We start from the raw sequence: 103,929 nt of genomic DNA, 5'->3' as shown, positions 1-103,929 counted from the left end.
CTCAGACTGGTGGGTGCTGGATGAGCCAGCTCTCCCTCCTGCATCCCCTGTGCAACTCTGGCACCTCTCGCTGCCCCAGCAGTGCTGCAGGAGTGTTCTGATGGCCTTGTCAGGCTATCATGTCCCATAGATTAAAACAGATTTATATAAAGTCCTTTTCACCCCATTAGATTACTCTGGATTAACCTTGATCTCAGTAATAGATGCTATAAATGTAAGTCCCGCTCAGGGGGATTTTATCCATATGTTCTTGGAAGGCAGAAAGTAGATAAATTCTTAGAGAAGGTCTTACTGAGCGATTAGAAAGATTTAACCTCTTCAGAGTCAGCTGGAGCTGCCTGCCCCTCTGCAGGGAGAGTGCCCAGCCCCACCTCCTCAGGCAGTGCCCCCCAGCCCCAGCACCCCCAGACCCGAGCTGGGGACACATCCTGGGCTGTCCTCCAGGGCTGGGGACACAGCGTGTTGTGCTATGTGACCTGACACCCCGCTGCTGTGTGGGGCTGTCCTGTAAAGCCTGGGCTCTGCACCCACCCCAGAGCCCCACTGCAGTCATCTGGGAGGGCTGGTGGCCACCAGCACCTGAGCTGTGCTCCTGAGGCCCCTTCAGAGCCAAGGGCTGCTGCTGCTGCTGCCCTTGATTTATGGCCTGTGCTTTCCTTGAGAGCTTTGTGCTTTTCCATCAGCAGAAGGGCCAAGTCTGTTGGGCAGAGCCAGCTGCAGCCCTTCAGTGTTTCGTGGCTCAGAAACAGTTAATGCAAGGAGGGATGAAGGCAAGACAAGGAAATTCAAGCAGCTGTTCCAGCAGAGGAAGGGGGGAGCCAGCGTATTGCACTACCCAGCACACGTAGGTGTGGCCCGAAGGGGTGGCGGCAACCAAAATTAATTCCCCATCCCCTCCTGCTGCTGATATTAAATTGCTCTAAGCGCAGGCTGGAGCCGGAGCCAAGCCCAGCTCCTCCAGCAGAGTCTGACCAGCAAGTTGCCTTCTGCTTGCTGATCAGAGAGGCACCTGATGGAGGATGGAGAATTTGGCACTGGGCTGGGCTGCAGAGAACTGGCCCTGCTGGAAGCTGCTGTGATCACACAGCCCGGGCAGGAGAGAGGAGCAGGCTGTTGACAGCAGACACAGACATGAAGAGGAGCCAGCTCTGTGGAGCAGGGCAGAGCCACAACATTCAGGGTGGTCTGTGAACTCTCCTGGGGCTCCTGGTGGGGGCTGCAGCGCTGATGCAGACACTCTAAGGTTGGAGCTGGTGGAAAGGTTTGGCTTCAGCATTAATCATTGACTGGCAGGGCTGGCCAGTGGCAGGAGGGGGCTGCAGTTTCACCTGTTCAGTCCCAAGCCAAGGTGCTTTGCCTTGCAGGGACATGGGGAGACAGCCCTGACAGACACAGCCCTCTCAGAGCTGCCCACCCTGTGGGCTGCACGGGCAGCCTGGACTGCAGATCTGTACTGCAAGGGCACCCCTCCCTGGGCTGGGGGGAGGCAGGGAGGTTACCCACACCTGCCTGCAGCACCGGAGGACCAGGGGGAGCATGCCACCCCTCTGCTTATGCCCCCCAGCCAGGCACCTCTGCACACACAGCGGATGTACAGGAGGACCTGCACTGTTAGCAAAGTTTGATGCAAATGTGCATGGTTGGCAGTGCCCTGCAGCCAGGGCTGCACCTGATGAGCTGTGGCACAGGGACAGACCAGCCAATCCAGCTGGTGTGAGCAGAGCTCTCTTGGAGGCAGCAGGCACAGGGGATGCAGAGTCAAAACTGCATCCCCTGCCCTCAAGGGAGGGTGTGTTCATTACTGCAACGACCTTGCTGCCTTCCCCCTGCCAGTGGCCATAGCCACACATACCCCCAGGGAGGGGGAGCTCCATCTGCCTTGGTTCAGCCAGGACTCACACTCCATCCTGGCTCTCCTCTTGCACCAGGAGACATTTCCTGTGCTGGCTCTGCAGGGCTGTGTCCATCCCACACCCCACAGGGGCCCTGAGCAGGCCCAAGGCAGTTTTTGAGCAATGACTTGTGCTGCAGGAAGAAGCACCAGCAAGGAGAAGTGACTGCTCCTCATAACCATCAGTGGGACCTGGGCTGATGGCAGCAGCTGTGCCAGCATCACTCTCAACTGTTCCCTGCCCTGTGCACAGCACTGCAGTGCTGGCCCTGCCTCAGTGCTGCTGCCTCAGGGAATCTGCAGAGCACCTGTGTGCAGGTGAGCCCAGCAGGCACCTGCTCCCTGTGCAAGGCTGTGCCGAGCTCCATCTCTCTTCCCTGCTCACCCAGCTACTTTGCATGCTCAGCTGAGCCTGCAGGCTCTGCCCGCACCCCTTGCACTGCCAGCCTGCCCAGACCCCTGTTCTTCTGGCTCAGGAGCCTCCTTCACACTGCCACTCGTTGGGCCTCTCCTCAGGGCCATCACCAGAGAGCTGGGGAGTGCCAGCTCTGGTGTGGAGCTGCTGGGAGCCCCCAGTGCTCTTGAGACACCCCAATGCACTGGTGCTGACAAAGTAGGGTGGCTGAAGGCAGCACAGGCACTACCTGCATGCTGCAGCTCGCAGGGAGCAGCTGGAGCAGAACCAGCTCAGCAGCAGCCTCCATCCTGCACCTCCCCTGGGTCCCCAGCCACGGGGAGCACAGGGAGCCCTGGCCCTGCTCACCACGGTGCCAGCCTGAGCTGTCCCCAGCCACTGCCAGGAGGTGCCGGGGTTTGTCCTGCTCTGCCCCCCTCCCAGGGGGCCAGGAGGTCTTACCCAGACGTACAGAAATTCTGCCTGCTGCCATGAGCTGTCACCTCCGATTCTGCTGAATATTTAAAAACCGCCTGAATCTGAAGTGACAAATCCATCATTGACCATCTGCCACTCTGCACGGTCACCCTGCAGCAGTCCCTGACATTTCCAGCTCTGCCCTGACACGAGCCAGTAACTCAGAGATGGAAGGCATCAGCCTCAGCAGGCTGACAGGCGCTGGCCCCCCTGCCCCAGGCCCCTCAGCAGCCCACGCACGGGGACAGCCGGGTCCAGGGCCCTCCTGCCCCTCACTGGCACAGACTCCGTGTCCAGGGCCCCTCCTGCCCCTCCCTGGCACAGACTCCGTGCCCAGGGCCCCTCCTGCCCCTCCTGCCCCTCCTGGCACAGACTCCATGCCCAGGGCCCCTCCTGCCCCTCCTGGCACAGACTCCATGCCCAGGGCCCTTCCTGCCCCTCCTGCCCCTCCTGGCACAGACTCCATGTCCCTCTGCTGCCTCCACTGAGCACACAGCTCCACACACACCGACCCCACTGCCAGCACAGTCGGGGTGACAGAGCCAGTGGGACACCCTGCTGAGGGCACAGCCATGCCCAGAGCTGGCTGTGAGCATCCCCTGCCATCTCTCAGAGGGGTGTTGGGCATGGGCAGCACTGAATCCTCCTGCACCTGTACCAGAGGTTCCCCCAGCACAGCTGAGTGAGTGGGGCTCCACTGTGGGGGCCCCCAGAAGCCTGCCCCTCCCTAGGGCTGCACAGGAGTCCTGCCACGTCTCCATGGCCAGCCAGAGCAGCCAGGCTGCCTCATACTCTGCACAACGTTAGGGGGGGATGCTTGGGCATGAGACACAGCCTGTTCCAGGGGCCCCTCCTGTTCCTGGACAGTGTCCTGTGTACACCAGGCAGGACAACATGGGATGATGGGATGGTGCAGGGAACAGGCTGCTTTGAGGTAGTCATTCCTAAAAGAAGTGCACATGTTCGCTGCCACACATCCCCTTGGCAGCACAACCACCACACTCACTGCTTGGCTGGAGCCTGCAAGGTGCCCCTTGGCAGCACAACCACCACACTCACTGCTTGGCTGGAGCCTGCAAGGTGAGCCCATGCTCAGCCATCCCTCCCTGCCCCACAGGGACAGGTCTGGGGGTCCCCTTCTGAGACTTGCTCTCCCCAAGGCTGCTGCCCACACAGGATGCAGGAGGAGTGTTACAACCGCCCACTTTCAGCAAGGCTGCTGCACCCTGCACACCTGGTTTGGGGACCCATGGGTGGCACTGCTTATTTGGGCTCTGAGCCAGTGCAGTCCAGGCTCCAGCATGGAGCAGGGGAGGCCCAGGAGCTCTTCTGGAGCAAGGGATGCTCTGGGAAGGCAGCATGGCTCTTGTACCCCATGGCCCCAAGAAGGGCCAACAGGTCCTCTCTGCAGAGCTGCTCCTGGCAGTTCTCCACAGAGGAACTGTACTAGCAAGGCCACAGGACTCCTCACCAGCTCTCCTGTGTCTGCAGCAGCTCGAGGGGGAGGCTGTGGGGCCGAGTGCCAGGAGACCCCACGGGGGATGCTGTGGGCCATGGCCCTACACGTCCTGCTTGGCTCAGACCCGAGCAGAGACAGCCGGGCTGCAGGAGAGCTCCCGCCAACCATTCGCTCTGTGCTTGTAGCTGGCACAGAGCTGCAATTTACAATCAACCTGCTGTTTGAGCTAATTGTGCTGTAATTGCTGAGCTGTGCTCCCTCCTGTTCCACCAGCGAGAGGCGGCTCTCACACTTCTCTTGGCAAGCTGGCACATCCCCGGCCAGCCCCAGCGCAGCTCGCGTGCTTCCACCCCAGCCATGCCCCAGGCAGAGACAGTTTTCCTCTCACTCCTCTGCCAGCAAACACCACCCCATGCTTGGCAGCTGCTGGTCTCTCCACAAGCCCTCATTGGAAGCAGCTGCTGGAGGCCACAGGATGACCAGGACCACGGAGCCTCGTACACGTGGATGGGCAGGCGCTGGGCACTGCACAGAGATGCCTCTGCCTCCTGGGAAGGCATCTTGCCAAAGTTTCCTTTATTCTGGATAAAATGTGGGCAATTGGAGGAGCAGAGCAGGCTGGGCTGGGTTCAGGGAGCGGCTGGGTAGGGCCTGGGGTGCCATTGTCCCGCTGCGAGGCAATGAGCTGATGAGCACTGGGGACGGGAGATGCCAGGTCATCAATTGTAATTAAAGGACACTGTCACTGCCGGGGTTGGGCTGGCTCCCAGCAACTCCTGTCACTCCCCCGTGCTGACACTGCAAAACTTGTACATCCTCTGTGCTATTTAAAAATCCCATCTTTAATAACTTGGAGACATCAGGAACCTGCATGACAGGCACGGGGGGGATGTCAGACACCAAGGGGACAAGCACAAGGGGAAGCCACTCCCTGGGGACCAGGGGATGCTGCAGGTGGTCCCAGCTCCATGTGAACAGACAGGGCTCAGTGTCCCCTGCAGGCTCAGAGCCCCGGGCTTGGTGCCCTGGGCTGGGGCTGGTGCGGGGTCGCGGTGGGGCAGAGCCGCAGCCCCGCAGGCAGCCCCGCGGCTCTGCCGCTGCAGGCGGCGTGTGCGTAATCAGCGCTAATCAGGTCGCTCACTAATTGCGGGGCCTCCCGCAGGGTGGTGAGGGCTGGGGGGCGCGGAGGAGGGTGGCACTGCCCTCCCCATCCCTTCTCCTGTCCCGGGCAGGTGTCACATCTCTTGTCAAAGGCATCTATGGAGAGTGGGCGGTAAACACTAACAAAGGCGCTGGGATTCTTTCAAGTGAGAAGGGTTTGAAAAGTCAATTTTCCTGAGAAAATTCATCCCTCTTCACATCCCAACAGTTTTTCTCCAAGGACACTGTACCACTGTGTTTTTCTCACAGAGTAATTTGTGGTCCCAGCAGTGGGCAGCCTCATCCTGCCTACCTGGTGTCCATCCTGGCTTCCTGGTGTCCATCCTGCCTGCCTGGTCTCCCTGTGGGATCCCTAGCAGGGGAGATTGGCTGGGCACTGACCCTCCTGGCAGGGAGTCCTGCCCAGCACACCTGGCTTGCCAGGATGTCTGCAGCTTGTCCTTATCATGGGTTTGTGCCTTCAAACCTATCCCTATCTGACAGACTGGGGCCTATGTAAATTCCCACCATAGTCACACTGAGAGCTATCAAACTATCTAATTTAATTTCTTTGTGAAAATAAATAGCTAAAGTGGCCCTAGGTACATGCATAAATACTTCAGCTTTATGTTGGGCCTGTTATTACTTCTCCCAGCTCGTGCAGTTGTAATGCACACTTAATAAGTACATATTTATTGCATGCCTCGTCCTGGTGGAAGAGTAGGGAATTTTTGCTGAATAAGCAGGAAAACAGCTTAGTCTGTAATAAAAAAGAGAGGGAGTTAAACAAAAATATGCTGGGTAATTAATGATTGAGCTTTGAATGGCCATAATTTTTTATTAAGCAAGTATGCAAATATGGCGTAAGTGGCTGTGTTAGTATTCAATGGCTTTTTTCAAATATTGATGGCTGTTCTCTGGTAAGTCTGTCTCTCTTTTCTTCATGCCTGTGTGCACCATGACGAGCAGACGTGAGCACTGCTGTGTGTCCATGTGGGGAGCTGGGAGCAGGTACCCGGGGAGGGGTGCTGCTCCTGTGCAGCCCTGGCCCGCTTCACTGACCCACACACCCGCTCACGTCCCTCCTGCCTGCTGCCAGCCTCTGGCTCTGTCTCTGATGCTTTCTTTGCCTCCCTGATCCGTTTGTTGCACGCTTCATTAATCCTGATAAATGTGTGGGTTAGTGCTGGGAGAAGCAGCTCCAGGGATGCTGCCACCCTGGAGCTCCCTGTGCTCCGCTCCTGCTCCGGAGGGTCGGTGCTGGCACACAGCAGCCCTGGGACAGTGTCCTGCTGTGCAGCTGGCACCTGTGGCTGGGGAGCAGGGAGAGCAGGGCACAGGCACAGGGAGAGGGATAATGGCCCCCAGGCCTGTGGGGCAGAGATGTCCCATGCAGAGCTGCTCTGTCCCCAGGCACCAGCACCACAGCCATGTGAGCCAGGATGGGCATGCAGGTGACAAAAAGTTACTGAGCTGTGGCCAAACCATCACTCCTGTGGGTACCAGTGACTCTGTACCCTGTGCTGAGTCACAGCAGGGCAGCACAAGGGGTGACACAGACTCCATGAGTAGCTGGCTGCCCTTTCTCTAAAAGGAGGGTCCCATGTGGCTGTCCTGGGGCTGCAGAGACACGAGGGGATATGGCAGCACTGTGGGTGTCCCTGCCACAGGGGCCAATTGAGCTTTTGGGACTGTTGTGGTGACACCAGGGAGCCCTGGAGATCCTGGGGGCTGCCCATGGACAGCACCAGGAGGCTCTGCTCCCCAGATGAGTGCTGCTGCTCTGTGGTCAGAGAAGTTGGCTTGGAGGAGCATCTTTTGACATGCCACGTGAGCCCAGGGGGAGCAGACCCTGAGTCCCTCTTCCCATCAGAGCAGCAAGGCAGGGAAAGACACCAGCCAGTGAGGACAGACAGGCTGCAGGAGTGACAGGGCCATGGCAATGCACACAGCAACGCTGGCAAACAGCAACCTGATCTCCCCATTAGCCCTCATTAGCACGTGGCTGAAAGACAACACGAGTTTAAATTAAGACGACATCACAATGGTCCCAACTGTGTTTACTGCTGTGCTCGGGAGGAGCCCGACAGCTGCTGTTTAATACACCTCCAGGATCTGTCAGAGCACACACACCCTGCCCAGCACAGCGTCTGCCTCAGCACACACATGCTTCTGCGTGGCTGCACAGCTCCACGCGCACACAGCACCTGCCTCTGCACGTGCCCAGCACCCTGCACATGTGTGTGCAGGGACAGGCCAGTCACGCTCAGCACTGCTGCCCAGGATGTGTCCCTGGGGCAGGAGGTGCTTCCTCCATCACCAGAACACCTTGCTGTGGCTCCATGTGCGTCTCTGGGCTGGGCAATGGATGTGTCCCTGTATGCCAGGACACAGCTCTTTTGCACTGTGCCCTCCTGAACCCAGGGAGCAGGAATGAGCCTGTGGATCACCCAGGGTCAGGCTGATGGGTGGTTGCTGCCAGAGGAACAGGGTGAGTCTGAGGTTGTTGCTCCCAGCACAGCAAAGTGGGATATCAGCACTCCATATTTACACTGCACATTCCCAGCGTGACGCCTGCTAATGACTCCCACTGCTACGGGGGAGCTGGTGGCTGTCATGAGAAGGAAGGAAAGAAAAAACCTGTTCGTGGGCATGAAGGGAGCCAGAACCATGTGATGGGAGGTGTAGGGGGCTGATGCTGAAGGTGGGAGCTTGCCCCTCTCCACAGGGACAGAGCAATCTGCTGATGTCCCCCACTGGTGTCCCTCATGGGTGTCCTACATGAGTATCCCACACAGGTAAGCCTTCCCTGCAAGCTCATCTGCCAGCCCACAGCTCATGCCTGAAGGCCTGCAGGAGCCCCAGGCAAGGATTGCACTTGCCCTTTGTGCCAGGACTTGCAGAAGGGCTGGAGTGTCTGACTGGTGAACAGGACTGTGGTGGGACTCACAGGGGACAGGATGCTCCCACTACTCATGGCCAGGTGAGTGAGGAGAGCTGTGCTCAGGGACGGATTGTGCTTCCAAGGCCACAGCAGCAACAGGCACTCTCAGCCACGGGTTGTAAATTTCCCACGCATTTAGTGACGGTATTGGAAATGCATCTGAGTACATTAAACTATTTCAGATAGCATTAACTGTGCTGGCCATGTGCTGGCACAGGGACACCTGCAGGTGCTGCCCTGGGCAGCTCTGGAAACTTCAACAGATTGGGAAGTGGTGGCCACTGACAGCCAGAACTGCTCCTGAGTCCCTGAGATCACTGGGCTCCTCTACCCACGTGCCAGGTTCTCCCCACACATCCACACGTGGCAGTGCCCCAGGCAGGAGGCAGGAAAGGCAAGGCTGGAGCCCCAGGGTCTGCACTCACCTCCCTGCAGGGAGCAGCCCAGAGCCCAGCCCTGGGAGCATGGCATGCCAAGGCAGCAGAGAAATCAGTGTGGGGACAAGTGTCAGGTGCCCCTTCATGTCTGAGATGGTGAGTGGGAGAAGGAGAGGTCATCTCCTTCTGGAGGAGCAGAAAGCTGCAGCACAGAGCTCAGTGCAGACCTGCTGCCTCAATTATTTATAGGTACCATGGGTAGAACATGTTTTAATGACATTTGTGCTGGAGCTCAGCAGTGCGGATCTGCAGCCAGCCAAAAGGAATATGTCAGAGGCTTTATGGCTGTTAAAAGCAGCGTGTCAATCACAGTGGCATGCTCACCTCAGTCCTGGATCTGCTCCCCCTGCCCTGAGGAGAGCCTGCTGCTGCTGTGATGGATTGATGGGCAAACCCACAGACACACCAGCATAAGTCACCGGGCCGTTTTTATGGGTAAATCACAAGTAATAAGCTTTCTCAGTAGAATTAGAATGACATCCTGGAAAATTATGCTCTGGTTTTACAGCATATGATGGAAAGGCAATGGACACTTTGGAAGGGGATGCCTGTCCTACCATCAGGCAGCCATGGCTCGAGGCTGGACGTGGATGAAGCGAGCGTGGGTGGTGGAAACTTGAACAGGAGATGAAAGAGACAGGACAGGCCTGGCAATGTGATCTGCACTGGACTGCACCAGCTCTGCACACAGGACCCACCCAGGCCCCAGAGGCCCTGGGTGATGGCTGGGTGCAGCCCTGGAGGGGCCAGCCTGGCAAGGAGCACGGCTGCCTCTGGATCCCAGCAATGTCTGCAGTGACAGGAAAAGGATGTGTCTCTGCTTAACCTTGTAATCTTGCAGCCAACTTCTCTGTGCATCTGGTGGGCTAGGGGTCCACAGGCCAGGGCCCTGGCAGCCAGACCTGAAAGCAGATGAGATTCCAAATCAAGCCATCTGGACACAACACGCTCCAGCACCTCCAGCAGCTTCCCAGAGAAGAACCTAGGACACAGAGTTGTGATGCTGAAGCACCTCCAGCTCACCAATGTGTCTGACAGCATGCCTTGTGCTGGGATTTAAAGACAATTGGCCCTTGTGTCTTTTTGCATTTCTGCTCGCAGAGTGTCATTTTCTTCAGAAAATGCTCTTTTGCAATTACTGTGAATTACACATGAAAAGCAAGCGACTATGTATTGATTGGAGCCCAAGAAAAACACCAAGGCCATTTAGAGTAGATTAACTTTTTCTGGAAAACGGCTTCACAATTATTTAAAGAGATTAATCAGTTCATTTTAGGTCATTTACCATTGTTTCCATGGCCTAGCCTGGAATATCCCCCTCTCCACTGTGGATGGAGATGAGGCCTTCTCAGGAGGAGGAGTGCCAGGAGGAGGAAGGGGGGTGCAAGCAGATGGTGCTGCTCTCTGGATCCCTGTGGAGACTGAATCACAGCTGCCTCAGGGCAGGGCACAAGGGAACCCTCCTCAGCCAACCCAAATACCTGCCTGCTCCATGCCAGGTGCAGCCAAAGAACAGGAGGGCAGAATTCCTGGGATACATCCTGAGTCATGGCTTGTGCACCCTCTCTCTCCTCCTGCTCCCCGTGCCAGCATGCTGCAGGCAGAGCAGGCTCCTGCCCTCGAGTATTTCAAAGCGTTTTTTTTTCTTCAGGAAGAAAGAATTGAAGTCAAATAGCTCCTGTGGTGGAATACTTCCCAAATGTCAACACAATCTGTGCTACATTACGGGTAAATGTGATAATCTTAACGCCTGGCTTCTTAATGTCAGTGGCACTGAAGTCTGATGGATTGACAGACTGCCAGAATGACACGCAGTCATAACTGATAAGGGCTCTCTCCGGGGAAATCACAGCTTTTTAAAGATGTTGGCAGCTACTAGCAAGTACCTTTTTATTTAAAAGGATTACAAGCATTGATTGCACTTCCTGTTTTCTTTTTATCACATTCCTGCACCAAGCGAAGCTTGTGCTGCGAGCTGAGCTTTTCAGACAATTATTCTGGAATAATGAAGGCGTGTCATGTTGCCTGTAATGAGTGTTTTCAATGCCTAATTTGCGTGCGGTGTGAAGGGATTTCAAGAGCTGCCTGCTCCTGGCTAAAGGTGAGTGATTCCTGACCGCGGTGGAGGCGGCTCTGCCGGGGTGGATGGCAACGCGTGCTTCCCCCAGCAGAACAGGGATTAAAACTCCACCAATTACCACGGTGAAAAACACAAGCTAAGGGGATGTGTTGTGCTTGGAAATGGCTGGTGGCTGTTTCCCCAGCGAACAGCTGGACCAATTCATGCTCACCTGAGCAGCTCCTCCACGGCAGCGAAGGAGAGAGAGATGAAAAATGGATGTCTATAAACCTGCAGTGTAGCTGGACAGGGCAGTTAACAACCCTGAGCCACAAACCCTTGCTGTCACTGACTACAGATGAGAGATGTCTAAGATTCACCACTTGGCCTCCCAACCATGGGCACAGCAGCACAGGTGGGTGGATGGTGAGACTCTGCACAGCCCAAGAGAGGCAAACACCAAGGCACTGGGCTCCTGCTCTCACCCTTTCTTGCTGCCCAATGTCATGCTGTTAAATGCCAGGTTTGACCCCTCACAGCTGGGTTCCAGTGTTGGTGAGGGCAGGTGCTGGTGGAATTCAGGACATCCCTCTGGCTGTCCTGGACTGCCAAGACCCCTGCCAGGGGGCTCAGAGACCCTGCACAGAGCCCAGAACACCTGTGGTTTTGATTATGACCTGTGGGGAAAATTACCAACCTTAGATGAAGATCTGCAAGCCATAATAGTTTAAGTAGAATGATAGTGAATTTATCATGGGGTGAAAAAGTAGATTTTTGGGGTTTTTAGAATGGGGGTTCAGGGGGCAAGATGGAGGAATCTGGGCATGTCCAGCCTTTCTCCTTCTTCTTGGCCTCCATCTTCTGCAGTGATGTTGGCACTTTTAGATTGGTTTAAGGTAGAAGCTCACTGTCTAACATAGGTGATAGGTATGGGAAAAAAATTGTAAATATTGTACAGTAGTTTTTAGTATAAAAAGATAACACCACCCTGGAGCAAGCAGAGTGCCTCTGACTGTCTTGCTGAATGGACCTTGGCTGGACAGAAGAAAGGCTTTTATAGATGAGAAGCAATAAACAACCTTGAGACCAGGAACTGAAGAGCTCTGACTCCTTCTTTGAGTGCCAGGCTGGGAAAAGAGACTTTCTAAGGCATCTCGGGGTGACTCTGACCAGCTAGAGAACCCGAGAAGGTGGGGTGGGATGGGCCATGGGAGAGCCAGGGCTGTGTGATTGCTGTGTGGGGAGCCCTGGTTGTGTTTTGTTGTGTATCCCAACTGCTTCAGACTCTGCCCACCCATGCTGGATTCAGCTTTGCAAAGCCAAAGGTATTTCCCTAAAAATTTGAAGGACGGTCATTCAATCCACACTCATCTGGAAAGGAACTGTGGGGCTGGAGAGAGCCCAGGCTGGGATGTGTGAGTGGCAGGTGATGGCCAGCCTGGCTGCTCAGCATGGCACCAGCACCCTGAGAGGACACAGTCCTGCTGGCAGCAGGAACACCAGCCCTCCACCACCCTGCCCTGGCTGCTCCACACAGTGAGGGGTGGTCTCAGCCCCCCACTGACTGCCCAGAAGCACAATTCCAGGGCCAAGTGAAATTCAGTGATTTTGTTTCTCTCCAACTTCTCTGGCTGTGGTGACAGAGCTGTGACAGCTGCCTGGAAACACAGCTCTGCTCCCAGCAGTGAGAGGGGAGCAAGAACTGCTGCTGAGGACAAAGCCAGGTCATCTCCAGATACTGGGAACACTCCTGGGATGGGCTGGGAGGCAGCAGAGCCACAGCAAGCAGACAGCACAAACCAGAGATCTGTGACAGCAAGAGAGCCCTGACAAGACAGAGCTGCTGCCTGCACCAGGCACAGGGCAGAGATGTAAAACAGAGATTTTGCTGAGCAGGGAGAGTCTGACACCAACCCTGAGAGCAGCTCAAGGGCTGGGTAAATGAAAGGATGTAGGGGGCTGGGATATTAGCTGTGGTGGAGGTGGTTAAAAGATGTCAGCTTTCTGGTGATAAAGCAGCTTTCTCAGAGGGTATGGGGAGAGAAGGGATCACCTTCCAGAGCAAGATATTGCCAGTGGGAACGGGAGGTAGAGGTTGACACAGCCTTGCTACATTCAGCTACCAGAGATGGATTTTCCTCCTGGGGTTGAAGGTATCACTGCCCTTTTTTCACTTCCTTTTAATGATCCCAGCAGATCACATCCATCTTTTGCAAATCCCTCTCTAGAGGGGACCTGGACACCTTGCCTTCTGCAGCTTGCCATGGCTCAGTGCAGGCACTGGAGGTGACTGATGCAGCCTCCTGTGCTGGGGATGGGAAAGGGGCTGCAGCAGCCCGTGGCTGATGGGACACAGCAGCACCAGCCCTGTAGGACCCGTTCAGAATGTGGCAGTGGCAAGTGCCACTGTCCCCGGCCAGCACTGCCAGCAGACAGCCACAGGTCACGTCCCATGTGGTGAGAAGCATCATCTGCAGAGCAGGACTGGCTTCCCCTCCCGCAGGAGGAGGAGGAGGAGAGGGCCCTGCCCTTACCCTGCTCTGCAAGGAGGCTGTTGTGCAACTGCTGGAGAGAGAGAAGCTGCTGTGGAAGAATTTCCTCAGAAGGGGCTGTGTTGAGGAGGCATGGAGCTATTCAAGCATCTTCACAGATGCTTCTGCAATCAAAGCTCTCAACAATCCTCCTCTTTTGTAGTGAAGGGTCTGGTTCTGACTGGCAATTTGTTGCTTTGAGCTCTCTCCATTTCCCCACAATATACAAGAAGCAAATCCTCCTGCAGAGCACAGGCTCACACTCAATGCCAGGCACTTGTCACCCCCACTGCAATGAGCACAGTGACTGCAGACACCTCCTCCTCCTCAATGTGGAGTTCCCAGAACACTCCAGACCCCAGCCTCTAGAATCCCGAAGTGTTTGGGTGCCTGAAGTGGGACAGCAGGACTTGGAGAGCTGCAGCTGGATGAGAGTTCTTGTTGCCAAGGGCCTGGGTACAAACACTAAGCTCTTTGCAAACAGCCACGGGCCAAGTGTGCAGACCTGCAAGAGCAGGTGGCTGTGACCACAGCACGGATTGACTTGCTGTGAGGGGGCAATTAATGCTGCAGTTAATGGTGATGCTGGCAGAAATGCTTCCTCCAGGCTGGCAGCTGTAGAGGCACTGACTGTAAGTGTGAGAAGGAAAACTGCATGGATGTTGAGGTCTGACAGCACACCTTGTGCCTCTGGAAAACCCTCTGGCCTCAAGGCTTCCCCCTTCTGTCACAGCTTCCAATAACTGCTGTCATCAAAGGTCACCAGATGCTTCTTCCATAACATTTAGTGAATAATCAAGGGAGCAGGATGGAGTGGAGGCAAGGGGATGGTGAAGGATAAGGGAACACTCAAGACCTGGGGGAACAATAATCCTGTTTTGGAGCCAGGACTGTAAGATGCTGTTTAAATGAGCGTTCCCTTATGGAGCAGTTTAAAGTCTGCCTGTTCTGTCTGCTGACCTGGCCATGTCCCCTCTCTCTGTGCCTGCTCCAGCCCTCCCTGGTGTGCCACTGTCACTCTGATGGGTGCTGGAGCATTTGCAGCCACCTCAGTGAGGCTTCCCAGGCTCATGGCCCTTCTTTGCCATGAGCACCTTGATCTTTCCCCAGCCCCTGACTATCAAGGAAACCACCAGCAATTGATTTAGCTGGGTCAGGCCAGAATGCCATTTATTTGGATTTTTTCAGTATTAAAACTGAATTTGAAGGAGGGTTTTTTAGCTGCTGCCAGTAACTGAACACTGCTGTAACACACAGCATCACCAAAATGAGAACGGGTCAGGTACCAAAGCTGTTGGCAATGCTCAGCTGTACTGAATCCATCAAGAATTACAGAATCATACAATGGTTTGGGCTGCTCAAAGCACAACCCAACCTTCTCCTGAAAGGGATGGAGAAAACCAAGGGCATTTTTTTTCGTTGTTCATTTTAATTTTTTTCAAGTTCAGAGAGAAAAAATGGCCCTTCTCTTGAAGAAACTTTTTCTATGAGCATTTCAATGAAAAATGGGAAGAAGCCAGAGATGCAGCATCGTGCCAGTGGGAACTTGCTGCAGGGGTTGGCTGTGCCATGGCCCATCAGCCACCCAGCCCCTCGTGGAGGGCACCAAAGGGACCACAATGACAGGGCATTGCAAGGAAAGGAAAAAAAGACAAAAAAAAAAGCACAGAAGACTCAGGCTAGACGACAAGGAAATAATTTATTTCCAGGTCCCAGAAAGACCTCCGAAAAAAAAAAATAAATAACAAGGGTGAGGAAATCAACCTTCTAATTTGATCTGGGTAGAGAAACAAAACCGAAGTGACTCCGTGGGACACGGTGGCAGCTGCCAGCTCCCCCTGCGGGGGCGGGCAGGGGGCGCGGGCACCGCGCTGCTCCTCCCGTATTTACAGAAAGGGAAACGCGAGCGTGAGTGCATGCGGAGCACGGGCTGCTCGGGGATGGGAGGGGTGCTAAACACCTACCCTGTCAGACCCCATCTGCTAGGACAGAGCCCTGCTATTGCACAACACTTGGCTAGAGGAAGGGCCAGTGCCCGAGGGGCTCAGCTCTGCAGCCCAGAGGGGAAACACGAACACATTCCTGAGGAAAGAGAGGGATTTCTCCGTTCTCCTGCTTGGAGGTGCGGGATGGTGTGGCCAGAGCTGGCACTCGAGGGCCCTGCTGCCTCCCCAGCATCATCACAGTGAACCAGCAGCACGCTGGGCACAGGGGCCAGCCGCAGCATCGTCGCCTCCTCGGAGGGACCAGAGAGGCCATGAGGGGCTCCTGGCGCCAGCATGAGCCCAGCTGGGCTCTGCACAGGTGGCAGTGGGCAGGAGCAGCTGAGGGCAGGCACTGATCCTGTCCATCTCTGCTGCTGGGTCTCGTGCTGCAGCCAAAGGAGCAAAGCAGCAGCCGGGAAGCAACACACAGTAAAGAAATGGACACGCAGGTACACCTACAGTTAAACCTTCTCCAAAGAGAGAAACAGCGGCTGTAGTTAAACTAAAAGGACAAACCCAATGACAAGCCCAGGATGTGTCAGGCCTTGGGAGACCGTATCAGTTACCTATCAATGATAAAATTGATTTTTTTCCCAACATGGACAGATAAGGAACTGCACCAGCCAGGATGGCCTGAGGTGCTGTGCAAGGACATCACTCTACAGGCTGTTCAGTTTTCCCTGTGGTAGTTGGCAGGCTGGGAAGGCACTGGGCACCCAGTGCTTTCCTCCAGCATCATCTGCAGCCCAAGGAGCAATGGCACATCCCACTGGCACCTTCCTCACCTGCCTCCCAAACCCAGGAATTACATGCAAAAGCCGTCCTGCTGGGAGCTCATGCTGGTTTGCTGCAGGACACTGTGCTGGGCTGGGGACACCCTGGGCATCCTGAGGTGTCACAGATGTGCTGCCCAACCTGCAGCCAGCTCGGCCCCAGAGCTGTGCTAGCAGGTTCTGGCCTCACACACATCTCCTGGGATGTTCTGTTGCTAATGGTGATCCTCTGCTGTCAGCTGGGTGCAAGCAGGAATTATTCTTCCCAGCCAGGGGCCAGGGTTCTCCTGCACCCTGCAGCAAGGTCCTCCATGGGATGCAGCTCTCCCCCAGCCACTGTGGGCCAGGGAGCGCTGACATCCTGCCTGCTGCCCTGTGCAGCTCACACCATTTGGTGACAGCCAGTGCCTGGCTGGGAGCCCTGCAAACCCCGGGTCCTGTGTGAGGGGCTGGCAGAGCCCACCTGGGGGTGGTGCTCTGATGGCACTGCCCAGCACCACAGCTGCTCTGTGGCCCAGGACACAACATCGTGCCTTGGTGACAGGTGGGACATCCCTGTCTGCCACTGGGGCTGTGAGGCACACCGGGACTTCACAGACAACGCCTGCTGTGCAGGGAGTGTTGGGGATCCCCTTCACATCACCGGACAGGGGTGAAGTGACTGGCAGCACGGAAGGGAAAGCTGTGAGCAGCCGTTCTGCAGGATGTGATCCCAGCGTGGCATCCTCCCTCCAACACCGTGCCCGCAGCCGGGGGCTGCTGACAGCCCCACGGGGAGCAGCGAGAAGGAAGACTTCAAAAAGCAAGTAAACTTAGGAGGGGAAAATCTGAACAGAAGTTAAAAGCTTGTTTCCCTCAGCAAGGAAAGCTCTTAAAGAAATCAAAGCTCTTTAAATGCTCTGACTCAAGTGACAAAAACAATTTAGACAACAAAAGGCTCCCGGTTTGCTCTTCCTCTCCTGGATGGGGATCACCGAACAGATCTATTTAAATGATAATTTGTGGGGGAGAAACCCTCTCCAAACCCTCTTGAATTAGATTTTCTCCTTCTTAAGTCAATGCGTAGTGCTTTAATGGAGACTGGCTTTGAGGAGATGAGGACACCCCGGTGGCTCCTCCGGGCTCCCCACGCGGGTGCGGAGCCCACCCGGGCTGCACAGGAGCAGTCCCCGGGGCAGCCTCTCGCTGGCAGCTGTGCAGTCTGGCCCAGGAGCACAGGATCCCGTGTGGCCCCTCAGCCTGGAGCCGGAGGAGGTGGCTGGGAGGTGGCCGGAGCCAGGGGCTGCAGGGGCAGCTAGGACTCCTCGCTGTCCTCGCCGCCCCGGCGCCCCGCGTACAGCGCTGCCAGCTGCCGGAACCGCGGCCCCCAGCCCCCCAGGTAGGAGAAGTCCTGCTCCGAGCCGCTGGACCAGGTGTTGATGGAGCTCAGGGAGGGCACTGGCGAGTCCGAGCCCTCGAAGGCATAGGTCTGGAACGAGTCATAGGGCGGCACAGAGAGGTCCTCATCCGCCTGCTCCACCTTCCTGCAGATATAGTCTCTGAACACAGAGAAGTCCAGGTCTGGGCTCTGCACCCACTGGGGAAGGGCGTGGAGCTCCGAGGATGGGTTTCTGCCTGGGCCCCCCTCTCCTGGGCCCCCACCTCCATCACCAGCTTTGATCTCGCTGAAGTCGTAGAGGCTGCGCAGGGCTGACATGTCATAGGCCTCTGTGTCCTGCTCACCACCTCCTTCATCGTTGTATTTGATGACATTGTCCCTCATGTCCTCGTCTTCCTCAGAGGTCAGGTGGCTTTTGTGGTGCCGCTTCAGCGTGAGGATCAGAAGGACCAGCACTGGGGAAGAAGGAGACAGTCAGAGGGGTGCAGAGTCTCAGGGATGCTGTGCTCCTCCAGGGACGACCCCTGCTTGGTGGCAGGGGTGGAGGCACAGCACCCCTGGCACAGGGAGCCCTGCCAGGATGCCAGAGGGTTCCCATCACCCAGGCTCATCAAGCAGCAGCCCTGCTGTGTACTGGCTTGGAGACAGCTGTGCCCAGGCTCCAGGGCAGACCAGGAGCTTCCCTTGCCGTGCAGTGTGACCACCGAGGGAACGATGGATAAACACACAGCTGGACAGACAAATGGATGGGCTCTGCAGAAGGTGAGCAGGAAAAGGGGTGCATGATTCACAGCAGCAGCTAAATGCTGGTGGGTGAATGTGGAGCAGATGGCAGAGGGCCTGAGCAGCGAGCCGCAGCTGTGTCCTGGATCATCATCCATTCAGCCCATCACCTTTAAAGCACCAATGTGCGCTTTATTTGTCTGGGCAATTAGGCAGAAATTTGTTTGCACTGCGTTGGAAAATGAAACCAGCGTAAAGTGCACCCTGTGGGAAAGGGTTTTCTGAACGGAGATGCAGCAGGAGACAGGGAGTGGAGCCATGCCAAGGAGAGGATACCTCACCAAACAATGTGCAGCCTCCTACAGGTGTCTGGACAAGCCTTGGAGCCAGCTCTGGGGCCAGAGAGGGCTTTCAGTAGCTGCATCCATCAACTGTCCTGTGCTAAACCTGAGGGCACTGCAACACCCCTCATTCAGAGCCCCTTCTCACATGCACACACTCCCCGTGCCCAGCAAAGCTTGTGCCAGTGTCAGGCAGCAACCGGGTACAGGCTCTGACCTAGGCAGCACTCTGGTTTGACCACAGCCCAGCTCTGATCCTGCCCACACACTCACACACACTCTAACATGGACCTTTACAGGGAAGAGCACGCCTGTGTGCCCCACACCACACGCTGGGATCACACAGCCCCATCTGCTGTGAGACACCTGCGGTGGGCATAGCATGGCAGCTCTTGGCTCCTGCCTCTCCAGGCAGGGAGAGAGCCAGCAGCTCTCCAGGCTCTGCTGGGCAGCATCACACCTGCCTGGCACAGGGAACTCTGCTCTGGCTGCCTTGTGGAGCCCAGCACCATGAGCTGTGGCAAACATGGGAGCTTCCCCACTGGTCCCCGAGCAGGGGCTGAGGTCCATGCTGCAGCTACCAGGGAGGAGATGCAGAGAAGCTCTGTGCCCACATTCACGTGATGCTGAGGGAGTGGAGCAGGGACAGGCCAGGCCAGGGAGGGCTCAGGGGACAGGCAGGCACTCACCAACCAGGATGAGGACGCAGACCAGCAGCGCGATGAGGGCGCCGGGGCTCAGCGTGGCTGACACCACGTAGGCGGTGCTGTTGCAGGACTGGATGGCCCCGGTGCTGTCACAGCCACACACACGGATGGTCAGGGTCCCTGTGCTGCTCAGGGCTGGGGGGCCAGTGTCCACCACCAGGATGGGGAGCAGGTACACGTCCTGCTCCTGGCGGTTGAAGCCCACTCTCTGCGTGTGCACCGCTGCCGTGTTGTCTGCAGGGAACAAACAAAACCTCAGAAAAGTCACCCCCACATCACAGCCTGCAGCATCTGCCAGGGGCTCCTCCTCCTCCATCACATGGACCCAGCTCATGGCTCCCTGGCACTGCAGCCCCCCTCTAGCCTGAGTGCCTGAACATGGCCAGCTCCACTCCAGCACATTCCCCTTTGCCAGCAGCACCTCAGAACCAGCCTGGCATCTCCTTTGTCACCACACCGGGGAGTGAGCCTGGCACAGCAGCAGCAGAAGCACATGAGTGTCTGAACCACGCTGACAAACAACGCAGGTGGCACAGAGAGAGGGGAAAAACTTCCAAAAGACTCTCTGAGAGTGGCACAGAGTCGGGACAAAAATCAGCTGCTGACATGTACACAAGAACAGACAGGGTCTGCAGGTGGCATTGAGACTGCAAGAGCAGACACTGTTTCTTCCAAAGCCAAAAGCCATGAGTGAATGGTCCTGCCTCAGCCAGAGGGCCAGATACCCCTGTAATCCTCTGTAACTCCTGAAGGAGTAGGCAGAGCTTCTTCCAAGCCTCCCAGCCAAGTCAGGCACCCTCCTCCCCATCTGCTTACACCCTGCTGCTTGAGGGGCTCAGCTGGCACAGCACAACTCGTTAAGATCCCATTAACACAGCCACTTCAGGGGCCCTCCAGGGCCCTGGTGCCAGCGATGAACCCAAGGAGCAGCTGCTGCCCACCAGGAGCAGGGAGGGAGGGCAGGGACAGGCACTGACACTGGGACTGACTCCCTGCTCAGGGGTGCTGCAGGCTGCCAGCCAGCAGCAGCATGGGCAGGATGGGGCTGAACAGCAGGTGACAATTGGAGCCAGGTGTCACAAGCCACTGCCGACTGTCTGCAGCCTTTATCTAATAAACCATGGATTGGCCACTCACAGCAAGGTGCTGCCGTCTACAGACTCTGCTCATCAGAGCTGATTTATGCCAGACCATCCCCTTTCTCTATGAATCAGCCTTTCCATTGGAAAAGACATCTACAGTAACTCTGGCCCTTGGGCTGCTGCCATCACGGAAATTGCTGTATGGATTGGGGGCTGCACGAGAGCACACAGGGCATGGTGGGGACAGGAGGTGAGCCAGGATGGAAAATCTGCTGGTCAGCCAGGAAGCAGATCCCAAAGGGTGTGTGTGGCACCGCAGAGCACAGATTCCTGTCCTGTGGGACACCTGCCACTGTGGCTGAGACTCCTGGAGCAGCGTGTGGCAGCAGCACCATGGCAACTGGGCAGAGGTGTCAGCAGGAACAGGGGAGCACTGGCCCCTGGGGGCAAGGAGGCTGGACCAAGTGCGGTGGCAGCAGCACCTCAGAGCTGCCTGTGGCCTGCTAAAGATGAGCTAGAAAAAAAATTATTGTTATGCTAATCGTTTGCACAAAGGTAATGAGATCTCATTTGGTGCTGGTCCCCCCTCCTTGCTGCAGTGTAGCAGGGGGATATAAATAACGTTAATGGCACTATCTCAGCAAGAGACCAGGAGTAACTCCTAGCTAGTCCAGCTAAAAGTGAGCCTCAGACACCTGGATGGAGTGGGGATAAAACCACAGGACAAAAAGGACAGACCAAAGTGCTGAAAGAGGGCCAGGCTCTGGCCACAGCCCAGGAAGGTCACCTTTGCTGTCACTGTCACACCAGCCAGGTCACCAGCCTGGGGCTGGGGTCAGATCTGGCTCAGAGGATCCCTGAGCACACAGCCCTGCACCTCCACTGCAGCTCAGCCCAACCCTCACACAGGGCTGATGGAACACAGGGCTTGGGAACTCCCCCAGCTGCTCTTCAGCCCTGTGTAAACGCAGGGGTAGCACCAAACCTCTCTGGAAATGCAGCAGGAGGCTGGCAACTCCCTTCTGTTTACAGGCAGCTCCAGCTCCTGTGAGGGACCTGCGACAAGGCATGCTGTATTTTTAGAAGCAGTCTCTAGAAACCAAGGGGAGCTGCACATGCAAGTGGCAGAGGGGCAGGCACCAACCTCAGCTCAGCCCAGACAGTTTAGGCAGCCTGGCACCACTGAAAAAGAAATATTGCCACCCACCAAGTCAAAATAAAGAATGTGGTACTTAAATTTAACAGCAGCATGACAGACAGGTCTGCTTAGAGAAACCTTGCCTCAGGAAGGGGCTGAGGGTTTGTCCTGTGACCCAAAACTTGAGGCAAGGGAGCCACAAAAATCACAGCTACAAATGTTACTTTAAACATCATGAAACTATATTTTATCTCCTGAACAGGGTGGCAGGCGCCCTTCATCCCAGGAGGGAGATACACAGAAATTTCAAATGTACAGCAATGAAACTGCTCACCAAGGCTCAACAGCCAGAGCCCAGCCTGGCAGGCACCACCTGCCTCTGGCACTGAAATGGCTCCAACACCTGCCCACCACCCCCTGCCCCCCACCACCATGAACTCTTCTCTGCTGGGTGTTTGCACCCCTGTCACTCACAAACTTCTGTGTTCCCCTCTGAGATACTCCAAAAAAAGTGCTCTGCCATACGATTGTAGTCCTTTTGATCACAGATCTGGGAAAATTTTGCACAGATCTTGGAATGTGTATCCTGGAAAATGCATGCAAAGCAACCTCCTACAAAACAATTGTCATTTCTCCTGGTGCAGTTGTTTCTCTACATGTGGCTGACCCACAGCAGCTGCTTTGGGATGTGTCTTGGTGCAGATTTGTTTGCATTGGCACAGCCCAGGCAGCCCTGGCCCCACAGCCCTTGTGTCTCTTCCTCTGCAGCAGTTTCCTGCCAAATCCATTTCTGGGGTGATGAGCTGAGGAGCAGAGCTTCTCAGGAGCAGCACTGCAATGTGAGCAGACGTTAATCCACAGCTCTCCTGAACAGACGACTCTGGGTCTCCACACTTGGTTTCCTGCCCAGTCCCTACAAAGCTGCACCTTCTGCTGAGGCTGTGCTGAGTGTCCTCTGATGCCCCAATCCAAACCTTTTACTATCACTGCTTTCCTGCTGCACAAATTGACATTTTCTTCGTAGGTTTCCTGCCACCCTCTCTCTGATCACGCAGTGACATTATCCTGTGTTACATCACATCACCTTGTGTGACAGGGCAGGAGATGGCCCCTCTGTCCACCTGAGGAGCAGGACACTGGGCAGGGCAGGAACAGACACGAGCTGAACACACAGGGACTCATCAATACTGCCCTAAGGGGAAACTTTGGAAAGGCAATATACTCTGGTGGTAGCTTAATGTCACTAGGAATAATAAAATAATTAAGTCTCCCAGACTCCCTCTCCAAAGAGGCTCTTGGCAGCCTTGAAGATAGAACTAATAAATCCTTCTCATAACTCAATCTCAAACCGCGCTAGCAGAGCAGGAGGGATTTTGATGTCCCTTCCCTCTCCCACACTCCCAGGGCCCTGTGAGCGCCTGTGTTCCCCCTCTCCAGCAGCTGCCCTGCTGCCCCAGAGCCTGGGAACAGCAGCTCTGGGGAGGAGCACCTGGCTGTGCCTGCAGGCACACTGCTGCCAGAGCTGCCCCGAGGGAGCAGACCTCCTCCAGCCCCCACTGGTGCAGCTGGTAGAAGAAACATCCTGGTTTCCCCTTCTGCCTCTTCCTTCTCTCGAGTTCTCTGGGTAGCAGGCCACAGCACCACTGCTGCTCCTTCTCTGTTTGCTCAGCCCCGAGGAGGTTTGATGCTCTTTTACACACACACACCCCAACTCTGCCCCAGCCAAACGAGCATCTGTGCTGCTTGTGCTGAGAGGGGCATCCCTGCGGGGCTGCAGGAGGCTTCCTCTATCCTCAGGCAATCCCCAAATCCTAACATTTTGCTTTTGATTGTTAGGATTTTCAGATCTTCTATCACCCATTACATGCTCTTAATGAGACCTGCAGAGAGTTCAGACATCTGCTTGCTGAGCCCTTGAGCCCTGGAGTCAGTAGCTCCATGTGTCACTCCACATTACCTAGCACTCCTTCCAGGTTGCTGGGCTTGGATGCTTTCTACCATCCCTTCCAACACAATTAGCATTTCTTGGAGAACATGATTTCAGGCTTTAATTGCCTTTGATCCTGCTGTAATCAATTTTCTCAGGGCAGAAAGGCCCAGCAAAAGGCGAGTTAGGAAACAGGGGATGGTGAACGCCTTTGGAATGGCACCAGTTGGATCTTAACATGGTCAGCTTCTCTAATTCCATCTCTTCCTTGATTCACTCCATATGATGGGCATCTTCTTCCTGGATGCTCGCTGTTGTTACCGCAGGTGACATTTATTCCTTGTCTGATGAATCAGGGAGTGTATGAGAGCTCCCTCAGACACAGCAGAAGCAGGGAAAGAGAGGCACCAACAGGCAATGGTGCTGTTTCCAAAAGCCCAACTTGCCAATCACCTGTAACTCAGCTATGTGTCTGCAGGGACACCCTTGGTTTTGGCATCTCCAGCCCCGAGCCAGCACAGCTCTGTGTGCCACACCCAGGACCCAGGAGGGAGCCCCAAAAGTGCTGTCCCCACCCTGAGAACAAATCACTCCCCGAGGTGGCTTTCTGGTGCCACAAAGGAGCCAAGTGAAGTAGGTGCAAAGCAAAAGAGAGGATTTAAGCAAGAGCTTAGAGAATCCATCTGTGCTGACATCCATCAGTGTCACTCCTTGGCTGCAAAAGCAATATTTATAAATCACGTTTCAAAACTGGCTACAAATTTGTACAAAGAAACAGATGGGCTGGTGGTAGCAGTTTGTCACCACTGATATTTGCACGGGGGAGTAGAGACAAGTGCATGGTGGAGAGGGGTGAATGCAGGAGAGGGAAGCAATGGGGGAACACAAGGGAGGATGCAGCAAGGTCACCTACGAGAGCAGGGGCAAAGGTGAGTACCCAGGGTCGTTGATGGACTGGAGAAGGGGGCAGAAATCAAAGGGAGGGAGGTGGCACCAAGGCACCCTGTTAGAAATGAGGGGTGCCTCCATCTGCCACAGGCAGCCACCTCCTCTTGCTGTGGAAGACAGCACTGCTCAGCAACTGGGAGGGTCTCCAAACACTCTGGGAATAACCCTGCAGCAACAACATTTGTTTTCCCAAGAGCAGGAGGCGGGAGGTGATGCCAGCTTTTACTCATTTTATGCAGTGTTACACCACACAAAAAGCTCCAGGGATCATTTAGCACAAAGAGTTACCCTGTGCCACGAGAGCCTCATCCCACTCAAGAGAGCAGCAGCTCTGGAGGAGATGGTGGCACATGTGTCCTGCATCTCCTGCAAGGCCAGCACTTGGCCACTGCTGGTGGATCCCCCACACAGAGCCAGGGAGCCCCTGCCAAGCCCCACACACCCCCAGCCAGTTCCCTGGCAGATGAGCAAACAGCAGTGGTGGCTCTGGCCATGGCAGACACCCTGGCCCAGAGCTCGGAGCCTCACCAGGGGCTGGGCAGGGATGGACACCCGGGTGCAGCTCAGCGTGTTCAAGCACATTTTCATATGGTTTTCCAAAGAAAGTGAGGGAAGTTAATCGCTGGGTGTGGGGCAAAATCTGGCTGAGGATTAAAGCCTGTTTACATGATAAGAAGCAAAGGTCTTCTGAACAGCTGCCCTTGAGCAGAGGGGGAGGGACTCAGGTCAGGGACAGCTGTGCTGCCCAGGACACAAAGCAATATCCAGCTGTGCTACCATCACATCTGAAGCTTTTCCATTTTGACTATCCCTAGTAATGCTGAACCAAACTGAGCAAGCAGGATCTTACGTCAGCAGAAGGCTCCTATGATAAGCTCAGAACAAACTAAACCAGGCTTTCGGCAGATAAAGCTGCAAAAGCAGAGAAAGAGAATGATTTTAAAAGAAAACCCAACCAAAACCAAAGAAGAATTTCAATGTGATCTGCTGGCCCCTGTGACAAGTACATGAGGCTGGAGAAGGTCCCAGTATCTGCAGGGGACCCTGCTGTACCCGTTGCTACAATCAGCACCTAAATTCCCCCTTAAACACCAACCAAAAATAGGAAGCATCATGATAACTACTATTCTGGATTGTTACTGTCCATAAACGTGCAGCCTGCAAAGTCCAACAGCAGCCAGGCTCAGCCAGCAGAACCTGCATGGCATCCCATCACTCACAGCAGCATCGAGTCACCCAGGATGAGCTACTGAGCTCAGGGATGCAGAGAACCCCAGAGCTGCCCAGAGGAACAGACAGACTTTGCTTGTCTGGCTGTCCCAAAGGAGAGGATGAGCCCCAGGAAACAGAGGAACTGCACCCCAGAGCCACCACCTGACAGGGAATCAGGCTCTGCAGGCTGTGTCCCAGAGAACCCACTGTGGCTGTGGGCTGGCCACAGCATGGCCCCACTGCCTCCCAGGGCTCTGGAGATGCTCCCATTTGTCAGGGGCACAGGGCTGGCCACCCATATGGCAGCCCCAAGATGACCCAAGCTCCAGGATTTACCTTGGAGAGGAATAAATCATAAAGCTCCAAATGGGAGTGTGTTCTTCTATAAATCCACATCATCTCCTTGCCTGCAGGCAGGTTGGAGATTTCCCATCAAGAAAGGGACTGAGAGCCCTGAAAATACCAAAGGCTTAACCAGACAGCATGAGAGGAGCTTTGTAACTGATTGCAGTGAGGAATAAAGCTGGCAGAGCCTCCTTGAGGAAATCCAAGCTGTTAGCTGATCAGTCCCACCATTTCAGGTTGACAAGAAGCTCTGCAACATGCCCAAAGCACCCAGAGCTGGCACAGAGAAACCATAACCCACCTCCCTGTCCATGGCCAGAGGTGCTGCTCAGCCTCAAGGATGCTGGGCCAAGGGTACAGCAGGACTCACCCTGGATATCCAGCAGAGAGAAATGGTGGTTGTTGGTGGCCTCAGGCGCCAGTGTGAAGTAGAAACGGTGCCCGCTCTGAGGCTCGTCCCGGTCCACAACGCTGATTGTCTGGATCAGCTGTGGGGAGAGGGCACAGGTGAGCACCAGAGCTGCTCCCACAGCCTCTCCCAGGGTCCCAATGCAGGGTCCAGCCAGCAGCATCACCAGCTGCAGCCAGAGAGGGACGAGCCTTCAGCCCTGCAAGTGGCTCAGTGGGAGCAGCAGAGTGACTCCCACTGGGACAGGGGCTGCACACCAAGGCTCTCAGGCAGGAGGGAACAGATGGGCAAGCTGGCACTAGTCCCAAGTGCTGCCTGCAGCCCTAGACCAGGGCTGGGGGACTCTAGCTACCTGGCCTGGCTTGGCATCCTCACACACAGCAGCTTCATAGGGGGTGGCAAGCTCAGGTGGATTGTCATTGACGTCCAGGATTCGGATACGGAGAGAGGCCCTCGACACCTGGGAGTGATTATCTGAAACAGAAGGAGAAGCAGAGCTTAAGGACAAAGGGACAACTGCTGCTATCAGAGAGCAAACCCCCTCATCCCCATCTGTCCTGAGGCCATCGTGGCTGCTGCCAGCACTGCACCTCTGCCTGCCTGTGGCACAGACTGTCTGCAGGACAGCAGCACCTGTGCAGCATGCTTCAGCCTCACTGCACCCTGCAAAGGAAGCCCAACCACTGGGCTGTGTGCCAAGGAGTCCTGAAACACCACCTGATCTACCCCTGGAAAATTGGAGCAGCCCAAAGCTAGTCCCAGCCATAAGGGTCAGGAACTGTGATGCTGCAAAACAGCACCAAGATGGGACATAAAACTGAGATGTGAGATCCCCCTCTGACCTGGATCCTGATCCATAGGTGCTCAGGACTGGCAGCAACATCCAAGGGCCAAGCAAATGGAGCTGGGATGTGAAACAGCTGCATCAGCTAAGGGCACAGGCTGGTGGTGAGATCTGTCTGTCCAGCTCTGCTGTGCCCAGGTGACCCAGGGTCAAATGTGCCCCACTGAGGCACGAGGCTCTTGCCCAGGGACTCAAGCATCTTATGCTGACACTGGGTTTTTGGTAAACTTAAACACAGCATCATCCACCAGCTGGCATGAGGGGGGCACACAGTGAGACCGAGGGCAGCCCTGTCACCCTGGCACTCACCAGCCCAGCCTCACCCAGGCAGTGGTCCTGGGGACCCCCCTCCCTTGGGGCTCCCTTTGCACGTGGGATGGGGCAGCATTTACACCTCCACTCACTGCAGCATCACTGAGCTGCACACACACTGCCGAGGGACACCGAGCCTGTGGCACAGGATTATAAATCACTCTGGAGGGCCTGATGTTTGCTGAAGCACCTCATATATCTCCAGAAATGAGAACTCCCTCTTACTCCATCTCCTTTGTTTTACCCAGAGGCTGCACCTGTGACAGAACTAATGCTTCTCTCCACACTCAGGCAGGAGTTCTGCTGCCTGTTTGTCTATAACATTAATAGTGGCCCCAACTGATCAGGTGGGGGAGGACCCCGGGGAGAGGAGATTTAGCGCTGCTCCATAATTAGCCAGGAATGTAAGCCCCCTCCCCAGAGCTGCCTTCACCCGGTTCTCACGTTATCACTCCCTCTCACCCAGACCAGCTGCTCTGGTGATTAGATAGTTGTTTTTGGGGGAGGGAGGCTGAAGTCGTGACTAAAAGCCTAGAACTATGTGTTATTTTAAAAGGCATATTGGTGCAGTGAAATTGCTTGAAGGAAGAGAGAAAGGGGGAGGCAGCGGGGTGAGAAGGGAGCCCGGGGAGGCGGTGGGGTGTGTGCTTGATGCCCACAAATGAGCAGGAAGAAAAAGGGTTCAGTTCCTGCAAGAAGGAGGATGACAGCGTTTCATCACCCCCTCCTCAGCCCACAAGGAAGATGGATAACCATCCCTGCTGCTCAGCTCTGGAGCAGGCGGAGAGGAGAGGAGAGGAGAGGAGAGGAGAGAGGAGGAGGAATCCAGAACCCCAGCTCTTCCCCTTCCTAACTGTAACCCAGAGGAGGAGCTGCTCCCTTAGGGCCCCAGTGTGGGACCAGCTGAGAGCAGGAGCCCATCCCAGCGCTGCCAAACCCAGGAACTGTTGGGATGGTGCGTGCCAGCTCTGGACATCCAGGTGATCCTGAGCAAAGCAGCTTCTCTTCGAGTCCACCTCCCCCAGCCCCTGAGGGGGGTATGTGAGCAGCGTGTTCAGAGCCAGGCAGGAGCATAGGGCTGTGCTCAGCAGCGGGGTCATATCCCTGCCTGGGCACAGAGCTGGGGACCTGCACCCAGCCCTCCCCAGCCAGGGCTCACGTCCTGCTTCCCTGGGCACAGCTCTGAGACAGTGACCTTTCCAAATGCACCCTGTCATACAAAAACTCTCCTTCTGCCCTTCCAAAACTGCTGAAGCCTGAGGCTCGTGCTCACTCCTGGCTCAGTGACGGGGTCAAAATTTGACGTGTCCAGCAACATCGAGGTTAGAAAGGCAACTGCTACACTCTTGTCTACCTTTCCAGTGAGGCACACATCAGCTTCTTTTTATTTTGGCTGTACAATGTATATTTGAAGGTTTCTCAATGCTTTATCAACTTCCCTCATCCTTTGTGCTAGTACCTGGATTTACGGGTGGAAAAAAAGAAAAATGGTTGGATGTATTTGAAAGAAGTTATCTTCAAAACATCTGAAATAAGTTTTTTTCTAACAGTGGCATAAACTGATATTACGATGGTCAGAAATGTTATTGAGATTGTTGGAGCTCATCTGTGATGAAAGGCACAAAGCACTCAACTAACACAGGACTCACATCTGCGAGGTCAGAAACTCTGGCAGTGCTGTGTGCACGCACCCAAAATGCCCCAGCACAGGGGCAAAGGCTCAGCAGGCAGGTGCCAGGGCCAGAAAGAGAAGCAGAGAGGGTGGATGAGGCTGTGGTGGGGGTGCTGCAGGCACCTGCCCTCACAGGGCTCACCTGGCCCGTGATAGAGGCGAGGGCAGCACGTGCTGGCTGAGGGCAGCCGGAAGGGAGAAAAACCATCTTCCATTGCAGCCTCTCTCCTCGGTATTCCAGCTCAGCTGACTGACATGCAAATTAGTTTAATTATTTCTTCTTCTAAAATAAATTATATTTTGCAGTGGCTGCAATATGTTGTGTCAGGCAAAATTACATTCAATATTTTTAAACTAATTGATGTCAGCCTTGAGAAAACCTGATTGACAGCAGAGAGAAAACTAGGCTGCTACCTAAACGCTTCCCTAAATTAAAATTAAACATGCCGTTTTTCTGCATTTCCTTCAGGAGCTGGAATGCTATTAATCTGAAAAGACTGGGGAAAGAGACATGGAAAATACACAGAACAAGAGGGAGATGCTGGAAGCACAGCTGTGCAGTATGGGAGCTCCAGGCTGGTGACTGGCAGCTGCCTTTGCCAACATGGGAGGAATTATTTCAGAGCCACTGGAGCTGCTGTGCATGGGGGACAGAGCTCTGCCCAGTGCTTCCACACTGCTGCATCTGTGCCTGCCCCAGCACAGCCACCAGCGTGGCTCAGGGCTCAGCCAGACACCCTGCCCAGGTGCTGTGTAGCAGAACAGGCAGCACTGGGACAGGGCTGGCAGGGATGGGACGGGCAGTGCCAGGATTCTGGAGCATGAGATGGTGACAGTCCTGCTGCACAGCAACCCTCAGGCCAAGAGTTACGTGCTTCAGGGGAATCTTCATCCACAGAGTATTTCCTTATTTAATTAATCATGTAAGTAAGTAATCTCAACAGGACAATATTCTCCTCTTCAATATTCAGATGCAAAACACCAACTGGGCCTCTCCCTGAGCTGCAGACAGCCGAGTGCTCACAGGACTGACACCCAGCAGCTCTGGGCAACTGCTCAGCAATGCTGTAGCTCTGCAGCAGCTCCCAGGGATGGGAAGGGATTGACAGTGCTTGGTCACCCCTGCTGTGGCAGGAGAGGAGGGGACTTGTGGCTTCTGCTGTGCCAGGGTCCAGCCCTTGCTCCTCCAGAACCTCACACAATCTCACAATAAAGCGCTTTGCATTTTTGCACACAAACATCTCCTGTGGAGCTCCCAGTCCAGCAAATTCCATTTGCCCTCCTCCCCACACACACCCCAAAGTGCTCAGCAGCTTCTCTGGGTCTGAGGAGAGCCCAGGTGACCCTGGGCTGCCACATGCAGACCAGCTCAGGGACACTGCTGGGCACAGCATCCAATCTGCTCTTCTGTGTGGAGACCAAATTGGTACAATACTGAATTCAAAATTTTTACATTAGTAAGGAAGTCAGAAGAGGCAGGAGTGGAATTTATTTCCTCACTATCTCAGCAAATTGGGAGAAGAAAATGCAGAGCAGAAGTCTGGGATGTGCCACTCTGCTCTCTAGCCCTGATGCCACGGTGCTGGGGCACAGGGTGAGTTTGGAGCTGTTGTGCAGCTCCTGCCTGCAAACCAGAGTGCTGCTGCCAAGGACAGAGCAGGGGCATGCCAGGGGTGTGACTTGTCTGACAGGTGGCTGTATCAGAGGCTGGAGCTGAAAACGTGGCCCCCAGCTGAGGGGAAGCAAAGTGGAAGCAGCAGCTAAGCCAAGTAACATAAATGGCTCTCACCTCTCCTGAGTCCTGCCCAAACTCAGCAGCATGAGAGTCATTAAATTGCATCCAAACACAATGCTCTGATTAAAGCCAGTCTCCAGCAGGAAGATTTATCATCTCAATTACCAGCAGTGGACACAGCAGTCAAGGCCTCATCATTTTACATGAGCAAAGAGGAAAACAGGAAGAGAATCACTAATATTAGCCCAAGGAAGGTAAACAGCTTGCGAGGGAGATGAAGATTTATCTGTGGAAATGCTTGGCCTGGTCCCAGGCCAGATTAGCTGAACAGCCCCAATGCTCCCTGCTGGCTGCCATGCTGCAGGCCAGGCACTCTGCTGGTCCTGGGCAGCTCCTGCTGGGGACAGAGCTGCCCTTGCTCCTCACGGCACCACTGGGGCGCCCAGACAGCTCATGGGCACAGCTGGGCACCTTCTGCAGCTGTTCTTCCTGCTTCCAGGGGCAAATACACCCTGGTATCCACAGCTGGGAAATAACCTGGACACGGTCTCTGCAGCAGCTGCAGTGGGTGCCAGACAGGGCTCTCCAGGGAGGGGGCAGAGCTCCTGTTTGGAGCTGCTGAGCCCCACAGGCTGCCTGTGGGAACAAGGGTTGCCAGTGGGGCTGGGCAGTGACACAGAGAGGGGCTGGGCAGTGACACAGAGAGGGGCTGCTCAGTGGCACAGAATGGGGCTGGCCAGTGACACAGAGAGGGGCTGGGCAGTGGCACAGCCAGTGGGGATGGCCAGTGACACAGAGAGTGGGGCTGGCTGTCCTTCAGCCTGCAGAGGTCAAGCCCTGCCCAGGACAGCCCTGACAGCAGACCAGGAGGCCACAGGGATGCAGTATCTTGTTGCAACACACTGCAGGCCATGTTACTGGTGCCATGGGAATCAAGTGAGCCCTGGCACCTTGGGAATTCAGTGGGTACAGTTTCCCACCAGCCCCAACGAACTGAGGCACAATCCTGGGCAGCAGGACTCCCACTGGGTTTGTTCCATTCCTCGTGCCAAGTTTACATCTCACTGAGGAAAGAGAGTATGTGACCACTTGCCTCTGGTGGAGTTGGTGATGTCCAACCCTGTGGCATCCAGCTGCACCCCACAAGCTCATGGTGGGCACCACAGACACCTGTGTGCCAGGAACTGCACTGCTGGGTGTGCTGCTGCCCTGCATTCCCCACTCCCACTCCAGGGCTGATCCCACTGCACCAGGCACATCCTGACAGCTGCTGCACAGCCCTGCTCCCAAACCCTCCATCACTCACAAGGCTGTACCTTTACAACTGCCCTTTCCACCAGAGGATCCAGACATAAATTGTACTTTAAATTCAATATCAATCATTAATATTTCATGATTACAAAACGTTAAGGATAATGTCACTGGGAAGAATGTCTGGGCAGCTAAAACGGATGAGTCAGAGCTCACCATGGGAGAAGTCAGAGCACTGAAGAGTCTCCCTGGCTTTTGAAGCAATCCAGGCTGACAGGCTTCCCTGCCAGAGGGGAGCTGCAGCATTTACTGACTTGTTCTGAAATCCTAGCCACAGCGTGTAAATATTGTCCTTCTGATTCTTGTCACCTCACGTTTCCTCTGGATGCTGAGTTGTGCTGCAATGCTGCCATCCCCCCTCCCTGCAGAGCCTCCCCATGGAGCCCCCAGCACAGGTCACAGCTGGACTGCCCTCCCTGGGATGTGACCAGGCAGGGCTCACAACAGTGCCACAGCCAGGGAGTGCAGGGGTCACTCCCATCAGCCAGCACAGAGAGTTGGCACAGGGAGGGACTGGGATGCACCATGGAGCCACAGATACCCCTTCAGGGCACTGGGGGTCTGGCCAGGGCCACCAACCCTTCCTCTCCCAGGGCTACAGGGCCTGTGCCCTCACCTGGCCAGAGTTGGTGGCAGGATGTGACCTCTGGGACCTGAGTCATGCCTTGACCTGGCTCCTTGAACATGAACAGCAGTGTCAACACTCAAGAATGAGCAGAGAAACACTCAGAGCAAAGCCTGGAGAAGGCTCCTGCCCACACACAGACAGGCCTTGGCACATGTCAGCAGGGATAAGGAGGTGCTCTGCAGCCCCAGCAGCTCCCTGGTACCCACTGCAGGGCAGAGGCAGAGCACAGCAGGGCCCAGGCTACCCTGGTGACTTGCACCTCCAAAATATGGAAAACTCTGAAGAACATGGCAATGCCATTCTGTTTCCCAGCATGATGCCTGGAACATTCTGCTCCCACAGTCCCTTCCCACTGCTGCACCCCAGGATCTCCCATCCATTCCTTCAGTGCCAAGCCTGCACCACCCCAAGCACACAGGAGGCATCCAGAGCTCCACACCCAGGTGCAGGTACAGTCTGTGAATCCCAAACACTGAGAGCTCTGGCAGAAGCAAGTGCTGACAGTCCTGCAGTGCCACAGGGCTCCAACTGAGGGGACATCCAATCCAGCAGGGCACAGGATGATCTGGGGGAGGCAGTGATGTGAGCACAGCCCCCCGGGAGCCCCTGGTGCTGCTCAGCAGGTGTGAGTGCAGGCAGCAAGCTGTGCAGGGATGACTGGCAGAGATGGCGCAGAGATAACACAAATTTGATTAGTGTTCATCAAATACACTATTCGACCATGCTCCCTTATTAATGCTCAGCTCAGGAAGAGTATTTTTAGGTTGTCTAGGGAGATGTCAGACTCAGTGCTGCTGCATTTATTTTTCTTTTTTACTTTGGTGTTGATTAACACTCGCGTCTTGGCCACCCCTGCAATGGCAGCACCCAGATTCCTCCTCCTGCCCCACAGACTCTGCCCCACACAGCATTCCTGCATCTCACCTGCCTCCATGGCCAGGACAGTGATGTTGTGCCACCCTGCTGTCTCCCGGTCCAGGACCTTTCCTGTCACAATTGCCCCTGTTTTGGCATCGATGTCGAAGATCCTCTCGGCGTCCGTGCTGCGGTCGATGGCGTACCTGTGACCAGGCAAAAGGGGAAACCATGAGCAGCTGGAGGTGCCCAGCCTTACCACCAGCCCCAGGGTACTGGAATCCAACAGCACAGGCGCTGTGTCACTGCTCTCCTTGTCCTGTGTTGCAGCATGGTACAGCAAGGCCACGTTTCTACCAGGCTGCAAGCCCAGAGCCTTCCACTAAAATGAAAGTGTGGCTTTTGGTGCATAAAGTGGAACTGTGCACAGACTTTGGACAAGGGGAAAAACCTGCTCTGATGGGAACCTTATGCTTTGGATAGACAGAGCAACACAAAAACTGTGGGCTGTAACTTCACCTGTGGCTCTGGGAAGCTTCAGTGCTGTAGGCTCAGGAAAAGCATGGACCAAACTGAAGGTGAGCACCCCTGCTCGAGGAGCCCATCCCACCTAATACCGTCTGTGCTGCTCCTGCCACTGCATCCTCAAGTGAGACACCCAGAGGGCAGGGCACAGGAGGCTGTAAGCCACATCTGCAGACACCTCAACTGCAGCCACAGTGGCACAAAGCACAGGCTCTGGACTGACCATGTGTTGCTGGGGCAGCAATCCTGGCAGCAGAGCAGTGGGCAGCAGCCAGCATCCTCCCACAGCCTCCCATCCATCAGCACAGCACATCACACCAGCAGCCCCAAGATTTGCCCTATTTTGTGCTTCCTGTCCCACAGGGAACAGGCTGATGAGCTCCTCCAGCTCTGGCTGTGTCCAGCTGCTCAGCAGAGACCCATCACAGGCATCACTCTGCTCATTCTGCTGCTTCAGTGCTGCCCCAAACAGCCCCTCCTGAGAGTGGAACTCACATATTCCCTGGGCCACCCCCAGAGAGCACAACTCCCATTTCTCCCCAAGGGCAGCCCCACAGCCCACAAGGAGTCAGACACCAGGTTTGGCCCTGAGCCTTCACCAGAACACGACAAATCCATGTCCCAGTGGTCTGTCCTGCATTTCCAACCATTACACATGGAATGGAGCAAGCCAACAGTAAATCAGGGCACAATGAGGTGTGAGATCCTGAAGGAAAGGGCTGGAAGGGAAGTCTGATCCAGCTGAGGCTGTTGAGCACAGCCATAGCACAAATAACACAAACCACCACTGCAATCAGAATTAGAAATCCAGAAGGCCTGCAAATCACAAACAATACAGCATAATGTTATTGTGTACAGCATCTTTCACACACACTGAATCCCAGAGTGCTTCACAGAATTAAATAATACAAGACAGCAAAGAGTACAAAGGATAAATTACCAAAAGCAGGGCTGTGAATAAATTAAAGCCTTCAGTCACATGTCCAACCGCAGAAGGAAGATAAATGTAGGGACAAAGCAAACTGGAAAGCTGGTGAGGTAGGACTGAGGGGCCACAGTGGACAGGAGCAGAGCAGGACAGGCTCCAGGCTAGCAGCATGTCCAGGACAGGGGAAGTGCTCCATGTGCGGCAGAGCAGTTTTCCAGCCGTGGGTCCATCACCCACAGGGCTCACAGCCAAGGAATATCAGCTCACCTTCTTCATGACCCAGTGCTGTTCTGCCCCATGCCCTGGGATGGGACCAGCTGCAGATGGGAGTGCCTCTGGCAGAGCCTCTGCCCATCCACACAGCTCCAACTCTGATGGAGGCACACAAAAAGGCATTCCTACAGTTTAACATGTTATACAGTACCAGATTACATTTCCTAGCTCTCTCCCTTTCAGACAGATGGGGAGATGAGAGAGTAAATACAACAGCACTTGCTTGTAGCCAAATAAAAACATTCAAAAGTCACTCTCTAAATTCACTTGTACCCAGCCACCATCTAGTACTTATGTAGCTGAATTCCTCCTACCCCCTTGCATCTAGAGGTGATGGACATCTCTCACACAAAGCCAGGTACAGGCTGATGTATCTCAAAACCAGCTACCAGGGACTGCCTGCATTTTCTGCCCCAACTCCCAGCTGGCAGCAGAGCTTTTACAGGCACACAGCCAACTCCAAAAGGGACAGTGACACTGTCTTGGCACGTACTGCAGCCTCTCATCCACTCTCTGTTCACTCACTGCAAAGGAAAAGGAGAGGTATGGCCACTCTGAATTGTACAAATCAGTCCAGTGTTCTGCTGGAAAGAGGAACAGAAACTGGGATGACAACACCTGATACCTTTCCAATAGCATAACCAGTTCTACATAACTGCTTCCATTGTTCTCCCACACCCCCGACCTCAAACATGTCCTGCCTTCCACTCCACTTTTTCATGCTGTTAAGTTCAAGATGGTACTTCACCCTTCCCATGGCTTCCCTGCCTCTTGGATAAGCACATGCCTGTTTTGATCACACTTCTGTCATAAACAGAGACATCTGCAAAAAAAATTCATACAGGAACAAACAGTCAGTGATGGGAGACACCCCCAAGCCTGGACACATCTGACAGGGCTGCCTGCCTGGCCAGAGGGCAGGAGGATGGCAGGGAGTGTTCAGGGTAATGCACTGGATCCTGTTCTTATGCTTCCCATAGCTTTGCTGCTGAGGATGTCTTGTCCCTTCTGAATGGTTTGTCTGGGACACGCTGCCTGTACCCCATGGCCAGGCACAAACCAAACCACAGCTCTGATCCCTTTGGCACCACTGCCACAGAGAAATGTCACCTTCTCAGCATGCCCCAGGGAAGGAGACAGAGCTCAGCACACTGCCTTGGCAGGACTGACTCTGCTGCCACTCACTGTGACCGGGGAGGTGGCCAGTCCAGCTGGGTCTGCAGCTCCCAAAGGCCACGGATGCTCTGGAGTGCTGGGCTGCTGTGGGAGCTGGGGACTGGGAGGGTGGCACAGGGATGTGCATCAAGCCCTGAGAGAAGCTGCTCAGAGCTGCAGATCTCACAGCAGAGCTCACCTTCCAACAGCTTCCACCTCATCCTGGTGGAGTGAGCAGTGCTTTGCTGTGCTCAGTCACATCATTTGTGCAACACAACCTTCACCACCAGCCTCTCCACCTCTACTCCAGCTTCATATTCACCCTTCCCACTGCAGTCTAACAGTGCTTCTCACCTGGGAAGAGGCAGCATTTAATCCCTTCTCCTCCAGGTACTCAGAGACAGGACCTATGCTCATCTCTCTGCAGCTGGCTGGTGCTCTGGAGCTGCAGTCCCCAGCTCTGATTGGGATGCAGACCTTGTACTCCATTTCCCTCTCTTCTTGCTGGCACTGCCTGTTGGTCTGGATGTTACAAGTGACTGTTTAATTTCCACAGCTTTCCCCATGCTCATCTTTCCCATGAATCCATTTCTCAAGCAGTTTGTTTCACTTTTCCCCTGAACACAACAAGAAGCACATTTTATGCCATGTGTTTTGTTAATAGGGAGCTTTTCAAACAGTGTATGAAAAGCTTTTTGTTGTGTTTGTTTTTTCTTCCTCTCCCTTTTGTATTGAAGCAGGTTGTAGTTCTTGCTGTGCTGTTGGAGTCTATAAAATGCCCATGTCCAACACGTGTCTCCAGATTTTGTGAATGCCAAACAAGAATATCTCTGAGAACCTTAAATCCCAAGCAACATCTTCCCAGTGCTGATAAAGCCTGGAATGCACACAATCAGAGCACAGGCTCCCACTGCAGAGAGAGAAACAAAAGGCTCCCATACAAACAGTTTCACACACACAGACAGTCTATCACTGTATTCCTTCATACAATGGCTCAGCTGAGAAAAACTGCACTACGCCCAGAAAACACACAGCTAAAGCCAAAAAGCCAAATGGAAACAATTTTTTTTTTTTCTGAAAAGAAACAGTTCCAGCCTTTGATAGGCAAAAAACCCAAGGATGGAATAAAATAAAAAGAACTGGACCATTAGGAGGGCATTGCCCACACTGGTACCACAGAACGTTTTGTGCCCCACAGAGGGCTCATAGGGCTGCTTGGCCATGCTGAGCTCAGCACAGCTCCCTGCTCAGGCACTGGGGTCACTGGGAGGGTGTCCTTCTCTGAGAGATGGGCTGATCTCCAGGTGCCTCCTCACAGCCAAGGCAAGCAGCTGCCAGGGGCTCTGCAGACAGCAGAGTGAGCTCTGTGCAGCTGGAGTGAGGCAGTGAGGAGGTGCCTCAGGGACACCCCTTCAATCCTCACATCTTTGTGACAGGTCACTGAGACCCAGTGCAGCTTGTGGGAAGGGATTTGTTCTCAAACCAAGTCCCTGCAGCCTGTGGATCACCAGGAAGGCAGGGGAGCATCAGGCTGGAATGTGCCTCTAGCAGTTGCTTTGGGCAGTGCAGCAGGGTTGCACAGCCTTGTTCCTGCTGGCCTGGGGCTGAAAACAAAAAGCCAAGGGCACCTCCCTTCCCGTTTGGCTAAAAATACCTCCTAAACCTCGTTACTGGCAGCCTGGTGTCAGCAGGACCTGGAAACCCTGACGGAGCTGATTTCTGCTCTGCTGTCTCTGGCAATCCTTGTTCTTTCCTGCCTCAAGGGGAGAGTGCATCTCGATGTGACAGAAGTGGTGGCTGTCCCCTGTTCACAGGCAGAGCCAACACACAGACCCGAGTCCGGAGCCCCTGCAGGAGCACAGCCCTGCCTCTGCTCCCAGATGGAGCAGGAGGCAGATGAGGAGCAGGAAGTTAAAGGGATCCACTGAACTGCAGCATCTTCAAAGGGCTCAAACCAGCTTCAAGGCAGCGAGGATCAAATGCTGGTCATGCCGTCAGGACCAGGTGCTCTCTAATGTATCAGAGGTGAAGTACAAGTGCTGGCTTCTTGTGACTGAACTTCTGAGCAGCACACTTGAAACGAGAGGGGACTTAGTGCCTCTCCTGCTGACGGGTTGGTGTCACATCCTGGTGCTGCAGGGTGCTGGCATTAATGTCTGTGCGCTGCTTTGAAGCTGTTAACAGCTGCCTACGCAGCAAAGTATTTTATTAAATTACCTGGCTAGCCAGAGGACAGGGAAGCAGGAGAGATCCAACTCTACCTTCCTCTTGCATTGGTGCTGCATCAGCACGACCAACAGCAACCTGCAGCTCTGCTTGGTACGTGTTAAATGTCTGTGAAGGCTCACCCTGCTGCACTGCCACTGCTCGTGACAGCAGGGACTGCAGCACCAGGCAGTGAAGGGATGGACCAAGTCCCACAGGGCAGCATGGGGGACACAGGATGAGCCACCTGCCTGGGGATAGCTGGAGGCAGGACACGAATTTGAATGCATCAGCCCTGACAAGGGAAAACACATGGCAATTCCCAAGCTGCAGCAGATGCCTGGGAGTCCTGTTGGCTGGGTCCTTGTGTCTGAGCACGAGGCATTGCCTTGCCAGCACTGAGCTCACTGCAGGAGAGACTCCCAAAGTGAAGTTTGGGCTCTCACCATCTCATTCCTGCCCAGTACTTGAATCTGCTTCTCTCTGGTCCAAGTCTCCAGTGCCTTCTGTACAGCATTAAGAGCTTCCCTTCACTGCTTTCTTTTGGTCTGTCTGCAAACAATGCAGCAAGCTCCACAGGGAAGCAACACAAAGAACAAGAAAAAGCAAGAATAAGAATACTTCTGTTCCCAAGGTCCCTTTTCTACAATTACAGATCAGAAAGTAAAATCTGTGTTCTGCAGCACTGCTAGGAACAGTCAAGTGAAAAAGCACATGCACATGTGCACACACACAGGTATGTGGACACACCACTCTCCTGCAGGGTGTGTGCTGACAGACACATGCTCAGGGGCAATAAAAGAAGAAATCAGACATGTAGCCTGACTGGAGAGGGACTGGAGAGTCACAGGATGAGGTGAGCAGAGGTATGTTGAGAACTCATTCAGCACTCAGCAGGCACTAGTGCAAGTGGTGCAGCACTCACATACACAGTTCCTGGCACACCAAGGCTGATTTCAGTCACATTTCCCTCAAAGTCAACTTTGAGCATCCAGCTTTGTGACACAGTACTCTCTGCTTGCTGCCAGGCATCTGTAGATGGCAGCTTTCCATGTGTAAATGCATTTCTGAGTTTTCTAATCATCATAGTCTTTGTTTGCATGAGGATCAGGAGATCCTCCTCACCCCACCATGAAACAGAAACCCACGGCTGCACAGCACCGAGCTCAGTGCCCCAAACAGGCACTGGGGGACATCACTGAATGCAACCAGGTGCTGTAAGTGAGCCCTCGGTGGCCTGTGCCCCTCCACCCCACATCCCCATCCCTGTCCCTCCCAGTCCCTTGCTGCAGGGCTGGCTCCCTGCAGAGCTCTCAGTCACAGCCAGTGCTGCTCCCTGGAAGTGAGCGGCCCCGCCGGCACCTGGCACCAGAACACACATTTCAAGGAAATTTTCCACACGTTGAGGATGTTTTCTGAACACCAGATTTCCAACCCAACTGCTCGTGACTCAGGCCAGTTGGCAGGGCCAGAAGGCTGCTTTGTGCCTTAGGTAATAACAATTTAACAAGGTAACAATCTCTTTAGCCACAAATTAAATGGAAATGGGAAATGTCCTGTGCAGATAAGCTGCTGCCTGGATTATGTCCCCTGCCCAAATATAAACTCCTCTGATCTTTGATCCTATGCACACATGCACGCACACACAGAGCCGTGCTGCAGCTCTGCACCTCCCAAGCCTCACCTCATTTCTCACCCTTCACCACCATCCTCCTGCCACTCCTGGCGTCAGGTACCAGTGCAGATACCTTGCTGTCAGCAGCAAGGACACACAGTTATCACCCAGCCACCTTCCCTGGCACTCCCTTGAACTCACAAAGCTGTCACCTGTCAGTGACGTATCTGCCACCTGAGACACCGCTGTGCCTGCTTGTGCACGGGCTGCCACTCACCTGCCAGCTGCCTGTCCCACAAGAAACACACACACTGGGCCACACACGCAGCACTTTCCACTTTCACCTGCCCTCTCCCACCCCCTCTGCCCCAGCCACGAGTCCTCCCAGGCCAGGTGTCCCTTGCAGGTGTCCCCATGCCCACGGCTGGACTGGCTGACGTGAGGGTGGGACGGCGCGTTACCGGACGGGGTGGTTCGCTGTGTCCGGGTCCAGGGCAGTGACCACCCCCACGACAGAGCCCACATGTGCATCCTCCTGCACCTCCAGCAGGTTGGAGGGGGGCCGGAACTCGGGGGGCTCATCCACGTCCAGCACTGAGACCCTCACGATGGTCTGGTCCCGAAAGGTGCCCAGGTCCACGAACCGCGGGTCCACGAACTTGTTGAGGGCCTCCACCACCACAGTGTGCACTTTTTTTGACTCGTAGTCAAGAGGCTGGGGAAGAGGGAAGGGAAGAGGGTAAGCCACAGCCAGCCCAAGGAGCCCCTCTGCTGCCCCTTCCTTCACCAGAGACATCAGGGCAGCACTAGAGCCACTAAAGTCACCTGCTCCCAAGCCTGGGGGTTTTCTGCTTTGCCCTTCTGCCAGCAGCACCCACACCAAGGGGGCAGGAGGAAGCAGAAACCTCCATCCCACTCCCCTCAGGGCCCCCAACAGGGTGCCCAAGCTGTGAGCAGCCAGGATTCACTGGGAAGACAGCACAGTGTGTGCTGCACATGAGCGAGTTTTCATCATTAATCACCCTGCTCTTATTTCTACAGGGGAGGCCAGCTGCATACAGTGGCCTTGAAGAACAATCATTCTTTCCTGCCTGCACCAAGTATTTGCTTGATTGTTTTTGCCACCAAAAGCAGATACAGTTAAAGTGCTGCTGGTCAGGTACAGGAATTAGGTAGGCATTTTTCTCCTCTAACAGGTGCTATCAATAACAGCTGTAAGCATTCCTCTCTGTAGTCCTATGCATGGTGTCTCCTCTGCACAGCTCACCGCTTCACTGCCACCCCCAAGCCACCCTGGGGGACTCCAGCAGGCACTCTGTGCTGCTCCTTTCCTGCATTTGCTCCCAGACACAGCCCTGTGCTTTGCCATGCAGGCGGAGCAAAGACAGGTCTCTCCCTGCATCAGCAGGCACAAAACCACAACTGCTACTGCTAGAGCAGCACTCAGAGCATTTTCTTCAACTCAGATTCAACAGCAGCAGTCCCCAAAGGAAAGGGTCCTCCCAGGGAGCTGTGCCCTCCCTAGTCAATCAACACTCTCACCTTCTGCACTGTGATGACAGCCTCTTGGGTATTGCTGTCCGTGGTGACTTTGAACATCTCCACCCCTTCCTCATCCTTCACTTGGTATGTCATGTCCGTGTTCTCCCCGACGTCAGAGTCCTCTGCCTTCACCCTCCCGATGGCAGTGCCCACGGGGGCCGTCTCCACAATGCTGAACTGATACATCTCTGCAGGAGAAACGGGCACCAAGGTCACTGCTTCTGCCTTTGAACTGCCCCCACCCTTCACACACTTCCCTGGGGCACCTTCGGGCTGTGAGGGTTGCTCAAACCCCACCGTGTCCACAGTCCAGAATGCCCCAACAGGAGCAGTAAATACAGCCAAAAACAAGGGCTGAGGGAAGCTAATTGGGGAGCACTGACATTCCAGGTGCTGTGTGAAGTAAGGGCTGATTTCTCTGCATGGACACTGCCCCGCAATCAGCGCTCTCTGATTCCTTGCAAAGATTCTTTTGCAATTTCTTATTTCTGGGAGATGCAGCCCAAGAGCTGAGCCTCCCCCAGCTGCAGCCCCTTCCCTGGCCTGCCAGCCTTGAGCTGCTAGAGAGCACTGCAGAGCCCTCACAGCCCACTCCTCACAGCAGGATCACCCTGCACCTTGCCTGGGGAGGGTCCCAGATCAGACACCAGCACCAGCCACAGGCCCCTGGCAGCAGTTTGGGAAACAGAGCTGTGCTGTGACAAGGCTGCCGCCCCTGAGCAGCGTCACTGTCCTCGCTCTGGGGCAAGGGTGTGACAAGGCCTCACACAGCAGCCAGGAGGGGCCAGGCCAGCAGACAAGTTCTGGCCCCAGCTCCCAGGGGACAGCAGCACGGTGGACCTTGCTGGCTTCCAGCTGCTTGGAAGGGCTCAGGAAAGGGCTGGCCCTGCTCTCCTACCATGTAAGCCATGTGTGCTTCCAGGCCCTGCACTGGGGCGGGGATCTGGCACCCGCTGTGCTGCCAGGCAGGGAGGGACACATTCAGACCCAGGAGCTGCGTGTGCCATGGTCCCTTGTTATTGTCACCCTGGAGTGGCCAGGCTGGCTGAGCCTGCAGGTTCCATCCCAGCACCCAGAGGAACCAGGACATGCCCCAGTGCCCGCCCAGGCCAGCAGCACTCACTCTGAGGGAAGCGTGGCGGGTTGTCGTTGACATCAGTGACCACGATGGTGACCGTGGTGGACCCAGAGAGCCCCCCCAGCTGTCCTGCCATGTCCGTGGCACGGATCACCACCTCGTAGCGGTCCTGCGTCTCGCGGTCCAGGTCTGCCACGGCCGTGCGGATCACACCTGCAAACAGCAGCACAGCTGAGCACTGAGCTGTCACAGGGCAGGTCACAGAGCCACACACAGCCTGTGGCTGGAAGGGCTCACTGGAGATTGCTTTGGACAAGATCCAGACCTAAACAGGATCAGCTGGATCTCCCTCTCCACACGGGGCAGATGCTCCAGGATTGCACCGACCTTCACAGCCCTTCCCTGGGCTCACTCTGGTATCCCACAGAATCATATCCGGTGTCAGGTACAGCACCTGCCTCTCACCAGTGCACAGAAGAAGGCACTGTCACCTCCCTTCACTGCTGGGACACTGTCCCCAACCACAGCCCTGGTGCTGCTGGCCAGCTCTGCTGCAGGAACACACTGCTGGCCACAACCAGTGTCTGCTGAACCCCTCTGCAAGAGATCATGTCAGCAAAAGCCAACTAAGGGGAGAGAAGGGCACTGAGGGGGAGAAGAACAAGCCCAGGAGGCTGTCAGCCAGCCAGAAACATCCCAAAAATCCTCCTGAAGCCCAGGGATGACCACAGGCTCAACCTGCTCCCAGCAAGTCTCCTCATGAAGCGTGAAAGAGTCCAACTGCTGCTTTTCCTGTGGGCTACTTAAGCTCCCACTGGGTAAAACCCTGGCACAGAGGAGGTTTGTGCTTTTCCTCCAGGGTGACTGGGAGCTGGGTGAAAGATCTGTGGAGGTCAGAGGGGGCAGGAGCCACAGGAAGAGAGGACTCATCCTCACTCCCACCCAAATGTGGGGGCTGTGCTGGGGCCAGCCTCGAGGTCTGCTCTGTAAAAACCCAGGCTGAGTCACAAAACCCCTCTGGCACACATCTGCAACAGCCCACTTGTCCTGATCTGCTGAGCAGGAGCCAGGCTTGCTGCAGCACCCCTTACAGAACAGGGGGTGCCCCTGCCCAGGCTCTATCTACAAGGTGCCATGGCCTGGGCACATCTTGGGGGGAATTGTGTGATTCGGAGAATGGAAGCGTGGGCAGCACATTTCTAAGAGTCTGTCTGCACAAAACCCCTTATTTACAAGTGTCCTTCTAAGTTAAGGAGACCAGAGACGACAAAACACATGCTCTGTGTCAGAGAATGCACTGGAGCTTAACAAAATGAATGGTGTGGTAGTACTTCTTACAAAAGTAACTCTCTTAAAACCTGTGTTTATAGGTCTCCAGTATTCATCTGGGATTGAGGAAATGACCAGGACTAAAATATAAAGGAATGTAAAGCAAGAAACAAAGAGCAGTAAAAGCCTGAAAACTCTGTGCACGGCAGAAATTATAAGTCACCCACGACTGTTTCATTTAAATGGAAACAAAGTAGGGAAAAAAATTTTGAGGATGAAAGAAAGAAAGAAAAGATTGGCCTGAAGTGGCACCAGGGTCAGGAAGGAAGGAGTGCCTACATGGATACAAGGTCATTAACACCACATTCCAGTCCCACTGTACCAGCAGCAGCCCATAACAGACAGGAATCAACTTAAAATCCCCTCCAGCTCAGTTTTTTAACATTCCCACAGATTTAGACATTGCTTTGTGTTTTTGTAAATCCTCTCTCTTCCAGCGTTTTCTGTTTAACTATCAGCTTTACCTCCTCCTACTGTGAACTGCAAATTCATCTCTGCTTTGTTTCACCAGTAATCCTGCCTGGTGCTAGGCTGGAGGAGGCTGCTGGTCCCCAGTGAGGGGTCTGACCCAGGGGGAACAGGGAGCTCCCCTCCTGCTGAGCAAACAGCAGAGAACCATCCAGAACCATCCAGATCTGAGCACCTTGCAATCCATCTGCTGATGTGCAGCACAATGAGCAGCGCTAGAGCATCAAAGGTCCAAGTCACCAAGAGCACAGCAGAGGAGGAGCTGAGTTCCAGCAGGCTGCAAGGAGCCAAGGTATGGCTACAGGGATAGACCCCAAGGCTACCAGATATCTTCACTCCACAGCCAGCAGGTTTCCAGTTTCCCCATTCATGTGTCTGCTGTGGCCTTGTGCACCTCCAGACCAGGGCTCACACCATGGAGCCACTGGTGCTGCGGCCCAAGGGCAGCCAGAAATGCTACTGAGCTGGGAGGATGAAATTCCTCCCCCTTGCCCTTTGCATGACATTACAGGTGCAGCAGGAGCTGGCAAAACTGTTCAGGAGACATTTATCACTCCTTCCTTTGTGAAACTAGCAATTATTGCAAGGATTAGCATTGTTAGGATTTATTATAAAGACATAACCATCATTTCAGATCGTTGCCATTCTCCAGCTCTCATGGATAGGCACAATTATCACCCAGCTTCCCTTGTCCCTCTGTCACTTCAGGTTCTCTAATTACCTGGACTCTCCTGCCTTCAGCCCCATAGATAAGGGAGCAGGTCTGAACTCAGATAGGTAGGACTGTTAATCATTGAAGAAACAAACCCTTAGTAGTGGCTGCACCACAAGGATGCCCTGACCCAACACTGAGGTCGGAAACCTCCTCATCAATACGCGCTCTCAGAGGAGACCGTGCTGTTATCCCTGGGGTAGCTTGGTCCACTGATCAATTCTATTGGGTCTGGATGCTATCAGCACCTTGAGGGGTTGTTCTCAGTCTAGAGGTATGGCCTAATTTTGGAGGTTTTGTTTTGCTCCAAGGTAGCCCCAATTGAAAAACGCAGATCAGTGGTTTATGAGTGAGTGAATTCAGGATAGGCACAATTATCACCCAGCCCCCCTTGTCCCTCTGTCAGTTCAGATTCTGAAATTACCTGGACCCTCCTGCCTTCAGCCCCATAGATAAGGGAGCACGTGATTATCCTGTGATGGGGCTCAGGGTGTGCTCTGACCCCCTCATGCACCTGCTCTGCTCAGAGGAAGCCGTTCAGCAGGGAGTCCCACTCCCCCTCACACACAGAGGCAGAGGGGGTGCAGGAAACGAGGCAAGGACCCATCCCAGCAAGGATGGCACCCTCCCAGTGGGCCAGCCCTGCACAAAGCCCCAGGGCTCAGGGGCCAGCCCCAGCTGCTGGTGCTGACAGGCCTCTCCTGCCACCCCACCGTGAATACAAAACTGTTATTTCTGGGCAAGCACTGTCTCATTGAAATTTAAGCAATTCTGTTAATTAACGGGGTCTGAAGCATTTTATAATGAAAATGATTCATGTCAGCACAATAGTGATGAATTGGGATGAGAGGGAAAAAGCTCATGCATTCACCAAGGCTGTAATGACTTAACTGAGCTGCTCGTAATGATATAGCTCATAATACGCCATGCAGGATGGGAGGAAAGTGCTCAGGCACTTCCCAGAACACCTCCAAGGTCACTCGTCCCAACGGGGAGCAAGTCCAGGCTGTTTGGCACATGCAGAGTAGGGCCAATGTCCCCAGCCAGCTCCTGTTCCTCCAGCAGCACAAGGCAGACAAAATCTCTGCCTGTGGCAGGGGTGGAGACTGATCAGAAACTCCCTCTCATGGTGTTGTGTGCCCAGTCCATCCTGGAAAGGTGGGGATCTGCTGCAGACAAACTGCCAGACCTCCAGGAGCCCATCAGGACTGTCACTGGGATGCTATTCCCAAATGGCATGGGCAACATCAGGCCACCAGCCCCAGAGTCAGGCTGGCTTTGCCTCCTAGGCTGAGGTACCACTCACCATTTGCTAATGGCTGTGGCAGATCAGGGTCTCCACACGTGCTCCACATCCATGTGGCACTAAGGGCACTGCCTCAAACATCCACCAGCAGCAAACCCACATGGTCCCATCCTCCAGAGCCAAGACAGTCTCTGCTCCCAAAACCTGACCCCCAGGGACTCTGCAAAGAAGCTGCAAGGGATGGAGACAGACCTTCCTTCCTCAAGGCTGTACAGAGCGCACAGAAAAGCCATTGCTATCATCTCCCAAGATTCACCTTCTTTCCAGCCGGAAAAACTGACAAACTTTGTCTTTCCCAGACACTGCTAACAAAGCAAGAACAACCTCGAGCTCAGAGTTGTCTCCCCCCTTCTTGTCACTATCTGTTATAGCTGAATAATGTGGACACGGGGTGGCATACCCTCTGGTACAAGGCACATGTGGCTTTCCAGCATGATCCAGATTAATCAGTATAATTACCAGGAAAGGGGACACTTAGAGCATCACATAAATACCACTGAATCTGCTCCAACAGCAGACTCTCTTTGGGTGACAAAAACAAAGCAGGACAAAGCACTCAGCAGGTAACTGCCTTCCAGGAATCCCATCATTATGGGCTTTGCTCTGCTCTCAGGTACCTCTAGGTCAGATGTCCACATCCTCAGGGACTGCCTGGACAAGGCACCTTCCAGCTGAGGGCAGGAGGATCAACAAGCCAGAAAGTCAGGGAGTAACAAACAGGGACCTATCCTGAGGAGGTTCCTGATCCATCACAGCTCAAAGCAGGTAGTCCTCAAAGGCAGATGAGATTACCTCTGGGCCATAAAGAGTCAAAGTTTTAGTATCTCCAGGGATGGAAGTGCCACCATCATGGTGACAAGCCTTGTCTTCCTGCCATTTGGGTCTCTTTAGTGTGCATGCCTGAGAAGAATCTAGGTCTGTCTCCTCTATCCCTCTCCTATTTAACTGGATAAAGCAGATTAATTTCTGCCAGCAGCCTGGTCAGTTAGATCAAACCATCTCTGCCTCAGGCCAGGAATGGCAAGGCACTGCCAAACTGACTGCAGATTCCTCACCTGTGCCCTCACCTGCCTGCAGGGACACAGAAATACCAATATATCTGCCAAGACATGAGTCCTGCTGGAAGCACACATCCTGGAGGAGGTCAGCCCTTGCAGAAGAGGTCTTGGCTCCAAGAACCAGCACTTCAGTCTCCCTCCAGCCCCCATCCTGTCCTTCAGCTCAGCACAATTTGAGAGGCAGAAGCTAAAGGTGCTCTGAGTGAAGTACGAGGCACAAAGGGTCAGGAGGTTCATGAAGCACCTAACAAGGGCTTGTTCCAGGCTGCAATCAGCCTTGCTCATGCCAGTGCAGAGCCAGCACACTCACCCTTTCTTTGTCCCTTCTTTTAGCAGCTAAGTCCCTCATCACTTAACATTAATTCCCTCAGCACATTAGTAGATACACTCTAATTTCCTCAAGATGACCAAACATACAATTTGGTCCCAAATCAGCTGAAGTTCTTGCACCAGTCTCAGAAAAGGGCTGTTAATGTTCAATCTTGCTAACAAGAGGAATCCCCTTAAACAGATGCGGCTTCTCTGCAGACTCTTGTGCCTTACACTCAGAGTCCCTTGTGCCTGCGCACAGCTCTGGTGGATAAGGCACAGGGATGGGGCACAGACCTGCACAATCTCTGGGCACACAGAACACACATCTGTCTTTCCAGGCACCAAGGAGCATTTTTAACAAACTGGCAAGAGCAGCAGAGAAACGTGTTCTGCCTCCCACCCCCACATCACACAGACCAACAGCTCAGTGTGCAGCAAGCTCCCAGCTCCAGCTCCTCTCCCAGCCCAGCCTTACTGCCCCAGAACCAGGCAGGTCTGTCTCCAAACACAGCAAGGCTGGCAGGTAGGGGTGAAAAAACTGAGAACTGCACGCAAATAACCATCAGCTTCATCCCAGCAGACCAGTATCTCCATTCTCCCTGGCACAAAAAGCTCCAAGCCCTTATGGCTCAGTCTTTAAATCAGGACACAGACTCTAAAACTCAGGAGCTGGTTTAAGTCATCACAAATGCCAGACTACATTTCAAATACCTTCTGAGTTCTGCCTTTTCCCTGCATTCAGCAGAGCGACAGATTTGAAGAACAACCTCTTCCTTACGGTAGAAAGCCAGGCTCCCATGCACAGCCCCAAACTGACAAGCTGGCTTTTAAGGAAGCAAACATAAGGAAACCTATGGTGTTCCATGCTGTGGTTGCTCTGTAGCACTCAATATCCCAAAAAAAGGATGAACAAGACTGCTGGAAACAGGGGCAGCAGGCTGTGGGGTGTTGAGCAGCTTCAGGCTCCCTCCCAAGGAAGGGATCACAGGCAGCAGTGAGTCTCCAGCCACACTGCCAGGGATAAGAAAGGGTACTGCAAAGCACATGGGAACAGACACGAGCAGGCAGGCACAGCTGCCTGCCAAAAGAGAGATTTGCCCCTATAAAGGTGAATATTCTGCAGTGGTACAGAGAATGCAGGGTAATATAAAGCAGCAGCCCGTGGATTCAAATGCACAAATTTCTCCTCTCATGTAAATGCACTCGGAGTGCCCACACTCAGGTGGACGTCTCCATATTGGAAAAGAATAAGCTTGAAGGATCTTGGTGAGGATGAGATTCCTGGAGCTGGAACAGGAGCTGCCACTAAACTTCCCACCCTGTGTAACTTTGGGAGAGCTGGGCTCATGGCCCAGCAGCAGTGAGGGGGATTCTGCTGTCAGGTTATTGCTCTCACCCAGAGCCAACACCCAGCACAGCAGCAGAAGAGGCTGTTTCCCACTGGAAGCAGCAGGCAGAGCTGTGTGCTGGCTGCTGAGAGAGCACAGCCTCCTGAGCAGATCAGGGCAGCCACAGCACGGGCACTGCTGCTCACCTGCTGCAAGGAGCAAAGATTGCCTGCACCCTGTCTGAGAGAGGAAAGCAGCACAAAGCTTACAAAGCTTAATGCCTGCAGGCTCTTGCAACAAGCCACGGGGATATTCTTACAGCTGGCAAGAAAACCTTGCCTCAAAAGCTTATGGATATAAAGCTCCCCACTCACACAAAAAAAACCCCAGCCTTGACCTCCAGCACACACAGGTGAAGTTCTTGAACTTGATTTGGTGTACACAACACAAGTTTCAGTCTGTGAAACTAATCTCAAAGCATGAGAGTGGCTGCTGTATATGAAAGAAAGAAAAGCTTATGTGCATCAGCTGTGCTTTCTCTTCACCATCATTCAATTCTGGAATCTTCCTACAGCATAAATGCCATCCTGCTGCTCCCACTATTCCAGTGGAGCCATTTAGATGCTTTTCTCCCTCCAAAGAGACCCGAGATGCTACAGGCACTCAGGGCTTACTGAGTGGCAGGACTTGGCACAGCACAGCAGCCAGACAGTTTGGGTTTGCCTGTGAAAGGTCCATTGAATACAAAATCCCAGCTGAACACTACAGCTGGAAACATCCATGAACAGGAGACAAAGTCAGCAACACATGGTCCATGTTCATGTACACAGGCATGGAAACCACTTTTGTACATGCCACACCTGTGCTATGAATGAGGGTGTGAAAAGAGCACAAGACAAGGGGGGAAGAGAGAACCTGTGCTGGAAGGAGTCAGGGGCTGAGGAGGTGTGCAAGGCAGCACATGCATGCATGCACCTGCAAGAAACAGCAGAGAAAGAGGTCAAAACCAAAAATGGAAATCAAATTGTTCTTCATTATCATATATTATAAGAAATGTAACATGCCAAGTTTTTATGGTTCTTTTTATGGCCATTAATAACAATGGTGGCTCTGAGAGCTACGCTGCTGCTATGGATAATTAAATCTTATGCTCAGGGCAGAAGCTGGGCCACCTCGGGCAATCAGACTTGGATTCCCCTGTGCAGCATAAAGTCTTGTTCCAACAGAATGAGAGTGGGAGCAGGTTGGGGTGTGTTTGGGTGGATATGATGACACCTTGTGCCCCCACAGCCCTGCTGCAGCCACAGCTTGAGGGGCTGATGGGCAGAGCTGCAGCCCCGCAGTGCTGGTGAGGCAGCTGCCACAGGCCTGCTGCAGCTCAGAGACCCCCAGAGTCAGCCCCAACACCTGTGTTAGCAGCCAGGTATCCTGCAAGCAGACATGCTCTAGAGGGGCTGGAGTCTTCTGCAGACTGTCAGCAATTTTGCCTTTGTGAAACACAAGCAAGTAAAACAGCAAATCAACCCCCCAGTGTATGAAACAGCCAGCTTGAGAATTAAGACACAAAAAGTCAAGGAATCAAGAAGCCTGGATTCCCAGAGTGACATTAATTCTCACCACAGTCCCACAGGGCACATTTTAGTTTATGCCTTAAAACAGAGCATTAATGTGGCAGGAAGCTGAGCCTCTGCACGTCCTGGCTTGTGCAGTTGGCTCCCAGTGGTCCCTCTCCATTCCAGCAGCAAGACTTCACTCACACAAAGCTGTCTCACATTAACAGGATCTCACGTGCACCTGCATTTTCAGTGGTTAGCCTATTGTTCCTACACACACAATATAAAACAAAGCAAATCTGGCAGAGAAGAGAGCCCAGGTGCAACAGCTCCTGAGCAAGGGGTGGGTACAGCCCCAGCCTGCTGCTTGTGCCCTCTCCCCCCTGCACCGGCCTCAGTCCAGACACAGGCATTTCCCAGCAGAGGCCACAGTGTCAGGAGTGTGCAGGAGCTCCCAAACCCCCAAATCTGAGCATTCCTCCAGCAGCAGCCAGGCTGGTGGCAGAGCCAGGGCTGGGCCCAGCTTCCCCATGTGCACCACAGCACTGTCAGGAGCTGGAGGGTTTCTTGCAGGTGCAGAGGTTCAGGCACACAGACCTTCTTCACACTTACACCAGCATCTCCAAACAAATCCCAGCCTTAGAAAATATCAGCACACACACAGATCAGACTTACAGAGACTTGGGACTTCAGCCCAGTTCATGCCACTGTGGTTCAGCAATAGGGTGGGGAGGACTTCGCTGTCCAGTTTTCCAACAAAAGCTGCAGCTCCTCAGCCTGCTTGTCCTTTGACAAATTTTCCTTAAACTACGGGCACTTTACTGCATGCTTTGTGCCTTAAATATCCCTTATTAGCATTTGAGTCTTCCCTTCTTAGCAAGCTTGTGAGGCTCTCATTAAGGGTAATGAGAGTCAAACTCCTGGGAGGCAAGGACAATATATATCCCAACATCTCCTGGTTATGGTCTACTCTAACCAGTATGTCAGAGCATCATCTGCCAGGGATTTATTACAGAGGCATTTTACAACAGGCTCTATTATAAGTTATTAAGGAATGGAGCAGCTTCTACTGTTCTTTCATTAAATATTAATAGAACATTTATAAACCTATCCTTAATTTAAAGTGTTACCTTTAATCAAAGCCCTGGTGATAATGATGCAGCTTTTGGTAAGGCCCCTTTGGTAGTATTTAAACCTTCTCCACTGAAGTTTTATGTGCCTGTGGGGGCATTCCTGCTCCAGGCAGAGAGGAGCTCCGGCCAGTGCAGGTGCAGATCAGGCACTCTGGGCAGGCAGCTGCAGATCCTGCTGCAGGCAGGGCATGGAGCTGGGCAGCAGCTTCCTCTCCAACACCCCTGCCAGCAGGATCCAGCACCAGTGGCCAGCAGGGAGGCACAGATCTGGCTCACAGCCATGCCCAGGAGCCACAGCCCCGGTGGGACCTCGTGGCCCAGCCCAGCTGGGTGCTGCTCACCTGTTTTGCTGTCCACAGTGAAGTGCTGCTCCCCCTCCAGCACACTGTAGACCACCCTGGCACTGCTCCCATAGGTGGGGTCGTCGGCATCAGAGGCCATCACCTGCATCACAGAGGTGCCTGCAGCAGGGACAAGGAGGAAAACAGAAAGTCAGGCAGGAGTTTAGAAGAGCAGCACAGACCTCAGAGCAGGGCCCAACGCTGATTGCCTGCAAATGATGAGGGGAAAGAGAACAGCTGGGTGCAAATGCAGCATCGCCTCCCCACCAACACCTGAAAGCCAGGACTCCAGACATTGCAGACACTGCTGCAAATGCCTCTGGTGTGCTGCAGAGTGGCAGCAGGGACAGGGTCCTGGAGCAGGACCTGCTCTCTCCAGGAGATGACTGGTCTGATCAGCTGGGAGCTTTTCTCCCAGTAGCTTTCTACTGGCCCATGTGGGGATGTCATACCGGCACCTGCCCTTCCTGTCAGCACAGAGTGAGTGCATGGTCACCTCCAGAGCACAGAGGGACCACCCAGCTGGGGCCTGATCCACACTGCAGCAGGCAGACCTGCCCAGGGACAGCACCCTGAGGAGAGGAAAGGCTTTCACTTGCCCAGAGCCAGACATAGCACCGGGTCCTCATGCTCTACACGTAGCAGGGCAGGAGGACTATAAATTGGATAAAAGTCCATCAAATGTCTGCAATTAAGTTATTGATTTTCAAGGCTGCCTCATTAAACTGGGTACTTCACTCCAACTGTCCCTGTGATGGCTTTAATTTGACATCATGTTCAATTTAACAAAAGCAGGACCCAGGACATGAGGGTGGGGGCAGGAGCAAAAGGGCTGAGATGCAGAGAGACAACAAAAGGGAGAAAGGAAGGGAAGCCTATCCCTACCTAGAGACACCTTGAGGAAGTAGGTGGTGTGACCAAAGCACTGTGAGGACAGGCTACTCTGTTCCATCTCCAGCACCAGACTCGGTGCATCCCTGCCCAGAGGTCAAGCACTGGAGCAGTCAGACAAAAGCAGCCTGTGTTCCTGTGTCACAGGAGGCAGATGTGGAGCTGAAACCATCCCTGGTGCCTTCCTCCTCCTTTGTCAGCAGACCCCAAGCCCAGAGCCGGCAGGCAAGGCAGGGATTTCCTGCACCAGCCCTGCCCAGAGTCAGGCAGGAGATGAGGCAGCACAGCACAGTGCTGCTGTGAGCAGCTGGGATGCACAGGCTCCCCCAGTCCAGTTCACTCTGAAAGGGTGCTCACTGAGGGAAACGAGCAGTTACCATGGTTGCTTTTCATTCTCCCTGGCAGCCTTCTCAGAGCTGCAGCTCTGCTGATAACAGGAGAATCCCCCTCATCAGTCTTCAGCAACAAGCTAGTTTGAGTCAACTTATTTATGCTTTGCTGTCTCCAGTGAAGTTATGGTGCATCCCTGCCAGGCACGTCCAGATTTTACACCACGGCAACACTGGCTCTCTGCCTGGCAAACAACTGTTTAAGAAATACTATTGCTGCATTTCCTCCTCCTCTCCCTGCCATAACACAGCTCCTTCAGGCAGGTATGAGCCAAGGCACATCACTCCCACACCAGCTCTGCACATTCCCCCGGGCAGCCTGGCATGCTCCCTTGGGAAGCTTCTGATCAGAAAGCAAAAACAGGGACCAGAGGATGGAGATGATACCAGGGTCTCCAAGCATCCTTCTCCCAGCTGCAGGAGAGAAGCCTCCTAGGGATGCTGGAGGTGCCAAAGTCTGAGAATCACAGAAAGCAGTGTCTGCCCAGGGGGACAAGGGAGGGCACAGCCTGGCAGCAATCAGCTGAGAGCCCAGTGCCCACAGTAGCATCTGCAGCACAGGCAGAGCCTGCTGACCTTGCACAAACATCCCCAACCCCAAGAGCCACTTGTTCCTGCCGAGGGTTAGGAGATTCAACCCTCACCCACAGGACCCAAGCCCATCAGTTTATTTCCCTGCCCTTGCCCTGTACACCCTGTGTCAGGACTGCACATTTGCAGACAGAGCAGGTGCCCCAAGGACCACACCACAGCCTCCTGTTCCAGCCCTGTTTGTGCAGTCATCCCAAGGCAGGGATCGTGAGAGGCAGGCTGGCCACTAAATGTTTGCACCACCCTGCATCTCAAGATGCATTCATTCAATTGCAGAACTCACCCCCTACTCCATCCCTGTCAGGCACAGCTGTACTCCCTGTGTTCCAGTATTTACCTGGATGCTGCCAAGCTGCAGAGTCTGAAGAGGAGGCAGGACTGTGCCCACCCAGAGCAGTTTGTGTCTCCATCCCAAGCCACACCTTGGACAGGTGAGGTGGGCTGCTGCTCTCAGGCTTCCTGTGCCAGCACTGAAAGCTCCTGGCCCACAGCTGCTGGGCACTCCCAAGAACTGGAAAAACAGGGCAGCAGCTCCAGGTCCCAGGGGTGAGCCCCATGTTTGGGACCAGAGTTTTCTGCTCAGGGGTAAGGGAAACCAATCAGCATTGCAGCAAGACACCTTCACTCAGAGGCAGAGATGGGCCACAGTGCCCTGGGGCTGCAGCCAGCAATGCCAGAGGTGATGAAGGCTCTGCCCTTCCCCACCTGCCCTCACAGCATCTCATTAACAAAAAAACAACATCAGCCAGGTAGGGAGCACTGACCCCTCTTTGTCTTGACTTCTTGTCTGCAAAGATGCCTGATCAAGGTCACCTAAAGGGTATCAGGAATTTATTAGTTTAACTTTCCAGCATCCTTCTCTAACCTCCATTTATCCCTTTCCCACCCTTCTCTGTCCATGTGAAGAGCAGTGATATTCAATTTCAGCTTAACCTGGTCCCCTCCTTCCTGCAGAGACAAGCTTTCCCTGGCTCCCACCCTGCTCCAATATTACTCCCTGCTCTCCAAGCACAGCACTGCCCACAGCAAGTACAGAATGTACAGCTTTTATTTAGTTTTCTGGCACATGCCTTAGCCATAAAAGATACACTAAATAAAATCTAAACATCCATCATGTACTCTATCACCCGCCTCCCATACCCAAGGAGCCTGAGCCCATATCCAGAGAGATAATTAGACATGTAAAATGAGATAAGACCTTGGTTCCTCCCCTGACAAGCTCACTCCACAGATCAGAGGAAACCAACAATCTTACATAAAAATTAACAGGTCAGAATCAATCTCCAATTCTCCCTCTGCAATGGTGAGCTCTGGCACAGCAGATCAAACAAACCCTGATTTCCTCCAGACCCTCACTTCCAGAGCAGTACTTCCCTCAGCCTAGCTGGCTGTGGCTGCCAGCCATCCTCTGTCCCCATGGGCCCTGCTTGGGCTGTCCCCATTCCACACCCTGAGCCATCCTGGAGACGTGCCAGGGCCAGCAGCCAGCCCTGAGCTCTGCCAGCAGCATCCCTTCCCTGTGAGCAGGGTCAGCAGGGCAGGGAGGGGCTGCCCACGCCCAGAGGTGCCCGTGATGCCCCACTGTGGTGTTTGAGGGGCCCCAGGACGAGGTGAGAGATGAGAATCTGACTCCATGTTCTCAGAAGGTTGAGAAATTATATTATATTGTATTATATTATAGAATGCTATACTAAAATTATACTACAGAAAGAGAAGGATACATCAGAAGGCTTAACAAGAATGAATAATAAAAACTCGTGACTGACTCAGAGAGTCCGACACAGCTGGCTGTGATTGGTCATTCAATAAAAACAATTCACATGTTTGGATAAACAATCTCCAGACCACATTCCAGAGCAGGAAGACATGGAGAAGCTGAGGCTCCTCATCTTCCCAGAAGAAGAAATCCTGGCGAAGGGATTTTTCAGAAAATACCATGGTGACAGCCCAGGAGCTGCAGGAGCTGTGTCTCTGCAGGGTCCCCTCCCCTGAGGGCAGCCCCCAGAGCCACCCTGCCATGCTGAGTGTCCCCAGGGCTGGCAGGGCACAGCAGCCCAGCCCAGTGCCCTGCATGGGATGCATGGGCTCTGCAGGGCACCTCTGGAATGGCAGTGCAGGCCTGTCCTGGCACCTGTGACTGCCTTCCCATGGCACCCAGAGCCTCTGGGGCCATCCCTGCGTGAAGGAGGCTGAGAGCTCCAGGCCACTTGCTATGCCACTCACTGCAAACACGTTCAGCTAAAAGAAATGTTGACAGGCAAACTCCAAACACATCCACGAGCAGAGAGGCCCTGCACTGAATCCACAAGGAGGTGGCTGGGACCTGTCACTTCCCCAGGGACAGAAGCACAGCCAGGCTCTGGGCAGGCAAAGAGGCAAATGAGCGGCAGGAAAAACCAGCACTTGCTAAACTTGACTGTCCCTCCTCATGGCAGCATTCACCCTTCTGTGGCGAAACCAGGAGCCTCCAGATGCTCTCCAGACCAGCTCTGGGGCTCAGTTGCCACCTTCAGCTCAGGCAGAGAGCAGGGACACTTTCTGGCCATGCTGAGAGCCCTTTCTGTGTGGATCTGGCCAGCTCCAGGACAGCACTGGGGCACTTCAGCCCTGCAGAACATCGGGGACCCTGCAGGGAGTGCTGTGTCATGCAAAGCCACATGCCCTGGCCTGATGCCAGTGTGCAGCACTCCCGCTCCAGGTGCCTGCGTGCCATGGGGCAGGAGGGAGTTTATAAACAATGCAATTTACAGCTTTTGTCTGGCCCCAAACACCTGCAGTGGCCGATGCACCCCAGACACATTCAGGCAGGACACCAGGGAAAAAAAGAACTGGAGTAGCTTAAAAATTACTGGAGCAGAAGTGAGTTTCTTGCAATCTTGTCAACATCCTGACTTGGTAGAAAGCCAGGCCCAGAGGAGATTCACTGCACAGCCCTGTCACCCCACAGGACAAGCCCCAGGGCAGTAACCTGCTGGGGTGTGCGCTACTGTGAAACTTCTTTTGGGGTGTCTGGCCAGAGAAAGGCGCTGCACAAAGCACCCCAGCCCCTGGCATGGAGCAGATAAACGTGGTGCCATGGGGAGCAAACCACAGCATCCCATGGAGAGGCTCAGGTGCCTGAGGGGCTGCCAAATGCAGCCTGATGAGATCCTCACTTGGGCAGGGCAGTGTTTGGAGCCTGTGACCTAGAGCACAGTGCAGAAGGGGAAGACTCCCCTCACCAAGGACAAACAGACAGGGCAGCCCCAGCTCCCAGCAACTCCAGATACTCACAAGTGACTTCAGCACTTTCCAGCAAAAGGGGGTGTGTGGGGGGAAATCCAATTGCCTGCAAGTGTTCTGGCTGTATGGTAAACAAAGTGTTTTTCTCTGCTTCCAGCACGGAGATTAAACAATTTCTTTTCACAATAATCACTTCTGCATTCAGCCAGCTTTGTGCTGGAGTCAGGGCTTGACCCCAAGTTTCTGTCTGTACAGCCAAATCGCCTCTAATCTGGACATGGTGCTACACAGAGAAATGAGAGTGAAATGCATCAAGGGAGGAGCGATGCTCTCATGGAAGCATATGACTCTCCTGGCATGCTCCTCACTCCAGACCCTGCCTGCTCCCCAGGCACCCCACAGGTGAGCTCTGGGCTGCAACACCCACCCTGTGCAACCAACAGAGTTGTCTGACAGGAGGCACCGTGTGCTGGATTTGGGCTCACGCCTCAGTGCAGCAGACAGCTGCAAAGCAGACCCCAGGGAGATCAGGAAAGGAGCCCAGAATACAGCTAATTTTAGCACCTCCTGTAACAAGGTGAAGCTGCTGCAGTTCCAAGGCAGTTGGCTGGGTCCCATCCTACATTCTCCTGAAGCTGCAGGTCTCCCCCTTTGGTGCTGGATTCTGCTCAACTCTGATGTTTTGGAGAGATCCAGCCAGGGGTATCCACAGAGGCTGAGCCTGGGGTGCCAGCACGGAGCAGCCTGCAAGCTCTTGACCAGCAGCCTCTCCCTGGGGTGACAGGACAGCAGTAAACAGGATTTGCAGCTCAGGCCCCATCCTGCACACACACCACTCCTTGGTATGCACACTGTGGGCACAGGGCAGTCAGTGAAAATACTCCCCAGGAGCCCCTGCCTTCCTCAGCCTGGGTGACTCCAGGGCATTGCCTCCAGCCCAGCTCCCTCTGGGGGCTGAGCAGAGACCTCTCCCTCCCTCTACAGACCCAGCTGCCCTCCCTGCCAGGCTGCAAACCTCCCACAGCAGCTGCACTACCGCTCCTGATGCCCCAGGCCAGACCAGGTTTCTCCAGAAAAGCCAGTTGCTGGTTTTTGAGCGGGTTCTGCTGTGCCAAGGGAGGCCAGATAAAGCTACTGGGTCAGCTTCCATTTTGGATGTGCTTCTTCCAAGTGCAGGATATCCCTGTGTAGAAAACAATGCCTTCTCCAGCCTGGCTCGTAGGCTGGGGCTAACTCCAGGCACCACCTCTGCCCTTTACAAATGCCTTATCCTCCTGACCATTCTGCATCTGCCACTATTGATCCATCAGATAACAAGAGCAATCCTTTCTCTTTTCCCTCTGCAGAGGTTTACAATGAGTCTGGATGAGTTCATGGAAGACAGATACTAAAGCTGACTAAACTCCCAGAAACCACCCACAGCCAAAGAAATTTCCAAGCTGAAAACAGATGCTGGCTGGGAGAATATTAAGAGGAGCATCACATGTCCTGTGTGTGCTGCTCCTCCTTCCTAAGAATGCACTTTGACCACTGCCAAGGCAAGATCCTGGAACAAAGAGGCCTTTAGTGCACCCCCAGTCTCAGTCTCAGTACAAACACACTGCCCTGGCCCCAGGACAGAGCAAGGGCAGCTGTGCTGCAAAGCACTCCCAGTTATTCTGAGAGTTTGTGCACTTCTCTCATTTGTTATTCCCTCTTAGACACTAGGAAATCAAATGACTTTCCCTCCCAATTAGTACTCCTTCATTATGCAAATAATGTCCTTTGATCTGCTCCTGCTGTCACAGAGCGGATCTGACTCTATTTGGTTTATTCCTCTTCACGCCCCAGGAAGGCACCCACCTCTGGGAGCTGGGACTGTGCTCTTGGCAGGGAATGGAGAGTGCAGCTGAGAGCTGCCTTGACTGAGAACAAAAACCACCCAAGCACAAACCCCAGTGAGGCCTGGGAAGGCAAAACCACGGGAGGAGGAAGAAGGGGTCACCCTAACTCTTCAGGCTGGGATGGAGAGCAAAGGCTGCAGAGCTGCAGAGACAGGGAATGAGCAGCTCCCTGCAGCTCCAAGCTGGAGAGCAGCCCTGCCCTTGGAGTGGCCCCATCCCAGTCACCCAATCACCCTTCTTTTTACTACATTCACCTACTACAGATGAATCCAAGTGGTGCTGGCAGCAGCTTGGCCATCAGCAGGTCTCCAGGCTTTGATCTTGACACACTAATAGCCAACCTAAGTTCTCCAGCCTTCGTCCTCCTGCTTGGCCAGCACCAAGCTGGGATCACCTCCATCCACACTCAGGAAGGCAGCAAGGCACTCCCCAGTCACTCTCATGGAAATACCCACAGCTCTAGGGGAGATGCTCTGTCCAGCTCAGAGACAGCAAATATCAATAACCAATACCAACCACAACAAAGCCATGAGCACAGCTGCACCCAGCCTTGGTGCCACACAAGGAGCACTCTCACACAAAAAGGGCCTGACAGGTCTCTTCCCACAAGAATATCCTGAATTTCACCTCCCTGGCCCAGCAGCTTCCCCTGTCCTGCATCCTCAGCCCTTCCTGCAGCATCTGGAGCTGAACTTCCCACACCAGGTCCCTGACCAGCCTCATGTACCTCCCAGCTGCTGAACCTCAGAGGGTTGAGCAGAAAGCTCCTTGCCAGCCTTGCCTGTTTATGCTTTCACAGGCTGTGTCCATCTTGTCCTTCGTGCTGCCTGTTCCTGGGCAAAGCCTAGGGAGAAGTGGGAGGGAGCTGGGAACTTACAGCAACAGCAGCAGCCTGTGGGTCCCTCCAGCTCTGCACTCACATGGCTGGGGCCCAGGCAGCAGCACCATGGGAGGATGATGTGTGAGGCCCTCCCTGGGCTGTCTCCAGGACAAGGCTGCTCTGGAGGAGCCCCTGCACTCCCCAGGGTAGCCAGACTGCAGGAGGCTCTGAGGCTGTGGCAGGCAGGTAGCCTGGAAAGCAGAGCAGGCTCCTGGCTCCAGCTCCCCTCTCTAAGCACACAGCTGGGAAATGCAGCCCACGCCCTTCACAGCACTTCTCTTCACTTTTAACTTCCGAGTGTTTTAATTTGCAGGAATCGCCTTCTTTCATGTTGTGAAACCGTGTTTCTTTCTCCCTCTGATCTCCAATTTCGCATAGAAACTGTCTCCTTTGATATGTCTTGTTCACATCAGTCTGATCAGGCAGCTCCATAATTGTTAGTGATTTTCAAAGAACTGGGATTCTTGTCTAATACCCAGAGTTGAGAATTCCTTGCTTTTTAAAATGTTGTTCAAGCAAATTAGATTAATTTAATTTCTTTCTTCCCTTTGGGAACAGGATGCCTCTTGCTTTGGTGCCCACATGCTGTCTTTCATTTCTCCAGGAGCACCCAGCTGTAGTTCAAGGGGTCTCTCTCTGACTGAGGCAAGGATTTGCACAGGTAACTGGAAGCAGAAGGAGAGCTTGGGATGCCTCAGGAGAACTTGTTCTGCGTACATGAACAGAATCCAGGCAGCAGCAGCTCCTCTGGTGCAATTCCTGCACATCTGTACCTGCTGGAGGCCACACACCAGCCTTGCAATATGCTGCACATGAACCAGGGAGAGCTGGAGCTCTGTCCTGAGGCAGTGCAGACTGAGCACCATGCCCTGCCCTCTGCAGCCAGACCTTCCTGCAGCAGCACAGCAGGCCCTGGTGGTTCCCCTGAGCTGCCTCTCAAGCCCCTGCTTGAGCCCCTGCTCTCAGCTCTCCCCCTGCCCCGGGGGCTCTCTGCACTCCTGGCACTGTTGCTGCCTCCCGTGCTGACTCAGCCCTTGCTGAGTGTTGGGGTCCTGTCTGATCTTCAATGCCAGCCTTTCACAGGCTGTCTGCTACCTGCACACAGCCTTTGGGAACAGTGATGTACAGTTCCTGCTCACAGCACATGCCGACACACACAGCCTGCTGTAGGGGTAGCAGAGAGCCCAGGGTGCTCAGGGAATGCTGTGGCTTCAGGCAGTGCAGCACAGCCATTCTCCTGGACTCCAGATGTGCTCTGCAGCATGGGAACCCAGCAGAAGCGAGGGCAGCAGTGCTGCAGTTCACACTTCACCTCCCTGCACCCTTCCCAAAGCTTGGGTGGGCACAGTGCTGGCTGTCCTGCTCTGCCATCCCAGGGGGATGGACTCGTGCAGCCCCATCATCATCAGCCTGGCCCTCAGAGCTTCAGTGAGGCTGATCACCAACACACTTGAGAGGGGCCTGCTGCCAAGGGGATGGGCAGTAAAGGCTAACACAGGGAAGCCACACTTCTGTCACAGGGACATGAATTCCCCAGCCTCAGCCAGCAAGGCCTGGCCCCTCAGAGAAGGGCAGACCCAGCTGAGAAGGGTCTGGCAGTTCTGCTCAAAGGGAGGATGTCTGAGCAGCCCTGGGGCTCAGAAGAGCAGCAAGGCAGCACACAGAGGATGGCCTGAGCTGGGGGAGAGGCACCACTCAGACCAATCTGAACCACAGGCAGACCCTGTGAGCCCCTTGATTTGTGAGGGTTTAGTCCAACACCCAGCATTCAGGAGAGAGGGGGCTGTGCAAAGCCAGAGTCAATGCACAGCAGGCAGCTGGCACCACCACGACCCCATCCCCAGAGCACGGCTTAGGGCTGAGACTGAGCGCTCAGCCAAAGGCTGGCAATCAGCTCAGAGGATTTATCCACTTGTTTTTCTTAAGCCACCTTATTTATTTTTCCCTTTTGGCTCCCTAGCTCTGCAATCCCTGAGATTTGCAAGTGGTTTTTGTGGGGTACAGCGGGCTCAAAGGTGTGACAGGAGAGAGGTGCAGCTTTCCCAGCCCAGAGCAGACCTACCGACGGGGGACAGCTCGGCCACGCTGCCGATGTAGGGCCCCTCGAGGAAGCGCGGCTCGCTGTCGTTGATGTCCTGCACCTTGATGATGAACTCTGACTCGGGCTCCAGCAGCTGGTCCGTCTGTCTGTCCCGGGCCTGTGCCCGCAGCGTGTAGAAGGTTTTCTGCTCCCGGTCCAGGCGCTCGGTGGCGTGGATGTCCCCTGTGATCTCATCGATGAGGAAGATGGTGCCCGCGCCCTCCCCGGAGATGGTGTACTTGATGGAGCCGTCTCCCTCGTCAGAGTCTGAGTGGATCTGCAGGGAAAGAGGGACAGGGTGGGAGCAGGCTGGGGATGTGCTTGTACCCAACCCCGGCCACCTGCACAAGATGCCCATGGTCCCTGTGTGATGCCCCTCTGCTCTTGTGGGACTGGACAGTGACAGAGAGCACCACCAGACAACTCCTGCTGGTTGACATGAAGGCCCAATAAATTGGAATTTCAGGCCTGTCTTTACAGCTCTGCAGATTACAGATTTTGCCAGTGCCCAACCCCACTACAAACCAAGGGACAAACTCCTTTAATAAGAGGTTACGAGATGATGGAAAAACAAAGGACAACTCAACTGCACTCCAAAGAAAGAGGCTTCCCTCTGGGCAAGGACCCAGGATTCTGGCAGCATGAGATTGCCTCTCCCAAGCTGCAACATCAGTATCCCCTCCCTTCTACAGAACCAACAGTTTTTTCCCTTTAATTGTCCAAAGTCCATCCTCATCCACCTGCTTTGCCTCAGCCACAGCCACCCTCCATGATTTGGGCAGTGGTGCTGACAAATCTCCCTGCTGGAGAGCTCACACACTTGCTGCACCCCTCTGCTGGGTTTATGTTGCAGGGCAACAGGGGTCACAACATCCCATCATCAGGCCCAGAGCCCCACCTGGATAAAATTTCATGAAAGAGTGTGACAAATCAGTTCATGTTCAGGACTAAAAACAGACCCTGAGGAAGATGCCTTTGCAGGCAATCTCTGCTGCTTCAGTTTTTAATTAAGACAATGTTTGGAATTAGGAAAAGAAAGGGTAAACAGCAGCTCCCCAAGGACCAAGAGCTGACTGGAATCCAGGCCAGACGTCCAGAGATAATTTTATTGGTGGCATTAAACTGAGTTATGAGGTTTTTACAATCCAGCCACTTATGAGAAATCTATTAACAGTAACTGGACAGGCAGAATGCATCTTGACAGGGAGCAGCATGGGCATTAATTGGGACAATCCATAATGGGACAGGCCCCCGGAAAGGTTTCATCAGCTGCTTTCATTTGTTTCCTACAATTTTTGCTTAGAATCAGCAAAGTCATGTCCCCCCTCCACAAAAAGAAAAAAGCCGTCCATTAATCGGCTAATGAAATATGAAAATGTTTATGGGCCATTCAATCTTCCAAACTGCAGTTCTATAATCCACCTTTCAGACATACAGCTCTACCAGCAAGAATTTATACCAGAGCTGCCTCTTTTTTTATGATGCCTTCATTATATTTGTCTTGTTAGATACAGTTTATGAATTTATTTCACAAGTGAGGGACCCACACGTTAGGCAATTCAGTGCATTTTGCACAACATTCACAAATTACTGCCCATGGTGACACATCTCTCAAGGCTTGCCTGGAGGGAGACCTTCACTCAGCTCACAAATAGGGCTGTGAGCCCTGCAGAGTCTGGGACCACCGTGATGGCTTTGGCTGGAAATGTGCCTATGGGGTGGTCACCCCACCCTGGCCACCTGGAGCATCCTGCCCTGGTCTGTGGGATGGTCATCCCAGCCTGGCCATCCAGTCCCAGTCCTCCCCACAGGCGGGGGGAGAGCTTGCTGCCCTCTTCACTTTATCATCCTCTCCCAGTTCTCACTGCTACTCCGTGAGCTTTTCAGATTGAAGGAGCACCAGGTCTGTACAGTGCAGGCAGCAGAAACCTGCATTTCCTGCTGAACACCGGGCTCATGATTAATAATTAGGCTAGAGATAAAGCATCCAGCACCACATTGAGCTCTCAGCACATCCTCTTCACATATTTGCTCATCACTGACTGCTTGGAGCAGACACCAGCATCCCTGCAAACCGGAATGCTAGGAAGAAAAATGGAGCCTGGGCTCAAGGGGCTGCAGAGATTGATTTACAGGGGAAGATTAAAAGAGCTAAATCTGTGCTGCTTGGCTAAACAACAACTAATGGGGGAGGGCCGGATGGCAGACTACAGAAACACAAGGGGAGATGCCACGGACCACGTGCCAGGGGTGTGCTCTCCTCCCTGTCACAGCAGGCAGGCTTGGGGAGCACCAGGCTCCCACGCAGCCTCAGGGCTCCCTCCACCCCTGGGCATGGCAGGACACTGATGTCACACAGCTCTGCCACACACACTGGGCCCCAAGAGCAGAGGGACCACCCAAGCCCTGCCTGCAGCTCAGCCCCAAGCAAGGAGAGCAGTGTCTGGGACATCCAGAGGGAGGACAATAAGCTGATCTGTCCCATTTGTTAAATGGGAAAATTGTTTCCTTGTCCTAAAAGACTACAAGCAGAATTCTTACCAAGCCATTAATTACATACTAATAATTAAATCAAAATTAAATATGAACAGAGGTGCACATTCCTTATTAAAAGCAATTAAACAGAAAGCACAGATACACAAATAAAAAATGGCTCTGGGGCTAGAAAAGAAAGAAAATCAAATAAAAACTAGCCCATAATAAAGGCGCACTCTGTTTGCTCCAACTCATAAAGCCCGAGTTCATCAATTTTCTTTAAATATTAGCAACTTAATTAAATCTGCTTTTTTCCCTTTAATCCTCTCCTCTATCTAAAATAGATCTGTCCACATGCAGAAGTTTGTAACTAGTGCTGACCCCATAATTCTATTTAAAAAACCCAAAGAAATCCACATCAAACTGACAGCAGCCTCAGGGGAAATTACAGTTCAGAAGAAGGATTAGCTAGAGAACCCAGATTTTATGGAAATGGTATCGGCCCTTCAGAAAGCACATGTAGGTGTGTGAGAGGCATCCACAGAGGGCAAGCCCCAGAGCAGGAAGGCTCCCCCAGTGCAGGAAGGGTCTGGACCCACAGACTGTGCTACGAGGGCTGGCACACTGCTGGGGACAAGGAGTGTCCCAGGCGAGCACTCCATCCTCTCCCAGCAGCAGGAAAAGCCTGGCCATGCTGCTTTCAGCCCTGGGCATCCCAGGCAGTGCTGCTGCTGCTGGGAGCCAGGCGGGTGATGTGGTGGCTGATGTGGAAAGGGGCTGTAAAACGGGTGAGTTGTAGGTTTGGGTTCAGCTGGAGCCGAGGCAGTGCCAGGCCCTGTGCTGCTCCCAGGGGAGCCATGAATTAGCTGTGCCTGCTCCGAGGGCGGCGCAGGAGCGCGGCTTTGAGTGTCTGCTGAAACGGACACAAATCACCACTGAAATCCCCGCTGGCCCCCAGCCAGGAAACCCATTTTCAAGCTCCTCCAGACTCATGCCCAGACGGCTGAGGCCATCAGACAGCCCTGCTGTACAAGCTCTTGGGCACTTTCCTTTGGGGTGAGCCCATGCCTCCAGCTCCAGTGTGTTCCTCTGACTGGTCCCAACAGCTAGCACTGCCTTCACCCAAATACAAACAACCCATCTGCCTGACACGTGGGGCAGCTGCTTCTCCAAAGCTCCCAGAAAAGGATAAAGCCCAGCAACCCCAAGGTGAAATGCTCCTTCAGCCTCGGGACACCAGGAGTGGAGGGAGCAGAGGTCCATGTCCAGCCTGCCCAGGAGGTCACACAGCAGAGAAGTGTGGTCAGCTCCTGTCTGCAGACCCAGTCCTGTCCAGCAAGGCACTGTCACCTGTCCCACAGAGACAGGGCTTCTTGCACCCACCCCCAGACATCACAAGAAGCCAGTATACAATTGTAGGAGCGCAGATGTAAATCTTGGTGTGTCCTGGGAGCACATTAACCTCACCACCCCCAGCAGGGATCAGGCTCCTGCCATCACAGTCCACAAAGTATTTCTCCAGCCAGGCCCCCATGAACAGCCTTCACATGGACCCTCTCTCTGCTCAGCAGTGCCAGCATTCCCACCCTGCCCCTGTCAGCCCCTTGGAGACACCAGGTCAGCTTACCTTCCCCACATAGAGCGGCTCCGTGCCCGTGTACTCCTCCACCACAAAGAATTGGTTCCAGACCCAGCCACGCTTCACTCTCCCTCCGGCCAGCAGGGCAGGGTCCCCGGGCTCCCCAGGGTCAGAGCCCTGCCCTGCTGTGTGCATGGCCCAGCACCCCAGCTCCTGCACAGCACACAGCAGCAGCAGCATGGTGCACAAGCAGCCCCTCAGACCCTTCGCCATGGCACTCTAGGAGGCTGCATCAGCAGGAGCTTCTGGGTGTACAGCCAGCATCCTTTAGGGAGAAGCAGGAGGAAAGTCCACACTAGGGGTGTGAGGCTGCCTGGTCAGTGCAGAGCATCCCTGTCCCTGCTGCATGCCCTGCCCTGCAGCTGGAGCGCTCCTGTCCTGCCTGAGTCACATCTGGGACAAGAGGTGGCCCGGGCTGCCCGCTGCTGGCGTGGGAGCAGTCAGTGCTGGTTCCTGGCAGGCTGCTGCTGGGTCTCCAGAGAAGAGTCTGGCAGCTGGCATTTGTCCCTGGGGACAGAGCTGCAGGGCTCCGTGCTGGGCTGCCGTGGGTCTGGCTGGGCAGGGGGGCGATGCACAACCTGCTGCCCACCCTGCCAGCGGGCACACGGGGCACTGACACCCACTGCTGGCATTCACAGGAGGAGGAGGAGGAAGCTCTTCCACAAAGCTTTTCACTGAGGAGCTGACAGGATGAGCTGCTGTGGCCAACGTCTGCCTGTCCTGTGGCAGCTGGGACTACTGTGCAAGGGGTGTGGCAGGGCAGGTGTGTGTGCCACAGGTGCAGCTCACAAGGCCATTTGTAACTCCATCTTCAGGGGGACACCATCCCAGTGCCTGCTGAAGGATCCTTTGCCCAGATGATTCCGGCCACTTCCATTCTCTGCTGGCTCACGCAGGGAGGTGCAGGGCAGTCAGCAGCATCTCCAGGAGCCTGGAAAAAGCCAAAGTGTCAGAGCTGGTGTGAAAACACGGCCCAGCGTCCCCCTGTGCTGCTCCTGCAGCCCTGCTCAGTATCTCCCACCCTGCCCTGCCCCAGGAGCTCCACAGCCAGGCCAAATCCCACAGGTCCTGCAGAGCAGCAACACAACAGGGAGGGCTGCAGAGCTCTCAGCACTGCAGATATCTGCTCCAGCAGGGACTCAAGAGACCAAGGATCCTGCTGACAAGGGCACCCCCTCACCACATGGTCCTGGCTGTTGAGAGGAGTGAGGTCTGTGCCTGGAGGGAGTCACTGGTGCCCACCCACACTGTCAGGAGATGTGCAGCAGCACTCCTGGCACAGCACAGCTGCTGGTGCCTGCACAGGACCAGAGCACAGCAGTCCTGCACAGGCAGACAAGGCTCACACTGAGGGATACCAGCCCCTGAGCAGACACTCCTGCAAGCCCTCCCTGCAGAACCTCTCTGTCATCTCACCTCTGCAGCCATGGGCAGCAGAAAAGCATCTGCTCAGGAATTTGCCACCTGGCTGACGCTAAAGGTAACAGTTTGAAAAAGGGCTCTGCTGTAAGCTTCAAGCCACCCTCAAGGCACCAAGGGCTGAGACACCAGACCTTCAGCCAAGGGTACATTGCATCCAGTACACATGGAGAGAAGTCTGATCAGGAGATGGGGATGCAGCATCCATCTCTCCCTGCACCAACACCCTGAGGTTCCACCAGAGCTCTGCAATACCAGCCACAGCCTGATCTTCTCATGAAACATGCACCAGTTCTGCAGAATTCATCTCCTGTCAGCTGCTACTCTGGAGGAGTAGAGGAGAGCAGAAAAAGGGTGAATGGAAAGGCAAATGATCCTGGACCAGGTGTCCATCTACTCCCCACAGAAAGGGAACTGGACTGTGCTTTGCACAGACCCCTGCACAAATCTGAACAGTTCAGAGGAGGGACAGCTCCCACATATTTCTCCAGCCCTTTCCCTCACTTGCCATTCTCCCATGTGACTCCACCAATGGGGCCATTTCCCAAACAGGGAATGTCTGTTGCACTCTTTCCCATCTGCATTCACTTGTCTGGACAAACCCTTCCCTGAGAACCACAAAGCATCATTCTACACTGCCTGCTCATGGCTCACAAGTTGTGTGTCACACAATGTGCACAAATCTATTCACCAGAAGGTCTCACACACACCCCACCCCAGCACAGCCAAGATCACTCATACACACTGGCTCCTTTTGTCTATTTCTGCCTCATTTGTGTGCACACACATTTCCTCCCCGTGTACACGCACTATATTCCACTCACACATGCACATCAGCTGTCACATGTGCCAGCCCTGTGCACCTCATGCTCCAAGGCAAACAGGTCTCCAGTGTATTTTTGTGTTAGCAATCATGGTACAGAAGCAGTAACTTGCTCCCCACCCCTCCTCCTTGCCAGCCCATTTATTATGAAGGTATTTCCCCAGCAGCCAGGTGAGTTGTTGGCAATGTGTCTTGCAGCCAGGCCTCCCCATGCAGAAATGCTTCCTGTCCCTGCTGCCAAAGGGCAGCTGGTAAGGGTCCCTATCAAACCCCAGAGTATTTAACACTGTACACCCAGGGGAGCAGGATGTCCTGTAGGTGGGGGACAGACTGAGCCATCTCTTCCCACATAGAGGGTAAAGTAACTTCACAGATTAAATGCAGAGATTGGGGTCCCTGCTCTGGAGCAACAGAGCTGGAGCTGCCCAACCCACAGCAGAGCAAGACACTCACAAAAACAGCACAAGTGCAAGTGTGCTTTATCACACTTACCTGGGTATACAGAAGATAAATACAGCAAGACATAGTGCACTGCTGTCACAAACAGCACCTCTCCCAACTCTCACACCTAGGAGAGCTCTGGTTATTTTGGAGTAGGTTACCCAGACAGTGACACATGTCAATAAACTGAGCAGCAAAAGCTGTGCCAGAGCAAGAGTTTCAGGTCAGCAGCAAGGGCAAACAGTAAGTGGGGGAAGAACACCCTGCCCAGCATCACTGCCTGCCACTCTGCAGCACTTTTGCAGGCAACACCTCCAGTTGTATCCAAAATCTGAGTACAAGGAGCTGTAGCGGGTAAACTCAACTGCCAGAAAGAGAATTTAAAAAGGAATCCATCTGCATGTGTTCCCAGGACAGCTATGTCAGCCAGAGCCTTGGGGAGAAGCAGCCACCACCTGCTGAACTCTCCCATTCTGCCCACCCAGCATCCTGTCCTTGCCATCTAGGAGCAGATCCAGCCACACTGATTTATAAAACCCTGCCAGAAGCCTGACAAGGCAGCAGTGCCAGTGCCAGGGTGCAGTTCTGCAACACTGAAGGCCTTCTGAACACATGGGGAGGCTGCAGGAAAGCCAGCCCAATGGAGCAAATCCTGGCACCACAACTAACATCAGCATCCAGGGTGTCCAACCGAGCTGGCACACGAAGGCAGCACATTCCCACTGCCTCCAGGACCCAGCACTGGGGGCACACAGCTGGCAGAAAGCACCAACACTGGCTCTGTGGCACAGTAGGAGCCACCTGGATTCCCCTCATCACACCTCTCACACCTCAGTGGCCTCTGATTTCCTCCAGGACACAGGTACCCCAGGCACACACTGCAGGCAGCCCTGTGCACACAGAAATGGCACTGCTCCCTGCTCAGAAACGGACTCTGTCCTTCTCTGTCAGCCTGACCAGAGCTACAGCACACCAGTGGAAGCAGCACAGTCCCAAACAGCATCAATAAACCAGGAACAAGAACAGCTTAAATGCACACACTAAGGCAAGGCAGGAAAGAGAAAGGGCAGAAGATGCTGCAGTGGGCAAGCTCCCCTCGAGCAGAGCTGCTCCCTGGCTGCCAGACAAGCTGGCCCACAGTTCCCAAGGCAACTTGTTCAGTCCTGTTGCATCTGAGCACTCCACAGAGCAGATTCTGCCATGGAGAGAGAGTCCTGCTGAGCACCCATGGGGCTGGGCTGCGTTGCTGTGGGAAACACAACCTTATGTACAGTCTCAGCTATTGTGCTGGGTTTGTATTTCAGATTTCTCATCTGAGCTGATGCAGTTTGCTGGTGACTGTGTCACGTGCCCAAAGTTCAGCTCCTCTCAGCTGAGCTGTCTGCCTGCTCTTCCCGTGGGCAGCAATGCAGGACTCAGGTGCCTCATCCAGGTCCCAGACATGAAAGCCCAACTGCAGAACTTGTGCTGAACTCCAGTCCCCTGCACCACAAAATGCAGGCCCAGAGACACATCTGGAGCCAGGCTCATTGCCACAAACCAGATCCTTCTTCTCCAGTGACAAATTCTCAGCCCGTGTCTCTTCTGTGACAGCTTCAGGGTCATGTCTCTCCTCAGGGTGCAGAATCTTTCCAGCTGTCACATCACACACCTCTTCCAGAAGCTGCAAAGCCAAAAGCTCCAAGTCCTACTCATGCCCTTGCAGCAGCAGGAATGAAGACACCCCAGGAGGTCCCCTGCACAGGAACCAGGACTAGCACAGTGTTTATTTCCCTGTGTTACTGAAAACCTTTCACCAACAGCTGGAAGTGCCCCTTCCCTCTGCCACACCTGAGCAGTGAGGCTGTAAATAACCCTGGGAGCTGCTGCTGCAGCCAGCCCAGCCCACAGCAGCACACATGTTCCCACGTGGCAGCGTGCCCAGCACACCACACCAAGCAGGTTTCCATGCAGAGTGTGAAGCACCAGACCCTGACACTGCCCCAGGCCCAGGGTGATGTCCCCTGTCCTGCTGCTCTGCCATCCCCACTTCCAATTATCAGCACAACTCCCCCCTGCCCAGCAGAGCTCGTGCAGTTTGTTGGTGTGCATTTGGCACAGCTCTACTGTACATCATGTTGACAGTAGAAATTACATCCTGAGCTTATGTTTTACACTGTGCTCTGTCAGAACTCACTGCAGCCCAGTGATCAGGACAAATTGAATAGCATCCCGTCCATGTCAATATTTATTTCATTTTACAAATGCAGGCTGATGCAGGAGAAAGCAGGCAGGGGGAGGGGGGAGACATGGGCAGGCAATAGCACACCAGGACAGCAGTGCCCAGCACAGCCCTGCATTGCTGCCAGCAGCCCAGGGAGGGCTGTCCCTCCCAGAGGCCAGGGAGCATCCCCAGGACCTCATGCAGTGCTCCCATGCATGTAGCTCTGCTGGAAGGGCTGGCACACCAGTACTGCCCCTCTGACAAACCCCAATAATTGGTAACAAACACAGAATTGCCCACCAGGTACCAGAGGATGCAAAGGCAGGGAAGGAGAGCCTGCTCTCCTCAACCCCAGCGTGCAGCCTCAGCAAACATGAGCTTGGATGTCCTGCTCTGGCTCCCCACTCCTCCCAGCAGAGTGGCACCAGCATCAGGACTGCTCCAGCTGCTCAGAACAGCCATGAGGATGCTACAAAGGCTGCTGAGGAGCAAGGCACTGCTTGTGCCACCCTCTAGAATGCAGAGCCACAGCATGAATACCAAGCACAAGAGAGGAGCTCCTTAAAGCTTGGGCTTTCTTTCTTCTGCTTTACCACAGCCCAGAGGACACAAGGAAATGAAGGCTGCAGTAGGAGGGTTGCTGGACAGAGACAATTCCTCAGTCCTGACACCCACAGTCCTCCTGCTGCTGGATTAGCTGCCTGCAGAATGAGCTCAGGGGAGCACCCCTCTCACAGCTCCAGCCCTGCTACCCAGCAAAGCCAAGGAAGGAGCAGACAGCAGCACAGCAGGGACAGTCCTCGGGCTGGGGACAGCACCTGCAAGCAGAATCCCAACCCTGTGGCTGAAAACTGGGAGCTTGTGGGCTCCCATGCTCCTTACAGTGTGCTCTCCCAAGGGCAGATCCTGCAGGGACAAAGGGGGCACGAGAAGAGCTGGGGTGTGCCTGCATCCCCAGGGTCTGCAGCAGGTATCTCTGAGCAGTCAGAGGAAGCCACACGGGTTCTGCCAGCTTTGGCACTGAGCACAGCCACCTCACAGGGAGGCTGCAGAGGAGAGCATGGGGAGATACAAGAGGCAGGCTGGAGATGCAGACAGAGCACAGTCACAGCTCTGTCAATGGTTTGCAGCTCTGCTTCCAACAGGCAGCACTACAGCACCTTTGGAGACAACTCAGGACAGAAAGCCAGATGGACAAAAGCTCCTACTTTGACTCCCAGCAAGCAGCCATAAGTGCCCCACTGTCAGAGCAGCAAGAAGAGCACAAGTTTCACACAAGTTCTTGTTCCCAGAACATGCAAACCCATCTGGAGACCCTTTCTAAAGAGTGGGGCTGACCTCCAACACCAACCAGCCCCCTCCATTCCCTGCCCAGCTCCTTCTGACCCCACTGTGCCTCTGCCTGAGAGCTCAGAGGGTGTGCACTGGCTCCAGCACCATCCACACGTCAGCTGTGTCACCCCAAGGGAACAGCTGAAGCCACGTGCAAGCACAAGAGCAGCTCTGGGGGTCAAATCAGTGCCAGCTCAGCCTGCACCCCAGAGGGAGCCCACCTGCCTCGCATCTGAGAGCGTGGGCAGCACAGCAGCCAGGCTCAGACAGCCCTTGCTGGGCCATGGGGCAGGAAAAAGCAGCAATTGCTGCAAGAGCAATTCTTTTCCAGCACTGCCTACAGTGCAGCACGGGCTGTGACCACGTCTCCTCCTGTTAAACAGGATTCAAATCCGCTTAAAGCTCCCCTTCCTGGGCAAAGGAGCAGGCTGGCTCGAGCACACTCCCCAGATCTGTTGTGTGGAGGTAATACAGGCATGGCAAGGCTGCTGCAAAGCTTTAAGATGGTTCATAATCTCCAGGCCTAAGGCTAAGACATGAACTCAGGCTCTCTGGAGCTCACTTTCTCTACTGGATATTGTAAGACAAGATGAGGCAAATACAGGTTTTTGGTTATTTTTTTTTTTCTTTTTATAAACTTCTCCTTGAAATATAGAGACTAGAGATGAGGCAATCTCAGCAGACATAAAACACTGTCAGCTCCAGGCCAGGCAGGGGTATCACAGTCAAGCTTCCAACATCCCACACGCTGTCTCTTGACAGGAGATGTCAATACCACACCAAGCACCTTGGCCAAGCACCCACCCACATCCCCACAACCTCCTCCAGCTTCTCTCCAGCATTCAAGAGGCACCTCAGGATTCCCCCTTTGGGCTGGACAATGGAATGCACTGAGCCCTCTGGAATACTCTGCAGCTTTAGAACACCAAGGACCAACAGCACAACCTGGCTGCAGCCCCCACAAACCAGTGTCCTTGACTGGAAAACATGAACACACATCACTAATTCTGTAAGGGAAGGCAGCACTGCTGAGAGAAAAGGTGTGGGCTGCCCACTCACATCAAGACAGATGATGATAACTGCACTGCAAGCTCCCGTTCCAGCAGATCCCATCAGTGCCATTTAAGTCTCAATACTCACATAAAGCTGGACAAAGCACCAGAATACTGGTGCCACATCTGGTGGGAGCATCTGAAAGCTAGACAGGTTTTTGCCACTGCAAGCTCTTCTGAAAATGGGGTTTGGCCCATTGCACCCTCTGCTGAAATGGATCCTGCAGAAGGCAGACTCTAACTCAGTGTCCTTTCCAGAATATCACCAAATTTTGCCAATCAAGCAAGAGATGGCAAGAGATATTGACCTGGATAGCACTGTGTAAAAAAGCTGGAGATCAGTGGCAAAAGGATTCAAAACTGTAGAGGCTTTTGAATTAAGATATTTAAATTACTTTTGTCTTACACAGTGAAAGGGTCACGTAACCAGTCACTGGATAAGCATTTCCCAAATGCAGGTCCAGACTGTGCAAGGCAACATTTGGTAGCAATCTGCCTTTCAGCAAGTCTTCAGCCTTGATAGAGAGCACAGAAGACAGACAGACAATGATAAAATCAAGCTCTCCCTCTGATGTTACCATAGCCTCAGCTTTAACAACAGGGCAGAAAACCCATTATCCGTAGTAAAAGTTTAGTCATGCTTATTTTTGAAGTAAATCTCTGGATTTCCTCTTTCTGCTTCCTTGGAACTGTTCTCTCAGCAAGGAACTCCTTCATCTGTCTTTCTTCTCAGATCAACTTGCACAGGGTTGAGAAAAGTTGTTTTGGCAGAGGAATGTGTACCCACACAATGCTCAGGTCTGTATGACTAAACATGCCTCTTTCTCCCTTCTTTTTAAATTGCTTTAAGTTTAATTATTGTCCCCTTTGATGCTGCCTTGAGAAATTATAATAGAAAAATGAGGAACTGCCAGAGCAGGAGCTATTCACAACCTTTTGGCTTCTCATGTTCAGTCACTTTCTGCTATCAGACACACTGTGAGGAACAGTATTTGTTAAAGCTCTCACACAAGCATTGTTTGGAAAGAAGTATTTTCAAAGTTTAGGAGGGTTTTTTTTTTCCTCCAAATCTTCTCTAGTCCAAGTTTCAAAGAAATTTTAATTGCAAAGAAAATCTCAACATTTGCCCTAGGGAAGAGGTTTTTACAGCCATAACGGTCTCGCTCTGCAGCAATTCTTTTCCAAATATGGAATTTTCATGCCTTGTCTACGTGAATACAATACTTTTAATTTGTCTTTAAAAACAGTCTCTGAGAGGAGGTGGAAGCAGCCATCACAGCACCTCTGTCACAACTTCTGAGATGGACAGAGCTCCTCCTGCTGTGGTGAGAGAGCTCTAGAGCTCAGCCCAAGCCTTTCATTTCAGGATCTGGACAGAGAGCTGTGTCTGAAAGCACTCCCTTACAAACACCCTGTATAAAGCCAGAAGCTGCATTCCTGAGAGAGCTGCCTCTTTTATGTCCCAGCAGCTCCTGAGGAGCCTGAAGTGCTCTTGGGCACAGAACCCTCCCCAGCCTCCCCTGCCAGAGCTGCACCCGTGGCCAGCCCTGGGACACACAGGGACAACCATCACCCCCTCCTTGCCTCCTGCTGCCACTTCTTCTGGCCCTGAACACCAGCAAAAGTGACAGGAAAGGAAGGGCATGAGCCCAGAACAGGACAGGTGGAATCAAAGCTGATGGCCCAGACAAAGGGGCCATTTGGATAGGAATTAGAGGACAAAGTAAAATAAAAAAGCACAAAATGGAATTCTTCCACTTTGACAAATGTGGAGGGAATTGGCTTCTTTTAAGCCAATGTTTGGCAGATGCATGAATTATTTATCATTCAATATTGTGTGATTAAATGGAAAATTGAAGATGTTCATAGCTCTGTCTGCAACTTTCTACCTCTTGTGAAAGACTCCTCAAATTCCTACACAGAATAACAAATGGGTATTATAGTGAGTCAGAAAGGTTCAAAGAAACCTCCTCCAATTTGCTTCTCAAGGTTCAAGGTCACGTTTAGACTCAGTCCTCTGGTGAAATAAATACTATGGCAGGCACACATCGCTTTCAGGAAGGTCTCTTGCTGCTGCTCACTCTTCTTCCCTATACATCTTAATCCTCTTAGCAATTTTGTCCTTGGAAATCCCTCAGTCTTCATGACAGGAGATCTGCAAGCCCTCTTTACAGAAGGCATGAGGAAGTCCCTTGCCCTGACAGCACATTGCCATTTTGAGACTCAGACCAGGCCCCCACAGGATCCTCCACAATGCAGCTGAGAGGTTGTGAGGGAGGACAGGAGAGCAGCAAAAAGCCAGGACAAGACCTGGGGGGCTGCACCTGCAGCTCTCACAGCCCTTCTCTGCAGTGGAACGAGATCATCTGGTTGAGCACAGCCCAGATTAGAAGCCTGTACCAACTTTCCACTGCAGATGCCTCTTTGGGTGCCTTTGGTCCAAGCTAAGTGGCTTCCTCAGCACCTCAGGACAAGCCTGCAGCAATAAACAGCTGTTAGCAAGGAGGAAGAATGAGTGTAATTAGTCTCCTTAATGCCAATTTCAGCCTGATCTCTCACACTTAAGAAAACTGTTACAACGATTTTCTTTTTTTCAGAGGAGCTCATTAAATAAAAATTAGAAACAAGATAGCATAATGGGTAAGAAAATTGTTTCTGCAACATCCTGCTAAAATCCAACACTGCCCTGCCTACAGACAAGCTTTTCTGGTTGGGAAGAAGATGCTCCAAACCTTCCTGCTCCCCAGGAGCTCCTAAGCACCAGGAAGAAAAGAAGGAATCTGGGCGCCCCAGGAATTTAGGAACCTGAAGCAGAATGGTGAAGCATGTTTCCCTCATGCCCCAGAGAGGAGGCAAACCTGCTTTGCTAAGACTCAGCACTGTGCAGAACACTGCAGCACAGCTGGCAGGAATCCCTGGCAGCTGAGCCTCCAACACAGGTAGCACATTTTGGCCAAGTCTGTTTGAAAGCCAAGGTCTCCAAGAGGAGCCCAGCAAGGAGAGGGGCTGCCCAGGTGATCAGAGCTCTCCCAATCCCTTCCTGGGTCCCTGAGGCTGCACATTGAGCACAAACAGGCCAGCGGCGAGCAGCGCTCTTGAGAACAAGCCCCAGAGCACCTCAGCCCCACAGGAGCCTCTGGAGCCACCCTGGTAGACACCCACTGAAAACAAAGCCCATCTCCCCCTCAGAAAGAACAAACAGGAGAGACCAGAGCCTCTTGCAGGGCCAGGGACCTACACATGGGAGCAGATGTGCCAGGAATACCCAGAGCACGGCACCTGCCCACGAGCTGCAGATAACAGCTCCTGCAAAACAAAGGACTGACCTCCTTGTAAGCAACTTGCAGACAACAGCAACAGGCTAAATTTTGCATTCAACCATTAATGATTGATGCATTATTTATTTGGAATCATTTGCTTCATTCCACTAATCACATCAGCACTACCAGCTCCCGACAACGAGCAGTGCTCACAGTCATGTCCCAGGAGCCACTCAAACCAAGCTCAGTGGCCTCAGGGCTATTTCACCTCCCCAGGAAAACATCCAGCCTTTGCCAAAAGCTGCTCACTGCCCTGCAGACACCACATATCCTCTGATGGGCAGCATCTGGCACTGCTCACACTGCCCCAGGTCCAGAGGGAACTGCTGAAAGCAGCTCCTGACCACCAAGGGCTCACCTGCAGTCAGGAGAAACCAGCACTACACTCATGCTCTGCCCTGAGCCCACCTTGCACTTTGAGCTCGGCCTCCAGTTGTGGTTTAACTGCACAACAAGGTAACCACTATGAATTTCTTCAGTTATCAATGGCCCAACTTGGGCCCCACAAAGAAGACCTCCCTGAAGGGCAAACAGCCCCATAAAGAGAACCCACATGGAAAACAGACACCCCCAGAGCAGAGCAGCCCTTTGTCCCCTCAGTGCCACAGCCCAGAATATCCAATTTGTGTCCCCCCCAAGCACTCCTGTGCCACTTTGCAGGCAAAGCCCACACAGCAGAGGGCACAGACACCTTTCCCCAGAGGAACCAGTCCTTTGGGAATGGACAAAGTCCAGGTGGGAGCTCTGGAGACAGGGACAGAGAGACCAGGACACTCACATGCAAATGAACAAGCATTTTAGCATCCAGTTTGGTAGAAATCAAATTTCGATATCCTTCCATGCCCACTAAATTCTGTTCACAAAGACCAAGAAAAAAAAAGAAAGCAAAAGCCTTAATAAATGCTGGAAGAGCGGGGAGCTCCCACCAGCTCCCAGCCCAGCGTAGCTCAGGGATTATCTAGGCAATAGTTTATTTTTCTCCCCAGTATCATTTTCCCAGCTTGATCTCTACTGTCGCAGTATGATGGTTTCACCCCATTAGCCTTGCTTAAAAAAGTGATCCCAGGACTGTGAGTGTTATTGCCCACATAAATCAGGAGGCTTTGAATATGGAGCACCTTTAAATAAACAGCTGATGGAAGTGAAGTTCCGGGATCATTATTAATAGCTTTTCATTTCTGTGGCCGCTGTGCTGTGACATTCTTTCCCAGCAGAAAGCCTCTGCTTCCTATCCCCAGCACATCGGATCCCCCGGGTCCTGCAGCCAGGATGAATGACTGCACCTCTGTGTTAATTACATCGCCCGCTCCTCAAACAGAATGCTAATATTAACCAGCAAGAGGAGGAGAGGCTGCACACCAGCAGTGATGGGACACTTCAGAGAGAGACACACCAGCCCCACTGCCTTTGCCAGGGCTGGTCCTTCCTCCTTCCCTCGAGGAAGGGCAAATCTTCCAATACACACCAGCAAATGTTACAACAGGTGACGAGGTCCTGTTCAATTTCTGTCCTGTCTGAAGTGCCTTGTACTGGACAGACACCAATTTTCTCTGCTCTGCCAGCAATATTACACCTCTCACAAGCCCCCTGGTAAGCAAAATGATGCCACTCTCTGTCACCCTGGTTTTTTAAGATTTTCTAAGCCTTCTGATGTTGACATTCTTGTAGCAAACTTACTCACACACTTTCTGCAAATAACTCATTGCTTTGCATTCCTTTATGGAGGAGAAGAAAGTTGATGGACTGTTGGTTTGTCCAGTGTCATTGGAGAGGTGGCACTGTCACCCTACAACCCACTGTCACTCTTGGAAAACTATAAATGTTGGAGTCAGAAAATAAATTTCCCTTTTTCTTCACCTTGAGAACAGTGGTGTGCCCTTGTGTTCTTTCATGTCCTATAGTGACAACTCTCCACATTCCAAACAGCTTCAGGATAAGTCCAAAGCAATACACACCCTTGGAGAAGCAGCCACCACAGAGCAGCCCCAACAGAACTTACAGGCACTGTTCAAACATCTCACCTGGCCAGATCCAGTTCATTTTTCTCCAACGTGACTTCCCCAGGGAGAAATCACTCTCCTCCTCTGTGGAAGGGGCTAACAGCAGGCCTGTTAGCTAAAGGAGCGAGAAGAAGCTGAGAAGTAAGAAGAAACTGATAAGGAGCTCTCTCCAAGGCTGTAACCAAAGAGACCGAGAGAAGAAAGACAGAAGAACTTTGCAGCTGGATGAAGCATTTTTAGAAAGTTAGTTAAGTCACTATAACTTCTCACCAATAGTATTATGTTGATTTATTGTGGCCAATAGTAAAGATAGAAGAAGCATAAACAATTGGAAAGTGTATAAAAATCAGGCATGTGCAATAATAAAGTGTTGCCAACTGAGACTGCTTGTAGTCTCTGCTTTATGTCGTGACCGCCTCGACAGCGACATTCCTCCACTTTCAGCTATCAGGGACTCTCCTGAGTGCTGCAGGAAGGTGCAGAGCATCAAGGGGCAGCAACAGCTAACACCACCCACTTCCCTTTCCCAGGGTGGTGAGCCTGGGGCAGGACCAGACATCTCAGCAAGAAAGACCTTGGCCACCTGCTCTGGGAGCCCCTGGCCCCTGCTGACAGCCAGCTCCAACAAAGTGACTGATGTAAATGCTGGCAAAAAGGCTCCAAAGTGCCCAGGAAAAGGCTGGCACAGGTGTTACAGCCCTTTCACTGCAGAGACAAAACCAGAGGGTCCTGCTGCTGCAGCCACCCCCATCTCCTTCTACTGTTCTTGAGTCATGCTGCTCAAAGAGAAATCACAGGGGAAGCAAATACCCCAAAACAACCTGTTGCTGTTTGCAGGGACAGACTTTGCAACAGACATTTGCTGTACATAAACTCAAAGGGCTGCAAAGAGCAGCAAACCATAGGAACAGGTGATGGCTTTTGATTTTACTGCTTGCTCTTTTCCCAAATCCAGCTCTCAGCAAGGAGATTTGGGACACAGGCATAAATAACAGAAGGTTCACCTATGAGAAAGCTGAAGTGGAAGCATCAGAAAACTGGAGTGCGGCTGAACAAGGCTGAAAGAGACCACTACACACTGGAAGTACATTCCTTGGAGGGCTTTAAGAGGGACAAAAAGTGTTAGATGTGTCTCCTGATTTCAGAGCCCTTCGCTAGCTCTGAATTGTGATGGGCTAGCACAGCAGAGGTACATCCTTATGACAAATCTGTGGGTCTCTGGATATGATTCTGCAAGAATACAGCACCAGTATTCCCTCTGCAAGGAACTCTGACCACTTTGCTGAGTGAAGAAAAAGATTTGATTCCTCCTCCACCACTCCCCCAGTGCTGTATTTGCAGACTGTGAACCAGCATCCAGCAGCCACACAGGGCCTTCAAGCACAGGAAATACAGTGGGTATCACACATGCAAAGCTCAGTGCATCACAGAAACACTGCTTCCCAACCACCAGACTTCAGCATCCCATTGAAGCATCACCTCTCAGCAGAGGCCAAATGTGCAAATTGCAGTTGAAAGGGAGAACATTTCTGAAAGCTTGAAGCACGTGAACACAGCAGACTGGAACAGAATCTGCAAGTAGCTTCACTTTAATGTCACTACCAAACCAACAGCACAAAGAGGAAGGGACAGACTGGGAGCCCTGGGAACAACCACTCTGCTCAGCACAACTGATAAAGGGGAATTAATCATTCAGTTCCTCCATCAGGTACAGGGGTTCAGGGCTTTGGTGTAAAACTCCATCAAACAAGACTGGCATCTTCACTTCTGACATTCCTGGATGGACAGAGGACGCAGCATGAGGTTTTGCACGGGGCTTATTTCACAATCCAGCCCTTTGCCTCTGACACTCCTGGAAATAGTGAGGCTGTGAGAATCTTCTCAAGCCAGCACCAGGCTTTGAAGGGTCTTTCCTCATGTATCTGCACAAAGCTGGGACCTTGGGGCCTTGTATGTAGGTTCTAATGTTATTATTATCAAAAGGAATAAAGAGGGACACGGTGAAGTCAGAGGCAGCAAAGCAGCCCAGGCAACAAAGGGAGGAAGAAAAAGAGAGATTACAGTAGCAACAGGGAGGACAGAAAAGCAGATGGACAAAGTGCATGGGAAAGAATAGAGCAAAGGGGATATACATACACGTGAGCAAGGAGGATTGTGCTGGAACATGTGGGAGTGTGGGTGTGCAGGAGGGGGCACAGACACTCACACAGGCAGGTGCAGCAGCCATTTGCAGCTCCCAGTCCTCCTGCCCCAGCCCAGGCTGCCAGCCTGGCACTGCTTCAGCAAGGGATCTCCCTGAGAACACCCAGGGCACACACAGGACTCCCCTGACCCAACCCTCTCCAGTCAGTACAGCAGCCACTCTGACAAAGATCCCCACAACCAAAGACAGACAGACAGACAGACTGACAGACAGACAGACAGACCCTGGCTCTGGGCACCCCCACTCCCCCCAAAGCAGTTCTGTGCCTGGAGGAGGCAGAGGTGGCAGGACACATGTACAGCCACAGCCACCCTCCTGTGTGGTTTTCCTCCAGCTTTGTCACCCTCACACACATTAACCCTTTGCATCCTGCTCTGTCACTGCTCTGCACACCCTTGCTTGCACTCCCTTTGTCCTCTGGGCTGCTTCACTTCTCCCTGCACACTCCTTCCCAGCTCCCTTGATGACAGTCACATCAGAACCCATTCACACAGCCCCAAATCCCCAGTCCAGAGCCCACCAATCCATGCTGTCACTTGCACAAGTGCTGAAATCCAAACTGCACATCACCCCCTGTGTGCTGCCACTCCGATCTCCAGGCCCCCACTGCTCCAGCTGGACACTGGACTGTGTCAGCCAGGACTGCAGCACAGACTAAACGTGTTCCTCTCCAACCACCACCTAACTCAGGCTGCTGGGCTGGCAGCAACCTCAGGCAGAGTTTGGGCATCCAGAGCCAAGCAGTGTCCAGCCAAGAAGCCATTCTAGCTCCCCTGGGCCTCTGAGTTGCTGTACATGTCTTGCCCCTCACCCCTCACAAGGGTGTGACACCAAACTCACACCTTGAACACACAGTCATGGTGATTCCAAAACAGAAAAACAAGACACAGCTGCCCTGAGCAGGGCTGGTTACAAACCTCTGAGAGGTTCAGGACCAAGCCAGACACAAGCACTGCATCTGGGCACTCCTTGGGCCCCCATGGCGGAGGACACCAAGAGCATTCACTCATCAAACAGCTTCCACATCTTGGTACACAGAGGTACAGACAGACCTCACACACAAAAACATATAAAACATAAAAAAGTTATCAAAGATTCCAGGCATTGTCTAGAAGAGGACAAAGAAAAAAAAAGAAGCCATTTCTATATATACTTGGGAAGCACCAGATAGCACAGTGATGGACTAGATATAAAAAAGATACAGATGAGTCTCAGTCCCAGCCTTTGATCTCTCACAAGGGAAATGCATGTGCTGCCTTCTGGAAACCAGGACTAGACATTGTGTCCTACCTCTGCCTAAGTCCAGCTCAGCTGCAGTTTAAAGAAAAGGCTTCCAGCCTGGTGCTTCACAGTCCCTCCCTATCGTTTCTATTTCACAGCAGCTTTTCACAACCCTGACAGTGCTTACTATAAGCAATACAAGCTCAGCTGCAGGATTTTCTCCTTCTGGGACAGACTAAGGTTTGGAAAATGCCTCCTTAGAAGCAACAAACTTGACTGGAGCCTGTGGCCAGGAGCTGAAGGGAGATGCTGAGCAGCAGCCCTGAGCAGCCCCAGGTCAGAGCCTGTCCTGCCAGCTCCAGCCCTCTGAAGCATGAGGATCACCTACACCAGCTCACCACTGACACACAGTCCTGCTTACAAAGGCTTGCTTTCCAGCACTCTGCTGTTTCTCCAGCTTCTCCCAACACACACCATGCCTGGCAGCACCCCACACCTCTGGTCAGCCTGAGTGTGCCTTGTCCAGCAGATCCACAGGACAGAGGCTCCCTCTCCTGCTGCCCAGGTCTGACAAGGATTCTTTTCCAAGGCATCTCCCTCAGTATGAGCACTAAAAGGTGTTTAACTGTACTGGGTGTGGCTGGGAGGAAGTTAATTAGCTTTACTTGCTGCTGAGTTTTAGGTTTGTGACCAAAACAAAACTGGTAACACGCTGATATTTTAGCTCCTGCCAAATGGTGTTTGCAGTGTTAAAGCATTCTCTGCTTCTCACCATGTCCCCAGTAAACAGACTGGGGGTGCACAAGAGTTTGGGAGTGGATTACTCAGATCAACCACAAAGCTACCCTGTCCCTGTCAGCAACAAAAAGGGAGAGGAGGGATCTTGGGGGGTTTGCCACCCTTAGCTCAGAAACTCCTGGACATCAGTCCATGCAGAGAAGGCAGTGAGTGTTTGCCTTTACATCCCTTGTTTTCTTTCTCTCTTCTTCCACTTTCACTTATTAAACCATTTTTATCTCAACCCACACATTTTCTTGCTTTTACTCTTCCTTTCCTTTTCCCATGACCCACTTGGGAATGAGGGAGTGAATAATTGGCTGTGTGGGGCTTAGCTGCTTACCAAGGCTATCCCACAACAGGCTCAAAACACTTGGCTGCACCAGTACAGGCCACGTTCACAGCCAGAGCAGAGGAAATCAGACTGCACCCTTCCAAAGGCATTAACCAGAAAGCAGCAGAGTGGCAGAATGAGAAGCTGCCATTCTCCTTGCACAGTGCCTTGAGCCTCTCAGTCCTGTGACGAGAGCTCACATCTCCAGTTCTGGAGCAGCCAAGCACCACCCCACATCCCATCTCTCCACTGAAATACATTAGCACCCGAGGTGCAAAACCAATTAAAAGCCTCAGCTGAGGGCTCCAGCATCATTCCCAGCAGACACAAGTCTCCCATTACACAAAACTGCTTTTTAAGAGAAAAATCCAAAAATGCTCACCTGTGGTGGCTACTCCATCTGGGGAGGGTTCAGTGCCTGCATTCACTCCTTATGTCCATTGCTTTGTGATACCAAGAACAGGAGCAGCATCATCTGTCAGCACAACAGTCCTCCAGGCAGGACTGCAGAGCTCCAGATCAAAAACCCTCCTCTGCCTCCACTAACCCAGCTCCTGGGCAAGGCCATTCTCCATCTGCAGGGTCAGCCCCAGCCCCTGGTCACTCTGGGGACTCAGAGTGGCAGCCCCAGCCCTTTGCACACCTGGGGCTTGTCCCCTGCCCACACACCCAGCCGGCCGAGGCGCTGCCATCAGCCCTGCCACACCTGCCACCGAGGCTGCCCCTGTCCTGCACAAAGCTGGGCCACACCAAACCCACCCAAGGGCTCACCTGAGAGGTGAATCTGGGCAACAAAGCACAAAAGAGGGATTTGGGAAAGACACAGTCACTTCTCAGCCTCAGCGAGACCACAGAGCCACTGCCCAGTGGAGGACCCTGTTCACAGCTCACCTCTCTTTCACATTAATTGGTTAATTGGCACGGCGGGCTGCGCACAGGAACGGAGGAAGGCTGGCTCCCTCTGCCGGCACCGGCCCGACCGGGATCCCCCCGCCCGCGTCCGGTACCGGGAGCCCCCGCCCGTGTCCCCCTCCCGGTACCGGGAGCAGCCGGAGCCCGGCCCGGCCCCGCTGACCTGGCCCCGCTGTAATGAACAAGTTTATAGGATAACTCAGTAAATCGATGTTTGCCCTGTTTGTTGGTTGTTAAATGTTAATTACCGCGTTGAATGTGTTGATTCTGTTGACTGTCAGTGTTGTTGGGCACCCTACCCAGCGGCCCCTTGCCTGTGCATTTCATCCCGAAATGGCTTTAGCCATAGAGAAGGTGACATGTGAGTAACATGTAAATTGAGACACAATGTGCAATTCGAGAGAAGAACACCCTAAAAAGAGGAGCCAGCTTGTGGTGTAAGGGACTGAGTGACATGTCCTACTCGGGAACTCTTGCCGTATTCCATGGGTGTGATTTCGGGTTGTCACCATAACCTCACCAGAACAGGACCAGGATGAGGATTTCGGACAATGAACTTTGCAGTTTTCCTAGGCATGCTCGTGAGGATGGAAGCCCCAGCTCTGCTACACAGCAAAGCTTTTTCACCTCCTCCTCCACGTCGCCGAAGGGAGCAGCAGCACACAGAGCTGATTTCACAAATAAAGGCATTAAAAAAGGAGCAGGTCTCCTTGCCCTTTTTTTTACTACACTTTGGGGGCTCGCCTTACACACCACCACAACCCCCCAGAGCTGCCACAGTAAGAATTCAGGGTGCCCAGGGAATGGGTGCCCTGCCTTGGGACAGTATTGCTGCAGCAAGAATTATTTTGGAAAAAACACTGTGCCACTGGGAAACAGCCCGGGAGGGCTGTAGCAAACGGGTGTTCAGCTGACTTTTGAAAAGTTTAAGCAGGGATGTAATTTCTTAAGGACTCTGCTGATGCTCAGCTATTCCTACCTGCCATCAAAAGGTTTAGCTGTATTTCATAAGTGGGAAGGCAGCCAAGCTCAGAAAGCTGGTGAAGTCCAGCTCTCAAAGCAATCCCTCCCTCCTCACCTGTCTGTCCTCGACCTTCCAGACTCCAGTGGCAGGGGAAACAATTCCCTGTCCACACAGGCACAACTGCTGTCACATGTCAACAGCCACATGCCTAGCTGGGGCCATAACAATAGCAAATAAAGCACATTTTCACACAGCCAAAAACACTGAATAGTGAAAATACAGAAAGATCCAAGGGTAACTCTGCAGTTTGGTAGCGGTGGGGGTGGAAGAAAACAGTGTCCTGGCCCAGGTTAACAAGATGATTTTCTCACTGTTAGTATGTGCACAACTCAAACTGATTCTCTCTAGAGAGGGTGATGAGGACAGGAGGAGGTGCTCAGAGCTTAGGAGCCACTTTTAATGACAAGGATTATTGGAGAAACAGCATTTTGGGGATTTGGGATTCCGGGAAGAAGCTGCAGTAGGAGCAGAGGGAGATAATCCCAGTGTGACAGACAGAGACGCAAGGAAGCAGCACTGGAGAAGGGAGTGCAGCACCCCCAGGCACACACAGGAGTTACTGTCTGGCTCAAGAGAACATCCATTCCAGAGCAGGAGGCTGCCAGAACAAGGGTCTGGCCCACAGCTTCCAGCTCTCTTCTCTCCTGGCACGGCCAGACAGGTATGGTTCCTCTGGACCAGCCAAGCCTTTATCTGTCCTCGCTGACTCTGGCCAACAGTGGGGCCAGAGGCTCTATCTGCCCCACAGGGCAGAGGATCAGGCTCCCTGGCCAGCCTGTGAGCAAACAGCCAGCCAGGGGCTCCCAGGCTCTGCCCCAAAGGCAGCAGAGGGGCACCAAGGGGGCAGACCCAGGCCAGGGCCAAGGGGACACAGCCCAGGGCACCCAGCTCCAGCACCTCTCAGGTGGGCATGGGGCCCTTCCTGGACTGGTGTCTGCCTGCACACAGCTCACCAGAGCACAGGGAAGGGCAGCAGTGCCCAAGGAGGAGTCCAGAGACAGATGGATGTCACCTGCAGAGGCTGTGCTGGGTCCCAGGGGCTGCCATGCACAGCACTGGGGACGAAGCTGCCCCAAGCCTGTGGCTGCAGCACCCAGGAGGGGCTGATTGCTGCACAGACCTGGACAGCTCAGCTGTGGGAATGAGCTCCCTCCTGCTGGGCCAGTATTGTGACCACATCTCACCCTTTTGCCATCAAAACCTCAGGGAAGTGCCAGCTTACCAAAGCAGTGCTCAGCTCTGTGCTTGGTCCCACAGCTGCTGTTTCCAAATATCTCACTCACAGTCTTGGTCTGCAGGGTGAACACCACTACCTGTACCCACATTCACACTTGGGCTCCTGCCAAAAGGCATTCAGAGCTTTCAAGGCTCCTTTTATTGCCCAAGATGTTTCTATGGCGACTACCTTCACATCCCATCATTGGCTGTGGAAAGCTTCTGGCCATCAGCAGCTTCAGGTGAGTTGAGGGCCTCAAGCTCCAAGTCACCTGCAGTTGTTAATGCCACTGGCTACAGCCAATTGGGAAGAGATTAACAAAGCCTCATGTGAAGAGGCAATGGTGAGCACAGCAGTGTCAAAGAGGAATGAGCCCATTCCCCTTCCCCTTGGTGTTCTCTTGAGTACTGTAGCAGAGAAGAGCAACAGAGAGGGGCAGGGGGTGTCTGCAAAAGGGTATTGGACAAACAATTCTGCTTGCATGATTTCCTGAATGGTTTCCCAATCAGCAAAGCTCACAGAAGTGCCATAAGCAAAGCACAGGACCACTTCAGCCCATGCACTGACCAGCCCTGGCACACCAGTGCCCTATCCAGAGTCAGGATGCTCCCAGCTCTGCTCCTGCAGAGCAGCCACAAATCCATGGGTGCTTCACCTCCATTACAGCCACAGCTTCCATCATGAGCCAGGCAGGGCCAAATTCAGCACGCGTGACAGCAGTGACAGTGTGAGACAAGCAAGGTGGCTCTGTCTGGGGAGCAGCCCCTGCCCACAACAGTGTGACAGCAGTGCTAACAGGCACTTAGCCCAGAGCAGTGGGCTAAGGAGTGTGAGCTAAGGCATGGCTCTCCCACAAGAGATCTGAAATCAGGAAGTGCAGCACTGAGCAGAGTCAAAACTGAATGAGTTCTGTTGGGTTGATTTTCTCCAGGCTCGTGGATGGCACTGCCAGAGCAAGGCAGGACAGCAGAACAGGGCACAGCAGGCAGAGAGGAGGCAAGTGCAGATTTCCCAGACAAGAGCAGGAGGGCAGGACTGTGAACACAGAAGTGCTGCCCTTCCTGCAATGAGTATTATTGCAACCTTGCCTTGCGTTCAGTGAGCTATCCTGAGATGGGGCACCCAGCAGAAAGGAGACACTTTCTGAAAAGCACCTTGATTTCCAGTTTGTAGGTGTAGCAGCAATGAATGATCCAGTCAAACCTGGCCCTTGGGCTGGAGCAGATGGACCAGCTCTGGGCTGGAGCACAGATGGACCAGCTCTGGGCTGGCTGCCTCTCCTATGCCCCAGGGCACAACTACACCTGCTTTCAAGAAGAAAAATGCAGGGGCCTCAGCTTAGCAGGGTCTATCCCCCACCTTTTTGGCAAAGATGCCTTCTAGGAGGTCTGGGGATAGCTACCCCAGCTGACTCTGGTGTGTGCCCTCACCACCACCGAGGCTGGGTCAGCAGTGTGGAAGCAGCTGAGACAGCACCTGGGAACCTGTTTGAACACAAAAGCCATGCCCAGCCTCCGAGGCACAGGCACCCCAGACAGCCCCCATGCTGTGAACAGTCTCTCCTTGTGCTCCCACCTCCCAGCACAGTCCTGCACCTCCCTTTGCTGCACAGGCACCAGGAATCATCAACAGCTAAGGGAGCTCTGGGGCTGCTGTGGGCCCCACAACCACTTGCTCAGGCCCACCCACAGTGTCCCACAGGCCCTCAGAAGAAGGTGCTGTAACACTGGCAAAGAGCTGAGACATCCATTTGCAAGAAGAATTCCAACCATACTGCAAGAGGATCTGAGGAACAGCATCACCAAGAAGACCCACAGCTAGACCTAGACCCTCTGCAGGCATCCCAGCCAGCCCTGTGGGGTAACTAAAGACAGACACTGCTGGAGAAAGATCCACTTTTGGTACCCAGAGCCAGCACAAAAATGCCATCCAACAAGCATTCCCCAACAGGATAAAACAGAACTCCCTTCTTCCTGCCACAGCACTAAAGACAGTAAAAAGAAAGAGAAATGCAAGAGATACAGAGCCAGGCTAAAGTAAGGTTTGGACTAGACTCTGAAAGCAGAGTTGTAGCAAAGGATAAAATTGAAAATTACTGTAATGTGCTATATTCCTTTTATGGACTTCGCAAATAATAGAAAGTGATGACTAAATGAAAAGGAAACTGTGAACTAACTGGGAGGATTGGTCTCTGCAGTGGCTGCCAGCAGGAGCAGAGCCCCATGCCTGAGCCCTCCCCAGCTCTCCAGAGCAGAAACTAACCCACAAGCTGGACACAACTGCAGAGACAGATGTCCCACAGAGCTGAGAGGCAGTGGACACCCAGCTCGTGTTGGGTGAAACGGCTGAGTCCAAGTCCAACCCCACACTCCAAGTCTGCAGCAATTTGCAGTCAAAATCCAGCCCCAAAGAGTTGGCTTTTCTGCTGGAGCAGAGCAGGGACTTCCCAAGTGGCACAGCTCACAGGGACATGCAGGCATGAGCCCTGAGAATGCTGCAGCAGCCAAGCCAAAGGACAGAGCTCTGTGCCCTCACCTGCAGCCCAGGACTGCCACACACCTGGGAGCAAGGTGACACAGGGGAGGGACCCTGCTCCCTGCAGAGCCAAGAGCACGGGCTGCTGAGGGCATTCCCAGAGCAACAAACAGCCTGAGGCTAAGCTGGCCTGATCCCTCCCCATTGGGCACCCCTTCCACAAAGAAACACCATGGGATAGACCGGTGGCAGAGACAAAAGAGATCCTGAGAACAGCAAGGAGCTGTACACCGTGTCCACCTACAACCTCGGGCAAGCAATCTGCTTGGGATTCACACCCACCTCATCTTTACATGTAATTTTTCAAGAAAGCAGATCACTCAAAATGGCCTGTGCCTCGGGATATGCATGGACTTATCTGCAGAGAAGTGTCACTGCTTGTAAACCCAAACACAGTTGCATAACCACATGGTTAAAAGATAACAGCACAAATTCATACATGGCTGTATCCTTATGCACGAATACTCCTCAGCGACATGATGTCAGAAGAACCCAAGTGTCACCACACCATTTCTTTTTCAAACTGCTTTCCTTTGCTTTTAAAATGTGGGCTTTTAAAATATAAAAACTAATTATTTGAAAAAATACGTAATTGTACTTTAAAGGAATAACAGCAGATTAAATCTCACCTGAAGTCCAGTTTTGTTTCAAAGCTTTCATGAACAATCTAATCCTTCTAATGAAATAAAGTCTGTGGGTTGAAAAAGGGACTTCAAATAAACAAACATTCCCTCTGCAACATTTCCAGCCAAATTTTACTGCTATGGGATAGTGATTATGAGTACAAAAGTAAAATTTGCTACAAAAAAAGCCTTGCTAGCTCAGTATTAATTTTAATGTGCAAAAAAAAAAAAAAGCCCAAAAGCTGACCAGACAATATAAACAACAAACAGTAAATTGTGACCCTTTTCTCATAATCCTTTAACACAAGAAAGAACTATGACTTGTTCAAACATGACATTTAAATCATGAAAATATAGTATTTTTTGGGATGGAGCTAGGAAGAATAGGATTTTAACTGTTATTCTTAACCCAAAGACAACCTTTTCTTTCCTTTTTTTCTTTTTCTGGAGGCCTGCTAGCTTCTTTTGAAAAAGAGTTTTAAAACTGACCTTGTTCCAGTAGCCACTTGTCTGTCACAGGTATGAAATCACCATATCATATTATAGAGTGTCAATGCACCAAAAAGCAAAGGGCTTTTTTTTTTTTTTCCCAGAAGGAACAAAACTGGCTTTTTTACCTATGAAACAGCACATACTTTTTCTTTCATGAGCCCACCAATTTCAGCACTGTATTATTCGGCAGCCGGCATTTCATACAGAGACCAAACCTCACTTGATCTGACCCTCACCTCACTGGAGCAGAGACGTACGTGAGACAGAAGTCAGCACAGAATCTGGGCCACCTTATTTAGATTTCAGCGGGCTCTACCCTGTGCTGCTCTCAGGGTACTGTCAACATTTCAGGGAATTCATCAATGAGCAGCACAACCACCTTTTGGCCTTGAACACAAACAAACACAGCACCAGCACAGAGGAACCGTCTCAGACTTAAAGCCAGAGAAACAATTTATTTTCAGCATTTAAAAACTGATGTACCAGGACAATGATCTCCAACCCTGATAATTGTTTGCTGCAAATACTCATTACCCAGAGCTCTTGAAAGAAGTGGAGAGCATTCATCAGCCTCATAGGGAAAACATGGCAAAGCCCAGGTTCTGAGCAATCTGTGAGTACAGAGACTGCAGGCTTCAGCCATGCTCTGTGCATTGGGTACCCTGAAGAGACAGAAACAGGTCCCAAAGAAACAGTCATGAGCTGAGATTTCCTCAGTGGTAGGCAAGCCTGTGTTGCAACACACAGCATTTTAACAGCGCAAGGACCAGCCCAGGAGCAGGAACAGAGAGGCACATTCCCCCATTTATTTCCTCAGGCCATGCAAACAAGCTCTGGAGAACTAGAGCTCTGCGGAGCCACCCACCCACCCATTCTCCGTAGCCCTCTCAGGTCCAAAGGCTTCCCTGGGGTGCACTGCACTGTCTCATGAAGTTAAGTCTGAACTCCCGAGCCTGCCCCTCCTCGCCGCTGCCTACACCATCACCCCTGCAACTGGTCTTGCTCATGCATAAAACCAGGTAAGAGGAGAACACAGGGCAGATGTCCCCAGACTGTGCAGGATGTTAGAACTGTCAGAAACCAAAATAAAACGAAGAGGCATCGAGTGCATCGCTGCACTCCCAGACCCACGGCAGTGCCCGCGGGAGCCCAGGGCGGGTGAGCGGCACCTGGCGCGGCAGCGCTGGGCCAGGGCACGCAGGGAGCGGATGCGGCTGCAGATCCCGCTCCCAGAAGGCCTGTGCACAGCCAGTTGGGAACCACATTTTAAATGAGGAAAGTGCTAGTTTTAGAACAGTTATTTTTAGTTTGTTGTTAGAAAAAAATGTGGCTCTGTGAAGGGAGATGTTACCCGGCCGGCTCGAAGGGCTCCCGCTGGGTTCCTCGGGCATAGCAGGCACGCATCCACACGCGCCCAAAGCAAATTCCGTGCGGAATGGGCACGGAATGGGTACGAGAGCTCCGGTCTCAGCGAGAGAAATGGGGAGATGGATCTTGGGTAGGAAGGAGCCCGAAGAGGATGTTTTAAGATACCACCGGTTTAAAAAGGAGCTGCAGCTCTTCAAGCACCAGACTGTTTTAATTGGAGGGTGTGCTCGGACCCGCGGCTGGCACGGCCGCGCCGGAGGCACCAAACCTCTGGCTTCACCCGCCGGCACCAAGGAGACCGGGGCACTCCGGGGCACCCCGGGACCGCCCGGCCCGAGGCGGCGGCGACCCCGGGGCCGGGCCGAGCCCGCGCTCACCCGCGAGGAGCGCCCGCCGCAGCCCCGCCGAGCGGCGGCAAAGTTTGCGGCGCGGCGAGGGACGGAGAAGTTGGGCTCCCCCGCCGCCCCCCGAGCCCCCGCCCGCGCCGGCTCTTACCTGGGGCGGCGGCCGCGGCGGCTCCCCCGCGCCGGGCGCTCGGCCTCCCGCGGCATCGTGCACGGCCCCCGCCGGCGCGGCCCCGGCGCGGAGCGGAGCCCCGGCAGCCCCCGCAGCCGGGCACCGAGCGGAGCGCAGCCTCGGCAGCCGGGCACGGAGCGGAGCGGAGCCCCGGCAGCGGCGCACGGGGCGGATCTCAGCCTCGGCAGCCGGGCACGGAGCGGATGGCAGCCCGGGCAGCCGGGCACGGAGCGGAGCGCAGCTCCTGCGCCCCGGCACGGAGCGGATCGCAGCCCCGGCAGCAGCGCGGAGCCCCGAGCGGCGGCGGCGGCGAGCGGAGCCGGTGCTGGCACCGGGCGGGCAGGGCGCAGGCGGGGCGCGGGCGGCGGGAGCGCGGCGGGGGCTGCATGTGCGGCGAGAGCCGCCTTCCTCCCCCTCGCTCCTTGCCTGCCTCCCCTCCTTCCCCGCCAGCCCAGCCCTGCCCAGCCCTGCCCGGCCCGGCCCAGCCCAGCCCAGCCTCTGCTGGAGACTCTGAGAATGCAGCGCCGGGTCCGCGCCCCGGGCTGGCCCCGGGGCCTCCCCCAGGGACCCGCCCTGGGGACCCGCCCGGTCCCGGGATGCGGCCCCGCGACCTCGCGGGCTCCGCGGCCCCCGGGGGGCGGCTCGGCTCGGCCCGGCTCGGCTCGGCCCGGCTCTGCCCGCGGCTCGGCTCCGCTCCGCACCCCGCGCTGCCCCCGCCCCGGTGCCCGCATCGCCTCCGCCGCCCCGGTGCCTTGCCGGCCGCCCCGGGGGCGGGAGCGGGGCGCGGACAGGGGCAGGGGCAGAGCTGGCCACCCCCAGGTCAGGGCCAACCCTCCTGTGCCCGGTGCTGAGATGTGACTCAGTGCGTGGAGCACGAGACTGAGCCGGGGTGCCAGGCATCAGAGAGACCCCAGCCCACTCTTCTGCTGCCTTCGAGCGGTGCCAGACATTGATGGCCCAGTGGCATCGTGGCAGGAGCTCTGTCAGGGGCTCTGGGCATCTCTGGGGCTGAGCCTGGGGCTGTCAGACCCCCTCCCACTCTGTGCACCGTGGCTGTTGGCATCCTCACATTCACCTCAGCTCTTTGGTGCCTCTCCAGAGTCTTGCTCAAAGCATGGTGGGCACTGTCCTGGCCCAGCAGCATTTGAGGGTGCAGGGGCAGAAGTGGCAGCACAGTTGTTGCCTGCAGTAGAGTCACACACCAGCAGCAGGATGCTGGGTGTGCAGACCACTCTGGGCCAGTGGAAGATGGAAGCAGGAGGAAGCTCAAGGCTGGTGAGGCTGCAGCACTGTATTTGAGGATGGATAAATCTGCTCTTGCAAGTCAGGTTTTAGTCACAGCTCAGGCAAACAGACTCCAGTGGGACATTTCCCAGTCTCCACTGCCCAGACACTCACATCTTACCAGGAGAAAATGCTCTCCTATGTCCACAGCATTCTCTGTTATTTGGAGTTTGGCCCTGAAAGGAACACAAGGGAACACCAGAGGAAGGAATGCTGTGTTGCTCCATTTGTACAGCACCTTGTGTACAAGACAAAAAAATCCTCTGTTTGGCCAATTTGGTCAAGAAACAGTATAACCCAGTAGCAGGTTATCCACAAACAGGATCTGGTGCTTCCTGTTCAGGTGCCCTGAAGGTGAGAGAGAGGTGAGGGGAAAGCAAAAGAGAGGCTTATAAGCACAGCATGGATCCAGGAGGAGTGGCTCTTCCTTTCCAGGACCAAAAGATGAGCAGGATCCAGATCCAGCAGCAGCTCTGGCAGCTTTATTTCCCACCTTTGCACTGGCTGGCACAAGGCTTCCCACCATCCTACTGCTGCATGACTCCCATCCTCAAAGGCCAAGGGGACCCTCAAGACATCCCAGGAAATGCTCCACATCAGCCCCTTCAGACAAGAAGCATCTAGAAATGTCCTCAATCCCAGTGTGAGACTGAGAGACCTGCCAGCTGCAAGCACTGCTGCCAAAGTGGATCCCACTTGAGCCTGATGCTCTTGTAGGGAAAGGAGCAAAGCCTGGAGCACAGCTGCTGCACTGCCAACACAGTCTGCAAACAGAGACCGTGTGCTCAGTGCCAATCTGGCCCTGGGACACCTGCAAGGCTCTTGTGCCAGCTAGGACACTGGCACTGGGGACACCCAGATCCTTTCCCTGGGACAGCCAAGAGGTCACCTCGCACAGTGCAGGTGGAGCTGAGCCCACCTGGCTGGAAGCATCCAATAAACTGGTGTGACACTGGGAGGAGATGGTCCCAGTACTTGTCTGTAGTCATGGTGCCCTTTTCCAGCCTGTTTTTGCTAAGACCCTCTTGTTCTGAAGACAAAGATGATTTGTCTCTCCTCCCACTGCCCCCACCCCTGTGGCACAGCAGCTCCATTCCTGATCTCGTTGAAGAAGTCCCTGCTTATCACACATGGGTTGAACTAGCTGACCTTTAAAGGTGCCTTCCAACCCAAACCATCCTGTGACTCCATGATTCCATGCCCTCTTGCTGCTGCCATGCAGGTGCTGGTAAGGCCAGGCAGCCTGTCCCAGCCAGCTCCCAGAGGAGCCCTGGAGAGCACCACAATGAGGCACTTTATGACACTTTATGACCTTCCATGACACCCAAAATCAGTGGTGCTTCAGAGCATGCCAGGTCACACGGCCAGGAGCCACCACGGGGAAGGAGAGATGGAGGAGGCAGAGCAGGAGAACTAAGGACCACCCGTGACATGGTCACTGCTGTGGCTCCCCATGACCACTGAATGCAGCCTCCACAGCTGTGCCTCCGCCCCTCTGAGAAGCTGACATGTCACTTTCATGTCATGTCTTGTATGTGCAGTGACAGAAGGATGGACAGGTTATCCTTTGACTTTGCTGCCATCCCCTTTATCTCCATGAGAATTTAGTCCTCATCTGACTTCTCTTTTTCTCTTATTCTCATCATTGCTTTACCCCAGTGTTTAAATAGCTCTTTTGTATTTTTTAGCTTTCCTCTACCTGCAGCACTGTTCCCTTACTCTGTTATACTCTCCCCATCTCATTGAGCTCCAGGCCCCTTGCTTTGTTCTCTCCCTATCTCTCCCTTTCTTTCTGCTGGTGCCTTGTTCCTTTTCTTGTTGTGATTTGTCTTCTCTGCTCTGTCCCTTTCACTCTTCTATTCTCCTTATCTCTTTTTGCTTCTTCCTCTTCCTTTTCCCAGTCTTTGCACTTCCCCCCTTCCTCTCTGTGCTTTTGTCTGTAAGGAGTTGAAAGTTAAAAGCTTTTCCAACTTGATCCTGAGCAGCTTTCCCTGGTGCTTTCATCTCCACAACACATTTGTAAAACTGCTCAGACTGAAGAGCCATGACATGAACAACTGAAGAAATATCAGAAAGAAACAGGACTCCCAACATGGAATGGAAATCTTCCTTTTCCAAAAAAATCTCTGTTTCACTAGCGCTGAGATTTTTCTCTCCACAGCTCCTTAAAACACAACATAAAATCCATTTACCACAATATAAAACCCATTTACCAAGATCTCATTTTCCTGGCTTCATTCTCCTTCCTGGAGACTTCCTGGAGTTCTGCAGGGGGTAGATACAGGGGTGCCTGAGAGCTCCCCATCATCTGCCAAAAAATAGCTGTGACCAACCTATTCTCCGTTCCCCATCTCTAACAGGTCCTGCCAGGTGTGTCAGTGCTGTATCACAAGCTGCTATCCACAGGGAAGTGCTGGTCACACCAGGAAAGGTGCTCTGGCTCTTGTCCAACCCTGCTCCTGCTCTGCCTTCATGCAGGCCTGGCAGAGACCTGGCAAACTCTTCCAGCTGATGTGTCACCAGCTCCTCTCAGCTGCCAAAAGGAGTTCCTTCTCAGCTCCTTCTTGTGTTCTGTGCAAGGTCCAGCATTGTTTGTTTTGGGTAGAGCAGCTGCAGACCACTTCAGGGAAATTGAGGGAATTGATGCTTTCAAGCTGCTTTGCTTGGTGCTCCTGTGCAGCCTGTGCTGTGCAGGACTATGTGTGAGCACAGGAGTTTGGTCGATCTTACCTGTGACCAGGAAACTCCAGAGTTACCAGCGCAGATCTGTGCTGTGTCACATGGAGCAAGCCCAAGTGCTGTCTGCTTACTTGGAAATTTGTTGCTGAGAAGCCCATGAATCTTGGCTATTCTCACAACTCTGTGAGAGATTAATCTTGCTAAATCCTCCTACTCCTTCCCTATTGGAGAAACAGATTCAGCACAGGACAAGCTTTGTGACTCACCTCTCTGTTGGCAGAGCCATCTCCCATTAATCTAACTCCCTGTCTAATGTCCACATTTGGCAGGCAGGCAATCCATCTCCAGTCCAGCTCTGTCCAGGATCCAGCTCCCCTGTCAGTCAGAGCTTTCCTAACACTGGGTGCCCTGCAGGGTTTCTCCCTGGCAGGACAAGGGCAGCCTGCAGCCCACTGCCCAGAATGACAGCAGGGGACAGAATTTGGGCAGGGTGTGCACTTGTTAGGCAAAGAGACCCCTGGCTGCAGTGGCTGCTGGGCTCAGCAGCTGTCCTGCAGAGCTGTGTTCACTCCCTCAGCACACCCCAGCTCCTCTCAGCAGAACAACAGAGATGCACACAGCTCAGTGCCAGCAGCCTCGCTCTTCCTGGGGGCAGGATTCAGTCTGCTGCCCTACAAAATTCACTGTGGAAGGAGCTGAACACTGCATGTCAGGACTGGCAGAGAGGGCTTTGCTCACAGAGCTGCAGCTCAGGGTGCCATGGCAGATGCTTGGGAGCAAGTCCCCCTGACACACTCCCTGCAAAGGGTCCCTGGGAGGTCACATTTGCTCCATTGAGGTTTTCAGCTACCTCTGGTCAGCTGCTCATCTTTGTCTCAGAGACACTGCCTGTCTCTGGAGGGCTGCACTGTGGGATGCCCTGTTACCTGCCCTGATTGCCTCCTGCCTTTACTTGGTTGCTGTTCTGGTTTAGGATGGTTTAGGATGGACTCCACAGGCAGGTTGTACCACATGGCTTTCTTCATAGCCCATGGTTTGGGAGAGGTTCTGCACCCCTTAAAAGGTGCAGTACCATGATTCCTGCTGGAAATAGGGGCATGAGCTGAAGGCAGCAGTCCTGTGCTCACACAAGTCCTGCAGACCTGGGGACACAGTAACACGACACAGAGCGTGTCCACATGAAGTTTGAGGTGACAAAACATGATTGGGAGGGACACAGCCCCAGCACTGCCCTGTTTGCTGGGCACACCTGAGCCAAATGCCCCAAACTCTTGCCCAGAGCCATTTCTCACGTCACCCTACTCAGTCAGCCAAACCACCCTGCCTTGCTGAGGTTCTTCTGTGCTGCTGTGGATCCTTTTCTGGGAACATTCCCACTGCCCCACAGATTCAGGCATTGCCTGTCACCACAGCCTGGCAGCTCCCCCCATCTTTATTCTCTCTGAGTACTGTGTCATTTGCAGACTCCACGGTGTCAGCCTTGTGATTAGATTCCAATGCCTTTATGAATAATTTGTTGCGCAATTATAAAGCAAATATTTAATTGAACTTTATGTAAAATTGCTTCTGCCTCTGAGCACTGAACCCCAGTTTTGGGAGAGGGCTCTGCATGACCCCATCAGGCTCTGGGTGCCCTGTGACGAGGCCAGCAGAACACTGCCAGGCCCCCTCCCAGCAGCCTGTGCCTGCTTGCAGCCAGCTGAGCCTGCCAGGGGACCACAGGGGGTGGCCCCAGAGAGTGCTGCAGATGCAGCAGCTGCAGGATGGGTGAGCCTCCCTTCCCTTGGGAGCATGTGCTGGGGCACAGGCAGGGGATGTGTCTCTCTCAGCTGAGCAGCAGAATGAGCCAGCTGCAGCAGTCCCACAGTGTGACCTGTGCAGTGCTGGCAGAGCTCAGCATGAAGGATGTCACTGTGGAAAATGTCTCTGTGACAAGTGGATGGCAGTCAGGTTTCAGCACAATGATAAGGACACATGCAAAAACCCTGGATTTTCTTCTTTCCAGCCCTTTCCCTTCCAGGACAAGACTGGAGTGTGCAGTTGGAAATTTTCATTTCAGCTGACTCTTCAAAGGAAGGTATTCCTCACTGACCGTGTCTCAACAGCACGGAGCACCAGTCTGAATTGACAACAGGAGCTTTGGGTGTCCATCTCAGCACATGCAAGGGCCTGTGGTCTGTGCAGGAGCACTCAGTACCAGACATCACCCACAGGCTCAGCTGGAAGAGGCTGAACAGGAAGGGTCTGGACACACCTCAGATTGGCCATGGCATTGCCTCTGCACAGGAAAACATCTGTATCAGCAGAACCAACAGAACTGGACGAAATCCTAATTTACCATGGTCTGTAAAAGAGGCTGAAGTGCCTATTTCCAGTGAGGCGAATTTGAAATTGAAAGAGGAAAACGAGTGCATTGAAGAGATCAGAAGCTCCTTTCCAAGCGTGTATCTGGTGCAGGTAATTGCTAACTGACCTGGAGGGGCTCTTGAAATCGACCTAATGCAGCAGATTCTGCAGTTCAGAGTGGCTCCAGGGCTGGGGACAGCATGTGCTGGCACTGTCCCTGCAGGGCGCTGGCACAGGAGGACAGGCTGGGCAGTGGGGACTACAGCATGGGAAAGGGAAGGCCTAAGGCTCCCCCCAGAAGTTCCTCAGCCTGGCCTGAGCATGTCCAGCTGGAAGGGCCTGGTCAGCTGCTGGGACCTGGACACGTGTCCTTGCACAGGGCAGGCCTGTTTGCAGTGATGGGGGAACCAAGGCATGGAACCAGCCTGGAGCAGCTGTGCTGGCACACTGGGAAAGAAGGGATGGATGGGGGATCTGGTCAGAACTTGGCAACTCAGGAACTGGGTCTGGACAACCAGGTGGGAGCTGGAGTCCCACCTGGGAAGGTGCAGAATGCAGCGTGCCCTGCTGACACGGGTGTGTGGTTACTGGTTTCTCCACACTAACCAGTGAAGAATGTCAGTCCCCTGTGGCAGCCTGGGGTTATTCCCTTCCCCAGCAGCACTCTCTTGCCTCTCATCTCAGCTTGGGCAGCCCTTTTACTCAGCTCTTGCTTTTATGCCTCCAGATGAAGCAGCACAGCTTACCCTTAGGCTGGCAGCCACGCGTCCCCTGCTGACAGCACACCCCAGGACCAGGCCCATTAGCTTTTGCCCCTGGCAGCTTCCCTTCCTTCCCAGCCCTTGTTCCTTTTCACTCATAGGCGTTAAAGGTTCCTTTCAAGGTACACCTTTCTGCTTCCTCTGCAATCCAGACATTTCTTTAATAAATCACATCTGTACTGGCTCTGTGATGTCTATTTGGCTTTGAGCTGTCATCTCCACTGCTTGTTGTGCCCAGCGTGAAATGCTGCCACTCTGCCTATAAAAATTGGAGGTTGGGGCAGTTATTTGTAGCAGTCATTCAACATTTGCTTTGCTGGTCCAGGCCCAGACTGAAGAAAGCCCATTGACAAGTACTTGGCTCTGCTAATGGGCAGGCAGATGAATTGCCCCTGCTGTGGGATGTGTTCACAAAGTGCCCTCCCTTCAGTGGCACAGGGACTTATTCCAAATTGTTTGCTCCCAAGATTTACATCTAGATGCAGAGATAACTGAAGCTATGCCCTAGATATGCAATATAAAAAAGACAGGGCAAAGAAAATGAGGAAAGGCAGAGGTTGGGGCCATCAAGTCCAGGTTGCCTCCAAGAATACCAGCTAGATGGAAAGCTTAGGACCAGGGCTAACTGGCAGGAGGACCATGATACAGCCTCCCTTTGTTCTTCTCTCCCCAGTCCACACACAGGCAGGCACACAAACACTCTCTCTCTCACTCACTCTTCTGTAGCCCTGAGGTCAGCCAAAGGCAGAGAAAAATGAGGTTCAAAGCAATTGTAATCTTCCTGTGATAATTACAGAACTGTGGTGCAGTGAAAGTCAAGTCTGGCTGCAGAAAGCAGTGGAGAGGCTGTAAGCTGGAAAGCAGTTGTTTATTTCTGTTACTAGGATGGTCTTTGGACTCACATCCCAGAAAGGAAGAGTGATGTGAGCACTGCTGGAGCACACCAGGGCTGAGTGCAGCCCTGGGAAGGATTGGCAGGCTGGGATGGGAAGATCACCATGATGTGGCTGGGAAGGACCAGCAAAGCCCTCCTGTAGCCAAGGGCATTGGTTCAGTGCCTACATCTAGGAGGTGCAGCGTCAGCCCCAGCTCTGCTTATCTTTCATCATGCCCTGTTCCCTCTGACTCAAATCCTGCTCAGCCTCCACCACTGTTAAATTAGCTGGCAATATATGTGAATATGCAGCCCTGGCTTCCTTCATCCCATGGCAGTCCCACTGCACTGAATTTAAAGTTGCATTTTCCTTGTGCCATTTATTGTCCTGCTGTTGTGACTAGCAGGTTTCTGTGAGTATCTGACAGGGTTCTACAGCTTTTCCAAAGTGCAGCTGCAGGAATCTGAACCTGCCAAAGATATGCTGTAAGTGCATCATGTGGGGCTCCTATGCTCACTCAATTACCAGGATCCAAAGAATGATCCTAACTTTCTAAAAATATTTGTATTTCCAAACTGTGTACTTGTGTCTTCCCTACTGCATTTCAAACAGTCCAGTATAGATATTTTTAGAATAGACTCAAACACAGTCCATCATGTCCCTTGAGCACATAATTAAGTAGTCACCAGTTTAGCTGTTGTACGCCTGCCTTTCCTTTTCCCAGGCATACTGTCCTCCTAACCCACCTTGGAATTGTCATTTTCCTGAAGTTAGCTATGGCACACTCATGGAATGGCACCTCTTGGCTGCTTTCACCACTTCAGGATGTAAAGGCTATGAGATGCTCTTACTGGTCCAAAATCCTCCAGAGCCAAGGCTATGGCTGCAGCTTTTATGAATACACATTCTGAATCACATTTTCGCAGGCTTTTACAAGGATATGGCTTAGGGCCATGTTTGTTGTAACTTTGAGTTTTCTGGGAAATACTCCTGCTTTCTGTAGCTGCTGCATATCCATTGCCAGTGATGATTTTTCCTCTGCAGTGGATGTTCCTCTGGGTGGGCAGAGAAGCCTCCTTGCCCAGCAGACTTGTTCTGTTGCAGCTCCTGGCTCTTGTACATATGCTGGTCTTTCCTGGTGTGCTATTGCCATATGCAGAATTTCACAGATCAGTCTGTGCTCAGAATTCTCCCAGATCCTCAGCTCCAAGGTTTTACTGCAGGTCTTTAATTCTGTCACATATTGATCGACTGTTTCTGCTTGCTCGAAAAGGATTGGAAATGTTAAAATGATTCATTGTTTGGTGGGATACACAGTCGCATTTTGTTATGTTTCTCTTACACGTTCCTTTCCTCCTCCCACCAGCAGCACAGAGACCAGGGCTTTCACGTTAGTGCTTCTTTCATCTGCACTAATTGCTAAGTGGATCTCAAACTGCCTGACAGTTTCCGTTCTCTACTGCATCCCAGCAGGGAAGGATTTAATGCTGGACCCTGTGATACGCTTGTTAGTTCTTCCAAGAGCTCCTGGAAACCACTAAAGTTCATATTTAAATTTTGTCAGAGCCACCTTGCAGAGAGAAGTGTATGTATGAGGAAAGATTGCCTTCATTGGGGCTGAACCAGCGCTGATAAAAGTGACTTAGCTCTGAAGAGCGAATCGCAGGGAGTTAAAAATAATTTCCTGGAGCATCTTCCTGTGGCCCCAGCTCTGAGAATGAGCAACGAGCCTGGCATTCTGAAAGCCCAGCCCAGAGCCCATCGGTGGCAGCACACCCCTGGCTGTGGGAGGGATTCTCTGCCCAGCCCCTGTGTGGGTCAGGCAGAGGTGTGTGCTGTGTGAGGGAGCCATCCCTCCTCCCTGCCCCTGCACTGGAGACAGCAGAGACAAGAGGCTGCTGGCCCTCGAGGCACCCCCAGCAGCTCCAGCAGGGCACATTGCCCCTTCCCTTCCTGCCAGGGCTGCCAGGGCACAGCCTGGTTTGGCAGGGAACCCTCCTGGCCCGGGCTGGGTCAGCCCTGGCACCCATGGGGATCCTCGAGCTGGTGCTGGGAGCTGCCTCCTGGCAGGGCAGGAGCCTGGAAGGGCAGCTGGGTGAAATTGGGCCCTTTGCTCCTCAGCTCCAGGCTGCCAGGAGCTGGATGGCCGTGCCCAAGCAGGGCCATGTCATGTGCAGAACATGGCTCCTTAGGGAATCCTTGGAATTGCCTTTGGAGGAACAGCAGCAGCCTGCACCGTGGCTCTGGGGCAGGCATGAGGAGCAGGCTCCACTTGCCATTTCCTTTTCTTAAACTTCAAATGTGCCATCAGACGTAAATTATTCACTTGTAATCCCTGGAGCTGGCAGCAGCTCAGAGAGGATCCAGCTCAGGTGATAAGAAGGAGGAAAGAAAAAAGAGGAACCCATTAAATTTAAAAACCTCTGAGAGCCACAAAATGTAAAAATATATTCAGGACAGGAGCCAGGCCAGGATAGGGAAGCAGAGGGTCTGGCACTCACAGCTCTCTGAGTAGTGGGGTGCCATGAAAGACAGGGCTTGGTGGTTCTGAGTGCTCTGCTCTGTTTCCTCCTCTAACTCCTCATGATGCTTTGTCCTGCGTCTGTGGTGAAGATGGAAGGAGAAAAGAGCAGGAAATCCATGCAGAACCCTGCTGGAGTGTCCAGCCCAGACTGAGAGCAGAGTCCTGCTCTCCAAGGATGCCTTTGGGGGCTGCTCTCTCCCTCTCCACAGCCAGCCCCTGGCTCAGTCTCCTGAGAGAAGGTGTTGAGGATCCCCAAGGTCAAGGTGTGGGAGCAGCTGTGTCACAGCATCAGCATCCCCCAGCACCACTGTCCCCAGGGACACGACCACGATGGCCAGAGCTGCCTTGGCTCCTGCAGAATCCTTGGAAAGCTTGTTTACTTGTCCTGATGCAGTTACCATGCTAACTGAAAACAGAGAGCAGCCCCTGGCAAGGCAGGGGCTGCAGAGAGCTGGAATGAAAAACATTCCAAATGTTCTGCTTCACCAGCCTGGCTGCCCCTTTGCCCACCAGCTTTGGTCTGCTCCTGCAGCAAGAGCTCCATCACCTCTGAAACAAACTGCATCCATCAGGGAGGAACACTCCCATCTCCCAGGCCTGGAAATGTGTCCTGGAACAGCTCTCCAGGAGCCAGCACCCCTCCCCATGTGCCAGGGACTAAGCAAGCTGCAGGCACTCAGGGACTGCTGCTTTCCTGAGCCCTGCAGGAGCATCTGCAGGCAGGGGCAGGGCTGCAGCCCAGCCCAACCTCCCAGCACAGCCAGGCCCAGCCCCACAGCTCTGCAAGAGGGGCTGACAATGGGGGGGGGGGGGGCACCCACTTAGCTCAGCCCTTCCCAGAAGCTGGAGGGGGAGAGCTCTGGGATGTGGGAACCCAGGACATCCCTCTGGCTGTCCTGGATTGCCAGGACCCTGCCAGGGGGCTCAGAAGCCCTGGCACAGAGGCCAGAACACCTGTGGGTTTGATTATGACCCGTGGAGCAAATTACCAACCTTAGATGAAGATCAGCAAGCTACAACAGTTTAGGTAGAATAATAGTGAAGTTATCATGGGGTGGAAAAGTAGATTTTGGGGTTTTTG

At 53.6% G+C, this 103,929-nt stretch overlaps 1 protein-coding gene across 1 annotated transcript; it reads right to left on the bottom strand.

Annotated features, from left to right (window-relative positions):
* Positions 1 to 15,012: 15,012 nt before the first annotated feature.
* On the bottom strand, positions 15,013 to 92,412 carry CDH22 (cadherin 22). Its single transcript, XM_066561299.1, has 12 exons — positions 92,359 to 92,412; positions 66,557 to 67,499; positions 62,437 to 62,731; positions 52,519 to 52,638; positions 43,024 to 43,191; positions 41,901 to 42,088; positions 40,820 to 41,073; positions 33,727 to 33,863; positions 26,653 to 26,774; positions 26,262 to 26,379; positions 19,222 to 19,473; positions 15,013 to 17,923 (listed from the first exon to the last, which is right to left on the bottom strand). The coding sequence occupies exons 2-12, from the start codon at positions 66,779 to 66,781 to the stop codon at positions 17,385 to 17,387; spliced, it is 2,418 nt and encodes an 805-aa protein (XP_066417396.1). The 5' UTR covers positions 66,782 to 67,499; positions 92,359 to 92,412; the 3' UTR covers positions 15,013 to 17,384.
* Between the last annotated feature and the right edge of the window lie 11,517 nt (positions 92,413 to 103,929).

Source organism: Molothrus aeneus, chromosome 17, assembly GCF_037042795.1.
Source record: "Molothrus aeneus isolate 106 chromosome 17, BPBGC_Maene_1.0, whole genome shotgun sequence".
Taxonomy (NCBI): Eukaryota; Metazoa; Chordata; class Aves; order Passeriformes; family Icteridae; genus Molothrus; species Molothrus aeneus.
Note: the sequence above shows the minus strand (reverse complement) of the source record. Positions and strands in the feature narration are given on the sequence as shown.

What these genes read in the sequence shown, in the direction of transcription:
- CDH22 (XM_066561299.1), bottom strand. Translation starts at nt 66,781, where the DNA reads ATGGCGAAGGGTCTGAGGGGCTGCTTGTGCACCATGCTGCTGCTGCTG. An exon ending in GGCCGAGCTGTCCCCCGTCG is followed by an intron (nt 52,639 to 62,436) that starts GTAGGTCTGCTC and finishes TCCCTGCTGCAG; the next exon opens with GCACCTCTGTGATGCAGGTG. An exon ending in CACTGTGGACAGCAAAACAG is followed by an intron (nt 43,192 to 52,518) that starts GTGAGCAGCACC and finishes TGCTGTTTGCAG; the next exon opens with GTGTGATCCGCACGGCCGTG.